The sequence below is a fragment of the Erpetoichthys calabaricus genome, chromosome 5 (genome assembly GCF_900747795.2).
Source record: "Erpetoichthys calabaricus chromosome 5, fErpCal1.3, whole genome shotgun sequence".
Lineage (NCBI taxonomy): Eukaryota > Metazoa > Chordata > Cladistia > Polypteriformes > Polypteridae > Erpetoichthys > Erpetoichthys calabaricus.
In genome coordinates, this window is record NC_041398.2 from 165,507,098 (window position 1) to 165,651,276 (window position 144,179).

At 38.0% G+C, this 144,179-nt stretch overlaps 1 protein-coding gene across 1 annotated transcript; it reads right to left on the bottom strand.

Moving 5' to 3' along the window:
- Nucleotides 1-18,255: 18,255 nt before the first annotated feature.
- LOC114652024 (annexin A5-like) lies at nucleotides 18,256-76,680 on the bottom strand. Its single transcript, XM_028802176.2, has 13 exons — nucleotides 76,525-76,680; nucleotides 76,197-76,236; nucleotides 67,966-68,038; nucleotides 62,642-62,736; nucleotides 60,936-61,049; nucleotides 51,086-51,176; nucleotides 27,464-27,543; nucleotides 27,325-27,375; nucleotides 26,033-26,126; nucleotides 25,241-25,336; nucleotides 24,017-24,075; nucleotides 21,236-21,358; nucleotides 18,256-18,717 (listed from the first exon to the last, which is right to left on the bottom strand). The coding sequence occupies exons 2-13, from the start codon at nucleotides 76,212-76,214 to the stop codon at nucleotides 18,655-18,657; spliced, it is 957 nt and encodes a 318-aa protein (XP_028658009.1). The 5' UTR covers nucleotides 76,215-76,236; nucleotides 76,525-76,680; the 3' UTR covers nucleotides 18,256-18,654.
- Nucleotides 76,681-144,179: the final 67,499 nt, after the last annotated feature.

The window sequence follows — 144,179 nt, forward strand, 5'->3', positions numbered from 1 at the left end:
TATACCAATTAGAATTGAGAGGAGAGTGAACAAGATTTCAGCTGGGAGGATGAGGAGCATTTCAAGATGGAAGAAAAGCGGGAAAAGAAGACGGGAAGCAATGGAAGGTTTTATTCTACCTACTTCCTTATTTTTGTACTTTAGCCCTGTACACTCCTGTATCACTACCTTTTTGTAATAAAACTCTTTCTTTTCTTTGTATTTTGGTTTACTTGCCATTTTTTGGTTAAGGGGTCTATGAGAGTGTCCTCTTGTGCCAAGACAATCCATTAGGTACTCCATCCAAGTCAGTTTATACCTGCTGTTCTGTTTTGTAGTTCACTAAGTGGTCAAGAGAACAGTGATTTGTAATGTGACAAAGGTGACTTGTGCATAGTTTTCATAGCAGAGTCCTCTGTTGCAAATAAAGCAATGCTTTTTTTCTTTGTTTGTGCTTTTATTATTGAGGGAAATGACAAGCAATATACTGGCTTTGCAGAAGAAAAAAAAGGCAGAGTTACAATGAAATACCAAAATGATAATAATGACAGTTTCACTAATGGAAAATCTACAGAAGAAAAACAAATGCTCTTAGAGGGAATTTCAGGGTTTTTAAATCTAACTATCTATCTGTCTTCAGTAGTGTCAGTTATCATGACAATGACTCCTTCGTGTCTGTTTTACGGTGCAGGACACTGTTGTGTTTTCCATCCAATTAACTTTTTCTCTTTTTAATTTAAATGTTTGGGTTGTCCAAAATCAGGTTAAATAATTTGATGGAAAAGTAATCCCATTTCTTCTCCACAATTCAAAGGATTCAATTTATTCTTCCTCAAGAGAACAAGCATATTCATTATGTCTCCTGTCACATTATAACCTCAGTAGTCTGCTGTTACTGTACAACTTGTAAAGGTCTAACGCCTTTCGGAAACAACAATGCTTCTTGACTGAATTTAATTACATGACACACAGAAAAGGGAAATTGATCACATCCTACTTTTGGTAAACGTCTCTTCAGTATTTTAACATAAAGATACTGGGCACACCTTTGTGCCAGCATGACCCTAGAAAGGTGGCAGAGTGTATGTAAAATAGTCATGGAGGGATGATTATAAGAAATGCACAAAACACAATCAATATAAAGAATATATTATTATGGTATGATTACAGGCCCAGTCATTACCTTCTAGGTAACTTTTTAACATGGATGGTCCAATCAAAAACTCACACTTACCTCTTGTTTACTGATAGGGAAAAATAATATCTTGATCTTGATTCTAGTTTGATTTAAATAAAAAGTTCTTCAGCGACATATAAGAAACTTATTTAAACAAAGACACCTTTGGGGCACACCAATACAGACAGGTTACTCTTGTATTACAACTTGTGTTGTGCTGACAATCCTTTGTTAGACAAAGGCTTTATAGAGCATGAATAAATAAGAGAATATTTAGCTGATAACATGCTAATGTATTACAAATACGTCCATCTATGGGACATTAGTTCATCCTGTATTAGGTTACATAGAGAGAGATGCATGATATTTCAAGGTGAAGGTCAGGGTCTAGCTAGGGGCAATAACACTTTCACTTTCTCTGTTGTGATTCCAAATGTGACTGAAGACTTATATAACCCAGACACACTTGTTGAAATAAGCAAAATAATACAATTTATTTAGAACAAAAGGATAATAGAAGATGGATATATGCAAATGTGTAGCTATATACAGACAAAAGACACAAACAACACAAAACATAAAATAATGAAACCTTAGTTAAAATTTTTCTCTCCTATAGAAAAAGACATGTAACTTAACAATTCTGATTCTTGGCTTAGATAGAAAGTTCCACACTTATAGGAAAAAGCACACAACTTATGAATCCTGATTTTTCAGTTCAGTCATCTGGCTGATTATGAAGTTTCTATTGCCTGCAAGTGGCGTTCATTTGCTCACAGCAGTCAATATTTTATATCTCTGGGAATGGATAATTTGATATTGCAGCAATTATTGAGGTATGGAGACAAGTTTAAATTTACTCATAGATCTATATTCTGTTATTTACATATATAGGGTTATTAGAGAGAATTTAATTGGAAATAAAAATTATATAGTTTAGGTATTTCTTGTCATCATTTTTTCCTCCTTTTCTGCTTCACACTACAAGCCAGTTGGTAGCAATAATGCTGCCACCAAAAGCTGGTTTGCCAACCGCCCTTTAACAAAGGAAGAAGAAAAATTTCCTGGTGGTTCATTTTGGACATGCTAAGGAGTGGAGTGTTTCTTGTGATTACCTATGCTTTTTGCTTTTTCCCTTGCTTTTGTAATTCCGGGATTATTAGTTGGCTCTGGTTTCCCCAGCCTTATTGAGATCTTTCCTACATTTAAGTAGCAAATCAAACAGAATGTTTTCTAGTTTCATGTTCAAGTGGAGAGTTTCAGTATATCACCACTGAGAGCTTCTGGTGCCAAGAGTCTACTATGACAGGGAATAAACTAATACTATGCCCCTGTGCATTTCTTTTAATCGTAAGTGAATTAAATTTACATTTATATTTTATCCAGAATGACTTACAAAAGAGGTGAACATAATCAAGTAAACATCGGTCTGAGGACTGTTTTGAAACAAATGCTACAGGATAAGGTCACAAAATGGATCAATACAAGTGAAGAGCTTTAAATCAAAATGAACAACTCAAAACTAATTGATCTTTCCTTAGTTACAAAACCCTTATCAAAGTCATTATCAGTTAGAATTATGATTATATCTTCATGAATTTACCTTTCCTTGCAAGTCTAATTCCCATTTTTTGTCTGCTCTACTCTTTGTCATGCCTTCACCAGACAGGAAACTTATAACAATTGTGGGGTACAGCCCAGACACAGACAGGTAGACAAGATGTTATCACCCAGCACACGTTTATTTACATTATTCTCATCCATTACAGTGCACATTCCCTGTGCCTCAGCACCAATCACCCCTTAAGTCCTTGGCCACACTCACAATGCCTTTACAGTCTCTGGTCCGCCTCCACTCCTCTTCACCAAGCTTCATCCTCTTCCACCCGGCTCTTGCCCCTTACTGGAGTGAGGCGGCCCCTTTTATACACCCCGGAAGGACTCCAGGTGCATCCTGAGGGCTTCTGTAGCCACACCCCTGTGTTGCGGAAGCTCTGTCGGTGTATCCGGAACTCCTCCAGGTGTCCCCAATACTCTTCCCCCCAGCTCTTCCGGGTGTGGCGGAAGTACTGAGGTCCAGGGCTCCCAAGGCATCAGGACGCCCCCTGGCGTTGACCACGGGCCCCTACAGGGTTGAGCTTCCAAGCTCTGTACCCGTGGCCCCCAAAGCAACCAGGGAGGATGCCCCCTCGTGTTCTGGAGGAGGCACAAGCCCTCCTCTGGTCCTCCTGGGCATCCCGGCCGGGCATGAACCCCCGCCGGGTACTACACAAAATAGATTAATACTTTGTTGGGTCAAAGGGAACATTGCATTCTTACAGCAGCCTGCTCATATTAGGAGCAGAAATCAAATATAAATTAAAACTACTCTGAGATCCAAACAGTAAATTAAACAAATAATTGTGTCCAGTCCCTGTCCAAATGAATACAAAGCAGTGCAGTATCTGGTTCCAATTTTAAAAGGAAAGTTAAAATGTAAAACATCATGAATACACTTGTAAGATAGCCGTACCCATTTCACTCACAGTATAAGTGTCAAAGGAACTGAGCCCTTCTTGGAAATTGTTGACTCTGCCCCTTTTCACACATATGCAGCCTCTTTGTTCATAGTCCAACCCAGACCTCTGCCCTGAGAAATCTCACTCATGGAATACCTTTTTCTTATTTTTGCATGTTCTACAGATTTATGAATTGTTTATGAATCCCTCGGTGTATTTTTTCATTACCATGACACCATCTTTTCGTTTGCTTTCCATATATGCTGAAGCCATATAATTCATGCTGACAATATTGTTGTTAGTCTTGTGATCGAACATTGCCATTACATATTCATTCACAATACACTTCCTATTTAAGATGGTGGTACTGAAAGTACTTTATTAGTGTACAGGATTTACCAATAAATGGAAACAAGCATCATTTGTGGTTAGTTAAGGGGATTAACAAAACTCAAGAGACTGTAAGGACCTTTTCGCTTGCCCTCGTTCCACTTTGATTTTAGTTTCAGTTTACTGGGTTTTTAGTGATCAGTACCTTTGATTTCTCCCTGGTATTCCGACCCCATTCCTGCCTGTGATCTCATTTCTGCTTTGTTCTGTGTTTTAGCACCTTCCTAGCATTAGAGGAAACTGAAAGATTTGCCAAAGAAGATTTTAGTGCTACGGCCTATGGGGGCTGACTTGTCATAAACATTGGCTGGGGTAACAAATCATATGCAACAACAAGAACAGCAACCATAATAATAATACTAATAACCCATAAACTGGAGTAGCACAGGAGTTACAGACATGAAACAGAACTGCAACAGTAGACTTTAAAGGCAGTGCTAAATGCAGAATTATTTAAACACAAGCATCTCTCCAGTTGATTTACATTAAATGTTGAGTTTAAATTCAGTAAATGTCTTCTAAAACTGTTGATGAATGCACTTTTATTAATTTTGCACATTCAAGATAGATATCTATACAGAGTCATAGCGGATTTGAATAGCTAACAAAATTAATTCGAGCAATCAAACAAAGTCAGCTATATGCCAATAATCAGAATCGAATCTCTGTTAGCTCCAGGTTGTAGGTCTCCTAAATAGCCTGTAGCATTTTATACTCACAAAGTTCCTGTATTATTATAATTGGTGTTGTTTATTAATTTTTATTCACTTTCCTGAAGTGTTCCTGGGACTTCTTGTTGGCTATTCTGGGGTCAGGGAATTTGATACAAATACAGTATTTATTAAATTTGATCTTAGTTCCTGATATAGCTGTAATATTTTAACATTTTATAACTGCCCATTATGGCGAGTTTTGTGTCAACCATTGTCGAGGCAACCTCCAGGAGCATACTCATATGACATCATCAGCGCGACTGTATATATACAGTAGGTCAAATTATGTGTCATTTCGGTATCTGTGTTTGAATAATTCTGAAACATTTTAAGTGTGCTTCTTAGTATTTTTGTTCTCAGTTTTCTGACTTATTGTCTGGTTCTGGTTGACACTATGTGACTCTTCAATTCCACCCGGGGGAGTAAACATTAACCTTATACAAAGTTATTGTCTGTTGTACCTGCATTTTTATAACTCTTTAATATTGTTTTTTATCAGTATGCTGCTGCAGGAGTATGCGAAGCTCCCATTAGGGAATTAATAAAGTATCTATCTATCTATCTATCTATCTATCTATCTATCTATCTATCTATCTATCTATCTATCTATCTATCTATCTATCTATCTATCTATCTATCTATCTATCTATCTATCTATCTATCTATCTATCTACATCGGAGCGTACTCTGTTTTGGTTCTTGTTTCATCTTCCAATTGCACAATAAAAATCATTCTGTTTTGGCAGAACAAGTATAATCTTTTCAACTTATTTTTACCATTGAAACTTTTCTCTGGGAGTTTAGGACTGGGTGGGCAGTTGTCTCTAAGTCTTCCCATAAATGGAAACTGTTCTAGAACTCTCACCTGTTTCACTCACCATGACTTTGGTTTGTGTTTTTGGATTGTTAAGTCATGTTTTTTTTGTCTTCTGCTATAAGACTCCTACTTGCCTCATCCATTTTGATTATTATCTAACTTGTATAATGCCGTCCCCTGTTCATACTGCCTCCTTCAATCTCAGAAAGATCATAAGACTTATAGCATAGATCTGGATAACCTCAACATCTACTTTACCACAGTCAGGGAGATCTTGCATTCGCTGAAGTTCATCAAAATCTCTTTGGTTCCGCTAATTTTAAGCTGCTAAAAGTTTTTAACGTGCTCCTCTCAATGAAATCATCCACAAAGGCTTCTATTATCCACCACATATATACCTTTGTGTTTGCATGGTCATCTACAAACTTCTTCTGTTGGCATGTCTCAGAACAGTATTTAAAGTCTCATGTGTATAAGGTGAACAACAGAGAGCTGGGACACTGTATTCCAGCAATACAATGTATTGCTGACCACCCATTTTGACACACAGTGCCATAGTGAATAGTACTTTTTTCATTTGTCTAATCAGTAATCTTTCAGATTAGAAAATAAGTCTTTTTATAACCATAGTTTTAGAAAAACATAAAGCTAATTGCTGAAACACATCACTTAAGGGAACAAATAAATCAAAAATCATTACATTACATAGCTTTGCACAGAGACAATATCATAGGCAATGAGGTTTAAATATTTTTTGATATTCTTAATTAATCCCCAATGGAAATTGTCTTTTCACATGACCAAATGGGGGTCAGAGCACAGGGTCAGCCATTGTTCGGCACCTCTGGAGCAATTTTCAGATTAAGGGTACTCACTGAAGAGCCCAATGGAGTAGGATCTCTTTTGGCAGTAACAAGATTTGAAACGGCAGCCATCCAGATACCACAAGGCAGATCATTAGCCACAGAGCCACGACTCTGTCTTTATATGAAGTGCAAGTATTACTAGTTCAAACTTTATATTACATATTATCTCATGAAATATTTTGTGAAGTCACCAGAAAATGGTTCAGTATCCTAATTTGAAGGAGGTTACTGTAGGAAAAAAAATGGTATGACAAAAGTATAATATCATGAAACCCAAGACTAACCCCATTGACCAATGGCCACTGGTCTGTACTAAGCCCCAGTTCTAATCTCAATTGAGCTGAGAATCTCCAACATAAAAACAGAAAAAATGATAAAAAATGTATATGCTGAGATTTTTGCATCTAATTTGCTTCATGCATTTGGACTTCCTTCTTACTCAAGGACATAATGAAAAAGAATAGAAAGCAAAAGTAAAATGTGCCATTGCTAAGATCAAGCTCCTCCCATATTGTTGACATGTCACTTTGCCACCAACATTGCAGAAATGCAGCTTCCTCAAATATGTGTTTGTCACTCTCAAGATCACTTCTTCCCTCATCCATCAGTAAGCTCAAGGTACCTGAACCTCCTGCACGTGTGGCAGCTACTCCTTGTCTGAAGACAACACGCTACTCTTTTTCAGAAGCCTTTTTAATCACTGCAGAATGTGGGATGGACGTCAGCCACAGATGTGAACCCAAATCCAGCAAATAATTCTGGCACTGCCTCTTCTGTGGAGATTGTGTGTGCAAAGCTAAAGAGCTCCTCTAAGTGCTTTTCATCTCTCAACAATATTTCCAGTTGAGGTCAATGTTTTTCCCATCCTTGCTTTTAAGTCTGAGCACCATCCCATCTACCTTTCCTGTGCTGAATGGTTTGCCAGAACCTCTTTGAAGATATCCAAAAATCCACACACAGATTTTCATTTTTTGTCTTGATCTGCTAGCACCTCTTAGTGAAATCTGGCAATGTTCTTGCTAACATTGCATGGAAAATCCATTTTATTCCCTTGACAGAACAGATAACCTAAACATGTCTCCAAGAACAGCAACCTTCTGACTACAGCATCTTGCAAATGTCTATACTATTGAGGTCTTAAATGTGGTACAATCAGACTCTCTGTCCTTGACCTTTCTTGCTTTGAAGTTAAAGCTCTTCCAGAAGTGACAGTTGAAATAATCCCAAACAGAGCCATTCACTCCTAGAAAACTCAGATTATATATTTTGGATTTTCCTGGTCTGTCCAGTGTTTCTTCTGTCCATCTGAGCCAGCTCTGAGCCAACGAGAGCTATGTTTAAGCCTTGATTATTGTTCTAGCTCAAGTGTATTTTTTGTTTATGTAGTCTTCCTGTTGTTGTTGATTAATAATTTTGAATATTATGTTATTAATGGTGGTTCTGATTTTGTTTTGTCCTTGTATTTTTATCATTTTATGATTGCTATAAGGTACTGTTTCTGGTTGGTGCTTATTGTATTTGTTTGCTTTTAGGTTTTACCTTTAATGCACCTGTTTTAGTTTCCTGGTTTATATTTTTTAATTCTTTTTTGAATAAAACCTTATAATATAAGGATCTTTTTTGTGTTGAATTAGAAGTTTCACAGTTTATTTTTTCTTTATTAATGTGAACATTTTCTGACTTGTGTTATTTTTGAACCTTAATCACATTTTGGTTGAGTTTGGGTGCAGGCTGTCTTGGATGAAGCCAAAAATAAGGCAAGCCTGGCCTTTCTTGTGAATGTTTGTGCATTGTGTGGAAGGATTTAACAACAATGACCAAGTGGAGCATCAGCAAACATCAGCCTCTTAACATTACTGTCCAGAACATACAACCTCAGCTCAGATGACATAATTATAAGGTTGACCATTAACCTTTGACCCAATGTACATTGGTACCAGGCTGTTTAAAAGAATGCCTATTTTCAAACATGGTGTTTTTAAAAGAGAATTCATAAACTTATGAGAAGTTTGCTGCAACCACAAAACAAAGGAATTTTCCCAGAATTAGGAGGTGTTAAAATTGGTATCCCTCAGGTATCAGTGCTGGGGCCGCGTGCTCTTTTTTATAAATATAAACTACCTGGATAAGAATATAAAAACCAAGATAGTTAAGAAGATACCAAACTAGGTGGAATGGCAGATAATCTATAATCAGCTGAAATGTTACAGAGGGACTTGGGGAGCATACAGACTTTGACAAACTTGCAGCATATTGAATTTAATTTAGGTATTATATGAAGGAAGGAAAAAATGTTAAATCTGAATACACTGATGGTATGAAACTTGAAATAACACCTTATGAGGTTGACCTAGGAATTCTAATGAACTCATCACTAACTAAAATAAGGCAATGTGTTCAACCCCTGAAGAAGATGTGAGGTTATTTAGGCTGATGTGTAGAGCACAAAGGAAGTTATTAGAACATTAGAACAATCCAGTCATACCAGCAAAGCTCACCAGTCCTAATGCTAAAACCATACTTATACTTAAGCTATTGTGATTTCTCAAGTTGGTGGATGGCTCATCCTGGCCAGAAGAGTTGATATTCCCTTTCCCAGTCGGGAGGTCTGTGGAAAGCTGTCCTGCCATGTGTTTTCTCAATATATAGACCCCATTTGGACACCCACAGGGCTGCTTGTGAATTGTATATCCCACAGGCAGACCTTGGGATCTTCTGGAGGGAGATGTTTGGAGTAGGAGGCTCCCCTGTCAAGTGGAGATTCAACCTGACTTGGAAGGGCTTCCTGGCTTACCTGAGAAAGAAGAGAAAGAGAAGAAAGAAAATGAGACTTGTCACCCACATTTATTTTTTTATTTAAAATGTATTAGTTTTATTTCAAGAAAACAACATTAAACATAATGAAGTCAAACTTCATACAAAACCAATAACTTCATAGCCAAACTAGAAAGAAAAAAACATCAGAAAGTTAAAAAAGAAAGCAGGAGTAAAAAAATCAGAATTCAGCGCCATCACCTGTCTTTAAAAGATGATACTGTACTCTATAAAAGGTCTTTTTGAAGCTTGGACCTGTATCTTGTGCAGTTGTTTCCAGGGTTTGGAGTGTTGGATGTCCCAATAGTCCACACCATATAACATACTAATAACACCTCACTTGGCATTGTGTGTAAAGTTTTGGTCTCCATTTTCCAAAAAAGATGTAACCGCATTGGAAGAAGTCCAGAAGAGAGTCACTAGACAGATTGCAGGATGCAGAGGCATGAGCTATGAGGAGAGATTGAAGGAGCTGAACCTTTTCAGCACAAGCAAATGGACATCAAGAGGTGACGTGGCTGAAATGTTTAAAATTATGAAATGAATTAGTAGAGGGGATCCAATGTGTTATTTTTAAACGAGTCTTTCACTGCGACACCAATGGAAAGTTTTAAGAGTGGATTTCACAAAAATGTTGAAAAGCTTTAGGTTAATACAGAGAACCACAGATATGTGGAACAAGTTACCAAGGTAGCAGTAGCTCGGGAACCAAAATTTTACATTTGAAAAAAATGGGGAATAGGGTTGACGAGTTTCTTTTGGCCTTAGTGGCAAATCCACGTTCAAGTCCATGCCTAGCACACATCCAGTAATAGCTCATTGCTTCAATTCAGATTAGGCAAGCTCTTTCACCCCATCTTGCCCTTCCAGGCATCTCCCGGTAGGACTACAGAGTTAGTAGAAGGTACCCTTTCAAGAACTACATCTGAGGTGTTTAAAAAGTTAAATATTCCATTGGGTGTTTCTCTTTAAGTTGAATTAAGGCAACTCCCTTATTTACTAGAACAAGGAAGAGACCCTTGATTGGGAAGTATGGTTGCAGAGCCTATACTGCATGCAGAGGTGAGCCCACTATATTGAATAAGTGTGGCTTACAAAACTTCCAGCTCCTTCCCCACCACAGAAGATTCCCATGAGTGTCATTCTTGCCATTGGCACTGCATCTAATCTCAGCCTTCACTTTGTGGGTGGTAAGCTCAAAAGGCAAATACATGAGGGTTTTTCGGAGTGGGTCTCCTGGCCACCAGGTACTGTTTCGAGAAACACCACTCTCCCGTCCAGCTTCAATTGTGGGTCACGTTATCCCTGTTTTGGAGGGGATTCTCTAAAATTTAATCAAGACTATCATGAGGGCCACTAGTAATAATCAAAACAGGAAAGTTTGGATTTGCATAGTTTTATGAAACGGACCCAAACATTTGTTTTACAGGTGATTTTTCAATTGTTAGATGTGAAGCTCACTAAAATGTAATTCAGTTGAAAACAATGAATATTTTTCTCTGAAGCCTTGTTCACACTTCCATGTTTAGCTATGTTCTTTGCTGCAACTACATTGTAGTGGGGCTACATAGTTTATAGTGTTATCAAATGTTAGTACTGAGTGCGTCTTGTTTCCATTGTCCCGTTTGCTGTTTATGTGTGTATCAGTGAATGCCGTCCCCGTAAAGGGGGATGGATGATGGAAGGAGCCTGCAACCCCAAACCTGGAAAACACCCGTTCACTATTAATCAATTACAGCCGTCACAGGATTATTTAAGCAATCAGGAGAGAAGAAAGAGAGGACAAGGAGAAGAGAAGGAGAGAAGAAAGGAGACCATTTTTTCATCCACGGATTCAACTTACCTACTGTTTTTTCACATCGCGCCTTCGCACCAATTTGTTTTTCATTTTGCTGGACTGTCTTCCATCCCTCATCTGCAGAGACCCCGGGGTCGGAACGTCATCCACCACACACCGAAGAATCACGGTGAGGTTGCTCCAATTGCTGGGAAAATCAAACAACTCATTTATCTCTAGTTCAGTCATCCGTACTCAGGACGGTTTTTATAACCGGACTCAAATTCATGATCTTTCATTCCGTATATCATTCATTGTTGTTGTTCTTTGTTTGTTATATGTTACAGGGGCAAGGGAGGGTTTGTTGTATTTATATATGGTGGTGTCTCATTGTTGTTGTGGTGGAGGGATATTTATATATGTATATATTTCTATTTTGCATTTGTCTTGTTATTTCATTTAATATAATTAATCATTTAATTTTACATATCTGCTTTTGTGTGCTTATATTTACACCGTCGATTGTGGGGGAAAAGTTTAATTTATTAGAGGTACAGCTTGATAGTTAGATTTAACCTCAGTAAATTATCCAGGCCACAGGTCTTGGAGGTATAGCTGCCGGCTGGGTAAGGGGTCGGCTGTTACAACATAATACATGTATCCTGTAAACCAGTAAAATCAATTTATGCCTTTCACACACATCAACATGCTGTACATTTTCCACATGAATTCATATCAAAATACACCTTGTGCATATTGCTGTGCCTCCAGATTACCTAGCAACTGCCCTTTCTTATTACTTGATTCCTGCAGAAAGGGTTGAGGATATGCACTCTCCAAGCCCCACAAGAGCTTCAAGTTTATTTTCTTTCTCTGATGCATCTTTAGGACTGCAATCGATGCAATTCTCATCATAACTGGAAAAGTAGAGATAGCAGTACCAGTGAGTGTATGGCAGGTAAGCAAAAAGTCTTCATGCTGAATCAAAGGCAGATGCATGTGGAATTAATGCATGAAAACACTTCCAGGCAGGACTAAACTTTTTTCTTGTGTCAATGGAAGTAGTTTTACTGGAAGCAAAATGCATTTTTTTTTTTTTTTACAAAATTGTTTGCAAAGCAAAACATCAAGTTTTGCTGGTGAAGCAGTTTGGTACACATCATTTTGCTCCTTGCTAAAGACAATTTATTTCTGTTTGTCTGGCCCCATCCCCCTTAGGCCACTTGATCATTGGTAGCCCTTTCTAAAGCACAGGTCTCCAAACAACATACAGTAGTTCCGAAATGATTGTGGCAAACCAGACCCTCCGTGACCCCCTCATCCACCATGTCAATGTCTCAGCTGTTGATGGGGACACCTCAGAAACTCTTAACCTGAAATCTGCATGCATCTGGTGACAACTATCCTACATCTCAAGGTAATTATACATACCCTTAACTGTCCTGATATGCAGTAGACTTTTCTTAGGAGAGGAATAGCATAAAAAAGGAAAACTTAATTGAGTAAAACATTTAGGTGGCCTCAAGCTAAACTTTGAAAGGCCCTACAATGTTCTTGGTGACTTTTATCAATGCATAGTAACTGCTTGTACTTAAGGTTGGATGAGGTTTTCCAACAGAAGTCTGCATCTTTGAATGCTTTTAAAATCCCTTATGGAATAGAGGATGCATTCATTATTTCACTTTCTGAACACATTTTGTCTCATAAAGGATCACTGGCACTGCAGCCTTGTCCAATTTGGATAAGCATCGCAAAGGCACAGAAAGAGCCTGCCATTGAGCAAGTGTCCCTTTTCATAGTTAGCAGGCCAATCAGCCATTTGCCTGCTGGACATTTCCTTTAATACAGTGTCAGAAAAGGCAGCTCAGCAGCCTGGGTGCAAGTCCGGCTGCTGCCACCACCTTCTTTTACACATCTTTATTTTATTCATTTTTTTCTTTCTTTCATTTTAAGCTTTCATAGTAATCACAGCAACGTAGCAGCACCATCTAGTGAGGAGAAAGAGATTTTTTTCCCCAAATGCAGCAAGTAACTATACAATACATAATAAAAATGGTCTGAATACTTGAGTCAATGTAGTATTTCAGTTTTTATTTTATATTTATTTGCAAAAATTCCTTAAGACCTGATTACTGAGTGTTCTTTGAGTGAACAATTTAATTTTAACAGTTTTAACCCAAGGCTGCAACATAACAAAATGTGCAAGCATTGAAAGGGTCTGAATACTTTCTGAAGGCACTGTACAGTATATAACATCATAAAATAAAATATTCTGGCATTGTCCTCCGTCCAGCATATTTTCATTAGCCTCATAATTCATGCAGTTTAGCTACCTGGCATTTGGTGTTCCAAAAGTGACAAGAAGTGCAAACAACCCTAAACAAACATTTACCTTTTTAGTGCATCACTTATTGTCAGCAAAATTTACCCTTGATATTCAAAATGTAATCAATTATTGTATTATTCTTATTTAATTGCATCTGCTGGGAATCTGTTCAACTAATCACTCATATGGTTAAGACATCCACTGTATGGCTTCATCTCAAAAAGTGGGGGATCTCTCTTGGCCTACCTGTCAAATGCTGGCATCTCGGTTGGACGAGAAGACCTTTTAAAGAGAGGGTCTGATGGGGCTATAAAGAAATAAACCAGATAGATTCTATGGGGGGTCCATGCAGCTTTGTAATGGCCTTAATAAACCTTGACATGGTTATTATTATTTAAAGAAGGTGGGATACATCATGCATGGTTTTAGTTTAATCTGGGTCATTCATAAAGACCTTTTAATTCTGTGGTGTCTTTTTCCAGCAAAAGATTTTCTACCATTATTAAAATACTAGGCTTGTCAAATCAGGTGAACATTTAGCTTAAAGTCTGGCTGTAAAAATAAATGTTTGCTATGCTGTAAAACTTTTTCAGTCATACTGTAAACTGCCTTTTTATTCAAGTTAAAGGTTCCGATTTCTTGACCACAGACTGAAGTTTTTCTGTTTGCATCTTATAAATTACTTCAAATATTAATCAACATGGGAAGGCAGATTCTAATACAACACATTTATGTGATACTAGCTGTGTTCCAGCGGCTGTAGGGCATCTGTTTTGTGAAGAAAGATTCATGGATCTTGACTTTGATGACGATGCTGTGATCTTCTCAGAGTCAATGGAGGCTCTGATTGGAGCGCTCGAGAGACTGAGCGAGGAGTCTGAGTGTCTGGGCTTGTGAGTGTCCTTGATAAAAACCAACATCCAGGCCTTTAATGACCTCTTGGGCACAGCCATCAGCAGTGTGTCTGTTTGCGGAGAGAGTGTCGACCTTATCGAGAGGTTTACTTACCTTGGCAGTGACATTCATGTTTCTGGTGACTCTTCCTATGAAGTCAATAGATGGATTGGGAGAGTATGGGGGTTCATGAGGTCGCTGGAAAGGGGTGTGTGGCGCTCCCAATATCTGTGCAAAAGGACGAATGTCCAAGTCTTTAGAGTCCTGGTGCTTCCTGTCTTGCTATATAATTGCGAGACATGGACACTATCCAGTGACCTGAGACGAAGACTGGACTCCTTTGGTACTGTCTCTCCAGAAAATCTTTGGGTACCTTTGGTTTGATTTTGTGTCAAATGATCAGTTGCTCATGGAGTCCCGAATGAGGCACATTACCTGCATTGTGAGGGAGCATCAGTTACGGCACTTACGGCCATGTGGTGCGTTTCCCCGAGGGTGATCCAGCTCGTAGGATCCTCATTTTTGGGGATCCGAGTGGCTGGACCAGGCCAAGGGGTCACCCATGTAACACCTTGCTGTGGCAGATAGAGGGTAATTTCTGGAGGGTGGGACTGGACCGTGTGTCTGCCTGGGGGGTTGCCAACCTGGATCCCGAGTTGTTTCATTGTTTGATGGGTGTGGCAACTCCCCAGGCAGACACATGCTCCCCAACTTGACTCGACTTGACTAGCTGTGCCTGTGTCTCCAACCACGTAGTAGTGAAACAGGACACACTTTAAAAATCAATTTAAAAAAATGTAATTCTGGCCAAGTGGAAAGTAGATACACTCCAGCTGTGACGGGAGAGCATCCCCCGCGTAGAGAGAAAAGCAGTGACTGTGATATCTGTGGCAATCAACAGCTACCCTCTAAAACAAACATAGCTCTGATCTCTCTCTCAAAAAACATCTTAACAATCTGTAGATGATGACATCTGTTCAACAAACAGGTATCGCCAGGTAAGTGGAAGCAAGGTGCTCTCCAACAGTGGTAGAGCGATTAGAAACGGAGGCTGGCACCTGAATGAGGAGGGCCCCGCCCCACAGCTTCTGTCTCTAATTTGTGCTCTTAAATCAGTACTGCAAGCGAACTATGATACTTAGCACAATAAGAGAAGTCGCAAAATCAGCTGGAATGTTCAAGCAGATTATAGAAAAGAACCTGATCTAAATCCATTAAGTTTAGTAGTACAGTAGATAGATATGATATAGTGGCCTGGCTACCAGCTCATGAAATGTTAACTCTGCTATTGCACTTTATGTAAAGAGTTGGGGTAAACTGTCAGGCATACAGTACAGTGAAATAATGACACTTGTTCTCAAGCCCTGCTATGAGACTCCAGTATTAATGTACCAGAGAGATTTACTTTCATTTTGCCTGCTCTGTAGTGTTCATTTCTTTTCTTTTAACAGATGAAGCACTGAAGGCTCATACTCTGTCATGAACGCATGCTTGCTTTCAGGTCATGTGCCTGCTCCTGCATGCGTCTCTCCCAGGAAAAAAATAATGCCACATACAAGCAATCACATAACCTTCTTAGCTGCAAAAAATGAAACTTCTATTAAATAATAACTATTTGTATGTAAACATTTAGTAAGAAAACATTTTTTTTCTTTACGTAAATCCACTCCCAAAATATAAATTTAGAAAAGAATAGTACTGCTTGATTAAGAGTGCATTGGCTATAAACTTCTCACAAGTGATCAGCAGTGATAAAGCAGCCATAAACCTGTATGATATGTACTTGTGGATCACACATATTTACTGAAATGCATCAGAAATCACAAGCGTTCTGAAATAAGGTCAGAATCAGGTCGTCAAAGTGGGTCTGTGTGTAGTCCAAGTCAATTTTCTTTTGTAAACTCAAATAGCCAAAAGCAATATTCGTATTCCTGGTCTCCAGGAATACTGTTTGTTCCTATTTGGATTTTGTGGACATAACCTGAAATAATGGAGCTGAAGTGCTGGGCTCCAAACATGTGCCACAGATTTCACAACATACTATAGGCGTTCACTACGTATGAATATCTAAACTTGAATAAAGGAATATCATCTCCAGCTCAATCTCTCACTCTATTAAGCACCCCATCACTGTAAAACTCGGATCAGTAACACCTACCAAGTCAGTATGTAAAGCTGAGAAGATGATGATCGATGAGCAACTATCTTCACTGACCACACTGCAACTTTATCCAACTCATGCATTTTCACTCTGTTTACCATCCACAAGACTAGACCATATTTGAAGGAGCATGCTGCATACCTTCTGGTTTAGGTATTCGTCTTGTCACTTGTTTCTCTTTACAGGCATGGATGCCTGTATGCACTGCCAAGCTACTGCATGTAATTCTAAAGACAGCAGCCCATCTTGTCTTAAACCAGCCAAAATGGGTGCATCTCATTTCTCTTTTCAGGTTACTCCACTGACTCCTGGTAGCAGCACGGATGAAGTTCAAATCCTTTGTTTGTCTATATTGGTACAGATCAATACATATGTAAATGGAGGCATGCATGAAGCCCTTGGTTCCTTCTTGCACACTCAGGTCCGTTAGCAAACAGTATCTGGTGATACCACCTCTATGTGGCATCAATCCTCAGTCCCGATCCCTTTCATGTGTAGCTCTTAGCTTGTGGAATGAGCAGCCCACCTTCATCCAAACTGTTGACTCCCTTACTGTGTTTAAGAAGCATTTGACAACTATCTTATTGTATGAATATCGTTCTAATCGATAATGGTTTTGATGTTAGCAGCTAAGTAAGTAGTCTTACGTTGTTCTGTTTGGTTTCAAGCGGTTCAATATTACTGGCCAATTCTGTAAATTGCACTTATTTTCAAAATAATCCTCGGGCTCATGTTCAGTTATGTTGACCTCTTCCGTAAATTGCTTTGGATAAAGTGTCAGCTAAGTGAGTAAATGTAAATGCAACTTTCCTTCTACTTAGTAAATGATTTTCATAGAAATGCTTTAAAATGCAGTAACATTCAAGTGACTTTTTGCAATTTTTATTATTATCAAGTTACTTTATTACATATAAACAGATATAACTAGCATTATACCCTGCAAAACCATTTTCATGTCTTTTTTTTATATAAAAAACATTTTGTTTCCTTACACTTTTGAGTTCATTTGGCACAGTACTTATTGTGATGTTTAAGAATTTCAATTTGAAGGTTAATACTGTTGCAGTACAAAAATGCTGCTCTTTCAAGTGATAGTTTCACAACTTATGTTAGCATTCACTAAAACATGTTGTAGCACTTCATTCTTAATGTCATTCCTAAATTTAATATTGTAAATCAAAATTATGAAAAAATAAACACTACTGAAGTATTTTAACACTAATATTTCTATAATTATGCATACACTTAATGAATACCTTCATAAAAGTATTGCAAGGGACATTGTATGATGAATTATTTTTGAGAAAAAATACAAATGTGAGGTTGTTGTGACAAGCTGGGAATACAAATTTTATTTTTTATATTGTGCTTTGTGTTAAACTGAGGGCATTACTGTGCTAATAATTACCCTTTGCCTTAAGCTGCCTACAAATCACTATACATTATTGAAGGCCTACTGTATAAAACTGGATTCAGATGTAGGTATATACTCACTACAGAAATGCACATATAAACAACAGTATGGTCCATTTTCTTGGTGGTAACAATAGCTGTTGGGCAAAAAACAAGTTCTGAAGTCATAAACTTGCTATCTGTAGATAACTGATAACCAAAAGCTTCTATCTCATACAGTAAATGTTTTGGTAAACATGTGGTTAGTGAGTATGTACTGGGCCAAACCATTCAGCTAGAATTGCACCAAACATGTTTACAAGTAAAGATCATAAGGAAATCATGAAAAATCATTAAGAATGGGTCATGATCATGTTTTTCTCTAATATAGAATCTAAACAAATGAAGAGAGCTGACCACAATATGTTTACAAGTAAAGGAATTACACACATTTATTTGTATTTTATTTTTCTTTTCTTAAGCAGAGATTTTTATTTTTAAAAAGTAACCAAAACCTCTTCTTATTTGAGAAAACTGGCTTTTGAAACATTCAAAACTTGAAGAAAATGTAACTACTATGAAATTAAATGAATAGCTAGGTACTACAAACTCAACAATAAAGTACTTCACGTGTCAATAAGATTTTTCAAGTTGTAACAATAATAAAATGTTTCAGTTGATATACCTGAAACTAAAATTATCTTTACTTCATTAATTTTATGCATGATACATGATTTGAAACAAAGACAAGGTACTGTTTCTGTTCAAAGTTTGGTCCTTATTGATAAACAGTTTAGAATACAACACATCATAGGAAGCTTTGGTTCACTGACTTAAATTCAAGTTAACATTAATGGTCATCGCCGCCACAAAGTAGAAGAAGAGTCTTGCGGTAGTCTCCAGAAGTATCATTCTGTATGAGAGGAAAAATATATTAATGGAAGGAACACAATTCAAATTAATAGAGTAAAAATCATAATCTGCAAAACATACAAACATAACAAAGACATAATGACTTCAGTACATATAGAGTTTGGTGAAACAATAATGAGACTGCCACTTAAAAAACTCCATTCCAGTAATTTACAAGTTCAGTTGTGGTTGTGAGTTTTTATTTCAACCAGTTGCACATATCAATGAATCAATCTTATGACCAATTGGTCTTGTTGTTTGATTAACTGGCCTTTCTTCATCTCATTTTTGCATGAAGAAAAGTGCCCTTGTATGATATTTATATTTAAAAGAAATTCTGAAATGCGTATTTTATTTCAAACCTTTAAATGCTTAATTTTCATTTATTATATTCTTTTAATTCACCCTTTTTTCAGAGTTTGCTCTCTTACTTATATCTACATACTGAAAATTAGTGACCAACGGATGACACTGAATTCCTAAACAGAAAGCAGTGTGGCACAGTGGTTAATGATTTGGATGTCAAATGCTGACAATGTGGATTCAAATCCTGTTACTGACATTGTGTGACCATGAGCATGTCACTTCACCTGCCAATGATCCAAATGGAAAAAGCAAAAAATATATATATATATGCCAGTAACGGCGCACTGCATGGAATACACTTAACTTGAGCGTTCATAGTTTTCATACTCTGTCTCTGTACGTTTAGCATTCTTTTGCTCAGAGGATGATATGCTTGCTGCTTCCTGAGCAGCTCTTCTTTTCTCCACCCTAGCGACCCACTTCTTCTCTTCTTTCGTCTGCATCTTTTTGCGTTAAAACTGATTAAGTCAGTGTTTGTGTTGCAGTTACTTGGTACATTTTCCTTAATTTTTCACTTAAGCTGGCACTTGAGTCTTCAATCTGCCTCAAGAATGATTTAAGATATGAAGAGGTAGGGGAAGTGACGGTGAATGTGGTAGGGATGAGAACGGCACCCATGCGCCTCAATGGCAGCCCTGCTGGCCACTGCCGAGAGTTGATTCTACAATAAAATAAAACAAAAATAAAAAGAGGAATAACCTTGGAGGTCAATCATCACCCTAAAAGCGGATAGTAGACATCACGTAGTATATGCGTACCAAATTTCAGGTCAAATAGTTCAAACGGTTTGCAAGCTACAGGTGATTTAAAATCCTTGACAGACAAATGGACAGCCACGGTAGCATATTATATATAAAGATATAAACAATTGTTTCTCTTAATGTTGCAAGTTGCCATGGATAAAGTAGTCAGCCAAGTAATACTAAATATTTCTGAATTTCTTTTATACATAAAAATCATACTAGTACATTTTTCTGAACAAAAAATAAAACTAAAATGGGCAGTTAAATGATAAATCAATTAGAAGCAAGACTGATCTGTGATGGTGTGGGTCAGCCCCATGGTACCAGGTTCCTCCAGAAGCCTCTTGAACCTGCCATCCCCAATAATGTTTCCGAGAGGTGAGCTCAGCAAATGAGGACACCAACCACATAAAGGAAGGGGAAGGTGAAATAGTGCTCAGTGCTTTTATTAAAAACTAAACAAATCCAAAGGGTGTCCAAAGTGCAGTGCAAAATGTTCAGTAAATAAATAATCCATAAAACAAAATGCTGTGGAGGTTAAAAACAATCCCATCAGTAACCAGTTAAAACGAGATTAAAACATGGCAGGAAACATTCCTTAAAAACGTAAGCCTGAGTGCACACCTTTAAAACTGCCGTCTTCTCAGCATGTCCTGACTGGACCTTGCAGCCGAGTAGACAGCTATCCCCATAGGCGCCTACCATCCTTCCACGGGTCTGGGTCCCTGCTGCTCCATGACTGCAACAAGGCTCCCGAATTCAGACCCAAGGCTCGGGTCATCAAAGGTCATGCGCTCACAATGGAGCTTTGACGACACCCGCTGCCTTCCCGGACTTCTGCGGCTAGCCACCTGCACCACCTGGTTACTCCAGCACCCTAAGTCGCTCAGCTGCAGTGATCCACCCACTTCATGAAGGGGTGCTCCTCACAGCTGCCTGCCTCCTGGTTCACTCTCTCTCTCACCTGCACAGGCTTTCTCTCTCTCCTGTCTTATTGCTCTTATTGCCTTATCTGCTCTGTTCTCGTCTCTTTTTCCTCCCTATCTCTTGCGCTCCCCTTTCATATGCTGGGGAGTGGTTGCAGGTGCGATCGTTTGATTGCTGCCCCGGGCTGATAATGAGACAGACTGTCTGCACGTCCTAGCCAGTAAGGCAACACACGGTAGCCGACTGCCTTGCATGAACCTGAAGATGAGCTGTCTTCTCTGCAGATCGCTTGAACCTGCTCCACTCCCCAGTCCGAGCGCATCCATTATTTATTTATTCAAAATCTGCCACTATTTTCTGAGTCACAGACTCGCTATACCACACGATCCATATGAACAATTCCATGGTCTACTGTTTTCTTCACCATTACATGTATAATTGTTTTGACCCCCATCTTAACAGATTATAGTTTCAATACTTTACATTAATCATAGAATGCAGAGAGGTTGCAAACATTCTTCTGAACTGTGCTCGAATGTCCAGCATATCAACTTCACTTCTAGATACCATGATCCTAATCAAAGTCTTATCATCTGTGCCAGCACCCTAAAAACAAAAATGGAATACCAACAGTATGAGGTCTGCCAGAGTACATAACATTTCACACACAAAAAAAGGATATACAAACAAAAACATAGATGTTTAACATTCCTATATTACACTTTATCAAAAGTCAGCAATTTTACAAAGTAAATGCTATGAAACAAAATTGCATACATACCTAAATGTATGCAAATACCCTTAAATTAAAGTTTGCAATATGCACTTTAATCACGTCTGAATTGTTTGATTTTGTAATTTTAAACTGTAAAGATGAGGGGTAAATCAAGGAAAAATGTCTTTGTCCTAAATAATTTTAGAGGCATTGTATGAATTACTTTGTTTAGTTTCGGGAAAAACAAAACAAAACAAGAAAATTCAAGAGGTGGCGCAACTTTACTTTTTTGTATTATAATCAGACATTTGTCTGTGTGTGTGTATATATATATATATATATATATATATATATATATATATATATATATATATATATATATAATATAAAGTCAATGTATGTATGCATGTTCCAGCATCTGTTCCGAACGGCTGGAGCGATTTTCATGAAAATTGGTACACGCTTCTCATTGGTCGACTAAAAATACTGTAGGGTGAAATCAACCCTAACCCACCCCCTTCTGGATATGGTGCGGGGTGATCTTGTGGTCTTCTATGCAACGTTATCATCCAGTTGACACTCAGAACGACCACCAGAGGGCGAACTGGAGGTGACTGCCAGCATTCTTTATGTTTCAGCACCACCACGCCCCTGTTGTTTTGAAATGAAATAGAGTTGGTCGGTTACGAGCGTCAACTGGATGATAACATACATACAAGGCCGCAAGACAAGCACATTAGTGAGTCTTCATTGTTTGAGAAAAAATTTTAAATAAAAATAAATTAACAAACAATTAAAAAAAAAAAAAAACACTTTATTTTCCTCCTGGTCAATGCTGGATATTTCAGCTAGTTATCTAAAAAACTAAATGTATTTTTTTCTGTGGTTACAGCTTTGTAAGATATTACTTCAACAGTGATTTATGACTTGATATGAAGTAGCCTATTGATAATATCAATATTTTAAATAATTGTAAGAAATGCTCAAAAGATTTAATGAAGTTGCAATATATTTGGATGATGAACAATTTACTATATGTGTAAAGATACATACATAGTCATATGGAAGAGAAGAGATATAATATATACACACACACATCTCTTATATATATTTCTTTTCTGCCCACACGCAGCCGACATGGCATTTCCCGATTCCTATTCGTCCTCTTCCATGTCATGCACTATACTGGCCTGCTGAGTGTAATACATCCAACAAATACTCGAAATGCTGCCACAACGGTAAAGTAGCTTTACCACCTTTGCAGGAGTCACGTGTCTTTACAACAGCTTCTTACACAGCAAACATCAGAAGCTAAAAATTATCATGAACACATTTGAGAATACAACTTTTCTCTAGCGTTTGCTTCCATGGGTGCACAGATAACTCAACCTCCTGGCCACGGACCATAATATTTTAAAATACACGGGCAAATTTATCACCAAATCTCTCCACTATACGCTAACACTTCTACCTCTCCAGGATATGGACAGTTGTATGTTTTTGACACAGCGCAAGCTACTTAAGTACGATTACAAAATAAAGCAAACTCTGTATGCAGCGAAAATTTACTTCTCCGGCTAGATTCCATGCTCAGAACCATCAACCCCTTCGCTAAATCATACAAACACATGCATGAAATCGCTTAGTCCAATCTAACAGCATCTGTACGAATGGTTGTCAAGGAAAACCCTGGGCAGGATTTACGACGATACAATGCCACTACATATCACACCGATGTAGCAGCGATTTTCGTTGGAGAAGATGGCGAACAGCCTGCTGAAAGGGACATTTGCATCTATCCCATAGGCAACTCCTGTAAACAGATTTCCACGCTCAATATGAATTGCGATCCTATGGTTTACCCACTTTTATTCCCTTACAGAGACATTGGCTGGCACAAAGATTTACAACATGTTCCCGATAAAAGAACCACCAAACGAATAAGGCTTACTCAATGCCAATTTTACGCGTACAGATTAGCAATGAGGAATACATTTAGTATTTTTCACTCCAGCGGCAAACTATTCCAACAGTACGTCGTAGATGCATATGTTAAAACAGAGGGCGCATGTCTCAACTATCTCAGATTACATCAACAAGATCTCCGCGTGGAACAATACAAAGGACTTTCAGACGCACTGCAAGCAAACGCTGAAAATAACAACGAACGTGTATGCAAAATGATCATATTACCGTCCACATTTCCAGGAAGTCCAAGATACATGCAACAAAACTATCAGGATGCCATGGCCATAGTACGTAAATTCGGAAAGCCTGATTTATTTATCACTTCACATGTAATCCTGCTTGGCCAAAAATTCTACATGCATACCGCGTCTTTCAAGAAGTATTTATTTCTTCTTGATTTCTGAATTCCTTTCTCACCATTTTCCGTTCCTATTCTAACACCGCAGTATGTTACGGTGGGCATCGGCTAGTATATGTATAAAAATAAATATTTCATACACAGTAGTACCAAATCAAATCACTTTAATTATATCTCAAATATTATAAGGAAAGTCAAAGATGGAAAGTTAGCATATACATACCTTCATGGAATAATATAGACTTTCAGCAAAATATGCCGGTACACTTCGGGCACACTTGACTAAAACAAAATAATCAGTAAGTTAACACAATGCTTCAATCCTTTTCAAATATTATGAAAATTATAAACTAAATTGTTTATCTTAATCACATTAATTTACAAGAGTTTGCATGTTTCCGGCCTGCCCATGTCTGTGTGGGTTTCCTCTGGGTGCACAGGTTTCCTCCCACAGTCTAAAGTAATGCAGGTCAGGTGAATTTGTGATCCTGAATTGGCCCCAGTGTGTGGTTGGAGAGTGTGTGTTTTCACCCTGTGATGGACTAGCATCCTGTCCAGGGTTTGTTCCTTCCTTGAGCCCTATGTTAGATGGGATAGGCTCGAGCAGACCCCTGCAACCCTGTTCAGGAAAAAGACTGACTGGTTGGACAAAGACTGACTAACATTAATTTACAATGCATAGAAAATAATTCACTTTTGTCAAGACCACACTCGTTTTTCATTAATACTAGCCTTAATTGCTAGAAACATTGTTTATTTCCATGTTAACAAACCAGTAGTATTTCAAGCAACTGCGATTTCATAAAATGTTCAACATGTACAGTATTTCTTCTAAATGTCTCAATGCTGCCTAATTTTTTATTCATAATTTATATAGTGAGAATTTAGCCAGCCAAGGAGGTAAAAGAAAATCTAGAGCATTGCAATAAGTGTAAGAGAATTGAAAAAAAAACAAAAAAAACAAAAACAATTTTATAAATAAAAGAATATGTTCAGCAGCCCTGTTACTTTAACTGTGAAGTTACTGAGAAGTCAGTAAAAAGGGATTTCCACACTTCATGCCCTGTGGTACTAGTGTTTATTTGCATTGGACTGAGAAGAGGACTTCCTCAGATGCTTAGGAAAAACTACAGCTCTGACTGAAACTACCATCATGTGGCAATGTACTTTGGTTTCATGATATTGTAGGAACTCACTGATTCATCAGTTAGCTGGTAAGAGACTAGCAAAAAGGACAGAACAAAACAATTAGGAATTAACATGTGAAACAGTAGATTCAGGTGGAATGAAACTCAAACAACATTTAAATCAGAAAATAAAAACCGGATATACTATTTTTTACTAGATCGTGCTGCTTTCTTTTATAACTGCTTGCAAACTATGTTTACTGAGACACAAGTGTGAGCAAAAAACAAAATCAAACACAAATTAAGTCTTATTAGCTTACCAACAGCCAAAAGTAGATTCTTTAGACTTCCTGAAGTTTCCCTAGTAATGCTTTCTTCAATTTCATACCCTGAAGTCTTCATGTATTGATCAAAAACTGCACACAAATACAAAATTGGTAAAAAGTAAGTGAATGAAATGCAGTAATATAACAGTATTAGGAAAAATAATCTCAATATTCAGGATTATTTTATGTATTTTACAGTGACTGTCACCAATTTTCAAACTAAGAACACACTATTAGACAAAATGGATCCTTAATGAACAAAACACATGATGTTCACAGTTTTTCAATTTATACGTTAACATTATATACTTACAGTGCAATGCTGTGTAAAACCAATAGATATCTTACTTCTTCATATGAGTTTATACAAGTTAAACAAATAAATAAAAAAAAACTCCAAACACTGACTTTTTTTTCTAAATACAACTCTCAAAACAGACTTATTCAAATTCATTATGCAATATGCATAATGAACTTATCAAATACAAGAACTGAAAGTACCACTGAAAAATGCTGAGATTACACGTATTTATATAAATATATATTATACACACATATATATTTATATAAAGATACATATAGGTATATACAGTACATACACATGTACATAGCATAATCATTCAGACACTGTAAATACTGCAAAAAATGAAAATACATGAATGAAAATTACTGAGAAGTAAAGAAAATAGAATATTTCATGAAGGAGGTTGTTATATTATAGAGGAGGTGTTAACATTAAATTACTTTCCTAAAATTTTAATAACTACATTAACTATCTGAACACACCTTTTCTTAGATGTTCTGCACTTCGGTTGCCAAGAATAGTAATGAATTTATCCTCATCTGTCCCATATTTTTTTTCTCCAGCTTCAAACAGAGCCTGCAATAAAATGCATTTACAGTTTAATACTGATATCAACACTAATGCATCTAATTTCTTACATCTCACATAACTCCACAAAGGCATAACATTACACTATATCTCAGTATGATGTTACTCAAAGTTTTTAACCTTAAGCTTGAAATAAATAATTTACCAGTATTCTCAACAAATTACAACTCTATCAAAAGAAACACAAGAAACCCATTTCTTGATGCACATTTATTTACACGATTGCTTTGTTTTCTTTGATATAAACAATTCTACATTAGCATATACAACTACATCACTAATTCATTGATGTTGAAGAGCTAAACACATTTATCACTGTATACCAGTAGATTGCGTGTACTGTATATATGTGTGCGTGTGTGTGTGTGTGTGTATATATACATACATATATATATATATATATATATATATATATATATATATATATATATATATATATAGTACCTGAAAAATAATACAGAGGCCGAACAGCCTGGAGCTGGACAGGGCATGCCAACACAGACAGACTGGAATCCCATATTTATCCCTGTCTATCTATATACACACATACACACACACACACATTTGTCTCTCTTTGTGAAATTCAATTCTCTGTTCCTAAAACACTAATGGGGGCGGCACGGTGGCGCAGTGGTAGTGCTGCTGCCTCGCAGTTAGAAGACCTGGGTTCGCTTCCTGGGTCCACCCTGCGTGGAGTTTGCATGTTCTCCCCGTATCTGCGTGGGTTTCCTCTGGGCGCTCCAGTTTCCTCCCATAGTCCAAAGACATGCAGGTTAGGTGGATTGGCGATTCTAAATTGGCCCTAGTGTGTGCTTGGTGTGTGTGTGTGTTTGTGTGTGTCCTTACGGTGGGTTGGCTCCCTGCCCGGGATTGGTTCCTGCCTTGTGCCCTGTGTTGGCTGGGATTGGCTCCAGCAGACCCCCGTGACTCTGTGTTCGGATTCAGCGGGTTGGACAATGGATGGATGGATAAAACACTAATGCCAGCCACGGAACCCTTCACAATACATATAGCCAAATATGCAATGATTGGTTCATTTATCAACAGTACATCATTTTTCTTGAACAGTATTTTCAGAAACCTTACAAATTTTGTTTTTTCTCTAGTACTTGTATATTTGTCATGTAAGTGTGTGATGATTTATTCTCATTTACTATTTTTGGTATGCTATTTATTCAGAATTTACCTGAGCATCTTCATCAATACATCCAGCATTAATTCCTTCCTCTCTGCTTGCCTGAAAGCAACAAAGTGTACATTGTAACCAAAGCTATACTTCATCAATGTATTTTATGCACATATATTTTACACAAGAAAATTATTACCTGCATCAGAATAACTAAGAGTCTCTTGAAGTGACCAGATGTATCTCCCTCAATGTCATCTTCAAGAACACAACCATATTCTAGGAAAAATTGCAAGATTTTAAAAAGTCTGTCATTTAGCATTATAGACTACCACTGGATATACTATTGGAAAAAAATGCAAGCTTTCTGAAATACATAAAGGGCAGCATTTGATTTCCCACAGAGAAAAGCATATTCATTTAATATCTGTTTATTGACAAAATTTATAATGTTCCAGCATAAAAAGTGTTATTTGGTGTATTTTAATATTTTTTCTGATTTATAGATGAATTACATATTTTTAAATTTTAAATGGTTTAAAACTTCTGCATACAATATATGGTTCACATTTTCTTATTTCCTACAGTCCACTAACTAGATAAACAAGATATAATGTGTTATCTTCGTCCATGCAAGAATTCTACTATACAGGTTATTTATCCATTTCTGACATTTTAGTAAAGGCACAATTTGTATGCATACGACAGTACCACACACAAATATTGAATGAAAGAAAAGCACAAAATCAGGAATGTTTACTTAGCAATGAATGATCCTGTTTTTGCCTTACACACTAGGTTTGCTGGGATTGGCTCCAAATTGTATTCAAACCTGTTCAAGATGAAGGGAGTTTAGAAAATGGATGAATGATCCACTGCCATACTTTCAGATGAATCACCTTCCTGCTGTTATGGCAATGAGAAACAGCTCTGTTTCTGAAGTCATGTTCATGGTTTCTAGAATCACTACATTCCACAAATCTCTGGAATATCCCCATTATATTTTATATTCCCAGGAAGGCTGCATAAGGCAGAGGATGTCGACCAGGGCAATAGATAAATAGAACCTTAGACAAGATAAGGGGGGAACGTGAATAGAAGCACAGCATGGCACCACTGTAGATGATCTGGACACCCTAGATGAACTACTGTTTATTAAAACTATCAACAATTCTTCTCACAGTGGGTTTCCTTACTTTTCATGACTGACAGTGTTGCAAATTTCAGAAATTAATTACAGTATATATGTTAAATGAGGACATATTTTGTATGTAATATTACTCTTAATAGCATATCTCCTTTTTTCATTGTCTGAGTAAATTCTGTCTTTGTTTGTTGACTAAATACTTTTAGCTACTTCTCTTGCTGGGAATCTTGAGGCATGCTTGTTGCTATTATTTTTGTAAATAAACACAATTTAGGTAAATGCTAAAACTATCTAGGGATGCACAATGATGGCAGAATAACATCTGTATCTATATATATAATTCACAAAGTCGACGCCAGAGGGGGAAGACACCCATGAAAGCATGCACACCAAAACAAAACACCCATGAAAGCACGCAGGAAGGGGCGTGGATTCACTAAGCCGCCGACAAGTAGGAAGGAGCCACGCCCACCAACTCTATGACCATTGGATACGACGACAACTCGCAGAGCTACGCCCACTAACTGGGACGCAACGCCTCGGAAAAATGGCGTCATTTATGTTCATCTGTTGTACGCTACACATGGACCTCTGAGCCACGTTGAGTTGGGGGCAGCAAATCTTTGATAGGCTGCAACAAAATGATGAAAGTACGGGCGCATTTTTTCACACAAGCTGTGTGTGTGGGTGGGTGTTAGTTAGTTAATTTGTTACTCGAAGGATTTCAAGATTTAATATGCACAGGCGGTAACACTGCAAATGCAGCCCAAACAAACCCAAAATCTTCCACAGTCTCCTTACTGTAAAGCAGCAACACTACCACTGCGCTACAAGACAGAGAATGCAGTTAAAGAACGCACCACGCTCGATTTTACTTTCACTTCTGCTTGGACAACTGTGTCGTTCAGAAAGTGTTCACCCATCAATACATAATTATGCGGCGTAAGATACGCCGTGAGTTGGCTAGAGCCACGACCACCAACCCGGATGCAAAAACTCACCAATCACCACGTTAGTCGAGTTCCTCCCTGCTACGATCCACATGCATCTCAGAGCCACGAGGCAGCGCCAGAGAGAGACAGAGGCACACACAGGCAGCACGAGAGAGAGACAGAGGCACACACAGGCAGCCCCAGAGAGAGAGCCGCACACACACAGGCAGCGCTACAGAGAGAGCAGCGCAATCCTTTAAAACTGAGGTTAAAACACAATGAAGGAAGCAGTCTTTAAAAACCAATAAGCCCTGTGCCTCTTTTTCATTAGCGTCTCACCTGCTTCACCGATGTAGGCCCTACAACAGTCGAGATGCTTTCTCAGCAGCTGACCTTCTCTGTGCCTGACTCCACTACTGTCAGTTGCCTCATTAAAAATGGTGAACTCCTGCAATGTTACTATCTTGGTTGGCTTTTAAATAAAGTTCGTATTTGTTCAAATGTTCCTTTTTTTCCTCCTGTGCTTAAAACTCATTTAAAAAAAAAGTGTTTATACAACTGCTGCAATGTTACAGAGAGAGAGAGGGCTTGCGTGCTTCTGAGAGACAGATGGGGAGGGGGCTCGCGTGCTGCTGCGAGAGACAGAGAGATATATATAGAGAGAGAGGGGGGGGGGGGGGGGGGGGGCTGGGGAGGCTGCTGCTGAGACAGAGAGAGCCTGCCCATGCAGCTGAGCAGTGAGCCTGGGTGTTTGTGTCAGTGTTATTCAATGTTTTTACTATTACACTGTGCATTCTGTGGTGTAATTAACTCTATTTGTGCTTAAAAATCTTTAAAAAAATATATTTACATACAGTTCGTACGGTCTGGAATGGATTGATTGTATTTACATACAATCCTATGGGGGAAATTGCTTCGGTTCACGACCAAATCGGTTTACGACCAGAGGTTTGGAACAAATTATGGTCGTGAACCGAGGTTCCACTGTATATTGAGTCTAGAAAACATGATCAGCAAGTCTTTGATAGGCTGCAACAGAATGATGAAAGAATGGGCACATTTTTTTCTCACAACCTGGGTGGGTGGGTGTTAGTTCGTTAATTGGTTACTCGAAGGATTTCAAGATTTAATATGCACAAGCGGTAACACTGCAAAACCAGCCCAAACCAGAAAAGACGGCTGGCAAAAAGTGGCTGACAAATTAAACACGTGTGAATTGTACTTACTGAAACCGGCATTACGGATTTTGCAAATGTTCATTTTTTCCCTCTGCTTAAAAAACATTAAAAAAGCGGCGTGATTATGCAGCGTATACTACGCCACGGGTTGGTATGCAGCGTGTAAAACTGTTTGTCACTGATAATTTGCCTTTTACTTTAACACGAAGACAATTTCCTGTTAGATTTGCCTTTGCGATGACAATTGATAAGGCACAGGGCCAAACTTTCAAAAAGATGTGCATGTATCTGCCAAAACCAGTTTTCAGCCACGGACAGTTGTATGATGCTCTCTCCAGAGTTCCATCTTTTCATTCACTTACTGGTATGCCTGCAGGAACACGTGCAGCGAGCGAGAGAGAGCGAGTGACACACACACGCATACAGGCGCGCGAGAGACAGAGCGCTGGACACATAAGAATAATAATACTTCGTTACATTGATATACCGGTGTTTTCAGTATTCAAAGCGCTATCCACACAGGGACAAACCGGGAAGCGAACCCAAAATCTTCCACAGTCTCCTTACTGCAAAACAGCAGCACTACCATTGCGCTACAAGGCAGTTAAAGAATGCGCCGGCCTCGATTTTGTTTTCACTTCTGTTTACAGCGATCGGATCGTAGCGTGCATTGTTGCAATGTTACTTTTCTTGGTGGCTTATTACATTACGGATGTTTCACATGTTAATTTTTTTCCCTGTGCTTAAAAGACATTAAAAAAGTGTTTCTCAACTGTGACTCCAGAACAACTCAGTACATAAGCTATATTAAGCGTCAACAACGAAAACTCGCTACACCTTAATGAACAAGTGCTGAAACTTATCCCTACCGACGAAGTAACTTTCACCAACGTGGCCTCCATCGTCACAGACGATCCTGCTTTCAGTCACGGACAATTGTATGTTGCTCTCTCCAGAGTTCCATCTTTTCATTCACTCACACTGGTATCCACAAACCCACCCCATTTGGACAACTGTGTCGTTCAGCAAGTGTTCACCCATCAATACATAATTATGCGGCGTATGTTACGCCGCGGGTTGGCTAGTTACCAGATAATTGCCCAAAATAATTTAAACAGCATCAGACTAATGCTTACATTTGACAATGCTACCAGATGTACTTTGTATACTATGGAAGAATTCTGTGTTTTGCAGTTTCACATTTGTTAAAACAGTGGTGCTCTACTGAGTCGTTCAAGAATGTGTGCCCTATAAGCACTTCATGCTTTAAAGACTCACAACTACTAAAAAAGTTAATAACAATAAAAATATATAAAAACAGTGCATACCGTACAGATTACAAGTAGATCCCAGAGTTTTTAAAACCTGCTTTTGAAAATACACAGTAACTTATTTTTTACTTGAAGATTCTAATAACTGCTTTTGGTTAAAATGACAGCCCTAGTAATAAGCAAACTAGCAGGACTATCTTTCAGATTTGAAAGATATATAAGATGACATTGAATATAATTATTTGTAAGAGGCAGAGATTTCTGTCCAAAGTGCCAATCCCAAGGAATGAAATTCTGCTGTAATACTGGGATAACAACAAGGGTCAATGCCTTGTCATTGTCAGAGTAGCACACACATTTCTGTCAGCCCTGTGCACTACTGTGGACAGCGAGTGAATGTGCAGCATAGCTTCTAATGTGGTTAATGAAGAAAAACAGAAACTAAAATGAAAGGCAGAAATGCTTATGTTTGTTAAGAAAAATCTTCCCCTTGTTCAAAAAAATGGAATGATACACCTCCAAAAAAGTTACAATTGTTTTCATTATTTATTTAATATTGGATTTTTTCTATTTTGGCTAGACAATTTTTCCATCAAAAAGAAAAAGACAAGTGTTATGTAGAATTTAAAACTACTGCCTGCAAAACAAAGGATTAAAAAAGCTAGACAAATATGGCTAAGAAGTAGACCATTCATTTTAATGACTACAAATGGCCTGAAGAAGTTTTTTTTTAATTCTTAGGTAGTGTTATTTATTTATTTATCACTGTAATATTTTACCTTTTCAGTTTTAAGTTTTAAATTGTTTTTGTGTTTTTCCATCAAAAAATATTAGAAAAAGTGTTCTGCAGAATTTGAAGCTAAAGCATACAAAGCAGTTTCATTCATAAGGAAAAGGTATTTAGCAAAATGTGTCATTAGCAGATACAGTGGAACCTCGGTTCACGAACGTCTTGGTACACGTACAAATAGGTTTACGACCAAAAAGTTTGCCAAACTTTTGCCTCGGTTCATGACCACACTCTGGGTATACGAACAAGCCAGTTTCCCTTTCGGTTTGTACATGTTCAGTCTCTCCCTGTGCATTTCCTATGCAGCGAGCAAGAGAGAGCGCGTGCAATACACACACACACAGAGGCAGCGCAAGAGAGAGACAGACGCACACACACAGGCAGTGCGAGAGAGAGCCGCGCACACACACAGGCAGCACCAGAGAGAGTCAAGACGCACACACACAAGCAGCTCGAGAGAGAGTCGCACACACACACAGGAAGCGAGAGAGAGAGAGCTGGATGCGTAAGGTAGGAAGGCAGTTAAAGAATGCACTGGGCCTGATTTTGTTTTCACTTCTGTTTACAGCGATCGGTTCGTAGCGTGCATTGTTGCAATGTTACTTTTCGTGGTGGTTTATTAAATTACGGATTTTTTCAAATGTTCATTTTTTTCCCTATGCTTAAAACTCATTAAAAAAAAAAGTGTTTTTAGCCAGCGGTTGGTAGCGCTATAGCGCGAACTATTGCAGTGTTAGTTTTCTCTGTTGTTCAAGGTTTTCTCAGTGTTATTCAATGTTTTTACATTTAGTTTACTGTTACACTGTGCATTCTATGGTTTAATTAGCTATATTTGTGCTTAAAAAAAATATATATATTTACATACAGTTCATATGGTCTGGAACGGATTAATTGTGTTTACATACAATCCTATGGGGGAAATTGCTTTGGTTCACGACCAAATCGGTTTACAACCAGAGTTTTGGAACAAATTATGGTCGTGAACCAAGGTTCCACTGTAATATGTGTTTCAATGATTACATATGGTCTGCAAAAGTGAAAACATATACAAATAAATGTTAATATCTCTAAAACCCTCATCCAGAGAGATGTGGTCCCATTATTTTCTGTATTTTAAAAATTTGTATTTTGGCATTGGCAGATGGGTACATAGACATTATCATTGTCAGCATTCCAATATTAGTGCATCCCTAAAATTTTTAACAAGTAATAGTGAGTTTGTAATACATCCAGGTTCAGAAATCTATAGTATAGCAATTTATAAAATATAATTATACCACCAATCTCAGAAACATGGCTATATAAAACTGTACAGACTAAACAAAGCCAACAACTGCTTCACACGTAAATAACCAATCAGCACTTACTGCATATATCTGAAACCAATGGGGGAATATTTGTTTGAAATTTACTGCACAGAATTTTTAATTGTATAAACACAAGAATACAATCTTTTCTTGAACCAGCCTCTATTATTTTAGTGACTTAAGACACTTATTGCAGCATCAGGTGCAAGAAAGCAACAAACTCTAGAGTGTAAGACTATTCCAAGTCATGTTCACTCACACTGGGCCTATTTAAGGTGACCAACTGATCCAACACAAACATATGTGCAAGGAAAAAAGGATCCAACAAAATGCTCACCCAGATAAGAGGAAAGGTGCAAACTTCATATACAAATACTGTACACAGTTACCAGGACAGCATTCAAATTAAGTTTGAGTAATATGAGTCATCGATTCAAACCACTGTACCACAGTGTGACTTTGGAGGAATATATTGCACATATATTTTATACAATATATTTAATAATAAACACTGTTAACCCATTCAAAGTTTAAATTATAGAATCAAAATTAAAACAGAATAAGAAACCAAGAAAAGAGTAAAGCATTGGCAGTACAGTAAATAAAAAAATAATGCATTGGGCACGCAAGTTCAGATAACATAACATAAAGACAGTCGAACAAATTCTTAACTAAAATCTATACTTTGAGGCATAAGAAGAATCATAAATTGTGCCATAACAGGAAGGGAACTTCAGTGAATGGCGAATACAAATATAATTTAGTGATCATAGAGGACCCTGAGATTTGGAAAATCCTGTATGTCATTATTTAGAAAATCTTACCTATCAAATGTGTACACAATAAAGAAGTGTGCCAGGAAAGTTTTATTTTAATATGTGGGAGATCATTAGGATGTTTCTGAAAAAGATGCTGATACTGAAAGGCTTCAAAAGCAGTCTTAGGCAGCATACATCTGAAATTTAGTGACTTTTTAAACTACGGAATAATTCTGTGGAGAGTCATATGGCTGAAAGTACTCATACAATTTAATTACATATTTAACTATAAGGAAGATAACCTAGTAAAAAAAATCACAGAATAAACTTATACAGATGATTTAACTGCCATCAAAGATGACTACCAGCTCCAACTGAAGCTCAAGTAAGTCCACTGTTATAAATCTGCCCATACGCTTTCTGAATGTCATCTAAATGTCAGTAACATTGACTCATCTGCTCTTGGCAAAACTAAAGGTCTGAGCTAATATCTGCAAGCAATGTTGTTTATGGATGCTTTCTGAAATTTAGGTAATTTAGTATATAATTAAACTTAAAAGAAAAACAATGTGCTTTTGTTGGACATATGTTATAGCTGCTAGTTTTGCATTTGTGATTAAAAATCAATACACTACATATACAGTAATAAAGAGACTATAAAAAGTATTCACCCCTTGAAAGTTTTAATATTTTTAATAACATTAAGTCACAGTGGATTTAATTTGGCTATTTTACACTAATCAACAGAAAAAGACTCTTTAATGTCAAAGTAAAAACATCTCTACAAAGTGGTTTAAATTAATTACAGATATAAAATGCAAAATAAATGATCACATAAGTATTCACCTCCTTTTAATATGACACATGTAAATCATCATCTGTATAGCCAATTGGTTTCAGAAGTCAAATGAAATAGAGACTACATGTCTATGTCAAAAGATTGCAATTGATTGTATCTGGAAGGACCAACTAGTGGTGAGTCATTATTGTGGCCTAACCTACATAATAAAGGCCAAAGAACACTCTAATCAACTCCATGAAAAGGTAACTGAAAAGCAGAAGTCAGTGGATGGAAACAAGTCCTATTAAATTAATCATTAGGAAATGGAAAGAGTATGGCACCACTGTAAATCCAACCTGAGCAGGATGTCCACAAAAAGTGAGTAAAACTGCAAGACGAAGACAACTGAGAGACGCCACCAAGAGGCCTATGATAACTGAAGTTACAAGTTACAGTGACTGCAAATGGGGAGACCGTGCATTTAATTCTGCATGGTTTACAAAATTTGTTGACTTTAAAGGATTACAAAAATCAAATACATGTGTGATTTAGGCTGTTATATTCAACTGTGCTAATCTGGCCACTGCTAATGTAAATGGCTTCACTCCTCTGAAGTAATTGTTGCATTGTTCTCTTTAACTCAGACACTTTCCTTTACTGTCAGCTGAAAGGTGTTTTATAAGTTTTGTATGTTTTGTAAGTGGACTGTGCGTAATTGGCTGGACCAATGAGATACTAACATGTTCATCAATGCACAGAATCACTGTTGTGTATTTAAGAATTTAGGAACTAACATTACATTTTTAATGAGCTCCTGGCAATAACGTTAGGAATCTTTTGAGTTGTAAGATTCTGACATCACTGAGTTTTGCGGCTGTTCAGTCTGATGGCGTCACACTTGTTTGCCCACCTTGGCTCATGCAGTTGTTCCATCATATAATAGATGGAGTGACAATGTGACAGTTTTGCACTATGGTGAAATTGTGCTATCATGGCTCAGGCAGTCAAATATGAACCTGTCATTTACAGCAAGCTGGAATATTTGAGCATAAAATGGAATAAATGCATTCATGACTGGGAATTAAGTTGTAAAACCTATTTTTCTGGCACTGATGTGAAAGCCAAGTGTCTTCTTTCTCTTGCACAGCACATTGTGTTATTATACGTCAAAGAGGTGCTGAAATATTTTATACTATGACTCTTCTCTGTCTCTACTCTGTATGTCTTATGTGTGCTACATGTTTACTGTAACAAAGGCGCTATATAGGCGCCCGACCCGACACAGATGGACACCGAGACACGTATAAAAACTCCAATAGTTTTATTTTTCTTCACCCGTGGGTGCACATCTTCCCCGTGACCCACGGGCAATACACAGTCCATAAAGCACCAATCCCACACAATACAACACTCTTTTTCTTTTCCACCACTCCTCCTCAGGCTTAGTCCTCCTCCTCCCGACTCTGGCTCACCGAATGGTGGTGGCTGGCCCTTTTTATAACCCACCCGGAAGCATTCGAGGTGCTTGACCACCTGGTTCTAATTGCACTTCCGGGTGGGGCTGAAGATTCGACCAGCCAGGCTGCAGACTCCATGCAGCTCCCCCTAGCAGCCATCCGAGCCCCCAACCAGGCTGTGGAGGACTCCATCTCCCATGGAGCCATGCGCTAGGTTGGGGAATCATCGTCTGCCAGGGAGGCTGCCACCAAGCGTCCCGGGGGAGGTATTGAACTGTCCATAGCTGCTCCCCCGGAATATGGGACCCAGCTGTCCATTACATTACATTATTGTATTCTTTATCTCCCACCAATATGCAAATATACTGCCAGTTTGGATGGACTCATTGTGCATGCCTGTGCTCTTATCATCCAGTAACAGCTATTGAGGGAGAGGTTAAACACACATTTAGTGTGTATTCAAGTGGCAAGAACTGAACAGACGTTAAAGATAGATAGAGGCATATATTAAGCATTTAATCCTGTATTTGCTGAAGGATAAATTTAATCCACCTAGTTTAGGGACACAGGGAGCCTGTGATAGTACAAACAGCACTGGGCGTAAGGCAAGAAGCAAATGTCGTGAACAGTTCGTCTGTCCTTTACAGGTCATATTTATCATGTTTTAGCCAGCATTTCTCCCCTGGCTGGGTTCAAAATGGTGTTTATTTGTTTTGTCTAATTTTGTGCCATTTATTTGTATTAATGTTTCTTTCACTATGCTCATTATTTGTGTTTATTTATAATTGAATAATGACTTAGTTATGTTTCATGTGTTTTGTGGGTGACACCCCAAGAGACGGGGCCATCTGCCAATCACCGCCAGGAACTGCCTTCCACCTATATATTAGAGGGCTTTCCATACTTCCTGTCAGTTCATTTGAAATGTGCTAGGGAGTGGAGTGTTACTTGTACCCCACCCTCCAGCAATATTTAAAAGTATTTTTGGATCTTCTATGCTTTTTGGACTCCCGACTCAAGACAATATTTGCATAGTCAATCATAAAATAGTGTGCTGAATGCAATCCAGTGATAGAAACCTATAAATAAAGTACAGGTACTCGTCGACATACGACCTATGCAAGTTACGACTGTTCGACTTTACGACGCGTTTGACTGTTTCCCCCGCCAGCTGTTGGCAGCGCCAGTTTCCCGCACTCTCAAGTCTCGCTACGCAGCAGTAAAAATATACGCAGCAGTGTTGCCCCACGTGTGTTTGTGTCTTGTTGTTTTGGCAATTTTCGATAATAATATAACCCTAACATATAACCCTATAATATTAACACTAATAGCAGCTTTCTACTCAAAACGGCAAACTTGAGAAGCTGCCAGCATCAAACCCAGAAGCTCTTGATTGGGCAGTTCTTAGGATTGCACTAGGCAAGCAGTCGCATCAACTGATTACCGCAACCTGCTTTCTTTTTTCTTCTTGAATAAAAGCGCACTTGTTCTGTTATACTTGTACTTGTGAAAGTGTTTATTTGATATTTGGACTTCAGGCTTCACACCAGTCATTCTCAGTCACACACACCACTCACATCCACATCCACAGTTATCCCAGTCTCGTTCATGCACAAGTTTTATATACAATCATCACATTCAAATTTTAACAGTTCCCACACACAACTGCTGACTCCCAATCAAGAGCTTCTGGGTTCGATGCTAGCAGCTTCTCGAGTTTACCGCTTTGAGTAGAGAGCTGCTGTTATTGTTAATATTATACAATAAAAACATACATTTGATTTACGTCTGTAACAACCGCTGTAAATTTATAGTGCTTGTCAAAGTTAGTGTTCACACTCGCCCCGATATGACACTGCTCTTTTCAAATAAAGACGCGCTATAACAGAGGTGAACTCAGATCAGAGAAAACCGAAGCCCTCCCCACAAGAAATGTCGACTCACAGTGTATGAATGGCGTATGGAAGAAGTGTGTTAAGCGTTATGTAAATACTTTTGCTGGATTTAACAGTGAACAAGAACTTGATGAGATTCGTGAAGAAATAGTGAAACTGTCAAAAGACCTTTCATTGGAATGTGAAATGGAAGATGTCGAGGAGTTGCTAGACCGGGAATCAGGTGAACTTATGAATGAAGAGCTGATAGAATTGGAAGAAGAAAGAGTGGCGGAAGAAGAAACAAGAGAATTGGAGTAAGACGAAGAGGAGGAGGTGCCACAAAGAATGTTCACCACAAAGGGATTGTCAGAAGATTTATCTCTACTGAATAAACTCCTCGCTCATTTTGAAAAAATGGACCCAAATATTGAACGATTTGCGAGGATTGAACGGATGGCACGCAACACATTTCGTCCTTATTGCGAAATTTATGAAGAGAAAAAAAAACAAACAATTCAGACGAAGCTCACGATGTTTATGAAAAGAGCAACTCCTCCCATCACCCCGTCCGCAGCCTCGCCTGATCTGATGAAGGCGATATCGACAACCCGCAGCCAAGCACCAGTGGTGCCAGGAATTAAATGTACAGTACAGTATTTCTTGTTTTGTACGTTTTCCACATATTAAACAAATTGTACTGTAGTATGCTGTGTTTGTCTTAGAAAGTAAGAAAATGTTGATAAAATATTACTTTAAGATGATTACAATATTATTACCCAGTCTAATATTCTTACCTTAAATTAACATAGGCCAACTTACGTCCAGATCAACTTACAACCAGTCAGTCGGAACCAATCGCGGTCGTAAGTCGACAAGTACCTGTATCTGTTTAGTTTTAATGCAGTTATTTGCTTTTGATATTTTGAAACAGTTTGATCTGGGGGAGTAGCGGCTAGTGTTCACACCTCGAATCTACGGGGTCTCAGCTTGATAAAGGAAAAATGAGATGGATGTTATTTACTTTACTGCACATGAAAGACTGAATGTCACACAGAAGATTCTCAGAGCTCAAGTCTTTATCTGAGTCTAAGGTGCCCTGAATTGTAAAGGATAAATAATATATCGTCATTTGGAATACATACATTTCATGTGTGTTTCATGTCTACGATGATCTATGTAAATGTAGGATGACAGGAAATGCAAGTCAGGAATTGTTGAACACATAACTAAAACAGAAACATTTTTCATGTTTAAGGAATAATTGATAAAATGCAGACATTAATTGTATAATGTGTGAAGACTGAAGTCCAAATATCAAAAATACTTTCACAAAAGGTACAAGTATAACAAAAGAAGTGTTTATTCAAGAATATAACTGAAGAAAAAGAAATTGGGTTAGGGTACAACGCTAATATGACCGCTTGGGTGATGCAGAGGTAAGAACTGCTGACTCATAATCAAGAGGTTGTGGGTCCGATTCTGGGCACTACCTAGATTTACCGTTTTGAGTAGTGAGCTGCTCTAATTGTTACTATTATAGAATAAAAACAGACATTTGATTTATCTGAGTCTGTAACACCCTGTGTAAATTTATGGTGCAGTAGAGTCCCGCTTATCCGACGTTCTGCCGGCCCGTTTATGTTGGATAAGCGAAAATGTCGGATAATGGGAGGTGTTAAGAAAAAGCCTATGAAACATCAAGCTATGTTATAATTTTACACATTACGAGCCTAATACAGTGGAACCTCAGTTCACGAACATCTCTGAACATGTACAAATCGGGTTATGACCAAAAAGTTCGCCAAACTTTTGCCTCTGTGCACGTCCACACTCGGTATAGGAACAAGCCAGTTTCCCTTTCAGTTTGTGCGCGCCGATGATTTCCGCACGTGTTCAGTCTCTCCCTGTGCAGCGTTAGAGACAGAGAGCGCAAGAGAGAGACACATGCACACATGGGAGAGAAAGAGACACACGCATGCGCGCACGCGAGAGACACACACGCGCACACACACACGTGCGCAAGAGACGCACGCACACACACGCAAGAGACGCATGCACGCGCGAGAAAGAGAGAGAGACAACACACGCGCACGAAAGAGACAAACACGGACGCACACACACGCACATGCACACACACACGTGCATGAGAGACACACACGCCAGAGAAGGCCAGCCACATAATCCACTGTAATCATGTTTTACAACAGAAAAATGTAACTGAAAAAATGAACTTAGCAACAAAAAATAGACTACGTTCACGCTCACAACTTGCAGTTCTTGTTGCCGATTGATGCGTTTTTTTTTTTTTGTTTTTTTTTGCGGTGGGACGTCAGATAATACAGAATGTTGGATAAGCGAAGGTTGGATAAACGAGACTCTACTGTACTTGTAAAGGTTAGCAATTTTTTTTTATTCAGTTTTATTCTCTGTCACGTTCACACTCCCCACTATTTGACAATGCTGTTTTCTGATAAAGACGTGCTATCACAGAGGTGACCTCACTTTAGGATGAGGGTTCTACATCGGAGAAAGAGAAAAGAAGCCCTCTCCACAAGAAACATCCAGTCACACATAAGAACAACGCAGCTGCACCAGGTGTAAAGGCGAAAGATGGCACCGTTTGGATGCAGCAAGAGGTCAGGTGTCATTCTTCTTGTGAATCTGACACACACATATCCTTCAACGAAACAGCAAGGCATACCAAGTATGCCAAGGTATCATGCAAAGTTCTGTTTCTGATTATGTTTTGTAATGGTCTTTATATTAAAAAAACATTTATATGTTTCTTATATAAAAGCCAGATTGAATGTTATTTACCTATTTACCTTGATTTATTTACTTACTAGCAACACTTCCTGAACGACACAGTTGTCCAAATGGGGTGGGTTTGTGGATACCACTGTGAGTGAATGAAAAGATAGACCTCTGGAGAGAGCAACATATAATTGTCCGTGACTGAAACCGGGATCGTCTGTGACGAAGAAGGCCACGCTGGCGAAAGTTACTTTGTCGGTAGGGATAAGTGTCAGTACTTGTAGATTAAGGTGTAGCGAGTCTTCGTTGTTGACACCTAACATAGCTTGCGTACTGTGATGTTCCGGAGTCACAGTTGAGAAACACTTTGTTAATGTCTTTTGAGCACAGGGGAAAAAATAAACATGTGAAACATCCGTATAATGAAATAAGCCACCAAGAAAAGTAACATTGCAACAATGCTATCTATGACCCGATCTCTGTAAACAGAAGTGATAAGAAAATCGAGCCCGGTGTATTCTTTAACTGCCTTGTGGCGCTGTAGTAGTGCTGCTGCTTTGCAGTAAGGAGACTGTGGAAGATTGTGGTTTCGCTTCCTGGTTCCTCCCTGTGTGGATAGCGCTTTGAATACTGAGAACACCGCTATATCAATGTAACGAAGTATTAACAGGAAATTGTCTTCATGTAATAGTAAAAGGCAAATTATCCGCGACAAACAAAATGTTTTACACGCTGCATACCAACCTGCGGCGTAGTATACGCCGCATAATCATGCCGCTTTTTAAATGTTTTTTAAGCAGAGGGAAAAAAATGAACATTTGCAAAATCCGTAACGCTGCTTTCAGTAAGTACAATGCACACGCGTTTAATTTGTCGGCCACTTTTTGGCAGCCGTCTTTTCTGGTTTGGGCTGCTTTTGCAGTGTTACCGCTTGTGCATATTAAATCTGGAAATCCTTCGAGTAACTAATTAACTAACACCCACCCACACACACAGCTTGTGTGAAAAAATGCGCCCGTACTTTCATAATTTTGTTGCAGCCTATAGTGGAGTCAGGCACAGAGAAGGTCAGCTGCTGAGAGAGCGTCTCGACTGTTGCAGGGCCTGCATCAGTGAAGCAGGTGAGATGCTAATGAAACAGAGGCACAGGGCTTATTGTTTTTTAAAGACTGCTTCGTTCATTGTGTTTTAACCTCAGTTTTAAAGGATTGTTTTAAGGATCCCATGGGATACCCCTCGCAAACTGTTTTAGACGCTGCATTCAGCAATTCACATCCGCGACAAACATGCCTCTTCTTACATGGTCCTGCCATGTCCATCCTCGTTCTCAAAGCATACACACCGCCTGGTCATGTGTCCGCTCGTAAGAGCAACTCACGGAGACCCGCCCACCAACTCTAAGACCATGGCGTGTAAAACAGTTTGCGATGGTGGTGCGTGCATCATAACCGAAAAGAATAATGAAAAGTCAACGTGGCTCAGAAGTGAATGTGGACTGATAGCACAGACAAAAGCGACTTACGGGGTGGTCGGTGAGTTGTTGCGTGCGGGCACATCAGCAGGCAGTGGGAATGCCTAGAGAGCGAGGGTGAACGCGGGCCGGGGAATAAGGAGTGTTGGTGGGCGGGGAAACGTTTTCTGTGTTCCTGCAGGACCATCTAAGAAGATGCATGTTTGTCGCGGATGCGGTGGACGCGGGCTGGGGAATAAAGAATGTTGGTGGGCGGGGAAACGTTCTCCGTGTTCCTGCAGGACCATCTAAGAAGACACATGTTTGTCGCAGATGCGAATTGCTGTATGTAGCATGTAAAACAGTATGCAATGTTGCACGCGGTCTTGTGTCGTAACCGAAAAGTCAATGTGGACTGTAGCACAGACAAACAGAAATGACGCCGTGTTTTCCGAGGCGTCCCGTCCAAGTTGGTGGGCGTGGCTGTGCGAGTTTTCATCCAATGGTCTTAGAGTTGGTGGGCGTGGCTCCTTCCTGCGTGCTTTCATAGGTGTCTTGCCCGCTCTGGCGGCGGCTTAGAGAATCTATATATGGCTCCTTCCTGCGTGCTTTCATGGGTGTCTTACCCGCTCTGGCGGCGGCTTAGAGAATTATATATATAGATTTTCAATAAGTGCAACAGGAGCTTCCACCTGCAGCTAATGTCATTTGTGGACTGAAATAGCATTGTACATGTACTTTGTCAGCATGCCTGTGTTGATCAAACACAGGAAGCTCTGCGGTCTACTTGTGACTTTACTCTGTAGGAAGACAACTATTCAAAACGGTAAATGTAGGAAGAGCCCGGAATCAAACCTGCAACTTCTTGATTATGAGTTAGCAGTTCTTACTTCTGCACCACCCAAGAGGTCGTTTCAGCATCATACCTTAACCAGATTTCTTTTTCTTCGGTTTTATTCTTGAGAGGCGTGTTTTGTTATACAGTACTTGTACCTTTTGTGAAAGTGTTTATTTGATAATTGGACTTCGTGTCTTCATTTTGTCAATTATTACTAAAATATGAAAAACATTTCTGTTTTAGTTATGTGTTCAACAATTCCTGCCTCGCATTTCCTGTCATCCTACATTTACATAGATCGATGTAGACACAGAACACACACGAGTATATATTGAAAATGACGATATATTACTTACCCTTTACAATTCCAGGCACCTGACACCCAGGTAAACAGACTTGAGCTCTGAGAATCTTCTGTGTGACTTGAGCTGCGAGGGTGGGGAATGGGATAGCAGGCTGCTTGCTGCCTATGCTGCTTGACACATTTGGAAAACAAAGGAGCTAATGACGAGGTGTGAAGGATTTTAAGATGGCTTCACGGATTCTGGTGTTAATAATACATTTCCAGTATTCAGAGTTAAAACAGTCAATCGACAAATACATGGGGAGAACATGCAAACTCCATGCAGACTGAGGCACTGTGAGGCAAGAATTCTAGCTTTGTGCTGTCACTCTGCCTTGTGAATTTCCCCTTGGGATAAATAAAGTATCTATCTATCTATCTATCTATCTATCTATCTATCTATCTGTCTGTCTGTCTGTCTGTCTGTCTGTCTGTCTGTCTGTCTGTCTGTCTGTCTGTCTGTCTGTCTGTCTGTCTGTCTGTCTGTCTGTCTGTCTGTCTGTCTGTCTGTATCTATCTATCATGATAAAACATCTGTACTAAACTTGCTAAACATTAACCAAATTAAAATGTATACCTATAAGATGTTTTCTGTTCTTGCTATTGATTGTACGCTATGTGCATGCTTAACCTTTCCCTCAATAGCGACCTTCAGAAGACCGAAGCCTGCATGTGCACAATGTTAGTGGTACCAAGTGGTAATAACTTTACAAAACGGTACAACAATTAACATGAAATAATGCAATACATTTTTTAATGGCGTGAATAAGCTTTTGTATGAGTGAGCTCTGCAATGGAAGAAGAAAAGCACACAGAATCAAAAATAAGACAGAGGTGAACAAGGACACTATACAAAGGCTGAGTGCTGGAGTTGCTTCACCAGCAGCTGAAAACCAGAGAGTGAGAAGCAGAGGATTAAATGGCATGTCTAAGTCCAAGAAAAGCCAGGATCAGCAGCTTACTTTCATTAGCTTAAATGCTGGCACCTCTCCATTAAGGTGCTCCATCACAGTGTAACCACTCTCTCTCTCTCTCTCTCATTCTTTCCTAGGGCACGAAGTGGAAGCAAACAATGGCCGACAGTGAGATGAACCACGACATCGAAGAACTCCAGGCTCTCGACATCCAGATCCAGAAACTCCTGTCCAGACGGAGGCACCTGAGGGATTTGAAGGCTCGTCTGCTGGAAAAATCCTCCCCAACATCTGAAATCATCACAGCAAATCGCAGTTCAATAACCGACTCCATGCTGTGCCGCTCACTTTCAAAGCCAAGTGAGCTTTACCCCCGCACCTTGTCGTTGGAGTGACGATGAAGAACTCGGCCTGTTTCAGCTATGCAGGCGGGGGGTTTAAGGCCTCCATCGGCACAAGCAAGCATCTCCACACAGAACCAGTTTGACCCTCTCCACGCCCCCAGTTTGCCTTCAACCCCAGGTGATGTATTTGTGATTGGAGATTCAATCGTACAAAACCTAAACATCTCTTGCCCTAATCAGAAATCTTTTGTCTCTTGTTTTCCCGGTGCTCATGTCCAAGATGTTATGAGATTAGCGCCGACAGTCTTCGAGAGACACAAGAACAGGGCATTGGGATCTATTGTGATACACACAGGGGTAAACGACATGAGATACCGACAGTCGGAGATTCTCAAGGCGGACTTCTCAGCACTAATTAAAGCCACGAAGGAGAGGACCCCGGCTGCAAGAATCTTCATCTCGGGTCTCCTACCTCTTGTTAGAAGATCGAACAAGTATTACAGTCGTCTGCTGGCGTTAAACATCTGGCTGAAACGATTCTGCGAGAGTCAAAACATCGGGTTCATAGACAACTGGGACTTCTTCTGGGAGAAGCCATATTTCTTCAAGCAGGATGGTCTGCATCCAAATAGATTCGGCACCCGGGTCCTCTCTGAAAACATCACTGAGATAATTAGTCTCTCTTGACTCTTTATTTTTACTCCTATCCCTTTCCATAATACTTTGCTAGGACGTGATAATTCGGTAACAAAATCTTCCTCCAACATGCACTGCATTAATTCTCTAATAACTAACCTCAATGCATGTACAAAAACTAGGCAGTGCACCATAAATGCGAATAACTTAATTAAAATTACACCTCTAGATGAACAATGTATTAAAACTATAAAAACAGATTATAGATTAAATAAAAAATACGCACAGAGCGGCGCTAACAAAAATAACTTAATTTCTATCTCTAATACCCATAACGCACATACAATTCAGTTCTGATCTTCCGAAAACATTAACTATGGCTTTATTAAATGTTGGAGCATTAACCAACAAGACGTTTTCCATCAACGATCTTATTAGTGACAGGAAAATTGATTTTATTGCACTAAGTGAAATGTGGCTTAGCTCTGATGGTGCAGCGGGTTTAATCTGCGCCTCCAAATTACAGCTTTGCTCAAGCGGATTGCTAAAGTAAGAAAGGCGGCGGTTTAGCAAACATTTACTCGAGCCGGTTAAAGTGTAAAGACGTCGGCTCTGGAAAATTCAAGTCCTTCGAGAATCTTGTCATTGTTATTCATGCCGTTTCTCAGTGTCTAGTATTGTCCGTGTGTAGACCTCCTAAATACAATGCGTCTTTCTTTGAGGAATTCTCAGACTTGGTGTCAACTGTAATTACGAACTATGACACATTCCTAATAGTCGGTGACTTTAATCAGTGTGACCCAAAAGTAAAAGAATTCATGAACATCCTGGACTCTTGATTTGAGCAAGCACATTAGTCAGCCTACACATAAAGCAGGTCATACGTTAGACTTAGTAATTACTAAAGGACTAAAAGTTGATGTGAAGCAGATCATTGATATTGGTCTATCAGACCATTTTCTCTTACTATTTAATATAGAAATAATGATGGAAAATATTTACGAGAAGCATATTGTTAAAAAACCAGTCCGTGCTTACGTCAATAGTGAGAATAATGTAAATAGTAAGGTGGAAACTTTTAATACTAAGGTGAGAGCTGCTGCTGTCATAGTCGCTCCTGAAAAGACAGTTAAAAAATTTTCTAGCACTATTATACCATGGAAGACTCAAAGAGTGTCTGATCTAAAAAGAACATGCTGGAGAGCTGAGCGTAAATGGAGGAAAACTAAACTGATTATCCACTATGAGATATTGAAGGATAAAATAACAGAATACAACAACATAGTCCGACTAGAGAGGCGGTGTTATTTCTCTAGAATTATAAATAACAATGCTAGTAATCCCAGAGTCTTATTCTCTGCAATTGATCGTCTGCTAAACCCAGGTCACTCAATGGAATGCCTCCAAAATACTTCCAGTGAAACTTAAGGCTTTTGCTGTATTTTTTAATCAAAAAATTAATGATATTAGAAATAATATAGTACATCTCCCCAATACTGATCCTCTTAAACCACGGTACTCCATTATAAACAAATTAAATTCTTTTACCAGGATAGATTTACCTGATTCATATAAAATAATTTTTCAACTGAAACCCTCCACCTGCGTCCTTGACCCAATACCAACAAGTTTTTTCAAAGAAGTATTGGGCGTGCTAATTGATAGTATTCTTGACATAGTAAACTTATCATTAGATATGTGGGTCTTCCCAGACTGTCAGGACTGCTGTAGCTAAACCCCTGCTCAAGAAAAATAATCTTGACTTCTCTGCTCTTGAAAATTTTAGACCTATTTCTAACCTGCCTTTCTCAAGTAAAACTCTAGAGAAGGCAGTCATTAGGCAGCTTAATGATCACCTCAGTAAACATGCTATTCTTGATAAGTTTCAGTCAGGATTCAGAACAAATCACAGTATAGAAACTGCATTTGTTAAAGTAGTAAATGACTTGCGGGTAAATGCAGATAAAGGCCGTTTATCTGTTCTCATCCTCTTAGATCTGAGTGCCGCATTTGATGCCATTGATCACAATATTCTTAGAAATCGCCTTAGTCAATGGGTGCGCCTCTCTGGCAGTGTCTTAAATTGGTTTGAATCCTACCTGGCAGGTAGAAAATTCTTTATTAGTTGTGGTAATTATACTTCAAAGACACACAATATTCTATATGGTGTTTCACTAGGCTCTATCCTGGGTCCGCTGCTCTTTTCGATTTACATGCTTCCGTTAGGTCAGATTATCTCAGGGTAAAACGTGAGCTACCACAGCTATGCTGACGACACACAACTATATTTATCAATAGCACCTGATGACCCTGACTCTCTTGATTCACTGATACAATGTCTTACTTGTGTTTCTGAATGGATGAGTAGTAATTTTCTCAAACTAAATAAGGAGAAAACAGAAATTTTAGTGACTGGCAAAAATGGATATAATGAGGTTATTAGAAATAAACTTGATCCATTAGGAGTAAAAGTCAAGACGGAGGTAAAGAATTTATGGGTAATTATTCACTCTGACCTGAATTTTAAATCACATATTAATCAGATTACTTGGACAGCATTTTTTCACTTAAGAAATATAGCAAAAGTTAGACCTCTTATAACATTGCAAGATGCTGAGAAATTAGTTCACACTTTTGTTTTCAGTCGACTACATTACTGTAACGCACTCCTCTCAGGACTACCCAAAAAAGACATCAATCGATTGCAACTAGTGCAGAATGCAGTTGCTAGAACCTTAACTAGGAAAAGAAAATCCGAGCACATTTCTCCAGTTTTGATGTCACTACACTGGTTACCTGTGCCATTTAGAATTGACTTTAAAATACTGCTTATGGTTTACAAAGCTTTAAATAATCTCGCTCCATCTTATATTTCAGAATGTCTTATACCTCACACTCCAAATCGTAACCTTAGATCTTCAAATGAGTGTCTACTTAGAATTCCAAGAGCTAAACTTAAAAGATGCAGTGAGGCGGCCTTCTGCTGTTATGCACCTAAAATCTGGAATACCTTATCAATAGGAATTTGCCAGGCTAATACAGTGGATCACTTTAAAACACTGCTGAAAACACATTACTTTAACAAGGCTTTCTCATAGCTTCATTTTAGTTTAATCCTGATGCTCTGTATATTCAATTAATTATCATTATTATTCATGGTGGCTGTAAAATCCGTACTAATCCCTACTTTTTCTTCTGTTCTTTTTCTAGTTTTCTGTGGTGGCGATCTACGCTACCACCACCTAATCAAAGCACCGTGATGTCCCTACATTGATGGATTAAAGGCCAGAAGTCCACATGACCGTCATCATCAAGTTCTTCCATGTGAACCCTGAATACAATGAGGACTGATTGAGGTCATTTATGTTAGGTAGAATGCCTAGAGGGGGCTGGGCGGTCTCATGGCTTGGAACCCCTGCAGATTTTATTTTTTCTCCAGCCGTCTGGAGTTTTTTTTTTTTTTTTTTTTCTGTCTTCCCTGGCCATCGGACCTTACTTTTATTCTATGTTAAATAGTGTTCCCTAAGTTTAATTCTTATTTATTTTTTCCTTTTTCTCTTCATCATGTAAAGCACTTTGAGCGACATTATTTGTATGAAAATGTGCTATATAAATAAATGTTGTTGTTGTTATATATGCTTTTCTTAATAAATGTAACTTAAAAAAAAAAGCAACTTTACAATACTTCGAAAAGATTGGATATTCAATACCATTTTCAATAATGGCAAATGAGGTGGTGAGAGTATGTGAGGGATGCACAAAAGTGAAGATAAAAATTTCCTCTTGAGGAAGTACACTTGTTCAAAAGCTTCTAAGAAGCGGAGCTTATAACCCACATTCAAAAGTCAATGAAACAGAAAAAACAACATAAGCAATATCTTCTGTAAACATTATTAATAGTTTAACAATTTGCATTAATGAAAACAAAATTGTTCTTGTGGCAATGCACTTGTTCAAAAGTCAATAAAAGTCAATAAAATACAACTTGCAATTTTCTGTAAACAATATTGTAGGCTAAAAATCATTGCTTTAGCTTAAAGTTCTTCACCAAGAAATGTAAAGTTCTCCTTGATGTTGCAACATAGTAGGCAGGGAAACTACAAGAGTAAATATATGGATGCAAGGTACCAAGTACAGAAAGTGAATGACTACATCAACTTTAATGGTTTGCCTTTTAAATGTCTTTGTTCAGAGTTCCTGGGTGTCAAAAAACAAATTATTACTATTATTATTAATTTTATTATTGTTGTTCTTGTATGTTTACATCATATTTCCAAATTTATTTTTTGATAAAATCTTCTTAGATAATTTGGTTGCTAAAACAACACAGTATGTGTACCAATCCAGCTGAAGATAAAACTGAAAAGTATATGTTTGAGACACCCTTTTACTAAAGTTTGCTGTCAGCTTTCAAAGTAAGGGCATCCGAGAAAAATGAAACAACACATAATACACATGTAAACTAAGAATGCAGGCTCCAGGAGTAAACAGCAGAGGAAGCAGCAACACATGAACTTCAACAATGGAGCATGCATTGAATCAAAATGAAAAAAAAAAAGCAGTAAAGTGCATCTGATAAAGAGGGGATCTACTGTATACTACAAAAATAGTACTGGCACGATTTAAAAATTACAGAATCAGTATTTAGTGATAAATTTCTCTTTTTCACAAATTTTAGGTGCAACTTAAGGCCAACATTAAGGTTCCAATTTGTTCATTGCTCATGCCAGTTAGTTCCTCATTTTGGATGTAGAACTAGGGTGCACCTGTAAACAAATCTAATTACAATCTGTTTACTGTAACTTTACAATTGTTATACTTTTTGTATATTTGTAATATGTTCCTTGAAAATCATAACATGTTAACTTGTATTTCATCAAACTATCAAACAACCCATTAATAAATAGCAGTTTAAACATAAAAACGTGATGACTTATGTTATTCAACCTCTATAGCCAAGATGAGGAACATTTACCAGCTCAGTGATATTATGCAGTAATATACTGAATTAGCTATACTGTCAAAGTATTTAAGTGCTTCTCACCTTTTTTGTAGGTTGCAGTAATCTCTTTGATTTGTTTTGCAGTTCTTGAAGCAAGTATTTCTATCAAAACATGTTCATCAGTTCCAGCCCCCTATGGACGAAACAGTACATGTCTTGAATGGTACTGTGAAACATCACTAATCATGAGAGCCCTTACTGTATTTCTAAGGAAAATTGACATTTTGACTCACACTGCATAAAATCGTCATAGGCACATTAAAATTTGAAAAGTTAAAAACCTCAAAAAACAACCTACCTTAAAAGATGGTAAAACAAATAAAAGGATGACGAATTTAAAACAACAGGCAAAAGACTTATTAAAAAATGCTTACACTCCAGGACTAAAAAGACAATGCTTAGTTTCTAATCTTCAAAGTAGCTGTGATCAGAGAAGCTAAAAAAAGCGTTTATTAAATAAAGCATATTATTTTTCTGTCCATCAATTGTGAATCTTGATATAGAATAGGGAGAGTAAACCTAGGCACTATGAAAGGACAGAAACACAACACAGATGTTTTGAAACCTCTCTTGATTAACCAGACACAATCAGTTGTAGAAAAGCTAAAATATTCAAGCTGAGACTCTTGGTAATATGTCATGTTAACAACCATGCTAATTGTACTTTATTTCAGAAACACAAAAAGGTCTGATTGCAATTAAGCAAGGTCTGGTCCATTCTGTCTGCTTTCATTGTAAAACTTCAGTTTACTTCTACTATAAATGAATGCTATTTCCTTTTAGAATTCTTTGAAATCAAAGTCAAAGCAAAGTGTATATTTTCCCATAGGTATATTTATTAGTGTCTAAAATTGCTAATATAAAATGTATATTCTATATTGTTCCCCTTCTAAAGTTTTCACCAAAGTTCGCACACTATTTTCTTTCTCAGTCTATTTTTATTCTCCCTGTAATTGCTGTCATTTTTCCTGACATTCTGGTCATTACTATTCAATTTATCAATGTCTCTACTTAGCACAATGCAGACACATTGCTCAGTGGTACAGATATGACATGTCTTTGTAAAATATTAGGTCTAACTTTTAGAGTTTTAATAGAATTTTTAACACTTTAATATTTTAGTAAACATTTTATAATATGTTAAAATAACTTAAACCAGTAAATAATGCAAGCACCCCCATTTCGGAAATGGCAAATACAGATACATGTTTAATCAGGGATTGTATCTATATCTGGATGCTTGCAAACACACTGATTACTGTATAAGTCTACCAATGTCCTCAGTGATCACCCCTCAATGCATACTTGATGCTGGTCTGGGCTTTCAATTGCAAATCTGCAGTGGTTAATAACTTAATTTAACTTAACTACAAAATAACTTAATAACTACAAAATGTTAAAATAGTCTTCCCACTCTCTCTAGATTAAATGCTGAAACACTATGTTTTTATCACTTCATAATTGTAGTAAAGTAATTCTCCTTGTAATATTCTTCATTCCAACAGTATCAACACATTCAACTGGATCAGAGTGTAATCCAAATCAAACACTCTGATCACACTGTATTTTGGCACCATCATAATAGCTTCCAGTCAGATATCGACAAGTAAATGTGTTCTGTCGTTTAAAGTAGTTGCTTCTAACATTCTCCATAATACCTGTTTAGCATTCCCACATTTCTCCAGGGTTGTTAAGGTGTAAGATCTGCCACTATACTTATTGTTCTAATACAAAAATTATAATTTTAGCATACAACTTACTTTCTAATTTCTACTTTTTGGAAGTCTTTAACTCAGTTTATTCTTGAGGCTTTCTCTGTGATTATGAAATCCAGGCTAACATCCAACCTTTTCAAATTCTGCCTCTTCATTTGTAAGTTTTAACAATACCTACGATACAATTAACCAATTTAGCTGGAAATCCAGTCTCATTTGTTCTTCTTAGTTAAGACTTAGCCCACATGGTATCTGTTCTGTTTTCTCCTATGGAAAGTTCTGTCTCAAATGCCAAAAATCCCTTCGCCTGAAAGGCTGGGGACTCTTCTCCCTGATGAACTTTCTATGTTCAGTGCTCTATCATTTTTCAGATTTTCCAAAAAATTTTTTATTAACCAGCCTGTAATCATTGTGAGAATACTATATATAACAAAATGTAACATTTGAAGAGAAAAACAGTTAAAAATAGTGCAAATTAAATATTAATGATTATTGTAGAGCCCCAGAATAGACTATTCTGCTAAAATATGATTTTTATTTTATTTTTTTGCAAAAGACTGTGATAACAGATTTAAAAAATAATTAGTTACCCTAAAAGGAAATCATATTCAAGTAGGTCAACAATAAAGGGTTGAAACTTTCCTACAGCCTTTTATTGAGATTCCCTTACCATTGCTTCAGGTTAAAGTATGAACATACATGCCTATCTATCGGGAAATTACAGATGAGGCAAAATAAACCTATTGAATAATAAGATTACTTTATGCACATACCACAGAATTTATGGTGAAAATATATTTAGCACATTTTTCATACTTTTTGTAGCCCTTTAGTTCCAAGCTGCTTAAAGCTATGCAAAGAGGAAAATATTTTGTTTTGTGCCTCCTTTAATGCAAACTAAAACTCTGCTTCTAGGTACAACTGATCTGTGTCACAACAACCACAATAAGTGCATGAAAACAAAACAGCTCTAAGAATTTTATAATACCTTGATCTCTGTCAACTCCTGCTTAAACCATGCCTCTGCATTGCTGCAATTTCTGCCTCTGCTGTTGAGCCATTGTTGCAGCTACTGCGCTATCCTGTCAATTTGTCACTGAATTGACCTACCCTGCCATTCCATTTAGGCTATGCTGGAGAAGAGGTCAGGTCATGAAAAAATTGTCTTTGTTAAGAAATAAAACCTTAAATCTCAAATTCCCATTATAAAGCTCATCAGATGCAAGCATGGGAATGAGCCTGAAAATTGTGATACCCATTAATTTAGGACATGAAGATTAATACAAGTCAGACATTTCGTTCAAATAAGGGCATCTGGAAATACCTGGAAATTTACCAAGCAACTATAAGAATAAAGAGCCTATAAATTCAATTAGCTCTATAATGCAAATTCTATTTGCATCCCATATTTCACCACAATCTGATAATTTATATGTCAGCCACAATCTCTTAACATTCTTTTAACAAAAAGCAAAGAAGTATTTTGCATGGTCACTTTATAATGTACTAAGAAATATTCACACATTCTTTACACCTGCATGACAAATATGGGTGGGCTCTCAGGTGATGAATTGTGTTGATTGGTTGACCACAAGCACTAGCACCATCTTACAAATCCGTTAAGAGTTTGGAGAGTTAATGGTGACGATGGAGTGGCGCACTTTGCACAGCATCACTCTTTACAGCCGCTTCCCTGGTGCACAGCACCATACACCTCATCACAGCAATAATTAGGAGGTCTCCACCTGAACTCCCAAATGCGTCTCACTTGGCACCACATTGCGTATTTTGCATAAAGGTTACAGTTCCTGTTGGGTGGTGGCAGTATAATACATAAGAGTGGCCAGGGACCACAAGTGGCCCAGGGCTTACATTATACTTAAACTCATCAGTAGGAAAACACCTATAGATTCAGCATCCTGGGTTCAAATCACACACAGAGTTGTACTCTCAAAGTCAACATCCTTGTGAAGTTAGCATATTATCCCCATGTCTGCATGGACTTTCCTCCTGTATTCCCAAAAACATGCAGGAGGTCAGCAGTCTAAATGGGCCCTGTATGTGAATAACTGGACCTTGTAATAAACTGGGACCATACAGTACATAGGGCTATTTCCTGCTTGTTAATCAACATTTCTAGGAAAGGATTGGTCTCCTTGATATCCTGAATAGAAATAAGCACTTTTGAGAATATTCTGAAGTTTTGATGGGGGATTCTAACCAGAAACAAATGTTACGGCAAAAGTTTTACAGCTGCAGCATTATTAGGTTGAATTGTATTAACAGACATGATTCTTTGCATCTGCTGTAAACATAAAAGCTTACACTAAGCACATTTTTCTAGAATATGTATGTGCCCTCCAATTGACTTGTACCCCATCCATGTTTGGTTCCTACCTTGTATGTGGATGCTGCTGGTTTTGACTTTGGGTCCCTTTGACCCAAAATGTAAACTAATTTAGGAAAAATATTAACTTTGTGGAATGAGACTGTATGCTTACTGTTTTGCACACATTTTGTTTCGGCCCCAACATATTTGCATAGATTAAATTGCTTTATGCTAGTCCAGGATGCCCAGTTCATATAAATAATATAAATTCTGATTAGTACACATTAGAACCTAAAACAAAACATCTCTTTGTTCTGATCTTAAGGTACTTTAAATCTCATACATATGTTAACAAACTCTTCTTTACAAAAAAAAAATTATCACACTCAGTTGTAATCTCATCTGAGATCCAGAATACAACAGCAGGCAAGAGTACAGAGATCTGAAGTTGAAGATGACATGGCACTACTTAACTCCAGTTTTTTACACAGTTTTACATATATATATATATAGTATATTTTACCAGGGGCTACTATTATTAGTTCACTTGACCTGCTTACTGTTGATCATGCTACATGCAATTGCCCATGAGTGTAACATTTCTTCTGTAGATACATTCCTGCCATTCCTGGTATTTTGACTTTTGTTGAGGATTACCGTAAAACAGAATTTTACACAAAACTGTATTCTTTTGAATTGTAATGGTAATCAGCACAAATAATGTGAATTTTGAGCATATTATTATAATTTTTATTGAATGTTCACAAAATTCATTTGTTTATGTTGTCCACTCAAGCATTTCTTGATATGTCAAGAAATTTTTGTCAGTTGTATGCTCAAATTTGTTTTTCCCATACTCACTGAATCATGTTTTACTTTAACTTATTACAAAAATAAATAACGTTAACAGGCTGTACATTTATATACATGGCTCATGCAATGCACTAAATGTTTTAAACACAGTACAGAAAACAGCAGGTGAAAAAAAATTATTTTGTGAATTTCAAACAGCATGGTCTGTGGAAAGATCTACAGTTGCGAGGCTGAAGGGGCGGGGTTGGGGTTCCTCGGTGGTATTGGTGTGAAAGAGACTGCAGCAAAACTCCACATTAAAAGACATTACCAACAGCAGTATTCAGTAATATTATAAAGGTGATTTAAAATTAATTCGTACAAAGCTAAAAACTGCTAAAAATCTTGACTCTCCATTAGCATCAACGCCTAAAATTAGTAATACCTCAATATGCAGCAGGAAATATATATCAACAAAAAAACTAAAGTTACTAATTACTTTTACTCACTAAAAAGCCTGCTCTCTTCTTATTACATTCTGAAAAACAGTATCTCCTTCAGGTATTGAAAAAAAATGTGCCTTATTCAGTCCAATCATGGCCTGGCTCCATTGGTTAATATGCAGTGTTTTGTTTTGTTTTTTTTTACTTCAAAAGGGGCTTAATTCTAATCTTTGATTAGTATTTCGACCTTAATGACAATATGTAGCTGGACTTTTTCATAAGCGCAAGGTAATGCACTGATAAAATGTGTAATGTATTCAGTCTGTCTCAGGTTTATTGTCACATATGATGTACACAATAAAATCAAGTACATGTATGACCAAGTGCATCATGCTGCCACTGTGTGGCTGCCCAAATCTCGTTTTGTATCTTATGGCAAGTACAGCATCACAATAGGTACTGATAAGCAAGACAGTTACGGTCCATTTAAATACATTACATTTCGCGTGTGAGTTTGCAATAGCAAAACTTACTAAGAACAGGTATTTGGGCTTGGCAGTTTAATTTTTTCGGGGAGTTAGAGTAAAAGAGATTGCTTTTTTCAGGGTTTGGAAACGCTGTATACAGTGTTTTTGGCAACACGTTTCTCAAAAATGCATCCATCCGTTCGACCGTGTCCCGTGGGGATTCCTGTGGGGGGGGTGCTCTGGGAGTATGGGGTACCGGACCTCCTGATAAGGGCTGTTCGTTCCCTGTACAACTGGTGTCAGAGCTTGGTCCGCATTGCTGGCAGTAAGTCAAACCCATTTCTGGTGAGAGCTGGACTCCGCCAGGGCTGCCCTTTGTCACCAATTCTGTTCATAACTTTTATGGACAGAATTTCTAGGCGCAGCCAGGGCATTGAGGGGGTCCAGTTTGGTGGGCTCAGGATTGGGTCACTGCTTTTTGCAGATGATGTTGTCCTATTTGCTTCATCAGCTCTCACTGGATCGGTTCGCAGCCGAGTGTGAAGTGGCTGGGATGGGGAATCAGCACCTCCAAATCCAAGACCATGGTCCTCAGCCAGAAAAGGGTGGATTGCCCTCTCAGGGTTGGGAGCGAGATCTTGCCCCAAGTGGAGGAGTTCAAGTATCTTGGGGTCTTGTTCATGAGTGAGGGAAGAATGGAGCCGGAGATTGGCAGGCGGATCGGTGCGGCGTCCTCAGTGATGCGGGCTCTCTGCATCGGTCTGTCATGGTGAAAAAGGAGCTGAGCCAAAAGGCAAAGCTCTCAATTTACCGGTCGATCTACGTTCCTACCCTCACCTATGGTCATGAGCTGTGAGCAGTGACCGAAAGAACGAGATCGCAAATACAAGTGGCTGAAATTACTTTCCTCTGAAGGGTGTCTGGGCCTTCCCTTAAAGATAGGGTGAGAAGCTCGGTCATCCGGGAGGAGCTCAGAATAGAGACATTTTTCCTTTGCATCAAGAGGAGTCAGATGAGGTGGCTCGGGCATCTGATCAGGATGCCTCCTGGACGCCTCCCTGGTGAGGTGTTCCAGGCACGTATAACCGGGAGGAGGCCCCAGGGAAGACCCAGGACACGCTGGAGGGACTATGTCTCTCGGCTGGCCTGGGAATGTATTGGAATTCCCCCGGAAGAGCTAGTAGAAGTGGCCAGGGAGAGGGAAGTCTGGGCATCTCTGCTCAAGCTGCTGCCCTCACGACTCGATCTCGGATAAGCAGAAAAGGATGGATGGATGGATAGATGGATGGCATTAAGAAAAAAATAAATGGGAGAAAAGTGTCCTTTGTAAATGCAACATATCTAAAAACTTTCAAAGATGAGACAAAAAAATGAACTCTACGATAAACACTATAGTCCAGCAAGACAATAAAATTATCCCAAAGTGGTGAAGATAAAAAAAAAAAATGCATTTGTTAACGCTTGCATTTTAACTTTGTAAGCGCTAATGAAATCTTCTGGAGCAGCACACTGGCTAATGGGAACTGCTGTTCTTATGTCAGCATTTACTACAAGTTTACAAACAAAATATATATAATAAATATCTTTTTTACTGGATCAGTGGCATGAAATTGACTATGCTCACTGCCATAGCACCTTTGAAGCACTTCAGCTTTAAACGACTTGTTAAACATGTCTGCTTTGAGCTTTGCCAAACATTCCTCCTTTCACTTCACTTCATCTAAAAACCTTTATTTGCATAAACCGGCACACCTCACTTCTCCATGCTATCGCTCTCAGTGATGTGGCGAAAAAGAGGATGTGGTACATTACAATGTCCCACTCGCTAGAGCATTATTAACAACAAATATCCATCCATCCATCCATTTTCCAACACGCTGAATCCGAACACAGGGTCATGGGGGTCTGCCAGAGCCAATCCCAGCCAACACAGGGCACAAGGCAAGAACCAATCCCGTGCAGGGTGCCAACCCACCGCAGACAACAAATATCAATAAATACATAAAACACTGGTCAATTAACTTTCTTTTTTCTATAATGTCATAAAATGTCAATCAAATCAGTCATAACACTGGGTTGGGGGGGAATTCCCTTAAATACTTGTTTTTGAAATGACCTTCTTTAGTGAATAAAAACTGCCCTAGATGTAACCTTCTAGCTAAATGGAAAACAGGGCTTTTATTGATGAGTGAGTGAGTGAGTCAGTCAGTCAGTCACGTTTGCATTTCATATAGTCACAAAGGACAAGGGGGGGGGCTACGGGGTAGCTGTGGGTAGTAGGTTTCCTTATTTTAAGGAGGATCAACCTGACCCAGAATTGCTTCCTGTGTGTAATGTGGTAGCAACTGCAACTTCTCCCAGGTCCGGTAAAAAGGAAGCCACTCCGCCTCACCCAGACGAGTTGGAATCAGGTGTGGAGGATGCACAAACTCGCTTGAGAGGAGTGGAGGAGGAAAAGAGATAAAAAAAAAATTGTATTGTGGTGGAGAACATGGTAAAGAAGCATTTTATTGGAACCTATGTGTTACACCCCTACAGGCCACACGTACACACATACATAAACACACACTGTATTTACGATATACATACGCAACCAGTATAAGACACATTTAAGGCAAAGAAGCTGTTATCTTCTGTATCAATAGCAATTTATTTCAGTCATTGTTTAACTTGTACTGTATTCAATCTATGGAATACATTAGGTGTTACGTTATTTAGAGATATCTATATTGATAACATTTTTGCATGCTTTAAACTATTATGCTCCAAATGTAATCTTTTAGCAACACACTTTTCCAATGATATAAAAAGTAGAAACTTTATCAAAGGCAGCCTACCAAATTCCTGCATCTTTCACATGTATGTCGATCACTGTGGTGACAGTTTAGATAGGACCTCCAGAGCTTATTAACAAATTTCAAGGAATTTGCCCTTGATGTCTTAGAGAATGATGGGGAAGGAAATTTTCAATTAAAATTTTAAAAAATGAATGGGATTCATTCTTAAAATACATTCTAATTACTATTCCACAAACCATAATTCACGTAAAAACTATTAATAATACACATATATCTTCTCACGATCAGCAGGTTTTAGGTTGCATGTTTTGGGGATGTTCTTAGGTAGCCTTGGACCTAAAATTACTCCTAATATTTTGAGCAAATACCAAATATGATAACATTATAACATCCTATACCACACTACTTGAACAAAGACTAATATTTTGCTCAACTGGAATATTATGAATCCACCCTTTACAACTCAGAGAAAAAAAGTAGCTTTCTGAATTTGGCATTAACTCATTATCATAAAGTAATCATGCCAGGCCTCTGCTGAAATTTATTTACTGTTTAACTGTACATGACAAACTTCTTTAGATATGGATTTCTTGTTGTATAATTGTTTGAGTTAGCTGGGGTTGAGTGCTGTTTTTTGTTTTATGGATTATCTTTGAAACATGTTATTGTACTTGCTAGGATTTCTCTTTTATGATTAGATTCAAGTTTTGTTATTGCTTTTAGTTGTTCAGAAATAAAAAGAGATGAATGTATATATACAGATATAAATCTATGCACTGATATAGTATACACAGTACATGTGACTACCTGCAAAATGAATTACTTGATCTGTTACTCTCTGCACAGTATCATATACACAACTTATATTTTTCCATAGTTTTCAATTAAATGTATTTAAAATGACACTAAATATAAAACACACTTGTTACTAGAGATCTAGAAATTACACTGCCTTTAGTAATGCATCAGTGTTTGGCTTAATTTTCAGATCAAATCAAAACCACCACAATTAAATAATTAACATACTTATTTTATTAAGGCATGCCATTAACAATATTTGCTTTTTTTTTTTTTTTTTCTTACGCAGATATTTATTATGCATTCATTTTAATGAGGTTGCTTTTTAAAGATTTACATTTCAGTAAAATTTCTGCTATTTACTTTTAATTATGTTAGTACATAGTATTAAGTTAACAACAGTCTATGTTTTTAATGAGAACCTGTATTTATTCTATAAAGTAGGTTGGGTCTTCTAAATCCTTTATAACATTATGTTATCGTATCAAAGGATATACAACTTTTATTGACAATTGGGGCAACAATGAAAAAATTAAAATATGAAGGTTACCTTTATTGCAGCTCTAAGTTCACTGACATCATACAGAACTGGAGGTGTCATTAAGCCAACAATTATAGTTTCAAATTTTCCACCCAATTCAGACTTCAAGTTATCAACCAGATCCTAAATGAAAAGTAAATACATATATTGTAAATTAAACACACAAATGGACCTTATTTCATATACAAGCATCTTAATATATACAATATAAAAAATCAATACGCCAACAATTTACATTTCACATTTATTTAACAAAGTGTAACCACGCTTTCTACCTTTTTGCTCTCCTCTGAATACTAAAGGATAAATCACAGTGAAGGCTTACCGACTCTTTTTAAAAGCTTCTTCCCCTTCCTAGTGATATGCTGTGTAATATTTCTTTCTCTGTACAAGACTTTAAGGCATATATTTGAAAATGTAATCATTTATAAATGCATAAGGAAATCCAGATACAATATTTAAGTCAAAATGGTTTGCACAGCTTCACATCATCCAAATTTAAATATTTTCTGCTAAAGTTGCTTAGTTTTAATTAATCAAAGTAATGTTCTGTACTTTACTGCAATGTTTCTCAATGATTGGATCATAACCAGCTTTTGGGTTGTGGGCTGCTGCTGGTGGGTCACAATTGTCTTTTGTTTTTTGGGCAGAAGGCTGTGAAGTTGATCACTTTGGGTCTGGAGTGGGTTTACTCACAGACGGTTGTGCTTGACTCTGACCCCACTCTTTTGATCATCCTGCAATCATCAAGTGAGTCATAACACCAAAAAGTTTGAGAAACAGTCCTGAGTAAGGCATTAAAAACAGCCTTGAATTTCCAAACAACAGACACAAGTGCTGAGCTTTAACTCAGTCTGAAACAGTGGATGGAAAACCCAAGCAAAGGAAGGTTCCAAAGACTGAAGCTGACATTTGGACACAGGGACAAAAAAAGGTAAACCAAAAATAGATGACAAAAAACAGAGTGAAAATCTAGGCAACAGCAACTTGTTAATAAACCCAAAGAATCATGAAAAAATGTAGAACCATAGACACAAAAGCCAAAAGTAATAAACAGAAGACAGAAACACAAATGAGGAAGAAAGAATGTGAATGGGTGCACACTTAGTCTTGAATGAATGAATGATTACATTTTAATGTTGAATTTAAATTCACAAAGGTAAATTCATAATCAGCAGTACCCTTGAGTTTCAAAACCATATGCTGTCTGTGTGGAGTGCACAAATTATCCCTGTGTCTACATGGTTTTCTCTCTGGGTTCTTTGTTCCCATCCCCAAATTCCAAAGATGTGGGTTTTAGGTTAACTGGTATTCAATATTGGATCTGTGGGTAATACACTTTAAAAACTATAATTTTCCCTGCCATAAAAAGCAACAACATATTTCTAACATTCATATCATTGTAGAAAGTATAAAATTACTAATAATAAACTACTTTAATTATGAAGAAGTAAAATAAAAACATTTGCATCTGGTTTAATTTTCCATTAATGATCTCAATCATCTTTTTACGAACAAATGCTGAAAAAGAAAAAAATATAAAAAATAAAATAAGTAAATAAAACATACAAAGTGCAATATTTAACTAGGCTGGACTTTTAAACAGAGTTTAGATTGAAAAGTTTAAATTATCATTCAATAAAATTTCCCTTCCCAAATCTGCAACTCTTAATATATTGTAAACATGAAAATTTCAATCTCTCTCTAGTTAATACCTTTCCATATAAATTCTTATAGGTTGCAGCAATCTGCTGTCGCTGGGTATTGCTCCTGGCTGTCAGAAGCTGCAGTATAGTGTCTTCATTAGTACCTGTACAAACACAAAAAAATCATGCAGTCATAATTACGAACAAGACAGCCTGTTGTCCAAGGACTTTAATTATTATCACAAATTTCTGATTATACAAACAAGAAATTTTAATGCCTAAAATAAACACAAATAGTAACATTTTGAGAGATTTGCTAAATTTATCATGGGCACATGGTGTATCTTCTAGAATTGAATTAAAACCAACATCTTATTCAACTGTCAATCATCGACCTGCGAAAATATTATTAAACTTGTTAGTTACAGTATTTAGATTTTACAATTGTCCCTTAAGTTGCTCAGTTTGAAACTAATCACTGATCATTACATAAAAAGGAAAGCAGGTCATTCAGTTTAAGTAAGAAATAAATTACATTACAAAGTGAGAACAAGTTTGACGAGAACAGGCTATTCAGCCCAACAAAGCCTGTTCAGCTAATGTCTCTATAATAATACCATGTTTAGTTTTAATGGTGCCCAAAGTAACTACTATTTACCAAACTACACTACATGGTAACTTTCTTTCAAAATTCACCGTTAAGTTTCCCTCCAAGGACTTATTTTAAAGTAAAAATCAGGATTCACCACACTAACTTCCTTTACAACTGTAAATATTTCTGTCATGTCTCCTCTTAATCTAAATTTGATTAAACAGAAAATGTTTGACACCTTCAGTTTTTCTTTATAGCTTCTCATAGCACTTTGCAGTGTTAGAATTGGCCAAGTAGGTCTTCTGTGGACTGATCTGGCTGCCATACATTTGTTGTAATTTGGACATTAAAACTGCACACAGTACTCCAGATCAGGTCTCACGAGTACATTATGTACCCTAGAAATAACCCCCCTTGACTTTTACATCACACATAGGGCTTTACAACCTAACACCTCATTAGCTTTCTTAATGGATTCTGTACACTGTCTGAATGTAAACAGTGACAATTCCACTGTAATGCATAATTTTTTTTCATCAGGTGTACTTTCCTATTTCAAACCTCCCTCCATGTACTCACATTTTTTACATTAAATTTAATTTGTCCCAAATTCATCAAAGTATAAATTTTATTTAGGTAAATCTGATTAATTTAATAATTTGGCTGATTCTAGATTATCTTCCATTCCACCTGTTTTATTACCATCTGCTAATCTAAATATCTTGTTATTTAGAGTATATTCTTCCAGATCATTTATATACAGTATATCAATAAATGCTGCTACCCTAGCAAGGAACCCTGGGGAACCACATTTAATATCACCCAATTCTGAAATGTTCCTTACACAAAAATTTCATTAATAAAATGTATACTGAGATTCATTTTTTCAGCTCCTCCTTTCCATTAGAGACAACACAACATGGTCTTATGACACCTCATTCTATCACAGCATACTAAAAACCTTGTTAAAAATACAAATACACAACTGCCAATAAAAAGGGACAAGTAACAAATACTACTAATATTATTCTGACATATGGGTCACAAGAAGATAAAATGGTGATTTCTTTATTATTTTAAATATTAAGATTCAATTATGCAATCTACTACTATGCATTATTCCTTTTTTTAAATTTTATTATAGGTTTGCTATTAGTGGCACCCAAAGCTGCCCAGGACGGAATAAAGTGCAGTTGTGAACACTAAATAAAGTCTTTGGGAGGTAAAAAATTGGCCCAAAATAATAATAATAAACAAACACGAAATTTTACTGACTAAACACATTGTGGGAACCAACTTTGCACACCTGTGCTGAGTTCAAATGATGCATCCTAAGGGCGATACAGGTGAGATCACTAAATAAAATTCACTCTGGAGAAACTTTTTAGAGCAAAATATAGCCTTATGGTTTTCTCCTGTACAAATGGGGATACAATGTAAAATTTGTCAGACATATGTTTAAATGTGAGGATTTCCATATTGGACAAACACAAAGATGTACACGCACATGTTTAGCTTTATACAGCATATAATAAATTTGACATTAACTCTTTTAGGGCGGATGTCGACTTTTGTCGACAGGAGGGGTTGAGGGCGAATGTCGACAAAAGTCGACATCCAGGGATAGAGGGCGACAATCAGCTGTTAATGGCGACAAAACTCACCGTCACGTCGCAGGCATTCCCTCTGTGCTTGGAGGAATGCTAGACTCGTTGACTCGGCAACTAATCCTTGCGTGTGCGTGAGTTGCGAAATGTAAACAATGGCAAGATGGCATCGACATGTCACAAGGGAGCGAAGCGAGTGCAGAAAAGAAAACACTTCGGCAGACAATGTTTTGCGCATTATCGCGGAGTCGGACTCTGATTTTTCAGAATCGGATTTTATTGACAGTGATCAGGAGATCGAACAAGAGTGTGAGAAGCCGGCATCAGCTGATCGGACACCAGCCGATGCCGCGCCAGCTGATCCGCTGCCAGCTGAGCACATTCGCGCAGCCGATGCATCTACAGCAAGGTTCGCGTGGGAGGAATACACAGATATTGATCCATTGGAGCCGAACTGGCTACCGGACTTCACAAGACGGCATGGCTTGCTGTTGGACACGACAGATCACCAGCTGCTGAACTACTTCAGGCTACTCTCTCCTGATGCTGCTTTTCAGCTACTGTCAGACGAGACAAACAGGTAGGCAGAGAAATTTTTTGAATCGCGGGCTGCGCTTGCATCGCATTCTCGTTTATCAAAGTGGAAATCCACAACAAAAGATGAGATGAAGCGCGCTGTGGCATTACAAACAGAGATGGGACAGAACTGGTGATATAACTTCAGGGAGCATTGGTCCAAACGTGCTTTGTCCCCTGGTGGCTTTGGACAGGTTATGCAGCGTGATGATAGGTACGTGATGCCGCAAAGTTGTACTCACTTCTGTAATAAACAGAAGCAAATCCCATGGGGTGAGCCAGGCTATAACGCCATGCATAAAGTTCAGCCCCTGCTTGACATTGTGGAACCAACATAGAAACAATTTTATCAGCCTGGCTGTGATTTGTCTGTGCATGAATCTGTGATAAAATAAAAGGGACACCTTTTTTTCTGCAAATATATGCCAGACAAGCCCACAAAGTATGGCATAAAGGATTTTGTACTGGCAGAAGCAAACACTGGTTTCTGCCTGAAAGTAATTACATATACAGGAAAGTATTTCTTTCAAAGAGAGAACTATCCCTTGACAAGTCAGGTTGTGCTGGAGCTGCTTCAGGGCTATGAACATTTGGGTCATGTTGTGTACATTTGGACAATTTTTATACATGCCCAGAATTGTTAATGGACCTACAGAGCACAGGAATTGGAGCTTGTGGCACAGTGAGGGTGAACAGGATACACATGGCTTCACAGTTGAAGCCAGACAGGCTGAAGATGAAAAGGGGTGACAATACGGTTTTCATGCGGGCAGAAAACTTGGTGGCAGTGGCATGGCACGATGGCAAATGGGTGACTTGTCTCTCTACAGTACACACTAACAATATATGTGAGAAAGTACAGCAACAGACAATTGAAAAATTGGCACCAAAGCAACACATATTGTAAGCAGTGCAATGTGGCAATGACTGAAATTGGCTGCTTTGAGCGAGATCAGACTTTGCAGGACTTTGCTGTGTAAAATGTATGTGATATGTATGTGAAATCATAGAGTATGCAGGCTCATACAACATGCAAGACAGTAACATTTGTCAAAAGTAAATATTTTTTGTTGATTTCAATTGCTTTGTGTTCTTTTTTTAAAAAAAAATAATTTTTGGAAAAATATTCAGCCCTGGGAGAAAAGAAACAAAAAAAAAATTAGCCCTAAAAGAGTTAATAAATGTGTTAAACTATTACACTAAATAAGAAAAATAAACTACTCGATTCATCACAAATCTTTACTTGTGGGAACTGAGCTTCAAGTATTTTAGCGGTCTGAAATCAGACTGTAAATACTTAGTTTTGTTGCATAATAGTCTAAATTTAGTTTGGGGTAAATTCTTAAATGAATGATATGTTTGTAATCTCAGTTACCATGTTTCATATTTAAGCACCTAGGAGTCACTGATTAAACTGAGGAAATGTTGTTGATCTAACATGCTCCAAGATTGGTCTAGATTTCACCAACTTCACGTGCAATGATTCTAATGCCAGTATGCTTCTGAAGCAGTATGATCAAAACAGCCATTACAGTAATCCCTCCTCGATCGCGTGGGTTGTGTTCCAGAACACCCTGCGAAAGGTGAAAATCCGCGAAGTAGAAACCATATGTTTATATGGTTATTTTTAGATTGTCATGCTTGGGTCACAGATTTGCACAGAAACACAGGAGGTTGTAGAGAGACAGGAACTTTATTCAAACACTGCAAACAAACATTTGTCTCTTTTTCAAAAGTTTAAACTGTGCTCCATGACAAGACAGAGATGACAGTTCTGTCTCACAATTAAAAGAATGCAAACATATCTTTCTCTTCAAAGGAGTGCATGTCAGGAGCAGAGAATGTCAGAGAGAGAGAGAGAGAGAGAAAAGCAAACAATCAAAAATCAATAGGGCTGTTTGGCTTTTAAGTATGCGAAGCACTGCCGGACAAAGCAGCTGCAAGGAAGGGAGCAATGTGAAGGTAGTCTTTCAGCATTTTTTAGAGGACCGTCCGTATCCTCTAGGCCAGTGTGCAAACAGCCCCTCTGCTCACACCCCCTCCGTCAGGAGCAGAGAATGTCAGAGCAAGAGAGAGAGAGAGAGAGAGAGAGAAAAGCAAACAATCAAAAATCAATACGTGCTGTTTGATCTTTTAAGTATACGAAGCACCGTGCCGGAGTTGGTGGTAGAGTGACGGAGCTGCTGAGAGGAGTGGAGGATTGTTGTATGGTTATTGATTATTTGTATTGATTATTGTTGGAGAATTGTGGTGAGTGTGGTGCTTTTTGCACTGTATTTGAAGAAAAATATTAAAATTCCACTTGGTGCTTTTTTACAAATGTGTCTTGAAAGTCTGTCTGGTGGGTTTCACGGGGCAACAGCGACCCCTAGCATCCACAAGAAACATCACCATGTTGGTTAATAACTTACTCATACAGACACATACTACCCAATAGTTTGATAACTAAACTAAATAATATCACCTGCTAAAGGCATTTTATTTATTATCAATTTACTGAAAGTCAAAATTAGCATTCAGTTGATAAAAATGAAAATTATGATTATAGCTATTAAAAAAGTTGTTATTTCTGCACTACTGTATTGCACCCAGCGATAAACTAAGCTTCAGGCACTCACCAAGGCCTTTCATCGCACCATACAGGGCTTCTGCATCTTGTTTGGCATCAAACTGAGCGAAGGGCTTCACAGACTGTAAGGTAAGGAGCAAAAAATTTCCTTATAATAAAAACAGAGCACAATATGTACTTTTAACACTTTAATTAGTCCAGTTCAGGGTTAACTTATAGTTTAATAGGTATAAATTATCTGCTTTTACTTAACACAGGAAATTTGAATCACCTATAATTAACATAGACTAAGGAAAAAATAACCTCATTTCAATGTGTATCACCGGCCAGAAGAATTCCTGGTATAATTAATTTCTGAACTTAAAGTACGGTATTACAAGCTGTAATAGTATCAGTAACTAAGAATCACTACACTGTTTATTTGTCAGAATTATCATGTCCCTTTCTCCAGTACCTAAAACAGATCAAGAATTAAGGACCTGTACCTCAGTTACTTGGAAACTCTTTAATAAGTCTGTATTATGTAAATTTTCATTTACTACAGGTTATTATACTATCTATCTATCTATCTATCTATCTATCTATCTATCTATCTATCTATCTATCTATCTATCTATCTATCTATCTATCTATATACTACAAATTATTTTTTTATAGCTCTCATCATATACTGTATATGTTGTGATGTGTGGGTCACAAACTTGCACAAGAGTGAAGGAGGCGAGTCCAGGTTTCTGGCAAAATCAGCTTTATTGTTGTCTTAAAGTTATACAAACAGAAGCTGTCTCTTCAGCACACACAAAAGCGCAGCCCACATGAAATGATGCTGATGTCATCCTGTATTTGCTCCATTCTCAGATTAAAAGAGTAAATAGACTTCTAGCACAAGTGAAGAAACAGATAGTGAACACACAGCCAAATCAGCAGCCAGTTTTAAAATGTTCCCCGCATCAACCATTGGGCAACAGATGCATTATATAGCGAGCCTGTGAACTTGCAGTTGCACCAGCAGCGGACAAGCAATCCCTGCCTGCATTAACAGAGTTTCGGCACCTAGTGCATTTGGGGGGTTGTAGGGATCTCAAAGATCTCACATCCCTTCACCTCAGCATAAGCTGTGCAAAGTTTGCTTTCCTGTAACAATTATGTTTTTGTGCCTCCTGTTCGCATTGCTGGTGCTCCACCATGATAAAGAACAATTTTGTAATTTGTTCTTGAAGCGAAACAACCCGATTGACAAATCTCCCCCTCTAAGTTTCAGTGTGAATCCCTATCCCTTCTTCCTGAAAAATGTCCATCACCCCTCTTGGCTGCCAGCCAAATAACAGTTTGAAAGGACTTAAGCCAGTAGATGCCTGAGGAGATTCAGAAAAAACGGCAAACATGAGAAAGTGCAACAACATGTCCCAAGAGGTCAGGTCATCATGAGCCACCCACCGAATTACCTGTTTCAAAGTCTTGTTAAATCGTTCAGTTAGGCCATTCGTCTGTGGATGATATACAGTGGTGCTCAGTTGTTTAATTACAATCCTCTCACACAGCTGTGTCATGACACGAGACATAAAGGGCATAGCCTGGTCAGTTTAAATCGTGTGTGGAATGCTGATACGTGTAAACACTTCCTGACAGAGCCTTAGCAACAGCCTGCACATTAACACTAGAATCCCTGAAGCATACGAAAAAAGTCAATGCCAGGCCATCTTAAATTCCCTCACACCTCCTTATCAGTGTCTTTGTTTTGCAAATGTGTCAATCCGCACTGGCTGCAAGCAGCCTGCTATCCCATCCCCCACCTATGCAGCTTATGTCGCACAAAGCGTTCTCCCAGCTCAAGTTTGTTTATCTGGGTGTGAGGTGTTTCGAACTGTATAGAGTGAATAATATATTGCTATTTGGAACACATGCATTTCAAGTGTGTTCCATGTCTACAATGATCTGAATGTAGGATGACAAGAATGATAAGAAAAGAGATAAGAAATGTTGAACACAACTAAAACAGAAACTTTTTTCATGTTATAGTACTAATGACAAAATGTTCACATGAAGTGTAAAATGTGCGAAGACTGAAGTCTAAATATCATATAAACACTTTCACAAAAGCTACAAGTACAACAAAACAAGTGCGCTTTTATTCAAGAATATAACCAAAGAAAAAGAAATTGGGTTAGGCTACAGTGTTGCCATGGCTGGTGCAGAGGTAGTAACTGCTGCCTCATAATCAAGAAATTGCGGTTTTGATTCCAGGACCTTCCTGCATTTACCGTTTGAGTAGTGAGCTGCTCTTATTATTACTATTATAGAATAAAAACTATGGCCATTTAAAAAATATGGCCATTTTTAAGACCATATTTTATGCACCCTTATGATAAAGAGTAAACTAATAGGTGTTTTAACAAAAATGATTAAAAGGATTTGAAGCTGTGCATGCCATATCAACTGACCCCAGAGGTTACATTTGATTTGAGTCTTTAACAGCCGGTGTAAATGTATGGTACTTGTAAAGGTTAGAATTTTTTTTAATTATTCATTTTTATATTCCCAGTCACGTTCATGCTCTCCCCGATCTGACATTGTTAGTTATCAAATAAAGACATGGTATAACATAGGTGAACTCAGATGAGGATAAGGGGGTTCTACATCGGAGAAAGATAACAGCAACCCCACAAACCCCCCCCCCCCCCCCCACCAGGCAAGAAACGTCCAGTCACACATAAGAACAATGCAGCTGCACCAGGCGTAAAGGTGAAAGATGCAGCAAGAGGTTGGGCATCACACTACCAGTGATTCTGCCACACACGTCCTTCAATGAAACAGCAGGGCCTACAGAGCTTGCCAAGGTATTGTGCAACGTTCTGATTGTGATTATGTTTTTTGATGGTCTTTATATAAAAAACATTTATATGTTACTCATATAAAAGCCACATTGAATGTGGTATCCGTCAATAAGGGCGCGCACATAAAGGCGACCTTCAAAAGGGCGACCTCAATTGGGCGCGGCGAATAAAAGCGCACATAAATAAAAGCGATCTTCAAAAGGGCGACCTCAATTGAGCGCCAAATAAAGGCGCGCGTAAATAAAGGCGAGCTTCAAAAGGACGACCTCAATTGAGCGCCGAATAAATGCGCGCGCAAATAAAGGAGTGCTTCAAAAGGGTGACGTCAATTGGGCGCAGCGAATAAAGGCAAACGCAACAAAATTATTACAGAAAATTTATTACATAAAGGCAATGACTGAATGTATAAAAAGGTGAAAGCAAGTTACACTTGAAGCTGTAGATTATGTGCAATGCCACGTAGATATTCGAGATGCGGTCTATTAGCATAATCAAGGTGTGACACCCCGTGTAGTGGGAATCAAATCACCAGTCTACACTCTGGATGTCTAGTAAATGGAACCGAGCGTGACCAGGATGATAATGGATGACAGGGAGACACGGACACAAAAAGGGTTGGGTTTTTAAAAATAAAGAAGTTTTATTTACAGGTGCACTTAACAAAAATAATGTCCTGCGGAATTTATATATTAAAACACAGTTCAATACCGCAAAAGACACACAAAAACAGTAAATAAATGATGTTCAAAAATAGTGACTATATACAAAAATAAACAGTGCACCAAAACCCATAACCCAAATAAATACCTCCACCAAAAAGTATTCCAGAGATATTTTTCCAAAAACAAATATTTACAAAAACAATGCACAAGCCGTCACGTCTGGTAAATCCGAACTGTCCTACTGAGTACCTTTCTCTTAGAGGGTCTAATCAAAAAAAGCACCATGCTCTGGGGCAATGCGTTCCTTTTATAATCGGTGCCCTTGTACCGACCAATTAAACTGTTCATTGTCATCCCTCTACAACCGCGCGATGACGAGAACTCGTCGGCGAGAAGTGGCGTCTCTTGCCCTGCAAAAATGCTATATTAAATCGAGCAGCCAGCGCGCGCGCGCATAGCTGTGCCGGCTTTTGAGACGCAACTGCGCTTCTGCCTTAAGTTACAGTAAGCACTTTTAACTTTTTACGTCCTTCCCCTGAGCTACTGCCCAGACAACTTCACACATGGGATCCCTTTTCTAAACCGCGGTAAACTAATATTATGACGCTTCACCCTTTCTTTTACACTTTTAGAGTTATGGGGTCGCAGGAGGCACACGCAAGAGTGGAAAACCATTAATGCCATCCCGGCCGGTTAATGGCAAGGCTGTCTCTCCATACTGCACGAGACCTACCGCGACACTCTCCAAAAGGCGCTAATAAGGTCAGTGAAGATGTCCATCTGCATTCTATACAAAAGGAAAAGGCAAGTTTCCATTCTTTATACTTTGATTTTTTCCCCAAACAAATGCCTCTCAACACTGCAGAGGACACTTGACAAATTTTATTTACTTATAGGTAATGAAAGTAAGGCACATTACCACACAAGGACAATTAATTTAATTCGCTCCGAAGGTCATCCTTTTGAAGCGCTCCTTTATTTGCGCGCGCATTTATTCGGCGCTCAATTGAGGTCGCCCTTTTGAAGATCGCTTTAATTTATGTGCGCTTTTATTCTCCACGCCCAATTGAGGTCGCCCTTTTGAAGGTCGCCTTTTTGTGCGCGCCCTTATTGAATAGAACCATTGAATGTTGTTTACCTATATTTACTGTATGTACTTATCTTCCTACAACCTAAAGTCACAAGTAGACTGCAGAGGTTCCTGTATTTGATCGACATAGGCATGCTGACCAAGTAAGGTGGCCCGGCATTACGACCTTTTTTGTAGACTTCAGGGATTCTAGTGTTAACCTTCCACAAAACAGCCACCTCAGGATATCTTGTTGCACAATCAATCAACATGAGCATTCACCAATAACCATTCTTGCTTTTGGGAAGTAGACCAAAAATGTCTAACTTGACTCTACTGAAAGGGACATTTAAAATAGGCATCAGCGAGAGCACTTCAACAGCACATTCTCCACTTATATAAATGTTTATACAGAAATTTTATTAATGTCACATTACTACAATTCAAAACAGATTTAACATGCGTCTTATTTTTAGTAAATTCTGCTAAGCACTACAGTCAGTGGATTGCACTATATCTGGTAGGATTTTGGGATGTCCCTTATTTTTGTCCCTCTAGACCCTAAAAAAAATCTTCATTTTCAGGCCATTTTTAAGACCATATTTTATGCACCCTAATGATAAAGAGTAAACTAATAGGTGCTTTAACAAAAATGATTAAAAGGATTTGAAGCTGTGCATGTCATATCAACTGACCCCAGAGGTTACTTCAAAAAACCAGGGATTGATAATAGGCATTTGGAGTGGTGTTTAATGTTAGTTTTGAGGTTGCTGATAACAAATATGATAATATTTTTGATATTTGATTCTTTACCAGTGGTCCCAGTCCCCTAAGAGCCAGTTCCAGAAGGTTAATAATGGCAGATTTCAAAAATAAGCATGTGGGGTATTGTTTAAGACTATACCCAGATCAGTGATTGCAAAAATGATGATAGCTTGTATTAATGATCCTTTATTAGGGATCTAGCCTCTATGGACTTCTATTAAAGGATGAAAATGACAAATTTCTATAAAAACAGAGAAAGATTTGGAAATTTTAACTGATGCACACATTTTAAAATTTCAAATATTTGACACATGTATATTTATTCTTCTACCTTATAAAGTAAATCATTACATTTCTTATGAACACCCAAAACTAGAGCAATTTACGTTAATCCAGACTATTTATTATAATTCAAATTCACACATCACTGTTTTATTATAGATTTATCTATAATCCTAATGCCAATTTAAATACTTGTAATTAGATCAAAATTATATGCTATGTATATGCGTTATGATTATTTTAAATAGATATTTAATTAATTTCAGCCTGGTCCTAAAAATATACTAGTTTATTACTCTGTTATAGATTAAACCTAAAATATAGAGTAAATAAAAACTGAAATTTTTGGTTAACTACTATGGCTGCTTTGACATCAATCTTGTCCATTATTCAAGAGAAATATTGTTTCAATCTTCAAAAACTGAAAATTACTGTGGAAGTATAAATTAATTAAAAATAATGATTCTCCTACCTGTGGCTCAAGGTTACAGTTATTTCAAAGGACAAAATAAACTATAATGGTAACAGCTGTCTCACCATTGTGCTAGATAACTTTCAAATTTACCTTTTTGGATTGATGTAACACATGATCACTGCTTTCCAATTAAAGACATATAATTTAAAAAAATACATAAAATATATTACACACTTTATTGAGTGAAAGCAAACTTTGTTCAGTGCTTACCAATACCAGCTAATAACAAACCCATACTTATTATTTCTCATCCCGATTAAAAGAATCCTCCAGAGATGATCCCTACTACTGTTTGCACAGCATTGTAAATCAGATCCCTATGGTAACAAGTAAACACTCTAGCATCCTATATGCCCCACCTTGGCAACTTGCAGGCCACAGCTGAATCAGACTCTCTAAGCATCAAACACCTGGTTAGCTCAAAGTAAACACAAGCTGATAAACAATCCCTGCTTGTGTAAGAAGAAATGTCCATCTGCTTAGCAGCTAAAATGCAGTTATTTACTCTTTCATTAAACATTGCATTTTATAGTCATATCTTTAATGCCTTCTCAATAAAACTTGTCTAATTTATAAAATGTTTGTAGGTGCATATATTCATCTGAAAAGTCCTGCCTACAAGCAACTATTATACAATTCATTGTGCATGTACATAAAATGCTATCATACATTATAATAAAACATTTAATTTATATGTCATCATGCTCAAAGCACTTGATATTAATGAATATCAAAATGCTCTAAAAACAAAACCAAACTCCAGCAGCAAATCATATACAAAAGCAACACTTCTATATGCCATAACATTATTCTCCTTTGTCTATCAACAGCAACAATCTGAAAGACTAACATTTATGAGCATTACCACATATTATATAAAATATCAAAGTATGAAATGGACAACAATGTAGCTGCAAAAGATCCTTTTTTTTCCCTAGGGTATTAAATATATGTGATGTGCAGGAGCAGAAAGAAAAAAAAAAACAAGATCTGCTTCACAACACAATAGAATTTTTTCTTGTGGGGAAATTGTAAGTATCAGTGTTTCTGTAAATAAAATATACTAAAAATACATTATATATAATGTTGGGTTGTGCATTAATTGTAGAAATAGAACAGTGTAAACTTGTATATCCTATTCCTGCAGAGATGATTTGTTATCCAACCTGACAAACTAAAGAACAAGTCAACATTGTTAATACAATTTATGCAACTAAAAAGTTGTCCTCAATGTTCAAACACATATACAGTCATTTATTAACCTAACACCTAGATTTGCTAGTAAAATGTACCTAAATTGTAAACATTAAACTACTTACAGAATGTATTTTAGCCTTCCTTTTTCCTCACTGTAACTTAGACAAGAAAAATGAATTCTGCAAAACCCTTATGGTAAGCATATTATTCTTTAATACTGATCCCTAAAATTACTAGTTTAGTTATCCATGATGTTGGGTGTAACTCATTATTATAATCAGACATGGAGCCAGGATGGGCAGGGACATGCATAATATTCATTCAGTAAATACAGAGAAAACAAAGACTAAAAACGGATCTGGAAAAAATGAATCCTTTCTCACATGACTATGAGTAACTGCAAGAAAACTTTCCACTACATTTTTAAGCAAGGGTGTTCCTTAAACATCTGGTGCTGCAGTACAATAATACTCTTTACTGGAGAAAATGTTTAAGATAACAAATGTTTATTAAGTGTTATGATTTTTGTAGGACTGCTTAAGCATTTTACATATCTGAGTTGCACAGATCACACAAACAGAATAGAAAGCATAGCATTTTCTAAAAACCTGTCCTCATGTTTAGAGGATGCCTAAATTAGCCAGAAATACAGTAATGTTTAAAATGGTAGTCACGCAGACTGAGTAGGCTGTCAGCTAAAAAAAAACGCAAATAACACCTTGGAAGACAGTGAATGGGAAGAGGCAGAAAACTGGAGAAACAAAAGTTACAACTACAGTCCGTAAAGAAAGGGAAGGGTCAGAGAAAATATAGAAAACCATCCATCTTTCTATTTCCTAAAACTGCATGTCCTATTCAATGACATTTTGAGACAGATATAGTACAGCTCTGCAAAATAAAGGTCGGCTAAAGTTAGAAAATATTTGGGGACAAAGCTCTCACTTTCCTTATTGCTTTACTTTCTTGTGTAGCTACATGTGACAAAAATTAACTTACCGCTCCTTTAGTTGCCATTTCGTTGAGTACAAAGCCTTACCTAAAGAAGAAAAAATGTAACATTAAAAGGAGCATCGTCTGTTTGAAATTATCTTTTTAACAGCTTCAAGCAGAGTACTGACTTTTTTGCCACCATCGTAGGATTTTGCTTACTCCCTGACAAATCAGTTGAGTAATTATTTCCTCATGAACTTGAGCAGCATTAATCACGAAATACAAATAAGAAGAATAAAGGGAGTGTGGAGGCTCCTTAAACTGCTAATAAACAAAAGGTTTTTGAGTATGTACATTACAAATAAAAATATATAAAAAAAAAAGTTACACTTACAAAGCAGAAGTTTTTCAAGGGCAGTCAAAACAGCAGGCTGAGCTCTTCTCGAAAGCTACCAGCTACGAAGTAAGAGAAAGGAGTAACTTGTGGGAGTTGGTGCCACACCCGGTCTAAAGCCGTGTGCAAAAACTGAGAAGGAAAAGGCAATGGGGGCGGCCGCGGCTCAGGGTGGCTCTGCCAAGTAGTGTGGGGACTGGAGAAACCATGAAGTAGTTGCTGATTTAAAACACACATAACAACAACTTAATGTTAAAGTAGAGAAGTACGGTGCACGTTAGACCAGTGTTGATAACGGGCGCTCTTACTGGCAGCGTGGCCGGTACAACAGCTTCGAGGATGCCAGAGTGTTTGGTTTTGTTTTTCCTTCACTACAACCTGGCAGTTTTTAGTCAGTAGAGCAATACTTGTACAAAATAGGCACACTGTTATCACAACACTCAAATCAAAAACTATTTTAAGTTTTCACAGTTTACGGGTGTTTGTGTCAATTTCTCCGGAAACTCCGATTTTCCTCCCATATCCAACTTGTTCGTAATGATTGCGTGTGCACTGCCATCAGACTGCGACCCGTCCAAGTGAGGCTCCTGCCTTGTAGACGAGAAGTGCTTTACTTCCCAGTGGCCTTGAACGTTGCCTGAGGACGATCTGGAGAATAGATCTGAGATTTTTCACCCCAACAATATTAACAAGACGTACCGCAGAAATGCTATCAAATATTGAAAAATTTTCCGTGCTACACGCCTACAAAGCACCACACGCAGAGCCGTCTTAACAGCATCAAAAGCCTCCCGGGCAAAACAGTATGCTGTGTCCCCTGTTCTGATAGCAAAACAGAAACATGCATAGGCATCAGAAACATCGTGGGCCCTTGTGCCCGTGGGGCCCCCAGCCAGTACCAGTACATTAAGACAGCCTTGTCTGTAGGCATGCACAGGTTCCAGTTTAAACTGTGAATATACACTTATGTGGGGCAGCAAGGTAGGCAGCGCTGCCACATAGACCCAGGAGGTTCAAATCCCAACGTGGACACTATCCGATGAAGTAAGGTGCCTAGTATTATGGGGAGAAGTGATCCCCAGAAGAAGTATGAAAATCTCATCCTTCCAACACAATAATAATAAGCTTTGGCAATACTGATGAATATTATCCAACAATGATGCAATAAACTCTCTTATTCAACCTAAGTGTACCGGGAGTAGTCACATTGGAGACAGATATTAAAGAGTAATAGTCAGGCATGACAAGTATTTTAATTAATCTCACCAGACCACCACAAGCTAGTAGCGTAGGAGTCCTCAACAGTATATTATGCATGAATACTTGGTGTGCATCTGGGAAGTCAGACATCCTAGCAGTTGTTTGCTCCTTTAAATGAGTAGCTGTGGCTAGTAAAGGAGGTTCTAGGAGGTCAATCCAAGGGATTTCAGAGAGTAATACTGACCCCAAAGTTATTTAAGGGATTACCCTAGATGTGGCATCAAGGTGGGGTATAATGTAGATTTTATCCCACATCCCCTGGTGGCCTCTTTTAGCTTTGTATTGGCAGATGAGTCAGGGGAAGTAGGCCTACTCAGCAGAAGAAGTTAAGATCTGGCAAAAAGTGAGCGGTGACAGGAGGAGTGCTTGATACATATAGGGCCAGCTAAGTGAGCAGCCTAACAGGAAGAAAAGGGTTTGAATGTTTAGTTAACGCTAGACAGGCAGCAGATGTTTTTTCCATTTATGTTTGTTTGCTTTGTATTATGTTTAACCTTTATGTTTATCCCTTCTTATTTAACCAATAATATTTAATTTTTTGATTATTTTGGGCTAATTTTAGTTATGGAAACAGTTTGAGAGCACCCACTGTGTTTTCCACTGTATGGAGTGTACATACAGTATCAATCCAGTGAGTGTGTGCGCATGAGCGTGTGTGCGTGTGCGTGTGCATGTGTGTCTGTGTGCGTATGTGTTTGACACATAGTTTAGTTTAACTGATGACTCAAAATTGGCTCCATATGAGTGAGAATGTCCTACGATGAGTGGCCTTGTGCCTAATGGTGCCTGCTAAAATTGATTAAAAGGATTCTAAATGGATAGATTGAATATTTCCATGAATATTTTCTGTGGAATATTCAGATATCTCTCCTCAGCCCTTTTTCTTTACCATCTATCCTCTTTCTTAACCTGCTTATACTAACATCAGATTTACTGGCATACTTTAGCTGGCTTTATTTTTTCTCATTTTATTATAAACCATGAAACATCAATCCATTTAGTATAACACAGGCCAGGTTCCAAACACAAGACAGAAATTTAATCTGAATAAAACGCATTTTGGTCATATACACACAGAACTACAGTAGAGCAATTTCAAGTCAGTCAGTTAGCCAGTCTAATGGCATGTCTTTTTAATGTGGCTTCTAACCTACTTAAGATGACAGCAGGCATACTCCATACAGAAGATATCTCAGCGTGCAGTGGATTCAAGCACTGTAAGACAGTAATGTTAATTCTTTTACCACTGTATAACTTAAAATAATTTTACATACTTTCTAGTTGCTTGATATGTATATCAATTTCTAATTATCAACTGAATGCATGCTTTAGATAAGTCTAGTGTTTTTATATATCAGGCCACACATTTTAGTGGTATGGATGCAGAGATTGGTGTGCCTTTAATATTTTTCCTCTCTTGAGCTTTATTAATTTTAATTTTTCTTGTAAACAGTCAGAATTAATTATGGCTGCAGACTTTTATTGATATAAAAGTTTGTGTGAAAAGTGTTTAAACATAGTCTCTCTTTAAAAGAAAAAGTTATTTGGCAAACTGTAAATTAATGTCTGCAGTAGGTAATGCTACATAAAACATTTGGCAAGCAAGAGGCAATCATTTAATCCATTAATCTCATCTGATTAGTTAATAGATAAGCTGTTTTAGAACTTCATTCAGATATAGTACTGTACATTTTCCTAAGTCTTATGTCACCAGGTTTAGTGCACTTATTGCCTGCCTAGAGCAAGTATCAGAGAAGGAAATTTAGTGAATTTCCCATCGGGATTAATAAAGTATCTATCTATCTATCTATCTATCTATCTGTCTATCTATCTATCTATCTATCTATCTATCTATCTATCTATCTATCTATCTATCTATCTATCTATCTATCTATCTATCTAATCCTTGTCATGCATGCACATCTGAGAACCACCTTGCCGGCTCTAATGCAGGGCAAGAGGGGGTGCTGTTGCTAACTGTCTTTTCTGTTCCCTCCACAGTTCAGAGAAGACAGCCTTTCTTCTTTTCATTTTATCCATCCATCCATTTTCCAACCCGCTGAATCCGAACACAGGGTCACAGGGGTCTGCTGGAGCCAATCCCAGCCAACACAGGGCACAAGGCAGGAACCAATCCTGGGCAGGGTGCCAACCCACTGCAGGACACACACAAACACACCAAGCACACACTAGGGCCAATTTAGAATCGCCAATCCACCTAACCTGCATGTCTTTGGACTGTGGGAGGAAACCCACGCAGACACGGGGAGAACATGCAAACTCCACGCAGGGAGGACCCGGGAAGCGAACCCGGGTCTCCTAACTGCAAGGCAGCAGCGCTACCACTGCGCCACCGTGCCGCCCTTTTCCTGTTATGTTTAAGTCACATAGATTGGTACTATAATGTACAGTATGTATTAATGCTGTCAAATGTAGCAGAGTATAGCCATAAAGTATCAGACTAACTATGTTTGAAACTTTCAGTAGTTTTAATACTCAATGTGTGTCAGTGGGCAGAATATTTACAGGAAGAACAGATGACACCAGCAATTAAAGAATTGCCTCGACTCTGTAGGCCACAGCACAGGTATTATATATACCAGTGTATAGAATGTTCTTTTTCAAGAAGGAAACATAATCCCTGGCCTACTAAAAGCAGTTTGCAATTCATCTAATCTATATGGACCTAGAGTGAATGTATTATGAATAATATATACCAATAGAAACATTAACCTTGTTAACAAATAAGGAATATACACAGTTTGAGGATCCACCTTATTCTGACATTTGAATTAAACAAATACTCTCCTTTTCATCTAACATCAGTTTTTATTTTTTAAATGACAACTGTCAAATATACTACTTAGTTCTTAAGTTCCCAATCATTTGATCTTTTAAGGATCACATTCAGTCTTGTGTTTCTTCATGGATTTTCCGATATATACACAGCACACTTACTTACATTTCATTCATTTGGCTGACACCTTTAGCTAAGGAGACTTACAACATTTGAGAGAAAATTGGTTGCATTTGTTTTGTTTGTCCAGTTGGAGCACAGGCACTTGCTTTTTGGCACACAGTATCAGTAGCAGGATTTGAAACTATAGCCTTAGGGTTTCAAATCCAAAACCTTAACCATTACACTCAACTACCAGCCTGCCTGCTTTGCCTCACCTCAACTTTGCACAAGTAAAGTACGTAAATCAAATTTTTCAGCAGAAAAGCACACTGCAAGTTACTTTATTTTAAAACATACATCATTATAAAGTAGTGTTCATAGCTATGCTGTTTGAACCATTAATACTGTTATACTCCATAATCCAGATCAACAGTTATGGGCCCAAATGTGCAGTATTCATGCAGGAATTTGAATCAAATAGTCTAAATTATCTGGGTAAAACCCTCTCATTCACTTTGCTGCTATATCTGTTAAATTTAATTATTTAGCAAAGGTAACAACCATAATCCATCTCAAAAGAAAAGACTTACTTTGACATACTACTTGCAGCACAATTCAGTTTAAAACAAGCTGCCTTAAATTGTTGTCTGGTGACATTAAAGTGCTTAAGTGGTTTTAGTTCTCGTCTACTTAAACAAAGAAGAGTACTCTTTTTTGATTTTGGTTACGTTGCTTGTCCCTGTTGAACAAACCTTGCCTGTATAAGTAAGTCTTTTGCACACTTCATCAAATTAAAATCTGTGTTTTTCCTCATTGTAAGACATTTAAAAATGTCCTGAAAATTCAGGTTCCATGTCTGATGACTGTGGATCTGATGTACTGTAGGTAAAGTTGAATGACGCACCTTTACTTGACCCAAAGTTTAAAATAAACATTTTTGTTTTGTTTGTAGTTATTTTTGATACAGTTAAAGCTTATAGTGTTCTAAATTGAGACCTTAAAGCTCCCCCTTTCTTCCCACAGAAGATGATACTTTTATAAATTGTGATAGTTCAGCTTCACTCATACTGATGTCACAGATAATCTGTTAAGGAAAGGAAATTAACGTTTGCCAAAGTTTCTTACAATTCTAGATTTAGTGTTTTGATTTTAAGTGCACACTATTAATTCTTTCACTCTGTGTTTATTCATTTAGTACAGAATACCAGTCAAAATCATAGTCTATAATATTCTACACATCTACTGTATATCAGAACTCAAACCTTATGTACAAACACTGTTATAATGTTAAACATTTCCAAGTCCTTTCTTTCTTTCTTTTTTTTTTGTTCTGCTTTGTGTAAAGTTCATTTGTGCTGTACTGGTAATAAATTAATATTTTTTCATGATGTTTGGGTTCTTTAATCTTGCACATCAGTTTTCATAATATACTATGCATTATTCATAGTATGTGCGGTGGGTTGGCGCCCTGCCCGGGATTGGTTTCCTGCCTTGTGCCCTGTATTGGCTGGGATTAGCTCCAGCAGACACCCGTGACCCTGTGTTTGGATTCAGCGGGTTGGAAAATGGATGGATGGATGGATTCATAGTATGTTATTATCACATCTATAGTATACTACAAAGCAATTCATGGCTGAAAGAATAATACTCATTCAAAGTGGATTTTATTTATTTTTATTAGAATGCTTCAAGAAAACTGGCTCATTTATAATCAAAGTTAAAATCAATATTAAAAGATCTTTATGTAAATATTTTAAAAAGGGCATCCTCAGGCTTCTTGTGTCTGCAGTAGTTAAAATCTAGATGCAGAAACGGACTGTGGATTGCAAATTTTCCACTTGTCTGAATGGGATTTTAATGGAGTTTTTCCACCCACATCAGCTGTGCAGATAAGCTCTTTTTGGGCCAATCTAAATTAGCCCTGTATGAGTGAGTGTGTGTCTGTTTTTGTGCCACATAATGAACTAGCTTCCTGTCTAGTAAAGGCATAGCCTGTAAAAAAGCAGATTGACGTAACCCTTTAAATCCTGGAAAGGTCACTTCATGTAATTTTGCAGATTTTAAATATAAAAATTTTATTATCTGAGAAATGTTTTTAAAGTTGTACAAAACCATTTCAGCAATTCTGAAATCTGAACTAAAAAAGGACATTTGAAATGAAAAATCTACCATATGATAAGGAGTCTACCTCTAACTTCCCACTCATGATACACATTTATAACAGATTCAATGTGACCACAATTCACAAATGCAAATTGTAATACCAGCTACTTTAGCTCTAGGCCAAACTATAATCTAACTCTCACATTCTGCAAATAGAATTATTTCTTCCTGCTCTCCCTCTTCTTTTGAAGCCCAGTGTTCTGTTGTCTCTCAGTCAGCTAGCACCTCACCTTACCCTGGCTAACCTCTACTCTCCATTTCACCCACGATCCAGCCAGAAAATTGCTACTACCTCCACTTGGTCCTTCGCTTATATCCACATTTTCAGAATGAAACAATCTGATTCATTGACTCTTTTAAACCTTCCCGCTGCTACTAATCCTTCATCTATTTCCCCCAATGACTTTTCCTGCTTTATCACTTCTAAGGTGGAGGTCCAGAAAAAAACTTCAAAAATTCAGATGGATTATATCCCATCCTTTGCTATAACTTGTCTGTTATAGTTTTCTTTTCTGTAATCTATCTGGTTCTGAATTAATTTTTGTAAATATTGCTATTGAGTATGCTTTTCTCTTTATTATATATTATTTTATAACAAATATATTGGTTTTAATTGGTTTTATTAATTTATTAATTAATTGGTTAATTTAATATTAATTGGTTTTATTAATGATTGTGTTAATATGAAATTATTGTGCTAATATTTATGTGCCTTACATGCTTTTTGATAAATTTGTTTTTTTTCAAATCAAAGTTGTTTCTTCACAATTAAAGTGAAGCATCTTATATATAAACGTCTATGCATGAAAGTGTGTGTGTCTGTCTGTCTGGCTTGGAAGTGCAAGGCTAGAGCATGAAGCTCAAAGAGCCGGCAAGGTGGCCCCAAGGTAATGAGTTGGAAGAAAAAAGACATACGAGGCTACAGCATGAAGCTGAAAGAAAGCGACTCTGTTGCCAAAATGAAATCACTGAGGAAAGTCAAACGAGAGAGAAACTCCTTTAGCCGCTGATAGACAAGGGAGGCGAGCACGTCCACAAAACAAAACCACCGACTCTGCATTTAAATTTTTTTTCTAACGATTTCAGTAGTTCTAGGACCCCGGGCTTTTTACAGCATGTGCTAACACAGCTAGTTTTTTATAAATTTTAAAAATACCTTGACTGTTGTTGCAATTTACAATGGGGCTATAGGGTACCAAGGCCCAAAGTGGCCCTAAGGAATGTGTGAGTATGTATTTTTGCCTTGTGATAGACAGGTGCCCTGTCTGGAGATTGTTCTAGCCTTGCATCCGATCAATGATTTCTGGGGTAGGCATCAGCTGTATTGCAATATTTTCTATCCTTGTTAAATATAATTGTGTACCTTTGCATATTTTGTTATTGGTAATATGTTTGGTTCTATTGTTTGTTTTAAATATTCTATTGTTTAATACTTATTTGTTATATATGTATTATGTTAATGTTTTGTTAATGAATTTATGTGCATTATGTGCTTTGACAGGCTATACTGCCTGCATGGTGTCGTAATGCATCTAATGTAGTCTTCTAAATGAGTTATTGCATGCAGGGATGCCTTTAATCTCCCATTTTTAGCTCCTGCTACTTTCCACCCCAGAATTTAGAAAGCAGAGTATGTATGTCTACCATAATCAGTATGTGACCTCTCCTTCACCAAGACTGTTATCATGCGTCCTTGTGATAATCAGCAATAACAGGTTTTCTGACACCAGGCTGAATTGGTAGAAGATCTCTGAGCAGTAGTGGGTCTAAGATGTAGGATGGTAATCCCTATCATTAATTGCCATCTACTGCCCCACTGCTGTGTGGGCTAGATCTTTGGTGTTGTGGCTACTGGAGACAACCTTAAAGGAAAAATCTGTGAGTGAGGATCTGCATTAGACAGCTACCAACAGATAGGTTCTCTGGCAGTCCTCTGCCACTGGAAATTTTCAGGATATAGTCAGTGTAGTCAGACCCAGGCCTGCACACCCTGTCTCTCACTTACATCTACTCCTTGTGCAGACCCTTGACCTCTTACCTAGTTATGCCCCACAGTGACTGAGGAAGGAGGATAAAATAGGTCAAGATGATGACTGGAAGCATGCAACCCAAGTCCCAGGTGTGGGAGACATAGATTCAGGAGCAGTATTCCTCCCCAGCAGATCCACAAGTGACTGAGAAGCCCTGCCCTGCTCTGCTCAGTGTGTGAAGTGAAGAATCTAGAATAGATGGTTGAAACATAGCCTGTTCCATCCTACCCTTGGGGGTCTTTCCATAACCACTGGGTCATACAAACTGAGGCTGATATAAGAATAAATGAAGTAAAGTAACCTCCAGATAGCATCTTGAAGTATTATGCTCAATACTTGACACACAACATCTCCACATTGCCCTTGCAGAAGAGCCACCCTGACAGCCCATGAACTACACAAATATAACTTTGACAGCTTTGAGCAAAATATATTTCCATGTTGATGATTCACTATTCAAAGTTGGAGAAGGCTACACCTTCTTTTGAAAAGGTTTACCTGAGGGGTTCCATCACCTACATGATGTAGGCTTTACCATTAAAACTCAGCTTCTCAAAAGCATTCCCGAATCACCAGTTGACATCAGTAAATGATGACATGGCACAGCACACTTAATACAAAAAGACATCTCATTTTCATCAGTGCATACTTTAGATTAAAGCAAGCAGACCAAGGATGGATTCTTTCCTGCCATCTATGATGTCATAATGTGAAAAAACTGCAAGCAGATAAGTTATTCCTTCTTGGAGAACTCAATGCAAGAGTGGGAATAGATATTTGATATATTAGACAAACATGGAACCTGAAATCTTAATAGCAACAGCCTTCGTCGTTTAATACTCTGTGCTGAACACCATCTGGTTGTGATTCAACTCCTTCTTCCAACTTAAAGGTAAACATTAGACATTATGGCAGCATCCTTATTCAAAACACTGGCACCTTCCTGATTATGTCATTGTGAGGCAGGAAGAAAAGAAGGACATTGTTTCGTCTAGAGTTATGCATGATGCAGACTGCTGGACAGACCACAAAGTTGCACATGAGATTCATACATGCAGACAAAGGGAACCTAAAAAGAGATGAATAAACATGGCACTACTGCACACACCCACACCACCAGCCAACCGTGGACACAACTTGCAATGAATCTCTCAAGCATTCCTGAAGTAACCTCCCAGTCAGATGGCATTTCCTCCAGGGATTCTCTGAAATCAACCATCTAACAGGCTGCAGTGGACTCTCTTGGTTACTCTCTTAAATGACACTAAGATTGGTCCAATCAAAATGCATCAGAGATCCACAGTCAAAACATGTAGCTCTGGCAGCATACCTTGTCAACCTACTATTTGCAGCTCTCAAAGCATGTCTCTTCTCCCTCAGAGCAGAAATCCAAAGAACATAGTGGAAAAGAAACAGTGGATTAAGAAGGCTAATGAAATACAACAATACACTGACACCAACAACATCCATAGCTTCTACAACACAATAAATTCCATCGACGGTTAAACAAGACAAAACTTTACGCTATTGAGATCAACAGATGGCACAACTCTGCTCAAAAACAGAGACAGCATCCTCCAAAAATGTGCCAAACACTTTAGAACCTTTTTACACTGAAAAAAACCCATCAGTCTTTACATTCTGGATACCTTAATGAGCCTACAACCAGTTCAAAATCTTGACATACTACCTGTAGCTTCTCCAAAGTAAAGTGTGCAATTAAAGGCCTCAAACATCATAAAAGTGCAGGCCCTTATGGAATACCTGCAGAGGTCTTTAAATATAGTGGGTATCCTCTCATATCCTGTCTAATAACTGCTGCCTTGTCCTCCAAAGTCAACTCCCAAGAAAGATGCTAATATTATCACAATCTATAGAAGGGGAAGAGTTTGAAGTGTGACAACAGCTGAGGAGAATTTGTACTGGTTGTAGCAGGCAAAATTCTTGCCCGTATAATGCTTTTCCACTTCACACAACACTTAAAAATATTAATTCAGAAAGTCAACGGACCTCCTGGCATGATAAAAAACACAACTGGCATGATTTTTCTGGCTTGACAGATCCAAGACAGATGCAGGAAACAAAATCAAGACCTTTCTAGCTTTCATTGCTTTTCTTCTCTCTGCACACTTAAGCCGATCCAATACAGAATCTATGATTCTAAGTACAGTGTTTGAGTAGTTATTCTATGTTATATGACATAACTCACTTGGAACTCTTCCAAAGGTGTGCCTCAAGAAATGGTACTGAGCACTCTTCTGTTAACATTAATTTCTTAGGCATTGATTTTTATAGCTCCTCCATGCTGCCCAAATCTGCATGTCATTTCCTACTTTAGACCATGCCAGATGCATTTCATCATTGATTAATGAACATCTTTATGAACTTAACATTTCAGATTGTGATATTTTATACTGACCATTTGCTTATCCTTCTTTTTATTGCCCCATATACTGCTATGGTAAGCCACTGGGGAGTTTTTGTTACTTGTAATTCATAGATAATGCTAAACTTAAGAGCACAGGCCTCCAGGGCAAATAAATGTATATACCACAATCATGAGAAAGTAATTGACTATAAAATACCAAACATATTCTTTCACATAACTTTATGTTATGTTTTTTTTTCAATAGATTTCCTTCATTGATCAAGATTTTCACTTCTTTTTTTTAAATCATCAGATTAGACCATTCCTTACTTTGGCACTCAAGCTATTGGCCATACCCTTTTTGCCTTCAATTCAACAACTTACAATCTCTTTTACCAGGACTCCCAGCAACCTCCATTTCTCTTCCCCAGCTTGTCCGGAATGAAGATTCCCAACTGGCTTCTAACTACACATAAAATCTAGTTCAAAACTCTTATCCTTATCAAAGATCCCAGAGTCATTCTGATCCCAAATCCATCTAATCTCTGGTCCTCCATCTGTCCCTGTTGTTGTCTAGTCTTCTTCTTGCTTTTTATCATTCTTGCCAGGCACAGTAAAAGTGAATGCTATTGTCGCACAATTCTTCGTTCCATTTGGCAGATGTTCAGGAGACTCTTGAAGATGCACCTGTTTATAAAGCACCTTGGGATTGCTTTAACTTTCTAATTTACTGCTGTCATACTGCTTCAGTTTTAGATACATGCAGCTGCCTGATCAACTATTAGGCACATTTAGCTTTTCTGAGTACTAGTTTTCATCTTGGCTTCAGTCTAATTCAGTAAATGAAATACTTCAAATTAATCAGGGGTCCTGCCACTGCTCCAGTTTTGGCTGAACACAGAGATCAAAAAGAAATTTGTTTTCTTCATTTATGAGTGAAGTTAGGCTAAACTAAATGTCAATTTATCATGTGGATTAAGGTAATTGAGTGCTGTGAAACAATTAGCTACAGCACACTTCTGACACAGACCAGGGGGGTATTTTTCGTACGTGGATTATTCGTTTAGCCGGATGTAATTGTTGACGATTTGGCCTGATCCTGGATCTGTCGGTTTTTCGAAACTCTTGCTGGAAGTGTTGTCATAGCAACACATCATAATCCTCAAACCTGCTCGGAGCAGGTTTGTTCTATGTAAACAAGGATTAGCTCACACACTTAATCAGTGTCCATGCATGGAATTCATTCAGTCATGACTTCGCCGTTCATGAATGAGCGACCAATTGATATCGGTACGCAAATTTTGTACCTCAAAAATTTATTAGGACCTTATATTCGAAGTCAGGCTCTCACAACCACACAGACAGTATGCATTACTTTGAGGTTTTTTGTAAGCGGCACTTTTTTTATATACTGTAGGCGATGCGGAAAATCTATCTAAAAGTACAGTTTGCCAGGCAATTCGTAAAGTCTGTTTGGCTCTGAAATATTTCCTTCGGGTTTTCATTGTGTTTCCTGGACACCTGCGTGTGAAGACAAAAGAGGCGTTTCATGCCATTGCAGGTAACAGGCAAAAACACCCACAGTTCCATACAGAATCTCACAATCAGCCTAACATTCTCATTACCCAGGGTTTCCAAATGTGATTGGGTACATGGGACTGATCAGAGTGGAGTTGGATCAAACATTATTTGGAAAATGTACCTGTCTTCCTGATGAATAATCAGACACAGTGTCTTCATCAAATATTTGACCTTTGTCAATATCTCGTTAGTCAGACACAGGTTCTAGGACCACGTGAACCTCCACCTGTTTTTTGCTTGTCTGCCTTCTTATTAGCTTTAAAATTAATGTTCTTTACATTATATATGATTCTTTATGTCATCAATTCTTTAAATAGTTACCAATATTTACCAGTTTGAAGTATATTCTTGTACTTCACTTTAACCTGTCCCCGTGTTCTCCTTGTGCTCACGTTTGATCTGGAATTATGACATATTAAATAATAATTAATCTGACACATAGTAAATGAAACGCTGCTTTCAGTAAGTACAATGCACACGCATTTAATTTGTCGGCCACTTTTTGCCAGCCGTCTTTTCTGGTTTGGGCTGCTTTTGCAGCTTTTTGCAGTGTTACCCCTTGTGCATATTAAATCTTGAAATTCTTCATGTCCATCGAATGAAAGGTCTTGCTCCGCTTGTGTGAAAAAAACTGCGCCCGTTCTTTCGTCATTTTGTTACAGCCTATCAAAGACTCGCTGATCATGTTTTCTAGACTCAATATATATGGGCTTTTCAATCATCGCGGGCACGCACAATTCATCATTGTGAATTTCCCATTGGGATTAATAAAGTATCTATCTATCTATCTATCTATCTATCTATCTATCTATCTATCTATCTATCTATCTATCTATCTATCTATCTCGGATGATTAGATCCAGCTAGACTAATCTACTACACGGCTGCATTTGAAAAACCGATTTATCTCGGATGAGTTTCACTGGCATTAACTCATCCAAGATGAGGCATCTGATCTCGGATGATTTAAGCAACGTACGGAAAATACCCCCCAGCTCTGCTGCTCTAGTAGGTTGAGAGGATGGAAAGAAGACACATTCCATGTCTAAGTGTAATTGGCTAAAAATAAAAGGAAATGCTTTAATTACTTTTTTTCTGAATTTGTATTTAGACATATTTTCTCACAAACTCAGCAATTTGTACTGAATAATGCAGTAATGCATTAATGGACAATAATCAGCTTCAAATGACTTATAATACTGTATCCATCCATCCATCCATTGTCTCCCGCTTATCCGAGGTCGGGTCGCGGGGGCAGCAGCTTGAGCAGAGATGCCCAGACTTCCCTCTCCCAGGCCACTTCTTCTAGCTCTTCCGGGAGAATCCCAAGGCGTTCCCAGGCCAGTCGAGAGACATAGTCCCTCCAGCGTGTCCTGGGTCTTCCCCGGGGCCACCTCCCGGTTAGACGTGCCCGGAACACATCACCAGGGAGGCGTCCAGGAGGCATCCTGATCAGATGCCCGAGCCACCTCATCTGACTCCTCTCGATGCGGAGGAGCAGCGGCTCTACTCTGAGCCCCTCCCGGATGACTGAGCTTCTCACCCTATCTTTAAGGGAAAGCCCAGACACCCTGCGGAGGAAACTCATTTCAGCCGCTTGTATTCGCGATCTCGTTCTTTCGGTCACTACCCATAGCTCATGACCATAGGTGAGGGTAGGAACATAGATCGACTGGTAAATTGAGAGCTTCGCCTTGCGGCTCAGCTCCTTTTTCACCACGACAGACCGATGCAGCGCCCGCATTACTGCGGATGCTGCACCGATCCGCCTGTCGATCTCACGCTCCATTCTTCCCTCACTCGTGAACAAGACCCCGAGATACTTGAACTCCTCCACTTGGGGCAGGATCTCGCCACCAACCCTGAGAGGGCACTCCACCCTTTTCCGGCTGAGGACCATGGTCTTAAAGTTTGTTTTTTTTTTTTAAGTACTCTTCCTATTCTTAATTTCAATTTTTTGCAGATCCAAATGGTTAATTAGTGGGATCATATTCCCACCTGAAACCCCTGTACATTGCACCTTGGTCTGACTGTAGAACTATGTATACTTTTTGTGCTCTAGTGCTAACAAAAGCAAATGCTAAACTTTAAACAAAGAAATAGCATGTTGTAATCTTGCCAAAAAGTGCTAAAATGTCAAGGACTAATTTTGTTTATTCTTAATCCATCAATTTTTTAAACTACTGTTGTCAGTGTTGCAAGGAGACAGTCTAGCTCCGCAGTCACAAATATCATGGCAGTCAATGTTGGGGCATACACATGCCCATGTTCACACTGGCCAAACTGCAGTCAATCAACTGAACAGCAAATTTTTGGACTGTAGGTAACAATTCCAATGAACACAGAACATGCAGATACCACAAGATGACCCCAGTTGGAAATCAATTTAGGAATTTAGTACAGTGAGGAAGTAAGAGTACTACATGTGTCACTGTGCCACCCTTACAGTAAATTTAAATTCTCAGTTCCTATGGAGCATGATGGATTGCAATGAGGATATTAAGAGAAATATTCCTTTGTTTGACTTGTACATGCTCTGCTAGAGGTGAAGTGATAGCAGTTTTAGAAAGGTGTTGGACTAGCAGATAAAACATAGTTGAAAAACAAAGTAAAGCCAAGAATTGGAAGATAAAGATTCTATTGTTGTACCCAAAATTTGAATTAAAAATTTTTGTCAATATTTCAAAGTCAAAGGATTGGTAACTGGGGGAATTTTTAAACAGAGAGCTGCCAGCAAAAGGTAGTTTCTATCTTTAAATCTTAAATAGCAAATGGAAGTCACATGTAACCTCTTAACGGGTTGCATAAAAATCATGACCTCTAAGATCAAGCACCTGGCAACTAGGAGTTGCATCCTAATGGCAGAACTCACAAAATGGGTGCATTCGAGGGAAAACAAAATGGCATTGATAACAACATTTAAATTTTGAAAATTATTTTCTAATCACTGAATTCAAAAACTAATGTCAAATTCAGATTCCTTGTGCTTAAGGAAACCCATATGGGTACAAAAGATCCATATAAAACCTAACAAACCTTGTAAAAAATCCACTATAAAATAAAACACTAACATCTGTGTTTACATATCCAATACCTCCAAGCAAACTGATTGGCCAGTTTGACTTTGGCAAGTTTTGCTTTGGTGATGAAAGCAAAGGATGAAGTGCAAATGTGTGACACACGCGATGGAGGAGGAAGAAAGAAATAGGATGCATGCTCAGAGTCATTTTGAAAGAGAAGAAATATAAAGTGGACTGGAAAAAAGCAATGAAAGAATCTGACAAGCAGGCCTTACAGTAGCACATTTGAAAGAGAAAGCACTGGTGAAGAGAGGTTCAGACACACATGGATACAGAGGAAAGGCACTGAGGGTATGTGTAGAACAACCGATAACAAATCTTTGTATTATAAAAGGAAATCCTGGGACGAACTTTCCCTGAGATAATTTCAACTCCCCGCGCAACAAGACTTTTTGCCAAGAGATTTTGACAAGTCCCTGCCTCCTCTCTAACATTTACAACCATGCCCACGATCAAATCACTTCTCATTCGTGTGAATACTATTGTCATACACAGTTCCTGTGCTCTCAGTTCCAAGCAGGGTCGAAAATAAAAGACAAAGAGTAGAAGACAAAGTAGAATGCCGTAAAGATGTTCAAAAATGCAGAGCAGATTAGAGATTACGAAAGTACTAAAATTCAAAAGTCTCAAAAAACTGATAGTAAAGATCGCATTAGCGCTAACAAACAGAAATTATTACACTGTGAAATAACGGAACAGCGAAAAGAGATCGAATATATGGATATGACAGAAGTATGTAGATATTGTTTGCCATTAAACTTTAATTCGGAGACTTGTAGATCATCTAATTCGTGTTGCCATCAGGGAAAAGTAGTGTTTCTTCCCAATGAAGAGGCCTATCTGCAAGAATTAAAAGATTTGTTGTTGGTGAAAGTGAAATCCACATACGCGAGCGGCAGAGAAGCAAAGTGGCTGGTGCATAGCGCAGGCCGGGGGGTTGGCAAGCGAAGCGAGCAGGGGGCGAAGACCCTTAGTATTTTTAAATTATTCTATTACAGGTGACGTGGCTAGTTAATTGAACCACTTCATAATAATACAGCTCTAAAAAAAAAAGTAGAAATACTCCGAAGCAGAAAGCTATAAATAATCTGTAAAGCATGTCTTTAAACAGTCAGGTTATATTAAAGTTTAATATACTTCTTTAAGTACAGTACATATCTATGTGACATACATGATTTATTCATGTTGAAATAATACTTGTCTGTAGTGGTCGGTCCATAATCTCTATGCTAATGCAAAATATTTCTGCAAGTTTAACAAATAATTAACATGATTGCAACTTTCATATATATCATATTTCACAACTAAGCTGAAGAAAGCTTTACAAAGACATGCATTGGCAATTACAGTTTCCTGTCTAGAGAGAAGTAAACCTAACATTTCACATTACATAAAACAGAAGGCTATATGGAAATCCTTAACAACAGAAAAAAAAAATTATCCTTGAACTTTCCTACTCCACTCCAGGAGGTCATTCTCACTTTGCCCCAGGATATTTTGTGTCAAATAGAACAAAAGGGTTATTAACAAGAATGCCACAATAATGTACTTTCTGAGGCTCCTTGATCTCCAAAACTGTATTTTTTTTCCAGAGGTACATTATAAGCAGATATTGTGCTTGGAAAGAAAACAGTTATTGCGTTATTGTCTTTTGTTTCTGGTTATTGAAGGAGTGCCTCCCAGGAGCTGCCTCTACCTGAAATAAAAACTCAAAAAGAGTACAAATTATTAAAAAATAAAATGCTTTAATGAAACTGAACCAGGGCAGCACAGTGGCACAGTGGTAGCGCTGCTGCCTTGCAGTTAGGAGACCTGGGTTCACTTCCCAGGACCTCCCTGGTGGGTTTTCCAGTTTCCTCCCACAGTCCAAAGACATGCAGGTTAGGTGCATTGGCGATCCTAAATTGTCTCTAGTGTGTGCTTGGTGTGTGTGTGTGGGTGTGTGTGCCATGCGGTGGGCTGCCCGGGGTTTGTTTCCTGCCTTGCGCCTTGTGTTGGCTCCAGCAGACCCCTGTGACCCTGTAGTTAGGATATAGCAGGTTGGATAATGGATGGATGGAAAACTGAACCAAGTTGGGAGTGAATCAAGAGAAAAGTACAACATGATAGAAGTACACAGACCCCATAACATGTCTCTTTGAATCTTCTTTTTGTTTTTGAGTTTGTAACCTCAAATGGACGCTGATATGGCAGTGTCAGGCTCTAACCCAACCTGCTGCCATATGATAGTCCACACTCACACGATTCCCAGCTACACTATGTTTATTTCTTGAGAACTTCCGTTGTACTTGAATTTTTCATAAAATTACTAATATGCTCAGACCTCTGCTTTACACTTTAATTTGCTCTGACCTCTGGTTTATGTTTTAATTCAGTCTCCGAATCCAATGAAAAAATTCTAAGCACATACAAAGCAGACTGCTCACTGTTGTACTGTTTTTTGTGGTTGATTTTTAAAATTCTTTAGACTGCAGTTATCTAGAAAAATAAACTCCCTGAAAACTAGTGAACATTCTATCTTCTAATCTTGATTGGTTAATAACTCATTAAGTTGCCTCAATCTCATCAAAAAGCTTTGAAGTCTTTCAACGTTTTTCTTTACACTACATGGCTTGGGGGTATGTTTCAGATTCCCATAACCATGTGTGAAGTCAGTCATTTTCTAACCCACTTTGGTCCTGAAGTGGGTTGTGGGGGATCTGCTGGAGCCAGTTCCAAGTAGCATAGGGCCTAAGGCAGGAACAAACCCTGAACAGGATGCCAGTTCATTGTAGTGCGAAAACATTCATGCACACACATCCACACACATTCACGCACACAGTAACATTCACGCACACACATCCACATACATTCCCCAACCACACACTAGGGCCAGTTTAGAATCACCAGTTCACCTAACCTTCATGTCTTTGGACTGTGGGAGAAAACCAAAACAGCCAGACGGAACCCAAGCAGACACAGGGAGAACATGCAAACTTCACACAGGAAGTACCTGAGACATGAACCCTGTTCTCTTTACTGTGAGGCAGTAGCACCCCAACCAACCATGTGTGAACTGCTTACTGGATTCATTCATGCATTTCAATCACATTTTCATAAGTGTTCCAATGCATGACTCATTAATCTCTCAATTTAATTTCTGAATAGGAATACACTTAGTTGTCATACGAAATCCGAATAAACCAAGCTTGAAATTCCAAGACCCATTTCTTAGAAATGGATGCTAGGTATTTACATTAGCATTTGTGAATTATGAAGTAGAGGGGTAACTGACAGAGCTCAGCTTTAAAGTGCTGTTTATTGAAAAGCAGACTTGTATATGGTCTGCAGATAAACAAAGCTACCGCAGAACAGTATAAGGTGGCATCAACACAGGTCACAAAATGTAGGGGTTTGACTTTGGAAATTGCTTCTACACTTTGCACCCTGCAATTATGATGAAAAGATTCCAGTAAAGCATTTTAAAATCTTTTTGTTAATTTTTTTAGGTGTTTAAGTTTAAAATTTTCATTGATATGTTTAGGCAATTTTTGGAAATCATTTCATTGGCCTAGCAAAATATTCGCTGATATTATCTGCATTAAGACATTATGTATTTCAGAGAAAAGCCCAGAATGACTGGCCTTCTTATAGGCAGAAAATGCATGTCATGTTTCATGTAAACAATTTGTTTTTTAAACAAGGAGAGTAGGTTTTAGAGATTCAAAAACTGCATAGATTTTTTTTAAACAATAAGCTGGAAGATATTGAAGATGGTTTGGTTTAGAGTCTGGTTTTGCTGCAATGTTATGCCTTAATTAATAATGTTTATATTGTATTATGTAACAGTTAAAGGAGTTTGAGGAAAATAAGCCAATCTGTAACCAATTGGATTTTTTTTTGCTTTTTGTCCAGAGAAAAGCATTGAGATCTTGATAACCAAGATTTCTGATTTCTGGTTTAAAAAAGTGAGCAACGAGGTTTGATTTTCAACCTTCAATAGGTTAAAAGGTATCAGAGTTCCATGAAGTAGACTGGGATTCTATTTATTGCTGCTTTGTACCTAATGCTACCAGGAAAGAGTGTCCTCTTCCAACCTTCTGCAAAAAGGCAAGTTAAAAAAATAGGTGAATTCACTACTAATGTTTTAACACTGTAATGTAAAATGAAATTGTTGTAACAAGTCTGAGAAGCATATAAATGTATGCCTTATGTTCACCCTCCACAAAAAAGTGTTTTTTCTGTCAGATATTTTTTCAGGTACTGTAGTTTGCACATTTAACCTAGAGCTCACAGTAGTAGCTTTATAATTTTAGAAAACTGAGCTTTTAAAAGGACATAATCACTTTGATCTCTCCTAGAACTACTTATCCAATAGATCAAACATTTCTAGCATAGAGAGTATTTAAAATAATAAATAAATAAATAAAAAGTCCTTCAAATTGCTTTGATTAGCTAATAGCTACATTAGCCCAGTGTCTTTGTGAGATGTTTCTTTAAGAATTTCAGGTCATGAACTTCAATCTAGTTTCATCCAGATTGCTCTAACATTGTTTAAAGTGCCTGCTTCCTTTCTTGTAAGCACTTCCCCTTAATTTTCAATTTCGTCAGGCCTCATAATTCAGTATTTAGCTATAAGAGTCTGCTGGATGGGCGCCATTATGCAGTCATTTGCACTGCTGAATCTATGGCTCCAGACATATAGGTTTTAATGCCACCCTGGTCACTGTGTGCAGTCAGTTTGCATATGTTCAATGTCTCCTTGGCTATTTCTTCCAGGTCACTCAGTTTACTTTCCGTGTGTAAAAGCTGTCCATGTTAGGTTAGCCAACAATTTTCCCTTTATGAGCATATGGTAGTGTGGGTATAAGTGTCTTTCAAAGGAATAGCACTCTGTCAAGAGCAACTTTCTGTCTTTTGCAAATGTTGCTCAGATAGGCTCTGGCCTCTATGAATATGAATGAGACTAAGTGGATTCAAAAATGATGCTGAATGCTTAAATGTGCAGCTAGTTGAAAAGGCATTAAATTAATTAAAATGGCAACTTTATTTTACTCAAATCTGCAGTCATTATGCCTCTAAACTGAAATTAAATTAGCTATTCTCTTGCCAGAATCTGTTACATTGCAATTTGTAGTTGACTATAATATTGTTAATGTGCCAATAATATAAAAAGTAGGGAACTGCTTTAAAAGAACTTAATGAAAGTGCAATGGAATGTTTAAGTAGTTTCTCCAGTACACATATGATTGAACCCTTTCAATTTTTAACTTACACTTAATTTACATTAAGAATGTAAATACAGTGCATTTTATACCAACCTACACACATTTTATAATATAAATTCACCTGGTGCTGGCTAAACAATGGAAATTATTTGACAAAATTTTATAAAACTGTAAGGTCTTTCCTATAAATGAAAAGAGGGGCTGGATTATGGAGGATCTAAAATATTGCAACCAAAAAATACTTGAGTCACATCAACCCACCCACTATATTTCTTTGATCATTCAAAGGGCTAGGAACCACAAAGTCACATGAGGGTTCTATTTTTTTATTTTTGGATATCCACATAAGAACATGATAGCTGGTGAATAGTGTGATCTCATTTCAGTAATTGCAAAGACCTTTCTCTTCACTTCTATATTTTGCTTTTTGAGATAATTTCTCAGACAAGCACAGGAAATTTCACAAGGAACAACTTGAATCTACTCAATTGTTTCTCATACATTAACCACCCACCAAGCCCCAACTAAAGAAAGTCAGGTGTTATTTGCAAGGGTAAAGGTCGCTATATGGTGAATAGGTGGCAAAGCCAGTATTTGCATTTGTTCTGGATTTTTCTTTACTTATGCCACAGTGAAAAAAAGTAAAGCAGGTACATTGTGATCATGTAAATACAAATTTACTTTCCAATCTTAACTCTCACTATGATAACCAGTCCTTGGTATTGACATAATAAACAGGGACAACTTCAAGCATCTAAAATTCATTGCAAGAGTTTTCTCTATCAAACCATAAAGTACAGAAGCAACTGAGCAACTAATATTTTTATAATCAGTATTATTATCAGTTTCTAATTTTGCCTTTTAAGTATTCTACACCACTAAAGCATGAAATGTATGAAAATAATTCAATATCCTATTAATAATGTACAAAAACTTATTCATATTAATTAATGTTTTTACCAATGCTACTTGCAGCAACTTGTCTTAAAGAACATCAGTTACATGAATAAAAACAAGTGAAATATTCATAGACTTCAGCAGTTAGTGTACAGTACATCTCATTTTAAATTTCTAAATGATAGAATACACAGTCATTATTTTACATAACAGCTTGTATATCATATTGAAATACACCTAATGACCCTCAGTGTGCCATTATATTCTCTAATTCCCATATCTTTCTAGCAGTGTAAAAGATGTATGCTGATAATTATCCAAATAGAAACCTAAATTGAGAAAATCTAGTAAAATACAACAGCATCTCCCTAATACTCTATGCACATGACAACATTTCAACTACGGGGGACAAAGCAAGTCCTTTATTCTGCTTTAATCACCTTAACACTCATTTTAATATGTTGCATTTCCCACCCAGTAACCAGTCATTCTGCAAATAAACAAGCAGCTGAAGCATAGCTAAAAAGTCTGTGGGCCAAAAAGAGCAGGGACCACAACAAGAAGCCAAAAACAATGGATTCAGATGATATTACTGTAACCCAAAAACAGACCTACATGAAATAACTTATCTTTATTGCAACTTTACTGCAACTGCAGTGTCCTTTCAGCTATACCTTACAGACATATACACATTTTGTGAGTCCTGTAGTATGTTCAACATAGTTGGTAGGAAATATACAATATATGTGCTGGGCTAACTTTAGGTCTTTGTTAGAAATTAGTAGAAAAAATAATGATGCCACACTTTCATAGAGATTTTTGATTTAGACTCATCAGGCCTCACATTAGTCAGTGAACACTCTGACTCTGCTTCACTGTGATTTTTGATCCAGAGATACAGTGGTATACTGGAAAAAATTAAGTTTGACAGCATACTATATGCTATCTGAAAAAAAATATGTCTTTATTTTGGCCAATTACCTAATTCTCCAACACATACTTCTCAAAATAGGTGACAGAAAAACAAAGAGATCAAACTGCAGAAAAACAGCGCTTAGTTTCAAGTTTGCTATTGCTTTCACTTTTCAAGACAAAAACAGCTGCCAAGGCACAAAATAGAATGATCTAAATGAAAGTCTCTGATCAAATAGTGAAACACAGTTGCAGGAGTTTGTCTTTTGAGAGTTATTGGCTCTTCATCTGTGTACACTGTAACTAAATTCTGAAAAGAATCCTAAGACTAGAAAGTTTGAAGAATTCCAGTTGGACAGAATTCAAATGTTAAACTGCTGTGACAGATAGACAGAAGACAAAACAGTCAGCAGCTGGATGATTTAAGCAAATTTTGTCAACTTATTCAAACAGTTTGCAAAACTGTTCCAATAAATGATGTAGTCCTTGCTACAAACACTACAGGACTCTACTTCTCTATGCTAAAAGACATCTGTTTGGTAGCATTACCCAAATAAATGGAGTGCAGGATTGCTTTGTTCTACAGTATAGAAATCTCAAAAATGGCAGAAGGTCCAAGAACCATCTAGTGACACACAGACTGAGCTACTTGTGTCTGGCTATCCATTGCAGGAGTGCATTGTCAGTGACCAGAGTGAATTCTCAGAAGAGAAGGTCATACCTCAGCTCATGTATTGACCACTTGGACACCAAACATTACTCTCCAGCATTCACATACCTTGTCCCCCCATCCAATAGTTTCCGGCTCAGGTACATCATGGGGTATTCAGCACTATTAATGTTTTGGCTAAGTATAGCTCCCAAGCTGGTGTCCGAGGTGTCAGTCTGGAGAACAAAAGAAAAGGAAAAATCAGGAAAAATGAACACTTGTGCTGAGTCTGCTCCCTTTTAAGGGACACCAGCAACTGCTGTAACTGAAAATGTATGTCAACAAGAGGGTGTGACGTGATGTCCCTGGGTGGAGGTTCTGACCTCAATGCCTCTGCTTATGCTCCTATAAAGGTGTTGCAGATAGACACAGAGTCATCTTCTGTATCATACTGGGAGACTGCATCATCTCTCTCTCTCTCTCTCTCTCTCTCTCTCTCTCTCTCTCTCTCTCTCTCTCTCTCTCTCTCGATTAGGAGGGGAACACTGCATGGAGACAACTTGAAATGGGTATTCTTCATCTATAGCCATACCCATAGATTTAGCAGGCAGTAACTGGAACTGTCCACTTTTCCTTTCAGACTAATCCTGCTTGAGTATGGCTGGGTATGATGGACAGCAGATTACAGCCACCTGGTTTGTCTGTGATTGTAGGTAACACTGGTCTTTCCAGTTTTCCATTGTTGAGGAAGTACATATTGGCGAGCAACAATAGAAATGTTACTCCTGGAATCTATTACAGTAAAGCAATGACTTTATACACATTCACCACTACTGTACCTATATGTGGGAGTGAATGGGGGTTAACAATCATCATTCCATAGTACCTTCCTCCATGTGCCCATTCACAGTCCATAGGTTTGTAAAGGCAAGGACAGTTCGGGATGATTTGTCCCACCTATCTGTTTTTGAAACAGTGCACCAGAGGGAGTGATCTTTCTTTAGGATGGGTATCATGCTCTGAATCTCGTCAAGGGAGGCTCTGTCCGCTGTGGGCATCCTGTCCAAGGCTTACAGCAGTCTTTAGGCTTCTCCGACCTCTAAGAAGGTATAGCTGCCCTTTGTCGCTACAGTGTCTCAATAAGGGTATCCATATTCTTCCAGGATTGGTGGCAGACCTGTCGGATGAGATTCTCTGAAAAACAGTTAATCAAATAATTGCAGGCAATAATTTCTATGACCTTTTCAGTGGTGTTTTTACCCACTTTAAGCCATCAGGCACGGTTATGCCATAGGTTGAAAGCTTTTGAGTATGGTGGCCACTCTGGGTCAAAGCACCACACTCTGCAGTGTCATACTTGTTGATCCACGGCCACATTGTTCCTGGAAAGAATTTTGGCTTTCAGGCAATCTTAGTTAGCAGTGGCTTGCTCATCAAGGACATAGTAGGCCTTCTGTGGCTCCCCTTCAGGAATAGTGCTATGATGTGTGCCCAGTCATTCTTTTCCCAGCAGTGCTGGATAGTCAACTTCGGAGAGTCTGTAGTTGTTCAGATAAGCCTGCAACCACTGCAGTGAGGTCTACTGGTTCCATCAACCCAGTAAAATTCTGTCAACTTTGCCTTGGTAAGAAAAACAACCAAGATCAATAAAGAGTTGGGGCACTGGATGGTGAACCCTGTATAATTGGCGGATTTTGGGCAAAGAAAAATGACAAAAATGTTGAATGAGTGGTAGCCAGTACTGCAGAATGCCATCTTCACAGTTGTTAGACTAAGTTCTTCTGGTGGTGGCAGCTTTTTATATTGTTCCAGGAGGAAGGGGCGCGTTCAAATAACAGAAGTGACATCAGAGGCTCTCGTGCTGTTGATTTTCTACTCTCAGTATAAAAAAGGATGAAGGACATGAATGACAGAGCCTGCCTCTGACTTGGGGTGGAATTACCAGCAGCCATTAAGCCCCGAAGTTGTCTGCCAAACACGGGTGTGACAGTAACTATCAACAGGAGTGCACAGGGGCTGTCATAAGGGGGTCTTAATTGGTGAACACTTTAAAGAGAATGTGCATTCAGAGGGAATGGATCAGAGAAGAGCAGCAGCAGTATGTCATCAATCATGTAAGCATGTATGTTTCCCAAAAAGTGACTATTTTCTGCTGATGCTTGTTAGGAGTACAAAATCTCATAGTTTTTGTTTGGCGAATGTGAATCTGTATAGGAAGTGTTTAGTTTACTTAATACAGACATTTTGTTTCACATATTTGGAAACAGTTTTTACAATAAACAGAATAATGGTCGAACAAAAAGCTTGATACAATAAGTGTTGGGAGTTATATTATTATAAACCAATCAAGGTTTTTAATTTTAAAAACAGAGACTTGACTTGTATAGAAAAGACAAGAGATTTATAATAACCCCTTAGAAAAAAGGAGCATGAAGTCACATTTCAAATAATCAGTAAAAATAATAACATGCTTAGCATGACACTGACTTCAGATCAGTATATTTAAGTACAAATGCAGCAAATAACAAAATTCCAGGATTGTTTGTAATTGTCTAATACAATCAGGGATTATCAATCAAACTAAACTTTTCCATGCACTTAAATTATACAGAATACATGAAAATGTTTTAAACACAAGTTACTACTTTGTGCTTGAAAGGTGCCCATTTTAGATCCCATGCCTAGTAACTTTAATAGGCATAATCAGTACTGGCAGTAGAAACTACTGTATTTAACACATTAAAGTAAAATGTGTTTCCCAATTTCTATTTTTGGTAGAACTCCTATTTTTAATTCATGATATGTTACAAAAATGGAAATTGTTATATTCCACTGTTGTTGCATGTCGCATTTCACAATGATGACTTCTGTATAATCTTGAATTTGATTGAATAAGACTGGTCCTACATTTCTCAAAGGGAATAATTGACTGGGATAGAATCAAAGGTACCTAACAAGTTGCCATCTAATATCCGGCTTGTAGATAGGACTAAAATAAATAAGAGTGTGGTCACATTTGCCCTGTTCAATCAGAAGGAACCCTGTACATTTCTTTTAGTGAATAAGGACCCCGACACACCTATACCTGGGGACTTCCAATTCTTTACACCCTTCTTCCAATTCTTTACACCCTTTCAGCAACACAGTTCCATTTCACATCCTTCAGTGATATGGCACAAGGATGTGACAGCTAAGCCATTTAAAACAGGGGTCGCCAAGTCCGGTCCTAGAGGACCACCGTGGCTGGAGGTTTTCATTCTAACCATTTTTTTAATGATTGCCCTGTTTGTGCTGCTCATTAACTTCTTGTGCATTAATTTTAATTGAATTGCTTTGTTAAGATTTGTTCCCCTGAATTTCTTTATCGTTCCTCTGAATTGCTTAATTTCTTTCCTTAAATGGCACCCAAACAGAAATGAAATGTGAAGTAAGGGAGCCAACAGGAGACAAACTAAGTCAGGGCCTCAAACTCCAACCAATTTCACTCCAACCAGCTGCTTAATGAGGTGCCAATTCTAGTCACTAATTAAACAAATTCTTTAATTTCGTGGCTTGTTGCTGTTCTCATGGTGCATTAGCAGACATTTCTGAAATTGTTGATTTTCTCTTTCTAAGAGCACTGTTAAAATGTTTTGGGGACCTGAGCAGACCAACATTCCTGAGACCTTCATCGTTCTTTATTTTAAGATATTGTATGATGGACACCAGTTGTTTTGGCTCATTTTGTATCTCATTATGGTTTGGCTGCTAATTAAGGAAAAAGAAACCATTAAGGGGGCTGAGACTTAAAGAGCAAGTCATCAAAAGCAGGCGCAGTGGTAGTGCTGCTGCTTTGCAGTAAGGAGACTATGGAAGATTGTGGGTTTGCTTCCTGGTTCCTCCCTGTGTGGATAGTGCTTTGAGTACTGCGAAAAGCGCTATATAAATGTAATGAATTATTATTTTATTATTAAAAGGGTTAGAATGAAAACCTGCAGACATGGTGGTCCTCCAGGATCAGAGTTGGCAACCCCTGATTTAAATGGTCAAACCAACCTCATCTCCAGTTGGTTGAAAGCCCATCGCTTGGTGGTGGGATGTTTGGCATTAAAATGTTTTGTCCGGTATCTTCAGCACAATTGCATCTCTTGAAATAAGGAACCCAACGCAGGGTCACATTTTTGAGATCTAAGATATTCATTACAGAGCTTAAGCAGTACTCCTCAAATTGTACTCTACACCAGCTGTATATTAACATAATATTTTAGATATGAAGGGCACATAGTAACCAAAGGATGCCTATTATGTGAGCTATTTTCTTAAACATACTTTGTATGAATTTCTTTACTAGACAAGGGAGGGTCCCAGAAATTCCTGGAATCGATCAATAGTGCAAGAGTAGGGTGCAGTTGCCAAATATACTTCTAGGTATCTTGTTGCTAATTGATCTGTCAGATGGCATTGAACTGAGTTGACTGAGTGCATATTTTTGGTGTTTATTATACAATCATGCAGGCAACTTCAGCAGTTTATTTTCCGCCAAGCCACCAGGACAGATTTTCAAGACACAATGACTATCACATTTTTGGATACCAGTGGACTTGTTAATAAACAATTTGCTCACCGTGAACAGACTGGTAATCACTGACATTGCACTGAACTACTGAGTTGTCTACAGGAAAGCATCAGCAAAAACTGTTTGGAATAGTGGTGCATGTAAAATTGCATTTTGCACCCTGTTGTCAGCCAGAGATTTTTGACTTAAAAACAATGTGGTTGCTGCTTCACACCCCATGTATTCATATGGTCATGCACCCTGTGACTTCTTTTTGTTCCTGAATTTAAAATGGACACTGAAGGGAAGAAAATTTGCTAACATTTTAGAAATACAGGATTAAATGCTGGAGGTTTTGGACACAGTATGAAAAATGAGTACAGACAATGTTAACAGGAATGGAAGAAGCACTGAGACAAGTATATTGCATCTCAGAGAGTATTTTGAAGGGTGACTAAAGGGGAATTTGTGTTCATTACATAATAAAGGGTTTTGTTTAAACAATTCCAGGGCTGTATGGGTCTCTGCTCAGATATCATTATGACATCTAAAATGAACAAATTACAGCTAGAGCAATGCCTGTTGTGATGAGTGCCAAGAGTGTTCCTATGCTGGGTGACTAATGAACTAATAAGGTAAATCTGTGACGTTATAGCCTCACCGGGACGCTAACACAGTATAGTACAGACAGATGCTGAACAGCAAGATTCTCAATAAGCTTTAGGTATGAACCGCAATGAGCAATATGACAGCGAGTTTACAACGTAGAAAAAAATACTTAACAAGGTTTTTGGACTTACCGTCACATTGTTTTTTTCGTGGTTGTTTTTTTTTTTTTTTGTTGTTGTTGTTTTTTTGCAGATGTTCTGCCATTTGTTTCGGGTACAAGCCACACGCATAATATTCTACATTTGCTGCCCGGTGTTTTAAAGTTGGGGCCAAAGCAAAACGCAGTTATGGGTGCCTGGGAAGGTCGAAAGACAGCTACAGTATAGGGGAGTCCAGTTTGGATTAGTAGTGTATGTGTACCATGATGTTTCCATTTGTATCTTGGTAACCTCGAATTTAGGTACAAATATTTTTGTTATTTTGTTATTTAGTATTTTATTATGTATATTTTGTTGTCGAATACTTTGATTTTTGCTCGAAGTGTATGATTTCTCCGGCGGGCCTGAAATGGTATCCCTCTATGTTTAGGCGAACTGACCATGGGAATTAAGAAAGCTTTATGAGTACAGCACAGTTGTAGCCATAAGAAGGGGGAGCGAAAGTTTGGAAAGATGTTGTTCGAGGTACGCCAGGTTAACAGGGGCCTGGTGGCTGAGCTGTTCGTTGATGTTAAGTAGCCGTTTAGACTGCAGAGAACCAAAACAGCTCCTGAGATTTTTTTTGTGGAGGAGTTGCATTAATGACATGGACTGAAGTGGAGTCCAGTTTTGTTTTATTTTAAGGCTGCTAATATCCTTACGTGAACTAAAAGTGACTGCATATACCGGTATATCAAGGTAAGAGCCTCTGTTTTACATATTTTATTTTTCTTCTTTGCATTTTCACAATTAGATTTGTTTAGTCACAGGATTATATATTTATTTGTGCAACCATTTACCTCAATAACTGCTTTGAACATCTGCCTCTCTTATTACCCTGTCAGTCCTGGTCTGTCCCAAACTACTAGGAGCCCATCTGCTTTAGTAGATGGCTTGTGACAAATCTTGCACCAGTTTTGAAAAGCACCACTGTTTACCATTTGCTGTTCACAATGCTGTGTCATAGGGGGGAAAAAAGCACTTAAAACTCAAGACATTATGGACAAATTAACTTGGACAAAAAAAGTCTTTGCTATGTTCCTCAAACCATTGCTGAATTTTGGTAGTGTGGCAGACTGCATTATCCTGCTGAAAGAGACTATTGTCATCAGGGAATACAGTTGCCATAAAAGGGTATACAGTCAGAAATTTACGTACACTTGGGATGAATTCTTTAAAACTCACTGTATAACCACCCATAGATTTTGTACTACCAAACTATAAAGTTGGCGAAAAGAATTTTACCAACAATGCTCACAGACAGAGTATTTCACTTTTATTAATTACATCAAGTGGGTCACAAGTTTACATGTACTTTGTTACTATTTGGTAGCATTGCCTTTTAAATTGTCTAACTTGAGCTTCTTACAATAAGTTGCTGGAATTTTTGCCCATTCCTCCAGACAGAACTGGTGTAACTGGGACAGGTTCATAGGCCTCCTTGTGGGCAGAACCGAAAAACCATGTGGAAGCAATCAATTGGATTGACATCAGGGCTTTGTGATGACAATTCCAGCACCTTGACCTTGTTGACCTTTAGTCATTTTGACACTATTTTGGAGGTATACTTTGGGTCAATTGTCTATTTGGAAGTCCCATTTGCAACTGAGGTTCAATTTCCTTGCTTAACTCTTGAGATGTTGCGACAGTATTTCTTCATAATTTTACTTCCTCATGATGCCATCAAATTTGTGAAGTGCACCAATCCCACCTGCAGCAAAACACCCCCACAACATGATGCTCCCACCCCCATACTTGACGGCTAGAATGGTGTTCTTTGGTTTTTCTTCCAAATAGAGCAATGGTCTTCAGGCCATTTTGATCTTGGATTCATTAGACCAGAAGACATTTCTCCAGAAGTGTAAGATCTTTATCCCCATGTGCAATTGCAAACTGCCGTCTGTTTTTTTTTATGGTGGCTTTGGAACAGTGGCTTAATCCTTGCTGAGCAGCCTTTCAGATTGTGTCAATATAAGACTCGTTTTACTGTGGATATAGATACTTGTCTATCTGTTTCATGCCAAAGTATGATCTTCTTTAGGAGAAGATCCCTGAGCAGTATGAGGGCTGTGTGGTCCCATGGTGTATATACCTGCGAATTATTATTTGAAAAGATTGATGTGGAAAACTTTAAGCATTGGGAAATTGTTCCCAAGAATGAACCAGATTTGTGGAGGTCCACAATTTTTTTTCAAAAGGTCTTTGCTGATTTCTTTGGATTTTCACATTTTGTCAAGCAAAGAGGCAGCAAGTTTGATGTTAGGCTTTAACATACAGTACATCATATGTTGACTCCAGTTAGGCTAATTGGCAATCAGAAGCTAATTGTCTAATTGCCTAAAGGCTTGACATAATTTTCTGGAATTTTCCAAGTTGTTTGAAGGCACAGTTAACAAAGTGTGTATAAACTGGTGACCCAATGTTCACTTGGTTGCAATACAGTACATGTGTACTTAACCCCTCTGTCAATAGCTGCTTCACTGCTGTCTCCTCCAGGAAGAGACAGTGACTTCATTTTAAAACAATGCAAAACTGCTTTTTTAATCAGTGTTTTATGAATATTAATATTTATTACAATGGAAGAAGCATTTGGCTGAAAATGCTTGAAAACTGCTGCATGCAGGGGTTTTCTAAACTGTTCACTGCTAAATTGCTTAGGTGTGAATAGTGTCATTGAAACAATTGCAAATAAATTTACAAATGGTTTAAGAGTGCTTGGGACTTGCACTAAAATGCTAGAAAAACACTTAGCTGTGAATGGGCCCTTATTAGAATATTAGAATAGTCTGGACAAAAACAGGCCATTGAGCCCACAAAGCTCACCAGTCCTATCCACCTAATTCTTCCAAAATAATGTGAAGTCTAGCTTTGAAGCTCCCCAAAACTCCTACTATGTACTACGTTCCTTGGCAATTTATCCCATGTGTCAATTGTTCTCTATGTGAAGAAATATTTCCCAATGGTTGTGCCTAACCATCTTGATCCACTGTACTAATTCCCTTCATAATTTTAAACACTTTGATCATGTCTCCTGTTAATCTTCTTTTGCTTAAACTGACCCCTGAGAGACATCACTCTTAATTTCACCAAAAAGTTCCTTACACCTGCTGCCTGTGTTTGAACAACACCCTGAACTCCCACTTCTTTTATTCTGATGTCCATCCACTCATGTGGCACCTTATCAAATGCATTCTAAAGTCCAGATAAATAATTTCATATGCTCCACTTTGATTATATCCTTTACTTACCTCCGGATAGAATTCCAGCATGTTGGTAAAACACTGCCTCTTTCATCTGAACCCATGCTGAGTTTTAGTAAAACTCCTGCTCTTGCTATGTGTTGTTCAATCTTTACCTTAATAATTCCTTCCCTTCATTTACCTGTGATGCACATTAAGCATGTTATACTTTACCAATGGTGGGATGTAGAAGCTGGACTCAAAGAAGAAAGGGATAAAGATATATCTGATGCCTTTAAGGGTGCAGTGAGTTCAGCAGCATTAAAAACAAACTGATTAATACAATAAAACTGGAAACTAAGAGCATATTGCTGATTTTGGTAGTGAGAAGTCTTCGTCCCTGGTGGTAGGTTGATATATTGTCTCTATGTAAAGGTTTGGTCATGCAAATCATTAGCTGGAGCTGCTTTATGCTATGTCATTTTCAAAAACAACTACGACTACAAAGCAAAATCCTTATATAACAGTGTAATCTTATAGGAATATATGCATAGGCTGCCACCGTATACCACATACTGAAGATCTCAAATCTACAAGGAATATAAAGGTTTTTTTATATACTTTTAGCATTTGGATAAATGGATTACAGACCCTCTCAATTATTGGCCAATATCCTTACTTTATTCGCCTACCCCATCCTATCCATGTATTCAAGTCACTCTGTAAAACCAGTCCATGTCAGGGAAGTACGTTTCTTCTAATGGAAGAATGCCATCCAGGGAACTTTACACAGTGTTGTTGGGGAAAAGCTGCAGCTTTCTATAGCTTCAGAAAACTGATGTATAAGGGAGGGAAACAAAAGGAAATAGTTCCTTTCCTGCAGTGTGAATTTATTGTTCAGGAAGTCTGACTATGGATCATCTCAATAAATATTAATAAACCCACTTATTACAAATCCCACTGAAACTAATCAAGAAAAATAGAGCTGAGCTGTAGATGTCAGGTTGTCTAAAACATTTCATGTCAGGTCAAACATCTGTTGTAAAAATACAGATGTTTTTGTCTAAACTGTCATTTGTAAATAGGGCTTCAAAGAAAAAAACAAAAAGTAACACGAGGCTGCATTGTACAGTATGCATTTATTAACAAAAGAAAAGTATTTTAAAAAAGGAGAGGAAACAAATGCAGCAAAATGCACCATCTGTTCAAATAAAAAGTCTTTAATATTCTGCATTGGTCAAAATATATAAATTCAGTGGTCACCTCTGAGGGAAATTAATCTGTTCACCTTCTTCCCAAAAGCAAAGAGCCTCCCAGTCCTTATTTTTAGTATCAATCAGCATTTTACACAGTGCCAGTCCTTAGTGAGCACTCCATCCCTGGGCTTTTGAAGATGTAGAGAGCTATATGAATTTTTTTTTTTAAAAAAATTTGAATTTATTTAAACCATGTAACATTCAATACAGTCTAGTCAAACTTACAAAACTGAATTCAATTCAACCCCCACACATAAGAAAGAGGGAAAGGCCAACAGCCAGAGTAAAACCTTTGAGAGTAGTATAGAGGGAAAGGAGTCTTTCTCCCCAATATAAGTGCTTATTGTAAAATATTATTGATTAAATCCTGCCAGGATTTAAATAGGTTTTGAACAGATCCTCTTAGAGAGAATTAAATTTTTCCAATTTCAAATAGTATATAACATCAGTTACCCACTGACTTAACAGAGGTGGGTTAGGATTCTTCCAGTTGAGCAAGATAAGTGTACATGCTAAAGATGAAGTAATGAAACTAGTTTGTTTGTCCTTCTCCACTTCAAGTCCATCTGAGAGTACACCAAACACAGCTGTTAATAGGTTATGAGTGATTGTGACACCAAGGCTATCTGATAGGCATTTAAAAAATTTTGTCCAGAATGATGTTAATTTGGTACACACCCAAAACATGTGGCATAGTGATGAATTATTTTTTAATTGGCCCATATGAACATCAAGGGACTCGCTCAATGTTATATTGCTCCATTTTCTCTTGCAGTCACAAAATCACCAATGTTGGAAGAATGTTAAATCCTTATTTTGCAACCATCATATTAAATAGAGTGGGCGGCACGTTGGCGCAGTGGGTAGCGCTGCTGCCTCGCACTTGGGAGACCTGGTGACCTGGGTTCGCTTCCCGGGTCCTCCCTGCGTGGAGTTTGCATGTTCTCCCCGTGTCTGCGTGGGTTTCCTCCGGGTGCTCCGGTTTCCTTCCACAGTCCAAAGACATGCAGGTTAGGTGGATTGGCGATTCTAAATTGGCCTTAGTGTGTGCTTGGTTTGTGTGTGTCCTGGGGTGGGTTGGCACCCTGCCCGGGATTGGTTCCTGCCTTGTGCCCTGTGTTGGCTGCTATTGGCTCCAGCAGACCCCTGTGTTCGGATTCAGCGGGTTGGAAAATGGATGGATATTAAATAGAATAGAGGCTATCCTACCAAAAAAATACATAGGGCTTTTACCTTCATATCATAGGTATCTCTGAGTCATTTCAAGAGTCTACTTTAGCTCCACAAATGTTCTGTGCTCAGTTTGGCAAATAGCATTACAGACAACAGAAAAGAGACAATTATAGGCCCAGCTCCGTCACCACTCTCTGACGAGGTCACTTTCCCAGTATACTTCATCCTAGTCTCAAAGTTATGAGCTCCTTTGTGAATATGGTCTGTAAACATTTGATTATAAAAATGAGCATGATTTCACACATCAGCATTGTCCTGAGTAGTGAGGGAATGCCAAGAGCAGGGGTCCTCAGATATGATGCCAGAAGGCAACTGTAGCTGCAATTAGTTTTATAATTAAACACCAGGCCTAATAGATAATGAATCTTGATATTTTATTATATGACCTGTTAGTGCTTTCATTTTATTATTGCATTATAAATTTTCATTTTCTGAGAACATTATCTATATGTACTGTGGTTCAGAACAGAATTGTACTTCATGGTCATTCTTTTCTCTCTCATTTGTTTCAAAACATTTTATTATTGCACATACTTCATGATACACGTACACAGGTTTAAATGGAAGCACATTAGCTGTAGAGCTGGTGGTTCCTTTGTCATGGGAATTTCTTTATTAACTGATGGCTAGTTAAGAAAACAGACAACAGTGAAAACCTTAAGATGACTGTTTAAAGCAAAAATAAGCAATTAAGGGTTCTGAATCATACTAAGCAAACTAAAACTAAGCCCAAAAAGCATATTGATTTAGTATTAGATAAATAGTTTCTAATTAAGAAATTGTTTAAAGAGAAAACCTGTAGCCACTGTGGCCCACCAGGAAGTGATTCAGGAGACCTGACTAAGAGCATCACCAACTCCAAAGGCAAGTCCTCCATAACTAGTGTTCATAAATGTTAAGGGAGTTCCAATAACTGATGACGATTTGAGGATTTGCTTTAAGTGTCTTCCAAGAATTAGGGGAAGAAACAAGAGGAAAAGCCAGACAAATATCCACAACAATGGAGCACAAAAAGCCTACCACCAAAAACCCTATACAAACGGCCAGACCTGTCCTTACTTCAGGTCTGGGCCCATTGGATTGCTCACACTCCACAGCCCCAAACTCAACAGGCAGGCTTTAAATTCAAGCAGGGGTCAAAAGGCAGAAGATTCTAACAAAATACAAAAACCAAGAAACATTATTCCAAAGAAAAATACAATGCTGATGCTATTGATCGCTTGGGGCCAATACCTCAGCCACCTAATTAGATGTTTCTGCCTCTTTAAGTTCCATGGTCAGGAGGCTGGGCCCATAACAAAAACACTATGTATATTCCTGAAATAACACAAAATGGCAAAATTTGATAATAAAAACAAATAAAATCATAATTGTTAAATAACTCGACATGAACCCAAAAACGGAATAACAAAACATCCATCCATCCATTATCCAACTTGCTATATCCTAACTACAGGGTCACGGGGGTCTGCTGGAGCCAATCCCAGCCAACACAGGGCGCAAGGCAGGAAACAAACCCCGGGCAGGGCTCCAGCCCACCGCAGGGCGCACACACACACCAAGCACACACTAGGGACAATTTAGAATCGCCAATGCACCTAACCTGCTTGTCTTTTGACTGTTGGAGTACCCGGAGGAAACCCATGCAGACACAGGAAGAACATGCTAGCTCCACACGGGGAGGACCCGGGAAGCAAACCTGGGTCTCCTAACTGAGAGGCAGTAGCGCTACCCACTGCGCCACCGTGCCGCCCATAACAAAACATGAAAACTTTAATTTAAATAACATAATAAATTTAAATAACAAAAAAAATGTATTAAATAAACAAGACATAAACTTGGGCCAGAGTAGCAACTCTGGCTGTAAACTAATATTTAAGATCAGAGATTAAGGGAACGGAGTACTCGGAAGCATTAATAATAAATTGATTAATTAACTTAAACAGGAAACTGAGCATGTTGTTATGTTTGGCTATAAGAAGTCTTCGGATCTTTGATACATTGAGGTACAGTCTGGGTGAACCCTTTTCTTACTAGGCAATATTTGGTCATGTGAATTATTAGCTAGGGCTACTTCAGCCTGTGCCATCTGCAAAGATTGTAGGGCAGAAACTTTTTGTAAGCTTGTATGACAGTATGCATAGGCTGCTGCTGCAAAAATCCTTTTCCACTGGATGTACGTTTTATTTTTCCTTATCACTTAAATTTAGTCATACATGGAATGTCTATAAAAAGTTTCACTTTGATTGGGTGTAGGTGTAGATATCCTTTGTTTTTTTCAAGATGTTTGCCTGTTAAGTCATTTCAAAAAGTCATTGGATATGCAGTACTATCTGGTTTCATCTTTGCCTGCCTTCCTTTCCCTACTTCCTCTACCTGATGTTTTCATCTCCTGTCACTTTATGACTTGTCACTTTCTTCCCCTTACTATACCTGTACTGTATATCTGCTTTTCTGCAGGTCCCTAAAAAAAAAAAAAATTGAATGCAATGAATGGCATCTGTGAGCCAGGCACAGTTCTAACCTTCCAAGTGCAGTTTTTTAGATGACAGTGGGATGCATCTAAACAAGCAAGAAATCCATGTCTCAGCTAATATGCATGAGATTCCAATCTCTATGTCTATATTTAAACTGTTTTTGAAACATTTGTAGAAAAACTCTTACTAATACAAATACAGAAAGAATGTTTTTACATGCAGAACTTTATAGGCCAATGTCTGTTATGTTTAAATTGTTACTCTATTTTGTCCATACACACCATCAACCTTCCCTTAATGAAATTATATTTGATTGGGTCCAACAGTATATTAATTTATGACTAGGTCACTGCAGACTTGTTAGTTAACAGGAAAGCAGAAGGAAACCACCATGCAAAATTCCGTTATTTAAATGTTCATATAGTCTGATCTATAATAATCTACTTGAGTGTGATGGCACAGTAGCTAACACTGTAGCCTCATAACTGCAGCAATCTTAGATCTCTTCCTAGTTCATTCACCAAATTGGTACCAGTTGCACATTTTTTCCAATTGTGTGAGTACTCCAGTTCTCATTTATACAACCATCTACTGCAACTCCAAACAAATGCATTCAAAAGCAAGGAGACCACTTAACTCAAATTTCTGCTCTGTTGGACAGCTAGAATGACTCCACTGCCAGCTAAATAGGTTTCCATGTATTTACTGAATTCCAATTCCTAGTAAAACAAACTTCACATAATAATTCATGTAAACCTTGGTGCCTACATGCATCTGAAGAAAAGCCACGGACAGCTTACGATCAACACAAAATATCTATCTATCTATCTATCTATCTATCTATAATAATAATTCATTACATTTATATAGCGCTTTTCTCAGTACTCAAAGCGCTATCCACACAGGGAGGAACCAGGAAGTGAACCCACGATCTTCCACAGTCTCCTTACTGCAAAGCAGCAGCACTACCACTGCACCACCTGTGAGGACTATCTATCTATCTATCTATCTATCTATCTATCTATCTATCTATCTATCTATCTATCTGCAAATCAGAAAAGCACAGTTGGTATGAGGATGGAGGACAAAGAGATGCTGAAATATCAAAGGATAAAGTCAGAGGATAGGACAGGATTGTTATCTCCACATTTTTTATGTTAGTGTTTATACTGTACTACTTAGTACTGTGGCCAAGTGAAACAATGTGTGTAAAATAGTTTTACGATGACAATCTCAACAATGTCAGCAATAGAAATTCTTATGACCAAAGATGCCAAATTGAAGTTTAATGATTAGGGGATTACCTCACAAAGGAAACCCCAACAACAAATTCAACAGTCAAAAATTTGTTACTAACAGAATTTTAGTGTGGATCTCTTAATGCATGATACATCATACCATGATTAGGCTCTACCTTGCACAAAAACAGATGTTTAGGACCTTGATCATTCATGCATTGTCAATTGACCATCTTGCAATTGCTTGTTGGGATTTTTGGATGACAGCGCTGGTGTTTTCTGACAAACAACTTGGAGTCAAGCTGTGACAAGTTCAAACAAGCAAAAGTCCATACATTATTGCACAGTTCAAGCCCATGAACAGTCATTGTGTTGTTTTTGTCAATTCTCACAAATTATTAAAGCCTAAGTACTAAAAGAGCAGCAGTGGAACAATGATCTTTCTTAGCCTAGAGAGGCATGATCTGATTACAATTGGAAGTCTCAAGATAACTCAATTGAGCAAGCTTCTGCACACATTTCCACACTTTTCTACACTTTACATAGCATTCTGTTATTCTCCTGAAAGTGTCCATTCACTGATAGATACACCACCACACTCAGATGCAACTAATGGACAAACAGATTAAGGGGCTAAATGTTTCAATAACAAAGGACATCTTAAATTACCTGTGATCTTCACCCTAAATTATCACACTGCCAACCAGCATTAACATTAAAGGAAGATAGATTCATTAGCCCATTTTAGTTTTACCTGATCCCATTCCTTCAAACAGCATGAATCCAGAAATCAGCCAATATGATGTTTCCACCCCCCAACCACACATCTCTCCAGGACAGCTTGTTTTGCCATCCCAAATCGAACAAGGCTGGGTCAGCCCCTCAAACCCTTTTAACTGCCCAAATTATGCATATGCCAAAGTCTTTGAGCTGTTTGCTTGTAATTTTTGCTTTGAATGCAATTCAGGTTATTAAAATTATGTCTGGGGCGGCACGGTGGAGTTGTGGGTAGCACTGCTACCTCGCAGTTAAGAGACCTGGGTCTGCATGTTCTCCCCGTGTCTGCGTGGGTTTCCTCCAGGTGCTCCGGTTTACTCCCACAGTCCAAAGACATGCAGGTTAGATGGACTGGCGATTCTAAAATTGTTCCTAGTGTGTGTGCATGTGCGCCCTGTGGTGGGCTGGTGCCCTGACCAGGATTTGTTTCCTGCCTTGCACCCTGTGTTGGCTGGGATTGGCTCCAGCAGACCCCCATGACCCTGTAGTTAGGATATAGCGGGTTGGATAATGGATGGATGGATGGATGGAAAATTATGTCTGTAATTTGTTTACTCTGGAAAATAAAAGGTAGTCCATAGGAAGAGAGCCAAATCAGTGAAATTTGCACATATGCATATGCAGGAAATCTGCTTTAGTACATTTAAATTTAAGTACATACTTTTACTGAAAGTAAAGTAACTATAAAACAGAGACAGCCGCTTGACACTGTAGACCAAGGGCAGAAACAATTCAGCCAAAAATCAATCTCAAAAAAGGTTAAGAATACTTGCACCTGCAAAGACTTGCCATAAACAAATTATCCACTTTAATAATACTGATACTGAGAGCAAAGCTCATCCCACTCAGCAGTAACATAATCAAAAGTTTAGTTGCATCACTTTCAAAACTTAAAAGTGAGAGGGCCTCTATTCAAGACAGACGTAAAATACTGAGGAATGCACATTGTAAAAAAAGTTTCATTAGTGTTTAAAATGTGTTTCTCCTCTACTTTAAAATAATTTTGAAGAGAGAAAATCAGGCTTATTGCGAAGTAAATGCCTAAAATTGGGGTCACTAATATAATACAGGAAAACATGGATATAGAGCATACCTGAGGGTTATGTATATGTGAAGTAAGATAAAAATGAAAACAAAGGTTGAACATTAAAATTAGACACAAAAGTACTCTTATATTAATCCCATCACACTTAAATTGTGCTAATATACATAACCATGTTTGTTATTAAATTAGTCTGCTTTCCTTTGGGCTTCAGTGGCAAATTAGGCAGTGATCAAGAGGTTAGCACCAAACTCACAAAGTGCCTCATAGCTTAGCCTATTTGGGTATAAAATTGCTCATTTCCATTTTACAGAGGCTCTTGGATCACTTCAATGTATAAATTAAACTTTAATGATACTGTTGGTGCCAGGAACTGGATTGGTGCTTTCTAAAAGCAGCTCTCTTTAAATGCAAATCAGGAGGAAAATTGAACAAACAATTTCAGTGCTGGACCGTTAAAACAGCCTTCATCTGCCTCGTGCATTTACTTTTGGGCACCTTGTGTTTGCCTTTATCTGGCATTTTTATTGCTTATATTGAAGTTTATGGTGTTGCAATCTGTCTCTAGTAAAGAATCATCACATTTTGTGCTGGTTATAATGTAACAATACTTTTCCTAAAAATATTTTCCATATGCGCAATAATTTAAACTAAATAAAGACTACAATAGACATGCTATTTTTGTTTTATTACCTCCTCATCGAGTTCTGCACAGATTGTCTGTGTAATGAGTAAACTGGAGAATGTATTGAATTAAACACTAAAGGGAATCATTTCAAGAATTCGTTCATAATCCAAATACATTTATGACATGTGAAGCTCACTGGCATTATTCAGCTTTTTTTATTTGAATTTAACATTGATTTTATGTTGTATTTATATTTTATTAATATGAAATGCAAGTTTCAACATTCATTGGGGACAGTTTTATTAGTGCCTTTCAGGAGCACAAAACTATTGAGCTTACTTGATGATTCTGAAATCTGAGACCCAAGTTTAAATTACACGTTTATCTCAGAAACAAAGCGAGATAGTGTAATGTGAAGCTGAAACTTTTGAAGTGCATTTCTTTAGCCACTAGGTCACACATTAAAAGAAGTGAAAAGCCATCCTATATAGCATTGCAAAGTTATACCCCTTAGATCTATGCAACAGACCCCTATCACTTGTGGCAAGCAAGCCATGGTTCAAATGAACCTGTTACAAAAGACTCTGAGCATAAAAGCAACTGCATCTCTCATTCATGAGCTGCCACTAATACCAATGGAGTTGTCCTATACAGTGCCTATAAAAAAGTATTCACCTCCTTGGAAGTTTAGATATTTTATTGTTATACAACATGGACTCACAGTGGATTTACAGTTTTTTCCAATTGCTTAAACGCATTTAACTGAAAGTGCACTTATTCCCAAAAATGTTTAAACACAATATCATAACATCTCACTGATCTGTGCAAATCCCAGACTTCTAGCCCAAAAGCAAACAGGCAACTCAAAATTATTCATTCTGTCACTTAAATTAAACATTTCACTCTGATGACACACATCAGCAAGCAAAAATGATCACAAACACAATAATAACAAGATACAACAAGGATCAAATAAGAACACTACTACTAAAAACTTCATAGAACCAGGAACCATATATTTGAAACTTAGCAAGGTTTCCATTGATAGTACTCAGCATAAAATAATGAAAGTGTACAGATACATCATGTACAAGACGAAGTTTCACATTTTAATTTTTCTCAAAGGCACTGCTCCAAATACAACAGTATGTAAACTCATGTACAACAAAAGGAAAAAAAAAACATTTTATACATGCTGTAAAACTAAAATAAAAAAGTAACAGTAAATAAAACGTCCATAAATGACAAAGAAAATGTACCTTAAGATGATGAATAATGTCTGCTAAGTGCTGTACATTACAAACATAATTCATTAGCATCATGTCCCCGAGCTGGGTCAGGCAACAAGGCCTCATTCACAACACACAAGATGTTTGCTCTTCTAAGGCAGCGAGGGAAATATACTCAGCTGTGTATCATTCAGGCTTGGATGAACTCTAAAATGATATCCCAACAGGCTTCCTCCATGGCCCACAGAAGATTCCTTGTATCATAAGAATTCCAGTCATAAACCTTCCACCACCAAGAATTCTTCTCTGGGTTTAACAAATAGAGAATAGGCTGGTGAGAACAAATTGGAAAACCTGGGATGATCAGGGAACCCATTATGTACGGCTGCAGCTCAGTAAGAGCTGACATTGTCCCAAATTACAAAGGATTGAGACAACGCTGCCCTTCCAGTCTCATTTTGTTATCATTGCTCAACATTCTTAATCAAGTGATCTAGAAAATTCAACAGATGTGCTGTGTTGTAAAGGCCCCAATTGGCATGGTTTTGGAGAACCCCAATATTTACTTATGACTGCACACATGATCACATTGCCTCCCTGATGCCCAGGGAGTTCAACAATGGCACACAGCCCAGTAATGTTGCAGCCCCATCTCCTTCTTTTATTGAGGTTAAATCCAGCCTCATCAACAAAGATGTATTCATGTGGCATGTCACTGGCATCAAGCTCAAAAATTTCCTACATTGAAAATACAGAGATAAGCACACTGTACAGTAAAATGTTTGAACTTTGTGTGTACACTAAATCAGCATTGTACTTTTTACTGTATCATGACCTGATACTACATACTTTATTAGGTTGCAATGATCTTACCTGTAAACATTGCAGGCGCTGGGTCTTGAATCGGTCTGAGTTCCTTTCAAAAGGGACTTTGTATACCTGTTTCATGTTCAAGTTACTACAATGTAGTATGCAGTATATAGCAGAAATGCTGATCTGATTAATACCCTAGAATGTTTGCTGATCTACTATGACTCTGCTCTGAATTTAAATTAATAATGCTGTTGGCCACGACCATATTCACTATTTCTTGTTCTTGTGCGTCCAACAGGAGTCATTGTCTGCCTCCACTTTGAGGTCAACTTTCAGTTTCACACACACAAGCACACTCTCACACACACACACAATGCATCTTTGGGAGCTGCAATCAATGTCCAGTGTACAAAAAACACAGTGTAAGATTGAAGTACAGTGTAATTTTTGTGTAAGATCTATCCATTACTGGCAATATGAAAATTTTTATACAGCTCAAGGGAGACTGTCCCTGTAATTATGCAATGTTCTCAATTCTGAAGGTATGGACTATCTAAGCAACTGTTTAGCGACTGAGATTCAGATGCATTCGTGCCCAGCTTCTTTCATTGTCAAACCATGGACAAGCACATGGTCAACCACAGTAGCACAAATACTGTATTATCTGGTATTATAGCTCTTTATTTTGATTTTGCTCTTCCTCTTCTGGCTCCCTGTCTATTCTCCATTGTAGGTTCCTCCAAAAACAACCACAGTAAACACACCCAAGGCTTCATTTATAAGCAGTTAGTAGTTTAGCATCAAGTGTGCAGCAATTTGAAACACAGTGTTTTGAGCTGGAGAGCTGAGTGCTAATTGGGTTTAGGTTTTGACACCTTGCGTTGGATTAGAGACAGGAGTGTTTTCAGATTGGTTGTATGGTGATAAGTGTGCTTTACCAATGGAATTTGTGTTTGAAGATCTGCTCAAATGATGTAACCAATCTGTGATATGACACTAATGACAGGAACACAGTCTGCAATTCTGGCAATAGTGTGATAATTTTAAGGACTGAGTTAAAGCAAATAGTTATCTAGCTGACCTTTCAAGATATAGTGTTTAAGCAATTGGAGAAGACTGTAATATGGCTTTCTTTACACTGATCAAAAGAAAAAAACTCTTAAATTTCAAAATGAAAGCTGATCTCTGCAAAATGGTTTCAATTAATTACAAATATAAAACACAAAATAATTGTTATCGTAAGTATTCACTCCTGTCAAGTCATATTTAGTAGATGCACATCTGGCAGTAATGACAGCCCTAAGTCTAGGTGGACAAGTCTCTTTCAGCTCTGCATATCTGGACACTGCAATTTATCCCCCATTCTTTATTACAAAACTGCTCAAGCTCTGCAAATCTTTTTCAAGCCCAGCCACAAATTGGATTAAAATCTGGACAATGACTCTGCCACTGCAACACATTAACATTGCTGTTTTAAGCCATCCCTGTGTAGCTTTGACTTCATGCTTGGAGTCGCTGTCTTGCTGTAAAACAAATCTGCTCCCAAGGAGCAGGTTTCTTGCAGAATGCATCAGGTTTTCCTCCGTTATTTTCCTATATTACGCTGCATTTGTTTTACTCTGTACCCTCACAAGCCTTCCAGGGCCTGCTGTAGTGGAGCATCCCCCACAGCACGGTGCTGCCACCACCATGCTTCACAGTGGAGATGGGGCATTATTCATAAAGGGCTGTGTTTGGTTTGTATTTGGTATGATGGACAAAATGTTTCATGTTGACTTCATTAGATCAACATTTTTCAATGGACTTCAGAGTCTTCCATGAACCTTCTGACCAACTCTAGGTGAGATATCATGTGCATTTATTTGAGCAGTGGCTTCCTCATAGCCACTCTCCCATAAAGCTGTGGCTGGTATTGCACCTCGGACAATAACACAACGGTTATTGTCTGTTCAGTCTGAACCACTCTAGCTTGTAACTGCTTCAGAGTTATCATAGGTCTCTTGGTGACCTCCTCACTAGTCATCTACTTGCACAATCACTCAGTTTTTGTGATTTCCATCTGTGCCATAATGTATTGCTTAATGATTGATTTAAATACAGTGCATCCGGAAAGTATTCACAGCGCATCACTTTTTCCACATTTTGTTATGTTACAGCCTTATTCCAAAATGGATTAAATTCATTTTTTCCTCAGAATTCTACACACAACACCCCATAATGACAACGTGAAAAAAGTTTACTTGAGGTTTTTGCAAATTTATTAAAAATAAAAAAAACTGAGAAATCACATGTACATAAGTATTCACAACCTTTGCTCAATACTTTGTCGATGCACCTTTGGCAGCAATTACAACCTCAAGTCTTTTTGAATATGATGCCACAAGCTTGGCACACCTATCCTTGGCCAGTTTCGCCCATTCCTCTTTGCAGCACCTCACAAGCTCCATCAGGTTGGATGGGAAGTGTCGGTGCACAGCCATTTTAAGATCTCTCCAGAGATGTTCAATCGGATTCAAGTCTGGGCTCTGGCTGGGCCACTCAAGGACATTCACAGAGTCGTCCTGAAGCCACTCCTTTGATATCTTGGCTATGTGCTTAGGGTCGTTGTCCTGCTGAAAGATGAACCGTCGCCCCAGTCTGAGGTCAAGAGCGCTCTGGAGCAGGTTTTCATCCAGTATGTCTCTGTACATTGCTGCAGTCATCTTTCCCTTTATCCTGACTAGTCTTCCAGTCCCTGCCGCTGAAAAAATCCCCACAGAATGATGCTGCCACCACCATGCTTCACTGTAGGGATGGTATTGGCCTGGTGATGAGCGGTGCCTGGTTTCCTCCAAATGTGACGCCTGGCATTCACACCAAAGAGCTCAGTCTTTTCTTTCTCATGGTCTGAGAGTCCTTCAGGTGCCTTTTGGCAAACTGCAGGCGGGCTGTGATGTACCTTTTACTAAAGAGTGGCTTCCATCTGGCCACTCTACCATACAGGTCTGATTGGTGGATTGCTGCAGAGATGGTTGTCCTTCTGGAAGGTTCTCCTCTCTCCACAGAGGACCTCTGGAGTTCTGACAGAGTGACCATCGGGTTCTTGGTCACCTCCCTGACTAAGGCCCTTCTCCCCCGATCGCTTATTTTAGATGGCCGGCCAGCTCTAGGAAGAGATCTGGTGGTTTCGAACTTCTTCCACTTATGGATGATGGAGGCCACTGTGCTCATTGGGACCTTCAAAGCAGCAGAAATTTTTCTGTAACCTTCCCCAGATTTGTGCCTCGAGACAATCCTGTCTCAGAGGTCTACAGACAATTCCTTTGACTTCATGCTTGGTTTATGCTCTGACATGAACTGTCAACTGTGGGACCTTATATAGACAGGTGTGTGCCTTTCCAAATCATGTCCAATCAACTGAATTTACCACAGGTGGACTCCGATTAAGCTGCAGAAACATCTCAAGGATGATCAGGGGAAACAGGATGCACCTGAGCTCAATTTTGAGCTTCATGGCAAAGGCTGTGAATACTTATGTACATGTGCTTTCTCAATTTTTTTATTTTTAATAAATTTGCAAAAACCTCAAGTAAACTTTTTTCACGTTGTCATTATGGGGTGTTGTGTGTACAATTCTGAGGGAAAAAGTGAATTTAATCCATTTTGGAATAAGGCTGTAACATAACAAAATGTGGAAGAAGCGATGCGCTGTGAATACTTTCCGGATGCAGTGTATATTCCAAGGGATATTAAATTACTTGAAAACTTTCTTGTACTATCCCCTGACTTGTGCTTTTCAATCACCTCTTCACAGTGATTCATGAAGTGTTCTTTTCTCACCATTGCGCACAAGTTGAACTTTCCAGATAAGGTACATTTATACTACAATCTATTGAAAGCTCTTGAATAATGACAAGTAATTTCCATAAAACAAATGGCTGAACTAGCAATGTGTTAGGTGTGTCATAGTAAAGGACAAGTTTGTGATTTTTCAAATCAAAGTTATTTCTTCACAATTGTGGTATATATTAGTTTGCCGCATGAAATTGTATTCAAAAGTGAAGCATATTTTATACATTTTAAAAACTAACTAACCCAGTCTTGCATTGTATAATGGAGGTGAAGAATACCAGGCTCCTATTATAAAGAAAAGCCTTAAAACTTATTGAATGCTATCATTTTTCAAGTCCCAAAACTTAATGAATACCTTCATTTTTCAAAATAAAAATGTTATTAAAGTTTGGTTCACATTTAGAGATTAAACACATATTTCAAAATAGCGTGTTCTTGTTGTTTCTAGAAGGGAAAAAAGCAAAAACAAACCATTATTGTGATATTCACTTATTTTATAAGAAGACTAGCTGGGTGCCTTACTTTGCTAAGTTTGTCTTCCTCCACCTCACCATTTCAGGCCCAGAAAAAGAAAATTGCATTAAAAAAGTTCTTTAGAGAATGAAAGAGAATTCCAATAAACATTAATACTTATTACTACAATAAAATAAGCTAACAATTGTGTTCAATGCTGCCATCTACTGATCTTAAATGTGCATTGTGGCAACCATTCATTTGCTGAACCCATCTTTTCCGCTTTTTGGGTTACTGGGAGCTGGAGCCTTTTCTGTCAGCATTGTGTGTAATGCAAGAACCAAAACTGTACTGGGTCCTTATCTATTTCAGGACATTTTCAGCTGGACATGCACACACTCTATCATTTATAAAGGGTCAATTCAGAATCACCATCCTAAACTGCACATCCTCTGAATACATAAGGAAACAAGATTATTCAGAGAAATATCCATGTAGTCACAAATGTTACAAAGACAATGGCTGATCCTGGCCTCAAATACTGTCTACTTACACTTCACAAAAATGTTATCAGACATGATCATTCAAAATGTACACTTTAGCCTTAAGGAGAACATTTCTCTACAGAATTTGTATTTTATTTTCTAAACTGTTATTCAAAAAAAAATTAAAAAATGTCTTTTTAAAAGACAATTTTTGAAAAAAAGAAGACACAGTTAAATTTTATATAAGAATGTCAGGCAGAAGTTAAGTTTATTTTTACCATATTTCTATACCATTCATGAAATAAGTATAGGAAAATACCTTTTTATAAATAGTATTACATTGACCATTTGTAACATAGCTGACATTTCAGGGTAATATTGTAAAGTAGTATGTTGTTAAGAAATATAATATACAAAGTAATTCAAATGTCTTAGTGAGAGCACTTCCAAGATAACATCTGTTCGAATGTTGGCCATTTTCCAATGGAATAAGTAACCCATAGTCTTCATGAACATGCTAGGTGTGTGAGAGTTGAGTTTTACTGATAAATATGTTTTTCACTATTTGATTACATAATATTGAATATATTGAGTAACTTTTGTCCTTGTTAACATTTACATTTACATCTATAAGTCAGTCATCTCCTTTCATGCATTGAGTGAGTCCACATACAATAAATACATAAATAAATAAAGGTATTCTTCCCATCCTGAACTGACTTCATGGATTTAACTTTGACAGGTGCAATACCAACACTCCTTTTCTTGCAACTTTCCTCTATAATTTTTATCAGCAGTTGCAGCCATTACCTTTAAACTTAGATCCAATAGGTGTGATCAACTGTGAAGACACAGTTTACAGAGATTTTCATTCTGAATATGGGGACCAGGACAGCAGTCTCTTAATGTCAGCCTTACCAAAGAATTGGTCCTAGACTTAAGGAAGCAGGAGACAGACATCCTAGCCACCTACATCAGTGAGGATGCTGTGGAGAGGGTTAGCAGCTTATATTTCTTAAAGTCACCATCACTGATGATAACTAAAGAGAGCACAACATCTCAAAAATAGTCAATAAAGCTAATCAATGCCCTAATTAAGGTCCATTAAGGTTTAACATCTACAGATGCATAATGGAGTACTTACTGGCTTAGTATCTACTCAGCTCAGGAATGCAAAGCAATGTATAGGGTGAGAAAGTCAGCTTGGACTATTACTTGCACACAGCTTCCTTTAGATGAAACATACTGTACATTATATGGTACAAAGAGCCTTAGAAAGGCTAACAGTAACATTATGGACCTCAGCCATCCTACACATTTGCTTTTCTTCCTGCTCCATGGTCCCTTATAACTTTGCAACATGCTGAAAAATTAGTTCATGCTTTTGTTTTTAGTCGACTAGATTACTGTAATGCACCCCAAAAAAGACATCAATCGATTGCAACTAGTGCAGAATGCAGCTGCCAGAATCTTAACTAAGAACAGAAAATCTGAGCAGATCTCTCCAGTTTTGATGTCACTACATTGGTTACCCATGCCTTTTAGAATTGACTGTAAAATACTGTTTATGGTTTACAAAGTCTTAAATAACATTGCTCTATCCTATATTTCGGAATGCCTTTCACCTTAAACTCCAAATCGTAATCTTAGATCTTCAAATGAGTGTCTGCTTGTAATTTCAAGAGCAAAACTTAAAAGAAGTGGTGAGGCAGCCTTCTGATGTTATGCACCTTAAATCTGTAATAGCTTACCGATAGAAATTCGCCAGGCTAATACGGTGGGTCACTTTAAAAAACTTCTAAAAACTCATTATTTTAACATGGCTTTCTCATAGCTTCATTTTAGTGTAACCCTGATATTCTGTACAGTATATGCATTTAATTATCATTTTTTCATGGCTCCATAATCCCTACTAACCCCTACTTTCTTTGCTTGTCTTTTTCCGGTTTTCTGTGGTGGTGATCTGTGCCACCACAACCTGATCAAAATACCATGCAGTCCCTACATTGATGTATTGAGGGCCAGAGGTCCACATGATTATCACCGTCTAATTCTTCCATGTGAAGCCTGAAAACCTTAGGGACAGATTTAGATCATTTATGTTAGGTAGAATGCCTAGAGGGGGATGGGCAGTCTCGTGGCCTGGAACCCCTGCAGATTTTGTTTTTTTCTACAGTCCCCTGGAGTTTTTTTTGTTTTTTTTTTTCTCTCCTCCATAGTCATTGAACCTTAATTTATATTTTATTAATTAGTATTGCCAAATTTTATTTTTCTTTTTTCTTTCTTCATCTTTTAAAGCACTTTGAGCTACATAGTTTGCAAGAAAATGTAAAATAAATGTTGTTGTTGTTGTTGTTGAAAATGTTGTTAATGGCTCAGCAGTGTTGAACACTGCAAAAGTAGGCCACTAATGTTCAGAACTAAACATGTGCAATCCCAAGTGAACTTCGAAATACAAGTTTCATGTGGACAGGCTACAGCAACTATATTTATATTGCACATACAAAAGTATAGCTCAAAGTGTTTGACAAACATAAATTACAACAGAATAAAGAAAAACAAAAGTGTTCAATTGCAAAAAATCACCCAGAAAAGTCTGGCAATCTATATTTCTAATGTGACAAAGTTATTTATTAACATCTTTAAATGATGCAGTATGCTGGAATATTCAATGTTGTAGGTATCATCTTATTTAGAGCTAGACTAGAGATGACTGCAGTGCAGTTTGCTTGGGTGGCAGTGGAACAATTCACCATCACAACCGGAAAAATATAAATAATATGAACTTTCTAATAGTCATAATCTATGAAAAAAAGCTATGCCTGCCACTGTGAATAAATACAAAGCTTAAAATATACAATGACACAGCATTGATTTTAGTAATATATATGTGCTATAAATAAATTATTTAGAAGTGCAAATTAAAAGTATGAATTTTTTCAAAATGTTCAGAATTACTAATCTGACATTTCTATCAAGAAAGGTTTACAGATTTTTGGTGCATAAAAGCAAAAAGTTGCTTCACCACTTTTTATGCTTCATTCTCAAACATTCAGAAGCCAGTTGTTGAAAGTTCTTAAATTACAGTTGTGGACAAAAATTTTGAAAATGACACAAATATTAATTTTCACAAAGTTTGCTGCCTCAGTTTTTATTTTTTTTATGATGGCAATTTGCATATACTCCAAAATGTTATGAAGAGTGATCAGATGGATTGCAATTAATTGCAAAGTCCCTCTTTGCCATGAAAATGAACTTAATCCCAAAAAACTCATTTCCAGTGCTGTTGTGAAGAATTTCTTCAGGGAGCCCAAGAAAGTCCAGCAAACGCCAGGACAGTCTCCTAAAGTTGATTCAGCTGCAGGATTGGGGCACCACCAGTGCACAGCTTGCTCAGGAATGGCAGCAGGCAGATGTGAGTGCATCTGCACACACAGTGAGACAAAGACTTTTGGAGGATGGCCTGGTGTCAAGAAGGGCAGCAAAGAAGCTACTTCTTTCCAAGAAAAACATCAGGGAAAGACAGATATTCTACAAAAGGTACAGGGATTGGACTGCTGAGGACTGGGGTAAAGTCATTTTCTCTGAAGAATCCCCTTTTTGATTGTTTGGGCCATCCAGAAAAAAGATTGTTGGGAGAAGACAAGGTGAGCGCTACCATCAGTCTTGTGTCATGGCAACAGTAAAGCATCCTGAGACCATTCAAATGTGAGGTTGCTTCTCAGCCAACGGAGTGGGGTCACTCACAATTTTGCCTAGGAACAGTTTGGTGATGAACAATGCCTTTTCCAGCATGATGGAGCACCGTGCCATAAGGCAATAGTGATATCTTAGTGGCTCGGGGAGCAACACATCGAAATTTTGGGTCCATGGCCAGGAAACTCCCCAGACCTTAATTCCATTGAGAATTTGTGGGTAATCCTCAAGAGGCGGGTGGTCAAACAAAAACCCACAAATTCTGACAAACTCCAAGCATTGATTATGCAAGAATGGGCTGCCATCTGTCAGGATTTAGCCCATAAGTTGATTGACAGCATTCCAGGGCGAATTACAGAGGTCTTGAAAAAGAAGGGCCAACACTGAAAATATTGACTATATGCATAAACTTAATGTAATTGTCAATAAAAGCCTTTGAAATGCTTGTAATTATACTTCAGTATACCATAAAAACATCTGAAAAAAAAATCTAAAAACACTGAAGCAGCAAACTTTGTGAAAACCAATAGTTGTGACTTTCTGAAAATGTTTGGCCACGAATGTACAGTTGAAGATGATTAGGGACAGACATTCTAAAATATTGTGAGGTGCAAGACTGTTCAGAGCCTTAAAGACAACAATTTTAAAATCAGTCATAACAGACAAGGCAGCTGATGCAATGTCATTAATACAGGTGATTTTTTTATTAAGGTTTTTGAACAAGGTTTAGCTGATTTATATCTTTTCCTAGAGATCATAATGAGTTTATTATAATAATCAGCCAAAATAAAAGCATCTGATAATTTTTAGCATATTTCAAAGATGTTCTGTTCCTTAAATGAAAAAAAGACTTTGCAAAAGCTATAATATATGATTTTAAATGTAGCTCTAAATTCATAATAATACCAAGATTTTTTTACATCTGGCTTAATTTTCAAAAAGAAATTAAACTTTTTTATAAGATCCTTACATCTATTACTGCTGCCAATAAGTATAGGTTATTTTTTAGTTTTTTAAGGAAATTACTGCTAACCTATGTTGTAATAATTTGAGATTATCTGACACAATATATAAATGCAGTTGTGTGTAGTCTGTGTAGCTATGGTAATTTCTCTTTTATTTAGAAATGATCTGACCTAGAATATCTACTGTAAAGTGAGAACAGCAAAGGACCTAGAATTGATCACTCAGCCATATCATAAGCATTTCAGGCATAGTCACAAAGACTTATGAGAAATTTTGTCTAATATATAATTGAATATAGGACTGAATACAGTTTAAAGCACTACTAGTATCAAGGGCAGCATTCAATTCTAACAGAATAAGGACTGATATGTAATTTACATTAGCATTATGTGGTCATTTACTAGTTTGAACAGAGCCATTTCTGTGCTATGATTAGATCTAAAAACAGCGGGGCACTTATCAAAAGTGAAATTCTTCTTTAAGTAATCATTCAACTGCCAAAAGTAACTTTTTAATATAAATTTTCTTAAAAATGATATGTTACATCTAAAATTCTTAAGCAGTGGTAAACTACTGTACTTTTTAAAGAATCTGGAAGAATACCATAAAATTTAGTAATTAACTATGTTGAATGCACTTGCATTTCAGCAGTCTGGGACTTCTTTGAAGAAGCCTATAAGACCTGGTTCAAGGATATTTGCCAAGCTACCATCATTTTTTCCTTGGCAAACAATCTGGAGAAGCTGCTTCACAGCTGAGCCACATTTCTCTCAAAAATAAATCTGTTTTCATATCAATGATAAGACAATTTCTATAAAACATCTTATTAGTTAATAGCTAAAGCCGTTTTAAGGGTCTCAGAATGACACTGCTGCTTTCAATATTATAAAACCGCTATGGTTATCAATTAAGCTATTTACACTGTCACCTCTGTAATTAAATTTAATCAACCACTTGACTTAAAACTGCCTCAGAATCAATTTATTTGAATGTGTTGGTGTTTACCATTATGCATAGTTGTATAATCGTGAGCACTCTATCATCTTGTGAATATTGTCTAAAAGATCCCTTGAGTCTTCCTTAATGGGGGTGTAGGACATTCTGTCATTTCTAGAAGAGGTTCCATTTGCCTATGAAGCCAAAGCCATGCATACTGTATATCTGATCTTATCAGAAGTGGCCCAGAAATAATGGTTCTTACAGCAATGATCCTCTCTTTCCTGGTATTGCATTACAGCCAGGTTTTTTTCCTGGCTTGTATTTACTTTGTTTTATTTTTGTTATTATTTTTCAAATTTTAATGTAATTTCTGTTATGTTTGTGTATTATTTATTACGCATGTACTGTCCAAAGGTTTGTCCATTTGTTGTATTTTGTTGGTGAACCCCCAGGAGATTTTCCACCCTAACATCACCACTGCTGGGTCCTCTCCTTGTCTTTATATTCAGGTCAGTGAATCCTTGACTTTGTAAGGATATGTCTTGGAAGTATTGCTTTTTCTGGATTTTTGTCATTTATATATTTCTTTCTTTGGACTTTGACTTTTAATAGTGGAATAATCTTGTTTGCTTTGGATGGTCTTTTGGGCATATTTATTTGCTCTTTTTATGTTTGTTTCTTATTTTTCTATTTTTTATTTTGTTAATAAAGCTTCAGTTTATAAAGATTCCTTTTTGAATGTTCTTTACAAACATGAGTTTTACAGTTTTGTCATGTTTTAGGACTTTCATTACATTTTGAACTTTGAAAGCTAACTCTCCAGTTTGGACCTTCTTAGGCCAAAGTCTACAGGTAGTAGTTGGGTGCTACCATATGAAAAAGGAGTTATACAATTTGTTGAAAAGCACCAAATAAAAGTGGACCAGGACCTTCACCAGCTTGCCCAGGGAAAGGCCACATCTGGGTAGGCTGGTGAAGGTCCTGGCCTGTGTTTTTGGTACTTTCAGTAGGCCTTATGCAAAATGTGCCCAAGAGGTTGATCATTGTCAGTTGGTAGACTGCTACATCATGTCAAGTGGACTTCTGAAGATTGCCAGAATAACCATATGTCATACTAAAACACTTCCACAAATGTAAACTAAACAATGAAATACAGTGAAACCCTTCATCCAGTAAGATGCAGCATCCTGTTATTGCAAAAGTCAAAGAAGAGATGTTTTTTCAGTCAGCCAAAAACTTTTCGTGATGTAAAAGAAGAGAAAAGTGTGTACCATTTTGTACTGTAATTATCACTTATGTGCAAACACGATTAACTTATTTTCTTTATTATATGTTCACTAAATTTGTATGTAAACCAAATGGAAACATGCCAGAATTAATAATTTTCATTTCATATGTATATAGAACTAGTAAGAGATTCCATAACTCTCCATAATTAATGAGTGTAATCTTCATTTAAATCACAGAAAAAACATTCAATGAGTTCTTCATGCATTATTATTACAAGTGTAAGTGTGCATATCAGCTGTGGAAAGTGATTATACGCTGTAAGAAGACAAAAGTCACAAGATAAATGGTCTGGGGCACCTGAAGGCAAATCCTGTATATTAATGTACACAGCAGGCGTAAAAAGAAAATGAGTGGTACTACGCAAATGCTCAGATGTAAATTCTCAAGACATCCTATCTCTAAGATGCCAGTGGTCCCTTTTATGAGGAATTCTGGGAGAAAGGGGTGGACCCAGGTGGTCTGACCCCAGAAGTGATGTCAGAATGGGAGAGGTGTCAGTCTTCCTTTCTGCAGAGGGAGAAGGAGAAGAGAGAGTGTTACTAGACAGTGGTCCCTCATGTCTCGGTGGTAAATCACACTTCCATACGACTTTAGGTTGCTCCCCAAGCACACGCGTGTGACAGTACCCCCCGGTCCAGATCCAGTGGATTGGGCAACCCGAACCATGAGGTTGTGGACCCAAGACAGTGTGAGGGTTCGACTCTTTGTGCAGGGCCATCCACTGTAAAAGGGTGTGGTTTGTCACAAGAGTGAACTTCTGTCCCAGTAGGTAATACCTGAGTTGTTTAATAGCCCATTTGATCGCCAGGGCCTCCTGCTCCACTGCCACTTACCTCATCTTTCAATTCAGCATTTCCAGCTAAGGTACATAACAGCGTGCTCAACACCATCGATGTTTTGGTTCAATATGGTACCCAATCCTGTGTCCAAAACATCTGCCTGTAAGATAAAAGGCAATGAAAAATCAGGTGTTATTAACACAGGTGTTGCAGAGAGAGTCTTTTTTTAAGCCACAGAATGTGGTTTCTGACTTCTCAACCCACTCCACCAAATTTAGGGCCCCTTTCTTTGCCTAATTCATTAAAGAGGCAGCCCTCTCAGAGAACCAGGGTACAAACCAGCAATAATACCCCAACCTAAGAAAGCCTGGATTTGACCCTTGGTTTTCAGATGGAGCCATTTAAATATGTCATGAACTTTGGACCATTGTGGACATACAGTGCCTCCACCCTCCAAGTAGCCCAAATATTTAGCCTCGGTTAAACAAAAAAAAAAACTTTTTTTTGCATTAATTTTCAGGCCGACCTTACTAAGTGTCAGCAAAACTACACATACCTGCTGTATATGCTCCTCCCCAGTGCCAGAATAAATGACAATATCATCAAGGTAGGTGGCACTATAGGCCTGGTGGGGTCGGAGCAATCTGTTCATCAGATGCTGGAATGTGGCGGGTGCCCCATGCAAGTCAAATGGGAGGACCGTATACTGCCAATAACCACTCAGGGTACTGAACACGGTTTATTTGTTTGCAGATGCCATTGAAGGAATTTACCAAAACCCTTTCGTCATGTCAAGAGTGGTCAAGTGCTGTGCCTTCCCCAGTCTCTCGAGGAGTACATCCACTCGCAGCAAGGGACAAGCATCAAATCAGGAGACTTGATTAGTGTATGGAAATCATTGCAAAATCGCCAGTTCCTGTCTAGCATTGAGACCAAGACAATGGGGCTAGTCTTTTCTTGATTATACCCATATCAAGCATTCACTTGATCTCAAGTTTGACTTTCGCTCGTTTGGCTTCCAGGAGGTGATGCAGGTATTCTCTGAAAATAACTCCTGGCTTCGTGACAATGTTGTTCTCAATGAGGGAGGTTTTTCCAGGTTGCTCATTCACTATGTCAGGGTCTAACGAGATAACTGCTTTGAGCTCTAGTTGCTGCTGGGATGTCAAATTCTCACCCTGATTAAGATGATGGACTGCAAAGAAGGAGTGAGGTTGGTAGAAGTGAGGGTCAGGATCCCTTTCTTTCCATGATTTTAATAAGTTCACATGATGTACTCACTTAGCTGGCCACCTATTGATTTGTTTCAACAAATAGTCGACCAGACCCTTCCTCTCCTAAATCTCGTAAGGGTTTTGCCAATATGCCAACAATTTAGAATGGGTAGTGGGAACAAACACCATAACACGTTCCCCGGGACAAAATTATCGAGGAGTCGCTTACCATAGTCATAATAACGGGCCTGAGTTGATTGAGCATGCTTAATGTTTTCCTTTAGGATGGGGCTAATTTTGCCAAATCTATCATGTAATTGAGTGATATGTTCTAAATTATTTGTGGAAGGGTTGACCTCCTCTTCCCAACCTTCTTTTTGGATATCCAAAAGTCCACAGGGTTTCATCCATATGGTAGTTCAAATGGGGAGAATTCCATGGACGGTTGTGGGACCTCCTGTTAGGCAAACAAAATGAGGGGAATTAACTGATCCCAGTTTCTCACATCCTAGCTGACCACTTTATGCAGCATTTGTTTGAGTGTTTGATTGAAGACATCCATATGAGGATGGTATATGGAGGCTTTTAAATGCTTAATACGGAGTAATTTGGCAACCTCCTTGAATGTTTCTGAGGTAAACAGCATCCTCTGGTCTGTTAGGACTTCTTATGGGATGCCAACCCACGCAAAGACCCTGGCTAGTTCCCGTGCGATACATTTTGAATTAGCCACTCTTAAAAGGATGGCTTCAGGATATCGGGTTGTGTAATCCACAATAACTAGAGTGTATTTATGGTCTCCAGCTGAGGGTTCGAGTTGTCCAAAAATGTCGACCCCTAACCGCTCAAAGGGAAAGTCAGTGAGAGGAACCAGGACAAGAGGAGTGCAGTCCCGCCAGGGAATCTGTTAAATTGTTTAAAAATATGACTTCGTAGATCTTTTAATGAGATCTTCTAAAAAGTAGACCTATGAAAGAAAAAATGTGGGCACTCCAATCTTATACCCTTTTGATTATACAGTACCTGAGACTCCATTTCACAACAGCTGGCTGAAAGCAACAAGAAGTCTCTTTGCAGCTCCCCAAAAGGCAGTAGCAAATGTCATCTCCAGTGTGCAGCACCACATTCCCAATGTTCTTGTGGTTTAAGAACTGACAGGGCTTTCTTTGCAGAACACAAAAAAACAGCATAAAAGGACACAAAGCCTTAGACAAATAATGAAAGATTCAGGTTATTAGCAATAGATTCTCCAATTAGTATGTCTTGATGGTCATCTGGCAAAGAAGAAGAGTTGAGAATTTTAAACTGATCTTAGCCATTCATTGAAGTAGAAGTAAAGCAAACACAGCTCACCTTTAACATTGTGCCATCCACATGGTGGAGTGTTCTGCCTCAGATCTGGAGAAGAATGCTGAGCCAGTGGAATGTAAAGCATATTGCACTGTTAAATGGTGTGTCCTCTGTTCTTTCTGTTTCTTCAGGTACACCTGGTGTACAAGGAGCTGCTGAATTAACTCCTCATTCAAACAGTGAAGCTCATAACTGCTGTTTTTGCTTACAGTGCTCTATCATGTGGAATCCATTGACAGCAGTACAGTTAGATAAGATTAAATAAAAAAGGTAAAAATAGAGATAGTAAAGGAAAACTTTTATTTGCAAGGGAAAATCAGGACTAGGTAATAGATAGACAGTAATTTATTTGGAAAAATTTTAACTAATGAAGCACCCAAAGTTTTTGCAATTTTTGCCAATAGTTCAACCACACTAAATTTGCAGATGATGGCATGGACTGGACTGACTAGTAATACTTGGAGGGCATAAAGGAATGAAACAACACATTTGACAAAATGTGTATAGAATATTTGGCCCTAAATGGTAACAAGTGAACTCACCATGGAGTTCTGGAAAAGCTGTGCCATATGGGCGGAGTGGTGGCTCTGAGGCTAGGGATCTGCACTGACAATTGGAAGGTTGCCGGTTCAAATCCCGTAAACGCCAAAAGTGACTATACTTCATTGAGCCCTTGAGCAAGGCACTTAACCTGCAATTGCTCCATCCTGGCTGTGATGTTAATCAGCATCCAGCCCTGCATGTGAGCCCTCCAACCTGTAGGGAAAAACCTGGGGGTTGGTGGCAGAATTGGTAATCCAGCCACCATACAAAAATCTCACACTGATCCATTCCATCTGAACTAGTGTGGTGCTGAGATGTCACCTGTATCTGGGATCCTGAGTTGGTTTGTCATGTGGTGGGTGTGGCAGTGTACTGTATCAGTGTGTGCTCCTAACCTCTTTCCTCTCTTGAGCCATATCCAACTCATCATCAATGAACTATAAAAGTTTTTTGGTTGCACATATCTGCTAACCAGAAATTGACCCAATGAGGTCATTCTGAAAAAAAGGCATTTTAAAGCACAAGAGGAAATGTTGCATGAACAGAAGAATGTTCTTCATTTGTCCAGCAAAGAAACTGCTTTCTAAAGAAGAACAATTGCACTCAACTCATAAGTATACAACTAATCAGAGGCTGACAAATCTGAAATGAAATTAGATTTGTTATCATTGGAGATTTATTTCAGTGCTGGAGAAATAACTGCTAAGCCCTATAGAAGCATATTCAGAGGTGATTTTATTTACAAATATTGTGTGCTATGATACCTAGGCAATCTCTTACTGTATTAAAGAGCTGTCATATTGTCGAATTGTATACTGTATGGAATGTACAATTTTAACAATTATTTACAATGATTCTGTAGTCTTTCCATTTTATTGTCATATTATGAACTGAATTCAAATAAGCAGATTAGTGTAGCAGTTTTATCTATTAAGACAATAATCCTTGAATACAGGAAGAACATGAAAACTCTTGACTGATGGCACCCCAGCCGCACTGTTCTTATGATAAGGCTCAATTAATTTGTTTCAGCATGGTACTTATTTGCAGCTTCAGGCAATTTTGTTTTACTCCAAGAACAAAGTTGTAAGCGATACTATCTTGGGAACTGTATGCAAGCTAGTAATTAAGACTGGTAAGTATGTAGTTTGTCTTCAGCATTGGCTTTCAATATTCTTACATTACAGTATCACAATAGCTTTATGTTGGGTCTTGCTTCTTAAGAAACTGCACTAATACTAAATTAAAAGCTCTCAAGATTACTTAAAATTAATTTAAATAAGGCTTAATTGTTTGCCACAGAAAGCAAATTTTCCATATCCCTTTTGAGATACCTTATACACAGTGGCAGCTGCTTCAGAGAAAAATACTACAAATATTGTTAAGAGAAAAGCCTACAGTAATGAATAACTGTCAATACTTCATTCTAATAAGTCTTAAATAAAAAAAAAAACCTCATATATACTGCAGTCAAATTAATGCTTCCGTGTTCAGACAAAGCAGCATTTTGAAATTTATACCACTACAAAATCTTCCATCCAATCAGAAAAACGGCAGTGTAATCTTGCTCTCAAGTGGGCCTCATTTCTTTCTCTTCATCTGCCTATGCAGTAGGGATGCAGCCAAGTATCGAAGCAACCATTAACAAAGTGTACTAGACAAGGCTCATCTTTGTTCAATTTCACCATACAGTACTTCAAGATTATAATTTGAATATTAAGCTTTCCACCATTGCACTCATCTTACAATTTGGTCTACCTGTTAACATTTGTGTAGCCATCCACCCATGGTGTTCTGAGCAGCACTGAAGTCCACTGTTTAAAACTGTATAGTTTGTATATCATCTTAATGTCATACAGCACTTTTTCTCAGTTCATTTACAATGAGGGAATTTATTGAGGGGGGCATACATCTCAGTGTTTGATCACATTTTATGGTGACTTCATGAACTTTTTATGTGCTTTTTATAAACAACTGGAGCAAGACTCAAAAAATATTTAAAAAACTCAAAACTAAAGAACTTATTGAAGCTCAAACGGAAATTTCCAAGTTAGCTTAATGCTATGCTTTTTCACTTATTTTTGATTACTGTAACTAGTTTAATCTTATTCAAGAGCAGGCTTGTTTGTCTGTGGGGACTGCACAATCTCACTGTGTGTTGGCAGAACTCAGAGTAAGGGAATTCAATTTTTCTTACATCCACAGACGTGCATGATAATCTATTCACTCTAAACTAGTCCAGCAAACTTTTGGATGTACTTGCAAATATTTCCTGTAACTGAATGGCATCCTATTCAGGACTGGTTTCTGTTATGGATTAAACTGGTCTAAAAAGATTAGAAAAATGGATACAGTCTCCAGGGAATTGAACTGCAGTATTACTCTAAGCACAGGCCCATTGTTGGGAGGTGCCTGATGGGAGTTACTATCCAAGTGCTAAGCTGAGGCTATTAAAAACAATTGTAAATTACATAAACATTTCTCATACCCCTTGAGCAATAATCGTTCCTGCTGAAAAAGCAGAAAAAAGACAGCCCAATCATTCCTTAAAGTGTTTTTTTTTTAAAGTTTGTTACACTTTAGTGTCCTCTTTTTGTATCTAAATCAGGGGTGTCACACTCAGTACAGTCAGGCCAGGTCTGTCTCTTGGACCTTATTAAAGTGGTACATTTCATCAATTTTCAAAATCTGTCACATATGGCCCCAGATAACCATTAGTTTTCTCAAAGTATCCCTTTAATGTGCATTTTATACTTAAAACAGATTGTATCAGTATATAATTTAGCCGTATAATGCCATTAAGGCATTAAAATGCATCCCCAGTGCAGATAAAGAGAGAACACAGTTCTAAGAGAGATGCTAGGCAGAATATTAAACTGTGATGAGCAGAGAAGTACCATCACATCAGAGAAGTAGCATCACAGTACAAACCATATACTAGCTTAGCAAACCCTGTCTCACATTGCATTCAACACTTTAGTAAAATGAAACCCAGTACTTGTTCCCTAGATCCAGTGCCAACAAATCTAATAAAAAGTGCAATGGATGTTCTTGCATCGCCTATTCTGAACATTATCAATAGTTCACTATTGCATGGCACAGCATCTGATGCACTAAAAGTGTCAGTCATTAAACCATTACTTATAAAGTCAGACCTAGACCCACACATACTTAATAATTATAGACCAATTTCAAATGTACCCTTTCTCTCTAAAATACAAGAAAAAGTAGTCACCAATCAGCTTCAGTCACACCTTACGCATTACAATTTATTTGAGAAATTCCAGTCTGGTTTCCGCACTGGTACAGAAACGGCACTAACACATGTTGTAAACGACATTCTGATATCCTCTGATGAAGGAAACTCCACTGTAATTATGTTGTTAGACTTAAGCGCAGCATTTGACACCATACACCATTCTGTTTTACTGCACAGGCTACAAAATAATGTTGGGCTGACAGGCACTGTGCTCACTTGGTTCTTATTTTTCAAATTGATTCCAATACGTACAGAAATGTACTGACAGTACTCCATCATTATACACAGAAGTGAGATATGGTGTCCTGCAGGGCTCAGTCCTGGGACCTTTACTTTTTTCATTTTACATGCTTCCACTGGGATCTATCATTAGGAAATGTAATGTTAATTTTCACTCGTATGCAGATGACACCCAGTTATACTTTCATATCAAATGAAGTTTCTCCAATGTTGTCTTTAATTAACTGTGTTAGTGAATTATAGGAGTGGATGGATGAGAACTACCTATCTTTAAACACCGATTAAACAGAGAAGTTAATTGTTGGAGGGAATGATGCTGATCGCAACAATATTTTATCATCATTTAACTCAGTTGGAATCACCATTAATTGTACTGAATCAGCCCACAATCTAGGAGTTATCTTTGACTCTTGCATGTCATTTAAAGCGCATATTACAAAGTTGTCCAAATCATGTTTCTTCCATCTTAAAAATGTTGGGAAATTAAGGTGCTTTCTAAATAAACAGAATTTTGAGAAATTAATTCATGCATTTATTTCTAGTTGACTACTGCAATGTGGTGTTCACTGGATGTTCAAATTGTTCTTTATACACTCTCCAGTTAATCCAAAATGCTGCTGCAAGAATTATTACAAGAACAAGAAAATACAAACACATAACTCCAGTTTTTAAATCCTTACACTGGCTCCTGGTTAAGTTTAGGGCAGATTTCAAAATCCTCCTTTTAACATATAAAGCTTTAAAGGGCTGAGGTCCGGCTTACTTGTCTGAACTTATCATGACTTACAAACCAGAGCGCACATTAAGAGCTCAAGATGCTGGTCTGCTCATGGTTCCAAGGATTAATAAAATAACAGTGGGAGGTCGACCTTTTAGTTACAGGGCCCCTAAACTGTGGAATGGTCTGCCTGCTATTATAAGAGATGCCCCTTCGGTCTCCGCTTTTAAATCCCGGCTGAAGACTCACTACTTCAGTTTAGCTTATCCTGACTAGAGCTGCTGATTAACTGTACAGACTGCATCTCTGTTGTTAGTCATTAGCACTAAAACATAAGTAACATGATAGTTGTAATGTGTTACTAACCCTCACCTATTCTGTTTCTCTTCTCGGTAATCAAATGTGGCACTTGGTGCCACGGCCCACTTGCCAAGTTGTTTTGCCTGCCTAAGGTAAAGTCATCCCTGATGGAGGATTGCAGGAGTCATCGGGTAGATTGGTCCTTTCATCGGATTTGCTGGCCAGGAGCTGTCTCAGCTGTGGAATGGCCAATTGGGGGAGGCAGCGTGATGGCTGAGGTCTCCAGGACTCTAAACAAATCCAAATCATATTATGTGATAAAATCTACTGTTAAATTCTGCTCCGTACTTGTAATATTTTTATTTTAATGCTGTATTGAGGATTACTTGTGTTCTGTTCTGTGTATTGTATTGTTTTGTATTGACCCCCTTCTTTTTGACACCCACTGCACGCCCAACCTACCTGGAAATGGGTCTCTCTTTGAACTGCCTTTCCTAAGATTTCTTCCATTTTTCACTACAAGGGTTTTTTTTGTGAGTTTTTCAGATATCTTCTTAGAGAATCAAGCTTGGGGGGCTGTCAAGAGTCAGAGTCTGTTAAAGCCCATTGTGGCATTTCTTGTGTGATTTTGAGCTACACAAAATAAATTGTATTGTATTGTACCTGAGTGTCTTGTTTGTAATTTGTAATATATTCCATCTGTATTAGGTAAAGTATTATTAGCCCTCAATGGCTCTGAGGCTAAGGATCTGCACTGGTATCCTGAAAGTTGCTGGTTCGAATCCCTGTCACTTCCAAAAGAGATCCTACTCTGCTGGGCCCTTGAGCAAGACCCTTAACCTACAATTGCTCCAGGGGCGCTGTACAATGGCTAACCCCAAGGGGTATGCAAAAAACTAACAAATTCCTAATACAAGAAATTGTATAAGGTGAAATAAAGAAACAAAAAAAATCAATTTAAATCCCTAGCTCTAACTGCTGAAAATTATTTTCAACTACCCACACTGCTGTCATACTAGGGACAAAGGTATCTGTTACTTCCCATTTGGTGATATTAATTAAAACAATTACTAAATGAATAAATTAAAAACATTAAGAACAAGAGAAAAGTGTGTTTCTAAAATATCACATTGTAATTTGTTTAGATTTAACCTTGTATCTTTTCAAAAACCACTTACTGCTTAAAATCAGAAACTTGACCAAGACTTGTGTGAGTAATAGAAATGTATCAAAATGAACATGATGGTTCACAGAGAATGTCAAAACAGATTTTTCCAATCAGATCTTGAATTATATCTACAGCATGTGTTATTTTCTGCTGTATTCTATAGGAAACAAGTATTAAGAAGCAATATTTACCATTCTTCTCTACTTTCAGTAGTTCAGAATGAATTAGGCAGAATTATTTCAAACCAGAAGGTTTTTGAAGAGGCTGTTTTAAATTTAAATATTCATTTTGTGCGACTGCTACCAGAGTGAAAACCTACTATTCTATATTATCTATGTCTATACTATCTAAAAGGTTCATAAAAACATTACTTGTACACAACAGAATGAACACACAAAGAGTGTAAATTAACCTCAACTTACAGTCACAGGAACCAGCTAATTTATCAAAAGGCACACAGCAACACCTATGTCTGAACTGTGGAGGAAAACCACAAACCCCATAAGAATCCTCTAGCAACAAGACATTGAAAACTCTAGATAACATTAATTCCCCAATAGAATCTGGCTTTAGCCCTCCAGCAGCAGTCACCTCTGTAGCTACTAAAGCCACAGGACCCTTTGATGTCATTCAAGATGCCTCCATAGCTACTACAGTTTCTGGATCCTGTGATGTTCTTCAAGGGCCTGTGGCTAGAGGTGTGAAGTGGAGAGTCTTGGCATAGGGCAGTAGATATGGAAGCTAAATACTCATACACTATATTATTTCCTGGAGATGATTTCACAATTTAATACATATACTATACCTAGCTTCTTGTGGTCTTCGAGACAAAAAACAATGCAAAGACTCCCTAGTGGTTTTACTATATTCGTGATCTTGGAGAGGTGTCAGCTAACTCTTAAGAATTACCCAGAGCAGAGGACATGGACCCACTTGTGCTTGCTGCCCCTCTGGTTTTTGTAAGAAGACACTGGTGATACCATATCTTAGCCATATCACTGGCATATGAGTCCTATTAATCTTTGTCTCGAAAAAAAATATCTCCAGATAGACAATGTTTTCAGCAAACCTTGCCCTACAATGCTAAGGTGTAGCACTTGCATGTTGATGAACTGCGGCTTTTGCTTTGTTTCGACATCGTGTCTCTTCATCTGTGTCATTAGCACAATGTTGCTGTTGTGTGGCAGCATTTGCTGCACATAGGTTTTTCATAGTAAGAAGCACCGAAAAAATTTAAAAGTGCATGCATGCACAACCTACTGGCTGTGGTTGAGCGTGAGCAAAGCAGACTGCTCCACAAATACACAATGGTCTTTTGTTTGTATATGTCTAATATTTCCATTACACAATGTTACAATTTAAAACTTGCCTTGTTAGGTGTGGTGACTTAAAATATTCACAACACTTGCATTAGAAATGATTGGCAAATGCAGATACAAAACTTTAAAAAATTAAGTCGGCTGCATACCTACAGTGGTGGACCCTTCTGTGCCTGCTCCAGCCTGCAGACCCATAGAACTGGACTCATGAAAGTAATCAAATAAAGTTTTTTGATATTAAATTGTGATTTTGTATCACAGAAATATTATAGTATTCTAGCAGTCAGCTGAGTGAAGATGAGAGGGCTGGGGACCCACTAAAAGACACATAGTCACATAGTGTACTCTTGTATTAAATATACTGTAATGAATACCAAAATGGGTGGAACAGTGGCGCAGTGGTAGCGCTGCTGCCTTGCAGTAAGGAGTCCTGAGTTTGCTTCCTGGGTCCTCCCTGCGTGGAGTTTGCATGTTCTCCCGGTGTCTGCGTGGGTTTCCTCCGACAGTCCAAAGACATGCAGGTTAGGTGCATTGGCAATCCTAAATTGTCTCTAGTGTGTGCTTGGTGTGTGGGTGTGTGTGTGTGTGTGTGCCCTGCGGTGGGCTGGCGCCCTGCCCGGGGTTTGTTCCTGCCTTGTGCCCTGTGTTGGCTGGGATTGGCTCCAGCAGACCCCCGTGACCTTGTGTTAGGATATAGCAGGTTAAACAATGACTGACTGACTGACTGAATACCAAGACACCTTCTCACCTTCTTTCCGTACCATGTATCCAGTAACAAGGAACGAATATTAAAATAACAAACTGGTATAATGCAGCAACATTCAGTTTAGAGTAATATACTGTATATCTGCATATTTTTTGAGATGACGAGGTCAGGTATTAGCAAGAAATTAACATGGTTTTCAACAACCTCATATAGGTACAATTGAAGGTTGTGGGGGCTGGAGGCTATTCAGCAATTTCAGGCACATAGACAGGATGCCAGTCAATCATGGGAACCACTCATGTACACAACCTACAGTGGGCCAATTAAAAAGTTATCAGTGTAACATCATGGGGAGGAAAGTCAAATGTATAAACCCAAAACACACAGCAACCAGGACATGGATTCAAATTCAGGATGCTGAATTCAAGAGGCTGCGGCAGTAGCCAAACCATTCAGCTACCATGCCACACAGGAGCTGGGCACAAGTATATTTTAATCTATCAAAGCAATTTACTTTGAAACTTCAATAACAAGAAGCGGAATCTATTGCCCAAATGGAAGCAGTAGTCGTGAACAACAAAGAAAATAATATTTGCGTTTCAAAGCTGAATCTATGAAAACAGCTCCAATGAACGGGTAAGGCAGTTTATAACACAAATTGCATTTTTGGATTCTAGGAGACTGCAAATTTACAAATTCATAATTATGACAAAGGATTGTTTTGCTAAGAGTTTAAATAGTAGATCCTTGAAAAATATTGTAGAAACTAATTGAATGTCTACTCTTGAAACTGACAGAAACCCTGGCAATTGCAGCTCAATACCAAAAAATGTGTGTAGGCAGTGCACTATATAACTGTTCCTCTATTTTAAATTGTTTTTCCAGGAAATTGGATACTTTATAAAGACATACTGGTAGATGTCAAGATGACAAGACCGCTTTTTCAAAAGTTGATTTAATAATGTATTCAATTTAACCATACCTTATCTTTACAACTCAAAATTGCCAATCTCATAATTAACAACACCATACAATTTAAAAATAATATTGCTATAACAATCCATACTCTCATACTTTTAAAACAGACTAACAGCGCATAAAATTCTATCTAAATCCAAAAATGATGGTTGAACCTACCCTCCCACATTCTGTCCTCATGAAGTGTGGCCCATCCAGTTTACCTGTATTCACAACATACAAAGCAAGTCCCACTCAAGAATTGTATCAACTGCCAAATAAAAAAGGGAAAGATAAAGAAGTTGCTTATTCTGAGTCAAACAATCAGAAAGAGGTTCTTTTAGCTAAAAACTTCCATCCATTTAGAAGAGGCCCTTGCATGTCAGAAAACTTCCAGTACCTTAATCTGTTAAGCATTCAGTGGAATGATTTCACTACATCACCAGCTCCACCTCTGCACAGTAATAACATCAGCCACAATACTAGAACCCAGTGATGTCTAGAAAGGTCTCCATGGCTCTGCCCATGTGTAACACACAAGCTACATAAACTGGCAAACAGATCTTTACATGTTTCTATTGCACTATTTCTAAAAACCAGCCATTTGCACCATCTTGACACAAATATTGTTAACCTCATCACAATGGGAAAATGATCTGATTATCACAACTTTAACACCCTTAAACCTAAAAACAGAGGAAAACGGGTCAGGGCATTTTTATCCAGGTATGATTTTAAAAAAACAAACTGTACATAGGACAGCAGCACGTCAAGGCGGAGTGGTGGCTCTGAGGCTAGGGATCTGCCCTGGCAATCGGAAGGTTGCTGGTTCAAATCCCGTAAAATGCCAAAAGGGACTCTGCTCTGTTGGGCCCTTGAGCAAGGCTCTTAACCTGCAATTGCTAAGCGCTTTGAGTAGTGAGAAAAGCGCTATATAAATGCAAAAAATTAATTATTATATTACTTTAATGTTAACTATAAAAATGCCAGTATTGTATATCCTACTTTTATATACTGTAGTGGGAAACAGAGTCACTCTTACAGCTCCTCTTTGTGGGATCAGCTGCCAGCTTGCTGGCTTGCTGCATGATGTGCTCCACGCGTGGGGCTTTGAACATTTAAAAGACAGAGCTGTGGACATCCTGTGCACTCTCACTCTCCTGTCTCTTTTCTCCCAGACTCCC

Bases quoted from the DNA above. Each gene is read 5' to 3' on its own strand.
- LOC114652024 (XM_028802176.2), bottom strand. The intron at 51,177-60,935 runs GTAACCTTCATA...TTTCGTCCATAG, and splicing joins AACTTAGAGCTGCAATAAAG to GGGGCTGGAACTGATGAACA. The intron at 26,127-27,324 runs GTAAATTCTGAA...ATTTTATTGCAG, and splicing joins GTATTGATGAAGATGCTCAG to GCTCTGTTTGAAGCTGGAGA.